General features: G+C 40.8%; 2 protein-coding genes, 1 long non-coding RNA gene and 2 pseudogenes across 3 annotated transcripts; 2 read left to right on the forward strand and 3 right to left on the reverse strand.

Moving 5' to 3' along the window:
- Nucleotides 1-14,743: 14,743 nt before the first annotated feature.
- On the reverse strand, nucleotides 14,744-15,225 carry LOC123954110 (annotated as a pseudogene).
- A 7,545-nt stretch (nucleotides 15,226-22,770) lies between these two features.
- On the reverse strand, nucleotides 22,771-32,066 carry PLEKHO1 (pleckstrin homology domain containing O1). The gene is made up of 6 exons (XM_046000020.1): nucleotides 31,789-32,066; nucleotides 31,087-31,233; nucleotides 26,502-26,642; nucleotides 25,744-25,848; nucleotides 25,272-25,373; nucleotides 22,771-24,152 (listed from the first exon to the last, which is right to left on the reverse strand). Exons 1-6 carry the CDS (start codon nucleotides 31,816-31,818, stop codon nucleotides 23,448-23,450), a joined length of 1,230 nt encoding a protein of 409 aa, XP_045855976.1. The 5' UTR covers nucleotides 31,819-32,066; the 3' UTR covers nucleotides 22,771-23,447.
- Nucleotides 32,067-32,285: 219 nt separating this feature from the next.
- Nucleotides 32,286-35,411, forward strand: LOC123938550. The gene is made up of 3 exons (XR_006817734.1): nucleotides 32,286-32,516; nucleotides 32,624-32,742; nucleotides 34,768-35,411. It is a non-coding gene; the product is annotated as an uncharacterized LOC123938550 (long non-coding RNA).
- Nucleotides 35,412-37,565: 2,154 nt separating this feature from the next.
- On the reverse strand, nucleotides 37,566-108,467 carry VPS45 (vacuolar protein sorting 45 homolog). Its single transcript, XM_046000009.1, has 15 exons — nucleotides 108,326-108,467; nucleotides 107,559-107,693; nucleotides 104,398-104,458; nucleotides 99,974-100,053; nucleotides 98,614-98,682; nucleotides 98,355-98,492; nucleotides 97,110-97,220; nucleotides 93,424-93,558; nucleotides 92,865-92,978; nucleotides 92,294-92,461; nucleotides 83,066-83,224; nucleotides 82,540-82,647; nucleotides 81,623-81,744; nucleotides 68,651-68,782; nucleotides 37,566-38,204 (listed from the first exon to the last, which is right to left on the reverse strand). The coding sequence occupies exons 1-15, from the start codon at nucleotides 108,416-108,418 to the stop codon at nucleotides 38,117-38,119; spliced, it is 1,713 nt and encodes a 570-aa protein (XP_045855965.1). The 5' UTR covers nucleotides 108,419-108,467; the 3' UTR covers nucleotides 37,566-38,116.
- On the forward strand, nucleotides 96,108-96,451 carry LOC123946716 (annotated as a pseudogene).
- Nucleotides 108,468-144,179: the final 35,712 nt, after the last annotated feature.

The following is a 144,179-nucleotide window of genomic DNA, read 5'->3' on the forward strand; positions in this document are numbered from 1 at the left end:
TATACCACATCTCTTTTTTTAAAAACTATTTTTTAATTTTAATTTTTTTTTATTTTTTAAAATATTTTATTTATTTGACAGAGAGAAATCACAACTAGGCAGGCTGGCAGGCAGAGAGAGAGGAGGAAGCAGGCTCCCTGCTGAGCAGAGAGCCCAATGCGGGGCTCGATCCTAGGACCTGGGATCATGACCCGAGCTGAAGGCAGAGGCTTTAACCCACTGAGCCACACAGGCGCCCCTTTAAAAAACTATTTATTAAAAAAATAACTATTTATTTATCTTAGAGGTAGTTCAAGAAAGAGTGAGGGGGATGGGAGGGGAACAGTAGAGGTAGAGGGGTAAGCAGACTCCATGCTGAGTGCTGAGCTGGAGGTGGGGCTTGGTTCTGACCTGAGCTGAAATCCGGACTCTGCTGCTCAGCCAGCTGAGCCACCCAGGTGCCCCTATACCACATCATCTTCTTCTTCTTCTTCCTTCTTCCTTCTTCTTCTTCCTTCTTCTTCTTCCATGTTCTTCCTTCTTCTTCCTTCTCCTTCTTCTCCTTCTTCTTCTTCAAGATTGTATTTACTTACTTGACAGAGACACAGTGAGAGAGGGAACACAAGCAGGGGGAGTGGAGGAGGGAGAAGTAGGCTTCCTGCTGAGCAGGGAGCCCGATGTGGGGTTTGATCCCAGGACTCTGGGATCATGACCTGAGCTGAAGGCAGAAGCTTAATGACTGAGCCACCCAGGCACCTCATATCACATCTTTATCCATTCATCAGTCGAAGGACATTTGGCTGTTGTTAGTGCTGCTATAAACACTGGAGTGTATGTACCCCTTTGAATCAATATTTTTGTATCCTTTGGGTAAATTCCTAGTAGTGCAACTCCTGGTTGGTAGGGTAGTTCTATTTTTAACCTTTTGAGGAAACTCCATACCGTTCTCCAGAGCCAGATTATTTTCTTGAGGTCTAATTCCTACAAATGGAACTGCCATTCTGAAGAATATAGACATTTTTAAGGTTCACGATATATTTTAACAAATTGCGTACTAAAAGAGTTGTCCCTTTTGTACCTCATCATGGGTGAAAGGACCCATTTCAAGGCAGTCACTAGCACTGAAGTAGTCTCATTTTTTTTTTCTAAATTGAGAGACAAGAAAAAAATGTTATTTTATTTTAATATCAATTCTTTGGTTGCTATTATTCACTATGAACATTTCCTCATACTTTGGCTATTTTCTATTTTATAATTTACTTTGCCACTTTCTCAGGTTTTTCTTATCAGTTCATTTGAGTTCTTGCTATATTAAGATGTTTTTGAAGTGAATCATATTGATAGTTCCTTTAAAACAATATTCCTGGGGCACCTGGGGGTGGCTCAGTGGGTGGCAGATCGAGCCCCGCATCGGGGTCAAATAAATAAATAAAATCTTAAAAAAAAATTAAACAATATTCCTTTAAACACCAATTTTCAACATTAGAGTTTTTTTTTAAATTTTAAAGATTTTATTTATTTGAGAGAGATAGTGACGGAGATAGTGAGAGAGAGCAGAAGTGGGGAAGAGAGGGAGAAGCAGGCTCCTGCTGAGCAGGGAGCCTGACTTAGGGCTCGAACCCAGGACCCTGGGATCATTACCTGAGTTGAAGGCAGACAGTTAATCAACGGACCCACACAAGTTCCCCTAGAGGTCTTGTTTTTTTAAGTATTATTTGAAGAAACCATTTAGTTTCAGTTCTTTTAGGCTCCGTAGGCTCTATTAATTTCTACAAAAAATGTAGAAAAAAATACTTTTGGAAAAAAATGCCTTTGGGAATATTTACTTTGGATTATCTGCACCAATACTTCTTCTATGGTAGTCCCAATAGCATTGGTTGCATGTGAAGATTTTTAAAAAAATTAATTCACTGAGGTGCAATTAACATACAAAACGATTTTTACGTTCAAATTTTGAAAAGATGTATTGTTTGATTTGGAAAGGATGGAGGGCTGTGCACCATTTTTTTTTTTTCTTAATATCCTAACCCTGAAGAGTGCCTTATTGTTTATTCCTAGTGCTCAAGACTGATTTTTTTTTTTTTTTTAATTAGTGCTGGTTTCTATGGGTTGCAAACTTTCCTCCAATAGCTGAAAACAGAGACTTCTGGGTACTTTTTAATTTCTTCTTTCTTCACAGTTTTAAAGGAGCCCCTTGCCTCCACTGTTTGTCATTATGTGTACTGAAATACAGAAGAGAGAATGCAAAACAGGACAGCTGTACAGGAGGTTTTTCTTTTTAAAGAAGTTGATAGACAAATGGCACAAGGTTCACTGTTCTCGCCAGCTGAGAGCGAACTTCCAGAAAGCGCTACTTTAGGGGAACAAGTGAAGTAGTGTGGAAGTTCTGAAAGGCTTCATTGACACAACAGCCGGGAGCCTCTTGTACCGCATTGTGTGGTATGCACTGCCCTTGGGAAACCAGCCCTTGAGACTTCCATACTCCCCACATTCCCCAAAGCTTAAAAAATTGTTTGTTTTTTGTTGTTGTTTTTGTTTTGTGGGTGTGGGTTTTCCTTTTTTGTTTTTGTTTTTGCCATTGTACTTGGTTTTCTAAGTGAAATTCGTGGAAAGGTATTTGTTTTTGTTTATCTTTGCCCCTCCGGTGTTGGTCAGTGATTCACATAATCACATGGCTTACCTAGTGAGGACAGTGGGGGTCTGGGCAGTAAGGCTGAGACCCTGACAAATCAGTGGTCTAGCATGAGTGTTTTCTCAGCTAGTGCTGCCGGCAAAAAGGAGTTCAGGAGTGAGAGGACATAAGGCGAATCTGAAGCTGATGCTTTAAGCCATTATTGATAGTTTCCCAGGTTTCTTGAAGGTTGATATGGAGAGATATAAGTTTATTGTAAGAAATAACTTTCCAGCAGAACAAGATATTAAAAGTTATTAGGTTTGTATGAGTGAAGTTGTAGACTCATTTGTAAACACAGAGAGCTCTTCAAGGAAGACGGAGTCATCTGTTGTTGCATGTTGGTTTAGAAGGGCTGGGGCCAGGCAACCTCTTCATCAATGGCTTTCATTCAAGTCTTAATAGAGCTCTCATTATGTGTCTTGAGAAAGGATGTGGACTGTGCTCCTGAACTTTGAGGAGCTCAGAGTCATGGATCCGTAGCCTGGAAGATCCTTCGAGATTGGTACTCCACCCTTATTCTGCAGGGAGCACTGAGGACGGGAAGGGTGATTTGCTCAAGATTACACAGAGAATTAGTGGCAGACTCTTGACTTTCTGGAAGCTAAATCTTTTGATCCCCCCAGCTTGGTATTTTTCCGTTCACCTTTTGTTGAAAGTGCTTTGGTAGTTGTTAGAGAACAATTCAAGACAATATATAATTAAGTAAAAAATTGAATAATCGGTTGCCATCGAATATAAGCGGAGTTCATTGTTAACTGGAGTTATCTGGGTGTATAGGACAGATTTTAAGGAAGGGATATGGTGCAGACATGACAAAAGAACCAGAAAAATCTTGTCTCTGTTCTGTGTTGTTGGGGGCCATACATGAAGAAATTTAAACTCTTCAGTCCAAGGCTGAAGCCTTTAAAAGTGCTCTTTGTTGGTGCACAGGCGCCCACAAAATTCCCCTGGTGAAGATCAAAATGAAAGCAGGGCTGGGTTTCGAGGTCAGGGTGGGAGAGGAAGTGCCATCCAAGAGATTCACAGATTTCTGAGTAAGCTTGGAAAGGCCATCACACCTTTGCGATGAACCTAGATTGCTAGACCTTTGGGTCTATGACAGGAGGGTCCGTTGTAGAAATCTGTAAAGAACTTGACCTTGTAGAAGTCTGGATGTAAAGAACTTGAGTTGACTCCCACCTGGATAACTTCTGCCTGGCTGCTAGGAGTTAGTTTTTGGCCTTAATATTTGATTTCTTTTCACCCTCTATACCATATAGGTTTTCTTTCCCTTTTTGGAGGATTGCTGAAAGCAAAAGTAACAATCAGAACTATCTGCCACATGAACTAGAGGAGATTTATCACTTTGAATAGAAAGGATGCTTGTTCCAACAGGAGGGAGGCGATCATCAGAGAGGAATGCCTGTGGTCATTGCTCTGCTGTCAAGTGTGGTGGGTCGGGTGGGGAGGGCCCTCAAAGAGCAAAAAGCTGATACAAAGAGTTGGGGGTCAGAGAGAGCACTCTGCTTGTTCAGGGAGCAGGAAGTTCATTGCCTCCGCAGCTTAGCTGGAGTTTGGGGGAGGGGCAGGCCCTGAGGCTTCTAGTGGGGAGGGGGGCAGGGAGGAGGCTGAGGCTGAAGAATCCAGATCCAGAGGTTCTTGTAAGCCATGTTAAAGAAAGTAGATTTTCCGTACTTCTTTTTCTTTCTTTCTAGATTTTATTTATGACGAAGAGAGAGAGCGAGAGAGGGGACACAGCACTGGGGGAGTTAGAGAGGGAGAAACAGGCTCCCCGCTGAGCAAGGAGCCTGATACAGGGCTTGATCCCAGGACTCTGGCATCTTGACCTGAGCGGAAGGCAAACGCTTAACAACTGAGGCAGATGCTTAACGACTGAGCCACCCAGGCACCCCCAAGAAAGTAGATTTTAGAAAACAAATAGAAATAAAACAAACATGTTAAAAAAAAAAGGAAAGTAGATTTTACCTCAAGGGCAATGGGGAATATCAGTAACATTTAAATTTTAGCAGGTTCAGATTGCAGTGTGGGGATGGTTTATGGAAAGGGAGGAAGAGAAACAATGGAATCAGTGAGACTAATTACAAAACTGTCCCAGCAGTGGAGGAGAGGGGAGTTAACTGGTTGCACTGTGTGATGGGACAGAACCCTGAGCAGCAGTTTGGTACTCAAAGCAAACTTCAAAGCAAACAAATCGACCGTCAGACAACTCTGTAATTCAAGATTGCCCTGCAAATGAATGTGATTGGAAATTTGCCTTTCAATAGCTTTCAATTAAACTAATCATCCTGGATACTTAGTGCTATTCTAAAAGTGCTAGTCTTTTAAAATAATTATATATATTTATAAAAAAAATATACCTCCTCTAGATTTTTGTCTCTAGGAACAAAGCACAGTCAATCCTGGACAGTTAGTCTGGGACAGGGGAGAGTGAGGGAGGGAGGTAATGAGATTTAGGAGACATTTAAGAAGGAGGATGGACAAGGAAAGCTCTTGAGGGAAAAGTAGGTTGAGTTCATTTTTTTAAGTTGTTTTTTAACTGAAAGATTAATATATGCTATGATAAAATTAAACAGCACCAAAGATACACAATGAAAATATGTCTCCTCAACCAAAGTCAACCAGTATTAATAGTTTTTTTTTTAAATAAAGATTTTACTTATTTATTTGACAAAGAGAGATCACAAGTAGGCAGAGGGTCAGGCAGAGATGGGGGTGGGGGGTGGGAAGCAGGCTCCCTGCCGACCAGAGAGCCCCATGCTGGGCTGATTCCAGGTCCCTGAGATCACTACCCGAGCCAAAGGCAGAGGCTTAACCCACTGAGCCACCCAGGTGCCCTCAGTGTTAATAGTTCTTTGTACTCTTGTAGAAATTTTTTATGCCAATGTAAACTTATATGGGTGTTGCTGGGCGAACTGGGGAGACCCTGGGCCCTGGAGCCTTGATCCAGCCAGACCAAAAGGAGTCGTCAAAGGTTCTTGGTCTTGTCACGAGAATGAATTCAAAAACAAACACATAAAACTGGATGAATAACACAAGCAGAAAAGTTTGTTAACGTGAAAAGCACACTCTAGAGATAGGAGAGCTATGACCACAGGAGAGAGAGCTGTGTGCCCTGAGGGCTGGGTTTCTATGTCGTTACCTAGAGGGTTGAATATTTACAACTTGGGATGGGAGGCAGGGCTTACCAGTTTTTTTCTTAATTTGGTCAGGGGTTTCCTGTGATGGCATCGGCCATCTTGGCTGGTCTGGTTTGATCCGGATTCTTGCGGTGTGCTGTAGGGACACGCTTTTGTGTGCTGCTGCTCATGACTTCCTCATTGCTGATCTCCAGGTATCCTGTCAGAACCTAACTGCCTTCTCTAACACAGGCATACCTCATAGATATCGTGGGTTGAGTTCCACATCACTGCAGGAAAGTGAGTCAAATGAATTTTTTGGTTTCCCAGTGCTTTTAAAAGTCATGTTTACACTGTATTTTAGTCTCTTAAATGTGCAATAACCTTGTGTCTCAAAAATTGTACATGCTTTAATTAAAGAATATTTCGTTGCTAAAAAATGCAATCATGTGAGGTTTCAGCAAGTTGTAATCACTGATACAGATCACCACGACAAATATAATAATGATGAAAAAGTTTGAAATATTGTGAGGATTACCAAAATATGATAGAGACATGAAGTGTGCAAGTGGTGTTGGAAAAATGGTGCTCATGGACTTGCTCGATGTGGGGCTGCCGCTCACCTTCGATTTGTTTAAAAAAAAAAAAGGCAAAGCACAATAAAATGAGGCATGTATATTGTGTTTAATGTTTTTGCAAAAATAATATTTATTTGTATTGAAATAAATACTAAAATATTTAATATCCCTCTTTTTATAAAAACGGGAACATACTGTGTACCCTGCTCTTCCCTTTACTAGTTCCCTGAAACATTGTATTCTGGCAGTTTTGCCACATCTCCTTTATTGTTTTTAATGACTGCTTAATGGTCCATTGAATTAACCTATTATCATTACTTATATTGGTCTGCAGACTGATGGACTTAAGGCCTGTTTCCAGTTTTTGATATTTGACTTAGATTTTAAATAAGAGCAGACACATGAATTAAGGAAGGAAGAATTCTAGGTAGTGAAAAGGGGTTTACACGTGAACAGGGAACCCTAGCATTTTTGTGACTGAGGAATGTTCTTGACTTGCCTAAGCCTGAAGGTGACATATTTACGAAGGCAGAGGTGGGAGAGCAGTGGGTGTTTACACAGACCTTTGGGCCCATGTGTAGAATTGGAATGTGATGTAAGAGCTGGGCATTTCTAACAGACAGTACCCACTTCATCAGCAATTAGAGTTCTTTCAGGGGAGGATGTGTGAACACTGACCACCTTCCCCTCCTCTAGAAATGTCTTCTTGCCCCTCCAAAGCTGTCACCCTATTGCATCCAAATCTGCTTGCTATGGTAGTTGTTCCTCTGGGCACCCTCGCCAGAGTGAGAAACATGAAGGATTTGTAAAAGACAGAAGATAGGTTTAATGGCTTGAATAGAAAGTTACGTCAGGGAAGAATGAGAAGTGGGCCATCTGTGTGAGGCCACGTCTTTTATCTAAGCACCTGTGTCTTCTCCCACTGCTGTTGGAAGAGTTCATCCCAGATGTACCCATTTACCAGTTGCGTGATTCTGGGAGAATCTCCAGCCTCCGTTCCCCTATCAGTAAAATGGGCATAGTAAGTCTTGGTTGGCACAAGTACTGGGAAGGTTGAATAAGCCAATGGATGTGAAAGGACCTATTTTACTTTTTCTAAGGGCTTCACAGAATGGAATTTGTATAAGCAAATGTGTGATCCAGTCCAAGACAGTGAAGCCTAGTCTGTTTTTTCCTGGGATGTGCCGGCCAGTGGCCAGAGTAAGCCTCTCATACCCTCAGCCTGTGCACTTTATTTAAACGATTCCTGAAAGTTCATCACCTTTAGGAAAATATTACCAATTTCTTACCTCTCATGGTTAGGAAAATGCTACCAAATTGTATATCACTCTGTGGCTAGCAAAGAGACCTTAGCAACAGTGATCTCATATAAGCAAACTCCCAGCAAACCATCCAGGTGAGTAGGCCTGTTTTATTTCTAGGTAGTGGATGGTGTAACAGGCTCAGAGAGAATGATTAAAAGCAACTGAGAGGGCGCCTGGGTGGCTCAGTGGGTTAAAGCCTCTGCCTTTTGCTCAGGTCATGATCCCAGGGTCCTGGGATAGAGCCCCGCATGGGGCTCTCTGCTCAGCGGGAGCCTGCTTCCTCCTCTCTCTCTCTGCCTGCCTCTCTGCCTACTTGTGATCTCTCTCTGTCAAATAAATAAATAAAATCTTTAAAAAAATAAAAAAAAAATAAAAGCAACTGAGACTCAGAGAAGACACAGAAATAATAAATAGCAGAGAGCAGGAATAGGTCTCCTCTAGACTACTTACAGAATTGATGAGGTGAGAGAGAACTGCCCAGCTCTCAGTCTGCCTAGACTTGCAATTCTTGAGTCTGTTTTCCCCAATAATATCTTACATCCTAGTGAAATGCATGTCACTTTTTAAAATTTTTTTTTAAGATTTTATTTATTTATTTGGTAGACAGAGATCACACGTAGAGAGGCAGGCAGAGAGAGAGGAGGAAGCAGGCTCCCCGCTGAGCAGAGAGCCCAATGCGGGGCTCCATCCCAGGACCCTGAGATCATGACCTGAGCAGAAGGCAGAGGCTTTAACCCACTGAGCCACCCAGGTGCCCCTTTTTTAAAAATTTCTTAAAAAGATTTTATTCATTTATTTGACAGAGATAGAGAGCACAAGCAGGCAGAGCAACAGGCAGAGGGAGAGGGAGAAGAGGGCTCTCTGCTGAACAGGGAGCCAGATGCGGGGCTCGATTCCAGGACCTTGGGATCATGACCTGAGCTGAAGGCAGATGCTTAACTGACTGAGCCATCTAGGCACCACTGCATGTCACTTTAAAAACATTATTTTATCATTATCATTTTTAAAAAGAGTTTATTTATTTATTTGATAGGGAGAGACATAGCGAGAGAGGGAACACAAGCAGGGAGAGTGGGAGAGGGAGAAGCAGGCTTCCCGCTGAGCAGGGAGCCCGATACAGGGCTTGATCCCAGGACTCTGGGATCATGGCCCCAGGGGGAGGCAGATGCTTAACTGACTGAGCCACCCAGATGCCCCTAAAAAACATTTTTTAAAAGATTTTATTTATTTGTCAGAGAGAAAGCATGAGCAGGGGCAGGGGGAAAGTGAGAAGCAGGCTCCCTACTGAATAAGGAGCCTGATGCAAGGCTCAATCCTAGGACCCTGGGATGGTGACCTGAGCTGAAGGCAGATACTTAAGTGACTGAGCCACCCAGGAACCCCTAAAACAACTTTTCATTGAAAAAGATAAATACCACTGGCAAGATATTTTACAGTTTGCAAAACACGTTATAATCCATTGGCTCATTTGATTCTTATGCTAACCCTCTGAGGTTAGCAGAGCAAATGGGAGAAATTCCACTTTGCAGATGAGGAAATAGATTTAGGAATGGAGACCCACCCAAGGTTAAATACTCAATAAGGGGTGGCGCCTGGGTGGCTCAGTGGGTTAAAGCCTCTGCCTTCGGCTTGGGTCATGATCCCAGTATCCTGGGATTGAGCCCAGGGTCCTGGGAACGAGCCCCGCTGCGGACTCTCTGCTCAGCGGGGAGCCTGGTCCCTCCTCTCTCTCTGCCTGCCTCTCTCTGCCTACTTGTGATCTCTCTCTGTCAAATAAATTATTTTTTTTTTTAAAGTCTTTTTTTTTTTTTTTTTTAAGATTTATTTATTTATTTGACAGAGAGAGAGATCACAAGTAGGCAGAGAGGCAGGCAGAGAGAGAGGAGGAAGCAGTCTCCCTGCAGAGCAGAGAGCCCGATGCGGGGCTCGATCCCAGGACCCTGAGATCATGACCTGAGCCGAAGGCAGCGGCTTAATCCACTGAGCCACCCAGGCGCCCCATCTCTGTCAAATAAATTAAAAAAAAAACACCAACAAACCTCAGTAAGGGGCAGAGCCAGAATGGGAACCTGGCTCTTTGGTCAACAACTTCAATGCCTTTTTTATACTTTCGTCATTGTTATTAGGCTTTTGTTCTTTTATTGTGCATTTGTAACTATCTTTTTCTAAGATTCGAATTAGATAACCCTGTGTAGACATTCATTACGAAATGTTTATTGAGTACCTTTGTAAGCTGGTTAGCATCTAGTTGGAAGAAAAGTGAATAAACAGTTACAGGCAAAGATAAAACATACCTTGCCATTTGAAGATATAACAAAAAAAAATTTTTTTAAAGATTTTATTTATTTATTTGACAGAGATCGCAAGTAGGCAGAGAGGCAGGCAGAGAGAGGAGGAAGCAGGCTGCCCGCTGAGCAGAGAGCCGGATGCGGGGCTCAATCCCTGGGATTATGACCTGAGCTGAAGGCAGAGGCTTTTACCCACTGAGCCACCCAGGCGCCCCAACAAATGGTTTTTAATGACAGCTTGGTGACAACTTTTACTCAAAAGGTAATAATCACAATTGCCTTTTGTAAAAAGCAGGAGAAGGAAGCCACATACACACATATCCATGTGTGTAATGCATACCACCCCCATCAGTGAAAATCCTCTGAATTTTTCATTCCACTAAGGAACTGGCTTTTTCTTGGCACATTGATCTGGAAGGGATTACAGGCGGTGGTGCTGTGGTGTATCAGCAGAGAAGGTCAAGTGGATTGCAACGTTCTGTTACTTTGATGTCACTGCCCCGCATTGTTTTGGTCTTTTCCTTGCTAACGGAAACCACAACATCATGTGAAAAAAGAATTTGTAATAGTTTCCTTCGTAAACAGCATATTTCTTGCTTGATAATGAAGACTTTGCTTACAGAAGTCTTCTTGCTATCTTGGGGCCATAATTTGTTGTTGGTTTGCTCATTGTTCTTAGTTCTCCAGGGCAAATGTGATTCTAAGAGAGGAGGGATGGGGTAACGACTCAGAGATCAAAGATTAGACAGAACAGTGTTTTCAGAGCGCTAGATTTGGAATTAAAACAAACAAACAAACAAACAAAAAACCCAGCAGAACCCCTCTACATAGTGAAGAATTAACTTTACCCAAAGTAAAGGGAGGAGTTGAAGCAGAACTATGGCTTTTGCCCTCTGCTCCCGGGAGGGGATTGCTAGATATCTAGAAAGTCCTCCTTCATAAGGGTGTCTTTGCTCTGGGGGTGGGGTTGGCCACTGGACAGTGTGACAGGGTGATTTGTGACAGCTTTGGAACAAGCTGTATCTGTTCCAACCTCCAGAGGAGCTGAAGACTCTGGGTCAGCAGTGTGGGTGGTGTGTGATTAAGCCCCAGTAAAAGCTCTGGACACCAAAGACTTGGAGAAGTGTGCCTGGTTGGCAACACTCAAAGGTTTTCACACATTGTAGCCAGGAGGAGGTAACGCCATCCAGGACGCCATGCGAGATGACCAGAAGCTTTGTGTTTGGGCCCCTCCCAGATTTCACCCCATTTGTCTCTTCTGTTGGCTGGTTCTGATTTGTAGCCTTTTGTTATAATAAAACTTTAACTATGGGGCACCTGGGTGGCTCAGACGGGTAAGCGTCTCACTTTGGCTCAGGTCAGGATCTCAGGGTCCTGGGATCGAGCCCCTCATCGGGCTCCCCGCTCAGTTGGGCTCCACTGCTGCTCCCTCTGACCCTCCCCACACTCATGCTCCCTCAAATAAATAAATAAAATCTTAAAAAAACAAAAAACCCTTTACTTGTTAAGTACAGTGCTTCCCTGGGTTCTGTGAGTAGTTCTAGCAAATTATTTTGAGGAGGTAGTGGGACCCTTGAATTTGTGACTGGTGACTGAAGTGAGGGCAACCTTGCGAGGACTGTGCCTTTAACCTGTGAACTTTGGTCTACCTGTGGTCACTGGGGTGAGACATCATTGCGTTTCCCAAAACCTAATTTTAGATTTAGATTTTGGCGCTTTCTAGCTTGGTTAATTCTGTCAGCTTCAGGGTCTTTTTTTTTTTTTAACTTAATTTGGGGGTCATCCCTGTTCTATTTTCCACATGGGGTTGGTTCTTACTGTGTATAAAAGAATATGCTATTTAAAAACTGTGATGGGGCCATCAAGATAGATCAGTATTAACACAATGGAAGTAAATGGTGGAATCAATGTAGCAGAGGTATGGGTGGGATGGGCAAGACTTTATTTCATCATTCATTCTGCAAATAATTCTCATGTTCTATATTGTGTGCAAAGTGCTAGGGGTATAACAGTGAACGAGTCAAAGTCCTGCCCCTGTGGGGCCTATATTCTACTCAAGGAGAGAGAAAATGAAAAGGCAAAAGTGGCAAATGATTAGGCTGCAGTCATTGTTTGAAGGAACTGAAGGAAGCAAATAGTGAAATGGCAGGGAGTGATTCCACTGGAAAGAGTGCTTCCATTGGAAGAGACAGAGTGACCAGTAAAGAGCTCTCAGAAGAGCTGACATTTGAATAAAGACTTTAAGGAAGAGAACTAGAGGGTTTTTTAGGCAGAGGAATAGCAAGGGCAAAGGGCCTGAGGAAGGAAGGAGGTTGGCGTGTTTGAAGAATAGAAAGTAGGTCTGTGTGGCTGGATTGGGATAACATAAGTTGGGAGATGTGCATCGGTCAGATAATAAAAGGTCTTATTTTCCAGGAAAAGGAGTTTGGATTTTTATTGGATTTTTATTCTAAGAGTGATATGAAACTTAGATGATTTTAAGTAGGCAAATTACATGAATTGCTTTAAGAAGACATTCCAGCTGCTGAATGGGGAAGAATTGAAGCAAAGAGAGAGAGAGAGAGAGAAGAGAGAAAAGTCATGCCGTTATTCAGGTGAGGGCCTAGCAGAGGATAGATAGAGAAATGGTCGGATACCAGATATGCCAGATATGCTTTTAAGGTAGAGCCAAACATCTTGCGGTTGGATTAGCCAGTGGCGCTGGGGAGGGCAAGAGGAAGGAAGGTGTATTGGTTGGGTCCTCTGGGAAGTAGATGCTGAGGAGTGGGGAGTGTAAGAGGTATCAGAGGTGGGGTATGTCTAGGAAAGAGAAGGGGAAAGGAAGCAGGATTGGTCAGGGAGAGCCTCAGTCTGAAATGCGGATAATATCTTGGGCAACCATTGGGGAACTCCAGGGGAGGGGGTCCCATTGGGCAGAAATGTCCGGGCCTTCGTGACCCCTCATGTTGCTCTCAGTCATTGGTGGGGGGCTGCCTGGGAGGAGTGTGCCCTGGCTTGAAAACTGAGACAGATCCTGAACTTTCTACCAGCCAGAGGCTGACAGCTGAGTGCTCTTGTCCTGAAGGCAGATCCAAACAGGGCTTCCCCATGGCTAGCACAGTCCTTCCCTTGTACCGTGTGGGTCCGTTCTCTGGACACATGCGGGGGGTGGGGGTGGCCCTTCTGGGGTCCTAGTGAGCTCTCTTCCTAAAGGGACTTAGAAAAGGATGGTCTGTGGGTTAACCACAGGCTATTGCCATAGCTGGTCTTGGGGCTGTGACTGATAACTCCCTGCTCCATTATCCACTCCAAATTCCACTCTCATCTCTGCTGGTCTTGATGGCTTGCCTGGTGGAGTAACCCAAACCCCTTATTCTCCAGGCGGTCTGAGCCCGGGATGACCTCACCCTTCACAGGCTGAGCTGCGCTTGCCCTTCCCATCACAGTTAGGCAACAGAGTGCCAAGAGGTGCCCACGGAGATCACCCGAGTTCCACACATATGCCTGCTCCATGTGTTTAGCAGCATTCCACCCCCTTTTGCTGGGCAGGCTCAGTATCCCTGTCTCAGTCCCCACTCAAAGCCCCCACCTTGCATGTCACCCAGGATAGGGGCTAGAGCCGTGTTTCTAGGTAGCAAACATATTGTCTCCAGAACAAAGAGGTCCACAAAATATTGTTTCCTAGTGGATGTGGTATGCAGCCCAATTTGTCTTTATAGGAGATGTCCTAGATGTCCCCTGGATCCCCCAAACTACTGCCGGGGGAGGTCCCTACAATCTTCATAGACTTTATACAGCACTCTCTTGCGTGACTGTGTCTTACCAAGCCTTCCAAGGGCTTGCCCCCTCTTGCTCATGCTCTCCCATCAGCACAATATCATTGATGTGGTGCATCGGTGTGGCGTCCTCTGGGATGTCCACATGGTCTAGAGCTTTTCTGAATATACCATGACATAGATTGGGAGAGTTGGTATAGCCTGGGGACAAAGCTAAATGAATGTTGTTCAGTCCCTGTGAATGCTGTTTCTGGTCCTTTTCCTGATTGGGTTACAGAAGAATGCATATGTCGCATTCATGCCACATGTCATGTACTTGAAGCCATATTTATTTATTTATTAAGATTTTATTTATTTATTTGACAGAGAGACACACAGGAAGAGAGGGATCACAAGCAGGGGTAGAAGCAGGCTTCCTACTGAGCAGGGAGCCTGATGCGGGCTCAATCCCAGGACCCTGGGATCATGACCTGAGCTGAAGGCAGACGCTTAACAACTGAGCCACTCAGGCACCCCTTGAAGCCATATTTATCGGCTGTAGCAAGGAGACCACGTCCAGTGTGGCAGCTGCAATCAGGGCTTGAGCTGAGCTGGCTATAGTCACCGTCATTTTCCAGGATGCATCTGTTTTCTGCATGAACCAGACTGGTGAATTAAACAGGTATGATAGAGACTGCTATCTCTTGCGATCCTTAAGGGTGGTGCTGATTTCTGTCTTCTCTCCAAAATGGGAGATAAGTAAATATATATATTATATATACATATATAATATATTTTTTAAAATTAATTTTCCCCCTTTAAAAAATAGATTATTTATTGATTTGTCAGAGAGAGAAAGCACAAGCAGGGGGAGCAACAGAGGGAGAGCGAGAAGCAGGTTTCATGTGGAGCAGGGAACCTGACATGGGGCTTGATCCCAATCCTGAGATCATGACCTGAGCCAAAGGCAGGAGCTTAACCGACTGAGCCACCCAGGCATCCCCAATGTTTTCCCCTTTCAATTCATTTAATTTCAACAGTCTGTCAAAAAGAATCAATAAACAAACATTGAATTACATTTTGTCTGGTTTTTCAAACCGTACAAATATTTGTGGGGCAAATCTGGCATGGTCTACTTGGAGCCAGTAGACAGGAGGGCGATGAGGCCTGATGAAACTCTTATGGACAAAACAGAGTTCACTGTGGGGTTGAAGTTCATCAGTATAAAGAAGGAAGCAATGATGACCGAGACTAGGAATAGGGTGTTGTTACAGAAGATGAAAAATGTTGTAGCTTTATAATCAGCACCTTCGTTCTTCCACGAGATTCTTTCATCTTTTTCTGTTCGAGACATCTTTCTGATATCAGCTTCAGAAGGTTTCAAGTCATTTCTCTGGAAACAGCAGCCTCCCTCTTCTGTGCTACTAGATGGGGATGGTAGACACGATGAAGGCTTTCCTGAGGAAAAGGGCGGAGGGCTTGGCTGAGAGCCAAAATCCTGGAGGAGCAGATTCTCCTCAGACTGCTGCTTGGACCTGCCTTTGGGAGTCATGGTGGAGCTCATATTTATTGATTTTAAATATTTTATTTATTTGAGAGAGAAAGAGAGAAAGCATGAGAGGGGAGAGGATCAGAGGGAGAAGCAGTCTCCCCGCAGAGCTAGGAGCCCTATGTGGGACTCGATCCCAGGACTCCAGGATTATGACCTGAGCCAAAGGCAGCCACTTAACCAACTGAGCCACCCAGGTGCCCATATTTTAAACTGAAGTAGCGTTGACACAATGTTACATGAATTTCAATATACCACAAAGTGATTCCACAACTCTTGATGTCTGCTATGCTCACCACAAGCTTAGCTACCATCTGTCACCTCACAACACCATACAACACCACTATTACAGTACCACTGACTGTATTCTCTATGCTGTCCCTTTCATCCCCATAACTTATTCTGTAATTGGAAGCCTAGACCATCCCCTGCCCATCACCCTTCTTGCCCATCCCTCCAACTCTCCTCTTCTCTGGCATTCACCAGGTTGTCCTGAGGTATTGGGTTTTTTTTTGTTTGTTTTTAAAGATTTTATTTATTTGATAGAGGGAGAGATCACAAGTAGGCAGAGAGGCAGGCAGAGAGAGGCGGGGAAGCAGGCTCCCTCTTGAGCAGAGAGCCCGATGCAGGGCTCGATCCCAGGACCCGGGGATCATGACCCGAGCTGAAGGCAGAGGCTTTAACCCACTGAGCCACCCAGGCGCCCCTGTTTTTTATTTACCATCTTGCCTTAGAGGTGTGAGAGTGGGGAGAGAGGCGCAACTTCCGAAGCTTTCCCACTGTGATAGCTCTTATCACACAAGCCAACAGACCCAACGTAGGGGCTTTCCAAATAGCCAAAATCAGTTCCAGTTACACCTTCAAGAATGGGGCAACGACCACCAGGTGGGGCCATGGGCCTGTGGAGCTTCTTAGGACCGACTTCAGACAGGACTCCATTTTGATGGCCCAGGAGCCCATCAGTCCAGTCCACAAAGTAGTCCATGTCCACAGTGACATGTCAGGTCTCTGAACATCAGGCTTATTTCAGACTCTATATCCAACTGGATACATCCCCCCCCCGCCCCCCCCCCCCCCCCCCCCCAGTTCCAGTTGCCCGAGTAAATGGCTGTTAAGTCCCTTTGGAAGAAGGGCTGGTGGAATTATTACAACACATATTTGCCGTAGGGTCCTTCCTCCTAGGGACTCATCCACATTTTCATTCAACAGATTTCAGGTCTGCAAACAATTTTAGGTGTAGGAGTGGGCAGGGGATCATGACATTTTTTAAAAAAAGATTTTATTTATTTATTTGACAGACAGAGATCACAAGCAGGCAGAGAGGCAGGCAGAGAGAGAGGAGGAAGCAGGCTCCCCGCTGAGCACAGAGCCCAATGCGGGGCTCTATCCCAGGACCCTGAGACCATGACCTGAGCTGAAGGTAGAGGCCTAACCTTCTGTGCCACCCAGGCGCCCCTCATCTCATCCATTTTTAAGTGTGCGATTCAGTAGTATTAAGCATATCCACAGTGTTGTGCAGCCCAGCTCATCTTGCCATACAGAAACTCCATACCCATTAAAAGACAACTCCCCATTTCCCTCTTCCCCCAGTCTTTGGGAACCACCATTCTACTTTCTGTGAGTCTGACTACTTTAGATACCTCATATAAGTGGAATCATATAGTATTTGTTTTTTTGTGTCTGGCTTGGTTGACTTAGCATAATGTTTTCAAGTTTCCTGTGTTGGGCTCCACACCAGGCGTGAAGCCTACTTAGAAAATAAAATAAAATAAAATATCCTCAAGGTTTATTCATGTTGTAGTATATGACAGATTCTCTTCCTTTTAAAGGCTGAATACTATTTCATTATATGTATGTAGCACATTTGGTTTATCCATTCATCCTTTGATGGACACTTGAGTGACTTCCATCTCTGGCCCATTGTGAACAATGCTGCTGTAGACATGGGTGATCTCTTCAAGGTCTTGCTTTCAGTTCTTTTGGGTCTATGCAAGAAGTGGGGTTGCTGGATCATGTGGTCATTCTCTTTTTGTTTTTTGGAGGAACTACCATATTGTTTTCCATAGTGGTTGCATGATTTTACATTCTCATCAATAGTGCCCAGAGGTTTCAGGTTCTCCAGTTTCTTCTGGTTGGAAACAGTTCTCTTTATTATTTTTCTCCCTCCATTTTTGCTTGCAAACTGATTCCTTTTTAAGTTCCTTTCTCTTTCAGTACCTTATCATTTATAGCGAAGAAAAACATACTGGTATTGTTAGCATTCTGCTTGGAAACCCCCTTAGCCACTTCCAACAAGTTTATTGGGTTCTTTTTCTACTTTCCAAGTACCACAGGTGACAGTTTCATAAATGATTCCACTGCTGTATCGCACAGATGACCCTTCCTTTAAGCATCCAATAACAATTTCCTCCCTGCCTATCCAGACTAATAGTCTTGCTGCCTGCCCTGCTTGCCTCTGTCTGCTCCCTGGACCCAGTGCTAATGCCACGTGTTTTAGTTGTGTTTAATTATGGTAGTATCCCACTTCCACGTACCAATTTCTGTTTCAGCTGAGCCTGAATACTGTTGAATGATACATCACCCCAAACTTAGTGGCTTAAGACAACACAACAATTTATTCATTTCTCACAATCCCGTGGGTTGACGGGACAGTGGGTCTTGGGGTCTTGCGTGGTGTTCTATGTTTAGCCAGTGCGTGTGTGGAGGCTTGGAGGTTGGGATGCTTCCATGTGGTTTCAGGGCTCCTTTCCCCAGGTGCTCAAGAATGCTCCCTCAAGCTCCTCAAGAATGCTCCCTCAAGCTCCATATATGCAACTGAATTTTAAGAAGCCCAGGCTTCTTCCATGCAGTGAGGGGACGGTAAGACCTTTTAGGGTCCAAACTCTGGGACCTACACAATAGCACATTCTGTTGGCCAAAGCAAGTTACAAGGCAAACCCAGATTCAAATGGCAGTTGGAGAAACAGCAATGCCTCTCCAGCAGAGGAACAGTAAACTCACACTCCAAGAGAGCACGGAAGGAGGGTGATTCTGCAAGGACCATTATGTAAGGGTTTCCCACATTTATTTAAGTTTGAGCCACCTGTGAGACACTGAAGTAGAGACCTCAGATGGGCATGTGGCTGTAAGTGCCTTGATCTCAGAGGCGGGTTGGGGCCTGGAAAATGAATTTGGGAGGCGTCTACAGAGAGACATGAGGCTTCTGGGAATTGTCCTGCCCACCTGGTTCTTGGTCACCGTGTCCGTTTGGACTGTGGAATGGGGCAGGGCGGGAGTAGAGTGCCGCCCACCGCAGCCTCAGCTGGGGGGAGGTTGGGGGAAGGGAAACCTTCTGTTCTAGAGGTAGGTGGCTCCAAGTCCCTCTCCCCACTTGGGCAAAGAGCACTTCGCTCGCCTTCTCCTTCCTTTCCCACCTGAACACAGCCACCAGCGCTAGGGATGACATTAGGACAGCTGGTCTACTGCCTTGGTTTGCCACCCTCAGAAAGGAACCCAGCAAACGGAGGACCACACTGCCCTGCTCCATTGTCTTGCCCTTGTGTCTCTCAGTCCTGCCAGGTGGGAAAACTGCACAAGCCACCTGGTTCTACCACTACTGACTGTTCCTTCTCAGCCTTCATCTCGGGGACAGTAATTGGGCGTCATTGGAGTACCTCGTTAACCCCAACCTGTTCACCGTTATGTTACACTTTTCTGTGTTTCTCCGGAAGAAAGGGCTCTTCGCTCTCATTGTTTTAATATCTGGAAGAAGGAAAAGCAAGGGTGAGGCTGAATCTAGCATTTTGGAAAGAAGGAGGTGATTTCAGAGTTATTCCAAACCAGCAGGAAAGACAGGGGAGACCACCCCAACTTGTCCAAAGCAGGAAGTAAAGAGGAAGAGGGATTAAGAGTTGGAGATGGGGGTGCAGATCAAGATTCCAGTGCTACCCACTCTTCTAGGAGTTACTCTTCTCCAAATTGTCCTTAAGAAAAAGAAAACTGGGGGCACCTGGGTGGCTCAGTGGATTAAGCTACTGCCTTCAGCTCAGGTCATGATCTCAGGGTCCTGGGATGGAGCCTGCTTCCCCCTCTCTCTCTGCCTGACTCTCTGGTTACTTGTGATCTCTCTCTCTGTCAAATAAATAAAATCTTTTAAAAAAAGAAAAAGAAAACTTCCTTATATGCCTCGTTCCTGTCGCTGTACCAACCTCTACCCTCCTGATGACTTCGGAGGAACTGGGAATCTGTATTCTTTCCAACCTTAACGCAGTTTTCCGCACATTTGTTAACTCTCCAAGATCCTATTTTTAAACTGGTTCTGCTAATTTTTGCGTTCTCGCCCTGCCTGCTTCCAAGGCCGGGGTTGGGCTGGGGCTGGGGTGAGGCACTGGCTCCATCTCTCATTTCCTGAGCTGAGCTGGGTTGTACTAATTGACCTCAAGGGTCTCAGCTGTGCTAAGTTGGGTGTTTGTTAGATCTCGTTAGGCTTGTAATTAGTGCAGAAAATCTAGGTCAGAGGCAACTGGTTGGAGTGATGGTCTCAGGGGGGCGTGAATAAAGGCGGGGAATAGCAAACAGGTTCCTGGTTCTGTGGGTGGGGTGAGCCAGGGACGGGGACCGATGAGACGGGTGTCATACCCACAGATGGGAAGACACAGGGTCATGTGCAGAAAGGCGCTCAAACTCTTGGGTGCGTGAGTGTGCTGGTGTGTGTGTGTGTGTGTATGTGTGTGTGTGTGTGTGTGTGTGTTGTGTTTGCTGGTGTGTGTGTGTGTGTGTGTTGTGTTTGCTGGTGTGTGTGTGTGTGTGTGTGTGTGTGTGTGTGTGTGTGTGTGTGTTGTGTTTGCTCCCGCCTTTACCCGGGTTTCTTTCCAACCTCTCCTTATATGGTGTGGCTCCAGAGCAGGCTGGGGATTGGCTGCTGTAGCTGGGAGACTGGGTGCTTGGAAGAAAGGAGGAAGAGAACGAAAATGCAGGGGCTGGGAGTGAGAAGGGGAGGAGGCTGGAGCCGAGCTTCGAGGGAGGTGGAATGGGGCTGAGTCGGCTTGCCTATGGGGTGTAGAAAAGGGAGAGATTTGGGGGGGACTGGTTTTTGGGGAGAATGAGGTAGAATATACTGTTGACAGAGGGGCTGGGAGCAGGGGTCAGCATTCCAGGCTCAGCACCACATGCTTTCTGAAGGCGGGAGCAGGAGTTCGTGAAACTTGTGGGGTTCTCCCCTTTTCTTCTCACCCTCAACTGCCTACAGCTCTGTGAGACAGCATGCACAGGAACCCATCAGCTCTTCAGGTCAGCACCTGAGACATTATCCTCCTGTTCCCCAAACCCCTACCTCACAAGTGAGTGCGGACGAACAGGCAAAGTGGTGGAAAAGGTCACTGAAATAGGAAATGGCACTGAGTTCTTCACCTGTCTCCGCTCCCTACCCTGCTTCAACTCTGTGTCCTGGATTTCCTCATCTTCCCATCCTAGACCCTCCCAAAAGATTCTCCTTTTTCCAGTTCCTTTGTGTAAGAAAAGAACATAGCACAATTGATGGAAGAGGGAAGGGGAGGAAGAAAAACTACACATCCTGAAGCAGGTCCCCCTGGCATTGTGTGATAAGCAAGTTGGCTCACAGCCCCCTGCTCGATCTACCCGTTTACCCCAGAACCCTGCAACTGGGTGGGAGTGGAGGCAATATGGCAGGTGAAGGATGGGGCTGATAGAATGCGGAGAGAGAGGTCTGGGAGAGGGGAAGCTGGGCTCCCAGTGCTCTTGTCCTCCGGTCGGCCCACCTTCAGGTTCCCAGTGGGAAGGCTGGCTTGGTGCTCATCTCCCAGCTCTGGAAGACAGGAGAGTTGGGGTCCCCCCTATCTCCAACCTTAGCACCATCGCTGGTCCTGTCTCTCCTTGAAGAAGGGGCGTGGCCGCTGCCTGGAGGGGGGACTCAGCTGGCTCCCGGACTACCACAAAGTGGCAGTGATCAACCCCAGGCCCTCGGTCTCCTAGTCCTTGCTGTCCCCAGCCTACCACGTCATTTCCCTGAGCACAGCTACCATGGCAGCCGGTGGGCATGTGGCCCGTGTGGCCACTTGCTGAGTACTAGCGATTACTTACTGGCCAGATGGCAGGCACTTTCCTATGTCCTCTTTGCCTGCCCGTCAAGAACTCTCCATTTTGCAGATGAGAAAACTGATACTCAGACAGCTCGTGCCTTGCCTGGGGCCTCATGGCAAAAAAAAGTCAGAATCTGAACCCAAATCTGTTTGATTCCAAAGCTGGGCTCCTTTTGGTCCCCTGTGACCCGGTTCTGGTGCCTGGGTCTTAAGTCTCCGGGGGGCCTGATCTTTCTTTTCTGCTCCCCTCACCTGTCATTCCCCTCCCAGCGCCTCCTTGTGTCCTCTACCTTCTCTGGCAGCCACAGGGAATTGACTCGTGGGTCTACACATGTCCTCCTCACTTTGGTCTTTTTCTTCATTACGTGGGAGCAACCAGGAAGAAAAAGAAGAGGGAGGGTGCTGGTAAAATAAAATTTATACGATAGGGACTTCTACAAGGAAATATTTTAATCTTGATTTTCATGATTTGATGATGGGTGTGTCTCCTGACTGTGTGAGTTTAGGAGAGCGAGGCCTTTCTGGAGGGTGGCAAGTTGCAGACCCAGACTTCCCACTACCTCAAGGAGACCCTGGGGATGACATTTAGGTGGCTTTCACTCAAATTGGATACATATTCCTTGGGGAAGAGGAATATGTCTAAACTTGTTTAAAGAACCACAGCTAGATCTAGGGAAAAATCTTCAGGATTGCATGGTGCAAGAACCTCTCTTCCATAGAGACCGTTGAACTTGGAGACATCTCCCATCTTGCTTACTTGGGATGTGGAAGCAACATCAAAGCAGAATGGGAATTGAAGGGTCTGCAGTTCACCCAGAGGATTTTCCTTTTCTCCCTCCTATTGTGTCTTCCTGAATGTCACATCAGGGCCGCCTCACTGCCAGTGCCAACAGGCAGTCTGTCCCAAAGTTGTCCCACATCTCCCCTCTTACCACAAGAGAAGCGCTAGGTCCTGGCTCTTGGAGGCGAGAGGAGATCTAGGGGAGAGGGTCAAGGGGCTAGCAAGGGCTGCGTACACTTCCAAGTGGTTTCTAACCCCTTTAGTTGATTCGTGAGCCTGTTCCCTTCTTGTCAAACCCCACTCAGCTCTTGCCTTCACAACTCTTCTCTGGCCCCTGTCACTGTTGCTAACCTAAGGAACTGCACAGGAAAGCAGCAAACTAAACAGAATGAGTGTGTGAGCTCTCGTGTTGACAAGAATGCAAGGGAGCCTGGCCAGGAGGGTGGTGGCGTGAGCACAGAGCTGTTTTGCTGAAGTTGGGGCCTGATGAGTGTTGGGAAAGAGGTTTGAGGAAGGAGAGGGAGAGGCTACAGGAAACCCTAGGTTGGCCAAAAGAGGAACCTGGGCACACGTTTGGTTTTCCCCTCAATCCTGCCCAGCTTGCATTGCAAATCAGTTTCGTTCTTAGTGCCGTTCTTCTGTGGGGTCAGTTGACCCTAGTTCCCCTGCACTGGGCACCCCCTCACCAAAGGACCACACGTTTCCAACTGTCCAACACTGGATCTTCGAGTTGGTGTTGGGAAAGGTGTGGGAAATGAAGACACCAGGCAGACAAGATATCCAGGCTGCTTCGTCTCAGATGATATGAACAAGAAGCTGGTGTGTTTGGTGGGGGGTCCCACAAATCCTACTCAGGGCTGGGACAGGTGTCACTTCCGTGTGTGCAGTTGGCAATGGCTTCCACATCCCCAGGGCTAGAGCTGGACAGCTGAAATTTCACCCCCAGATTGACAACCTGGAATGGGACACAAGAGAAAAAGCTTCCCCTGCCAAACTTAGTTTATACATGTCCTTGGGAGCAGCAGAACGTTCCCTGCTGTATCTCAGAGGGGTGGTGTGTGTAAATGGCTAGATTATGCCTTTATTCCACCCCCTCCCTCTTTACCTAGGTGAAAGCTTCTTAATACTAATGCAGGGGTCACCTCTTCAAATCTGAGGCAACTGAGGTGTCAGAGAAAACAGCCACAGGTAAGGAAGGAAAGGAGGGTTGGGGGTAAGGCTGGGCAGCAGCAAGAGCAACGAGTTTTGTGTTTGTTTTTTTTTTCCTTTTTTTGACTGAGGTAAATAAAAAAGCTTTATCCTGCAACACTTGGAGATAAGAGTCTGTGTACCCCACGACCCCAAGTCCCAGCCGCCAACCCCTTCCTTCACATCAGGCTCTTCCGGTACTGACTGTGCTGAGGGGCGGGTCTGAGGTGGGAGTCGGGGGTCTGCAGGTCCATCTGTCTGTACAGGTCCCTCAGCTCCCTGACTTCCTGTAGCACCCGCTTCGCCTGGCTCCAGTTCGATGATGCCTCTCCCAGCAGCCGCTCTGTCTCCAGCAGCAGCTGCTCTGACTCGGAATCCGGAGGAGACCGAGGGGGGTCCTTGGCCTTTCGCTTTCCATCGCCCAGTCCCTGAACCTCTGCCAGCAGCTCCTGAGTCTTCTCCAGTTTCCTTGCTACCAGGTCCTGGATCCGGGACAGCTGGCCCAGGTGGGGGGGGAGGAGGGCTGGGGAGTCTTCGGGCCGCAGCTGGAGGGTGCGGGCTGGGGCAGCATCCCGCTGGGACAGGATCTCCTCCAGGGAGGCACAGCGGCCTTTCTCTGTGGCGGTCAACTTCTTTGGGGCCTGTGGGGTGTACGTGGCCCCTTTGTCTGGCTTTTCCCAAGATCGGGGAAGGCCACTGGCTCGGTCTGAGGAGGGCTGGATACGGTCTGAGTCTGCTCTCCGCCGGCCGCCTGCCAGCTGGGCCACGGACTTGTCCAGGTCCACCCGGAAGCTCTCGGCACAAGAGGTTGGCTCCTCGGGGGAGGGGTCTTCCTCCTGGATCAGGTCCAAGGTCAGCATCCCATCCGAGGTAGAGGTGGAAGCCTAGAGAGAGAGGGAGAAGGGAGGTGTGAAGGGGGGAGGGAATAGCCATCAGGAGGCGGTTCAGGAGGGACTGTCTGAAAGACAGAGGCAAACTGGTCCTTTTCCTCCTCAAGGTGCCTTCCCTAAATGAGAAGCACCCCATCCTGACGGAGCCCTTGGACTTTCTTACTGTTTCTTATTCCTTTGATAGTGATCGGAATTTCTCATTTTCCCGTGGTTTACAGGAACTTCTCCTGCCTGTTTCCCATATTCTCTGTTTTACTATAAATTCCCAGAGAGCACCTTTTCCCCTCTGTCTTGCGGACTCTACACATCAAACTGGGTTGGACACACACAGGAGGGTCCACACACATACACTGTCCTTTTCCATCTGTGTCCTTGAACCGCCTCTGCCCTTTAAAACTCAGCAACCCCTGCCTTCAAGTCAAACTTGTTCTAGTTCCAGAATACTATCATAAAAAATAACGCAGGCATTATTCATCACCTCATGTATACTGACATATGTGTTGTTTCAATCATTCATTCCTCCTAGCAGCCCTTCAGGGTTGGCATGGTGACTGCTCCCCTTTCCTGCTGAAGACTGGTGGCTTCTGGGAGTCACACAGAGAGAGTAAATCACAAACCCAGGTTCCCATCTAGTTCTGTGTGATTAAAAAGCTTGAGTTCTTTCTAGTACCCCCGACTGCCTCTCTCCCTAGAGGTGGAGAGCTGGGACAGTGACAGGAAGCAGCACTCTGCAAGTTCCAGGCATTCACCGTGAGCCTCGAGGTGACTACATGACCCAGTGCCACTCCCTGTCAGGCAGGCTGCCACGGTCTCATAGCTTCTACTCCATAGTACAGTGTTCACCTCTTCTGTGTTCACTTTCCTTGCAGTAGATCCCATTTTCCACAAAGAATGATCAATTTATTGAGGGCAAGGGCTTTAGAACTCATAGTAGGTGCTAACTAAGTATTTCTGATTTGGAGGAATCAGGCAGGGGAACAGGGTGAAGGGACTCCCCTGGTCTTTGACCTTGGTACCACAGATGCCTCTGGTGGGCTGGACAGTCTTGTCTGAGACGGACCGACACGGAGTCGGCCCTTCAATGAGTTTTTATTTTCTTACAGTCTTACGTACCACAGCCATCAGGTGTCCCCGAGTCGGGGGGCGGCGGGAGTGCTGGATTTTTGCCCTGTCTCGAGTGGGGTGGGCGAGATAGCTGTCCTCCTCAACGGTGACCTGAGGAGATGCATTGTGAGTCATGGGTGCTCTTCAGAGACTGTCCTACCCCTGCAGCCCCTGTGGCCTGAACATGCCTGGACCAGGAAATGAACCCACCCTATTAACTGCTTCTGAGAAAAGCCAAGAGCAAGGCGTCTACTATATGTGTGGGGGCTCCAGGGCTGGCCCCCGGCCTCACAAAGCATGGAAAGAGGAGTTGACAGAGAGACTCAGAAGGTGGGAGAATGGGGTTTGCAGAGGGAGCTAAAGAAGTCTAGCCCTGGGGGCTAGCAAGTTAAGAGTGGTCTACCCCAAAAGCTGGCCCTTTAAGTGAGTCACAGTCATTGCCTCTGCCCTGGTGTTCCTCCCCTCCAGATGAGCCCCCGACCTCATCCAAGATGCGGTTCTTGGCTCGCGTGATGGCTGAGTTGAGGGCATTGATCCAGGATTCCTTCTCTTCTGGACTCACGGCCAGGAAGATCAGGTTGGGAGCCTGTGAGGGGAAGATTCTTGGTTCAGTCAGCGTTTTAGAGTTGGTGCCTCACTATGACAGTGAAGAAATAAGGAATTAGACCCAGCTCCTAGGAGAGAGATTCTGCTTCCGGAGTCATCCCTAACCTAAGGAAACCAGCCTCTATTCCTAAAAGATGCCACAGCTTAGAGGTTGTTTTAGAAATGACCAAGGAAGAGCTAGGAAGGGTAAAGGATATTAACATGTCATTGGAGATAATTATAGGACGTTTGATTAATAATAAAGGACAGGTACTAAACTAAAGATCTTTAAATGCTTGAGTAAACAGAAAGTTACAGGAACTTCCCTGAGTCCCCTCAGACAGAGAAAGTTGATTCAGAACTTCACCTATCAGGGTACAGGGAAAACTGATTTTCTTCTAAGGGATGTCTGTTGTTCGTGTGTGTGTTGTGTGTGAGAGAGAGACAGAGAGAGAGAATGATCTCTGTGGTTGGACAGTTCAAAGGCTGGCTTGCCTGGAGGATGGGAAATGGCCATGGTATTCTCAGGTTAAGTAATAAAAGCTGGCAGGAGGGAAGCCCAGGGCCTCTGAGCCGAGAGTGGCAGGAGAGAACCTGAAGGGCTGAGGTGTTCTCTTGCGTTCCCCGGGGGCCCAGGAGGCAGGCGCAACATACCGTGTTGCCAGGCTGTTTGGAGTGGGCAAGAGTAAACTTGCTATGGTTTTTCTTGCTCCTGCTCTTGGATTTCCGGAGCTCTTCACACTTCTCGTAGTCGCTCAGGTCAAACACCTCTTGAATATTTTTCTCATCTTTTACCTGGGGGAGGGTGAGAGGGGAGGTGCTGAGGATAAAACGACCTCATGCCTTCCCTCGGACTGTTCATTTAGACCAGTCCTGGGAAGCAGGATGACCTAATGAGAGGGGAGGGGGGACAGGGTAGGAGAGCTGTCTGACCCAAAGCCCACACAGGTCCAACAGTGGGCACGGTCCTGGGGGAGCCCTCAAGCCCTGACTCTTCAGGTGGGTTTCCATGCAAACCCCTTAGTCCCACTCTCTTCAGCTAAGCTGTTTCCAGAGCCCCAGGATGTCTCTCTTCACTCTGACTCCCATTATGTCCTTCAAAAGACATGGCTTACGTAGAGGCTAACAGGTTAATCCTACCATCCTGAAGAAACCAAGACTGGGATGGCTGTTGATCACCCCAAGGGAAAGATAAAAGGGTCAGCATCATGGGGTGTCTCGAGGCAAAGGCTACCTCTGATCTCCCCTATCTTATTAAATGTTTACATTGTTGCTTATTTTTTTTTTAAAGATTTTATTATTTTTAAAGTAATCTCTACACCCAACCTGGGCTCAAACTCAGAACCCCAAGATCATAAGGTGCACACTCCCCTGACTGAGTCAGCCAGGTTTTCTTCCCTGACCTGACTCCTTCCTCAAATACATACTATTCTAAAGAGAGTCACCAACCTCCTTCATTTCAGAAGCTTCAGAGCCATAGAAACAACAGTTCCCTGTGTTGTTTGTTCACACAAGCCAAAAAATACACCTGCAGTTTGCCCTCCGAGCTACGGAGAAAACTTGCAGGCTTCAAGAGCCATTTAAGTCATCCACCTCTCTCTGGACAAAGATGCACTCAGGCCGTCCCCAGAGGAGGAAATTTCAGACTTGTATTCTGCTCCTTCTTTCCATGGTTCCAGTTTAAAAGCCTAAGCATCTTCCTGCCAGGAAGTTCTCCTCTGTGTCTATACGGAGCTCTCCCTGCTCATGGTGTCTCTCTGGCACCCTTCCCACCTTTAGCCAGGATTTGGCCCTTCACTCTCTTGCCCAATGTATCAACAGAGACCACACTTCTCTCTACATCTTCTGACCCCACCAGCCTCTGCGGAGAGCCACAAAGCAAATGCCAATAATATTTCTGCCAACATCTGTTTGAAACCTCTCTGTCTTTTCTCCTCTCTGCTAAGGTGTTCCCCGAAGGCCTGGGACTCTGAAGCTGTGGCTTATGAACTATTCTGGCTTGCAAGAGGAGAGGGACTTAGTCACCGTCTCAGATCAGCAGACTGGGACTGGAAAATGCTTTCACTCCCTGCCGTTTGAGCCTGGGAATGAGCTGTTTGTGTATTCCTGGGATGAGAGATGAAAAGCAGCAATGCTTGTCCCGCTAAGACTAAGCAAACTGGGGCGCCTGGGTGGCTCAGTGGGTTAAGCCTCTGCCTCCGGCTCAGGTCATGATCTCAGGGTCCTGGGATTGAGCCCCGCATAGGGCTCTCTGCTAAGTGGGGAGCCTGCTTCCCCTCTCTCTCTGCCTGCCTCTCTGCCTACTTGTGATCTCTGTCTGTCAAATAAATAAAATCCTTAAAAAAAAAAAAAAAGACTAAACCAACAGACAAAAGCAGTTTCATACCTCTCCTGGAAGACACCTACCCTCCCCCTGAGCTGTGCGCAGGCAGAGGAACTTCATCTACTCTCCTAGTTCTCAGCAGCCTTGAAGTAGGGGAGCGATTCTCTCTTCCACTCCCTGGCCAGTCTCTGGTCTTGCCCCTGCCTGTCCTTGGGACTTGGACTTGCCATTGGGGCCAGGAGGGTGACACAGAGGAGAAGGGCTCATCCCACAGCCTCTCTGGGGTCAATGGCAGCCTATACCTCGGCCTGGTGAGCCTCCTCCATGGCTTTCCCCTTTCCAGGGCTCCCCGGCTTTGGGCTGGTAAGTGACCCAGAGGCCCGGGAGGACTGTGGATGGCAGTGGAGAAGATGTCAACAAGGGGTGTCTGAGAACAATTCCCAGAAACGTGGGGCAGGGAGGGAGGATGATGCCTTAGTCCCCTTGTCCTTCTTCCTCAGACATGAGATTATCAGCAACAGCCAGAACTCTTAGAGAGGAAAGTGCTGGGTGCGTGTATGGAGCCACGGGACAGAGTTACTTGTTCTGTTTTCCTTACAGGAAGGGAAGGGAGAAAGGAAGGGAAGGGAGGGGGGATATTCTGCCCTGGACATAGCTGACGAGGAACCCCAGGAAGGAGACAGTGACAGAGGTTAGGCCTTGATAGGGCAGCGGTAGAAGGGGCAAGACAAACAGCGGGACGAGGAGATTACTGTTCCCACTGAAGACGGACAATTCTGAGACCCTTGATCTTTCCTTCACCAAACGCCCTAAGTCTCATTTACTGATCTTCCAAAGCTAACCCTTCCTTTCCCCTGGGCCCACAGAAAGGGATTTTCCCTTGCCAAAAAAGATACCCTGAACCCAGTTTCCTCTACCAGGAGATCTCCCTAAGATCTAGTTTCTGTCCCTATACATCAGCCCCATGATCGTAAGATGCCCTTTGACTGAGGAAAGTGATTCATAACCCATACAGAAGGATTTCTTTGATGGGGGTGGTGGTGGGAGACCCTACCTTTATGAGAAGTAACAAAAAAGACGGTTGAAATTTCATGGGGACAGAGTTAGGAATATTCTTGTGTTAACACCTAAATTACAAACATTACACTTTGCATTTAAAAAGAAATCTTGAATCTTAATAGATTCTGCTCTGGGGCTTGTGGGAACTAGACAAAATAGAGCCTAGAGTCCTCTGTCTGCTTCACCCTAAGTCCAGGCCTATCGTGGCATGGAAATGGGCTCCAAAGAAGAGGAGTAATGGTAGGCTTGTTCCCACTTCTCCTGTGCCCTTCTCAGCAGGGGGCAATGGGCCCCATGATGGGTCAGATGTTCCTGACTCACAGGACACCAAGCCTTGGAGACTGAGGTCATTCCATCCTTCCCCCGTCTCTGTACTCCTTCCTCCACAAACAGGGAGCAAGCATGCTCTTTTGCTCCCATACTTTGTTCTTCAGACAAACACAAACAAGAAAAGAAGTCTTGTTCCTTCTGCCCTTTCACTGTTCTCATGGTTCCCCTTTGACGTGTGGGAAGTTCTCCCTGATTGCTCACCAGAGTTTCCTGCCATTATGAAGTTCGGGGAAGACAGGAGATACACTTTGACACTTGCTCGTTACTATTATTTTTTAAACTGGAAAGCCAGCAAATTGTGGAAAAACCTTCTATAGGATCTGGGATAGGGTGGAAGTGGCCATTAAAAAGAAATCCTACTATCAAAGCCTTCTCTCACCGCCCTCCATCACCAAGTTCCCAGCTTAGCCTAAACTGTCAGGTCGAAACACCTAGAGGAGGGATCGCTCGGGCCTGGGCACAGCTCAGCTCTCCCCTACTCGGCTAGGTACACGTTGTGTTCAGATGAATACTTTTTCTCTAGGACTGAGCATGTGTCTGTTTCAATACCATAAAAGGATTTATTTACCTAAATATAGTCTACTGCAGAAAGCAGAAGAGGTTAGAAATCAGGGTGGACTTCCCAGTTTAGGCCCAGGGCGGGGGGAGTGGGTTGGGTGGGACACAGGATTAGGGGAGGAAGGGCCACCTAACCAGGGGAGCACAGCACAGTCTCCTAGCCTAATGCGGGCACAGTCTCAGAAGTAGGGACTGGAATGACTTCTAACTCCTGGAGGGCAATGTCAGTTTCTCAGGTGTTACTGATCTCAAGAAATAGAGATAAAAGGGAGAAGAGTGTGGATTCAGTGATCTGGGCTCAGGTTCTGAATGTGGACTGTGGTTTTCATTTTAACTACCTGGGGACAGACAGGGGTTCCTGACTCCATTTGTCTGCTTTCTGATACAAATGGGGGAAGTTAGGAATAGGGTGGAGAATGAATTCCTTGCTGCTGCCCTTTTTTTTTTTTTAATGTTATGGGAAGCATACTGGTTAGGAATGTTGGCTTCAACAGAAATAACTACCCCTCACAGATACTCTGCCTGAGGTCATATGAGACTGACCCAGGGTTGCGCACGTGTTCTCTGTGACTGGGGCAGCTGCCCTTGTGATACGACCTGCATATGCCTTTTCAGCAGCCAGGCAAAGGAAAAAAAAAATCCCACCTTCAGTTAGCTGCTAGGATAGGGTAGGGGGCAGCAGGGGACACAGAACTTTGGGACACCTTGGGAGGGAGGTCCTTGTCAGAAAGGTGTTTGCAAAGCAAAATCATTAAGTTAAGATGCACGCTCAACTTTCAAATTCTTACTCGGGGCTTCTGGAGGAAGGGTAACCTTTCTCTGCAGATCTGACAGGGGTAGAGACCAACCGAACTGCTGAACTTGCTTCTGGAACAAAATAGGGGGAGACAGAGGTAGGGGAGTACCCTGTCGGGGGACAAAACGGGGGGATATGAGGAAACGGGGACAGAGGAGGCAAAGGGCACCTACCTCCTTGTCAGAGACGTACAGCTGGTCCCCCTTCAGCACCACATAACGGTTTTTCCAGATCTCCCTGAAAATCCCTTTCCCGCAGAATTTCCGGACCCAGCCGACCTTCTCAGGTGGTGCGGACGGATGGTTGCCATCCTGAAGCCCCTGGCCCAGGGCAAGAACAGAACCTTCCGGTTAGGTGGCTGTCGCCTTCTCCCCGTCTCACTCCGGCCCTCACGACCTGTCCCCAGCTTTCCTGTGACCGCCCCCCCAAGCCCCCAGAGGCTGGACTCAGGGCGCCCCGCGTTCGCTCCCCACTTCTGGAAGGTTTTCACTCTGGGCAACTCTCCCCCCCCCCACGCCCCGCCGCCCTCCCGCTTCCCCCACATAAACAACTCCAAGTGCGAGAGGAGGGGGCGCCGGGGCCCGGCCTGGGCGGAGGGTGGCCTCCGGCTGGCCGCCAGGTCCCCCGCCCCCTCCCGCAGCCTCGGTGCCCGCCGCGCCGGGATGAACGGCATTTTATTTTAATTCTCATTGTCTCGGGGCCGCAGCCGCGCGCACGCAGGCGGCGGCCGGGCCCGGGGGAGGGGGGGCGGGGGGCGGGCGCAAAGTGAGCCAAGTCCAAGCCCCCGACCCAAGTCCGCACACAAAAGCCCCCCGGCGCGGCGCTGGGGCCGCGGGGCCGGGGTCCTGGGAGCTGCGGGCGGCGGGCGCACTCACCCTCTTGGCGGAATTGTTCTTCTTCATCATTCCGGGTGGGCGCGGGCGCGGGGGGAAGGGGCCGGCTGGAGGAGCTGCCCCCCGCCGCCGCCGCCGCCACCGCTCCTCCCTCCCGCTCCCGGACTCTCCCCTTCTTTGTAGCTCCGGTTACACTAAAGGCCGGCCTCCCTCGCACTCGCACACACACGCACGCCCGCTCCCCGCCCCTCGGCGCCCTCCATCCCGGCGCCCACGCGGCCCGGGCCCCCGCGCGCCCCCTCCGCCAGCTCCCCGGCCCGCGCCCCGCGGTTCCATCCGCGGGCCCGCTGACGTTGCGAGTTCAGAATAAAGGGCGAATCGCGGAGCCGGAGATGGTGCGCTCCCCCACCCCCCTCCTTTGTTTCTGACTCGCCGAGGGTGAAGAAGACAGACCTAAACCCAGCCGGAGAGAGCGGCTCCCGGGGCGGGGGTAGGGGGGTGGAGAGGGCGCGGGACCCACGGTCGCACCTGCGGCCGGAGCGGGGGGTGGAGCGGGAGACAGCGACCCGCCCGACCTGCCCCGACCGCCCGCGGAGGCGGCGGGAACGGATAATGGAGAGAGATCTAGCAAGACCGAGAGAACCTAGATCGAGATGGTCTCCCTCCCAAAGGCGAAACAAAAACAAGAGCGGGAGGTGGGAGGGCGCTCGCCTGACGGAGAACCGGCACCTGGAATTCACACTCGCTGGGTGGTGGAGATAGTGGCCTGGGTAGGTCAGGTGTTGGGGAAAAGTTTTCTGTGCCCTGAGGAGGGGGGTATGGATGGGTAGGGGCGCGCGGGGTGAGTGGAGTTCGTATTAATCCACATTGCTACCAGTTTGCAAAGCTTCAGGCCTTCTTTGAGCCTCCTAATACGAAGTGGACATACGTGTGATCTCCATTGCACATGGAGAAGAGTGAGACTCGAGATGGCCCAGGGATATGCAGACACACGCGGTAAGTACTGGCGGGAGTACATTTCTCCGTCTCCAAAGCCATTGTCTAGAGTACCATGTGGCTTTAAATATAAGCTCCAGGTGAGGCTAAAACTTCCTTGCTGTCTCTTCCTGCTGTCCTCACCTGGAAGCACCCCATCCCAGTCCAGTGGAGGGAAGGGCTCTGTGCCCAGAGGATGCCCTGACTGGAGAGACCTCTGCTGATGCCTCCTACACCAGATCTGCCTCGGAGCTGACGGACCAACATCTTAGCTTCATTTTTTCCCAGTACATATTTAAGGGAAAGTGGGGAGTCAGGAAACCCAGGTTTGGGTACCAGTTTCATTTTCCCTACTTTGTGGCCTTTGGTCAAGTCACTGAATATATATTTTTTTAATTTAAATTTTAGATTTTATTTATTTGAGAGAGAGAGAGAGAGGAGCAGAGGGAGAGGGACAAGCAGACTCCACACTGAGCGCAGGGCCCCATGCGGGGCTCCATCACCCACCCCGAGATCATGACCTGAGCCGAAACTCAGAGTCGGCCATTTAACCCACTGAGCCACCCACGCACCCCAAGTCACTGAATTTCGTCAGGACTCTGTTCCTCAATATATTAAAAGGTGAGGGATGAACTGCCAATTCTATCAACAAGGAAAGGTAGGGGAATATAGGAGATGACCTGTGAAAGTCCTATGAAAATCCGCAAGTATTGCCCTCTAGCGCTAATAATTGAATGATAATAAGCTAACAGAAACATTGCCTGCCATATGGTAGACATGCAGTAACCACAAAATGAATACAAATCCCTGGCACACAAGAGCAGGGAAAACGAAGAACTTTTTTTTCTGGAGATGTCTCAAGATAAAAGAAAGTATTGACCAATTTTGTGGTTTCAGGAATGGGGCAGTCTTGGCTTTTTCTGGCATCTGTCAAATGAAGGAGGGGCTTTTCTCTTTCCCCAGTCCCCCCCTTTCCTCCTAATCCCAATGATATTCCTCTTAACCTCTTTTCATTTACCAGAGTAATTAATTCCTCTATTTTAGATTGATACAGACATTTATCATTTCAAAATGTTCTTATATATCATTTCTTTAAATCTTTAATGACACCTTGTGAGGTATACAGAATAAATATTATTCCCACTTGGAAACTGAGGAATTGGCATGGCAGGTCAATCCACTTGCCCAGGTTTACACAGCAAGTTACTAGGTAAATGGATTAGAATCCAGGTGTTCTGACTGCAGTCCACTGTTAAGGCTTTGTAGACACACACACACACACACACACACACACACACACACACACTCCTCTCCCCTTCCACCATCTCTGTTTCTCGTTCCCTGTTGAAAAAGTGCTTTAAAGGGAATCAGAAAATCCAGGGCATCTTCATAAATGAGGAAGCAAAATGTCCCAGTGTACTGGGGAGGAAAAAGTAGGAGGCATGCTCTTTTGAGGGCTTGCTGGCCAGGCGGATGAGAGCGGTTTGGATTTATAATTTAAATAGATTCTGGCTTATGAGAGACAAGTGATTCATGATTTGCCCCATCTTCCTCCTTTCTCCTTTGAAAAGTCAACGAATATTTGAGTGTCTGCTGTATGCAAGGTACTGGGGTCCTTGTGCTAGAGTTTTGTGGAACATTAGGCAGAGGGGAGGGTAAAATATCAGAACCCTCCCAAGTAATTTTCAGATTCCAGAACAAATGCATGTGGGCTGGAGAACCTTTCCTGCTTATTTGTTCCTGAAGATATTACATAAATCTTTGGATTTTTCTCTCACTAACCTGTACTGCTTCTCTGCCTCCTCTTACTCCCCTGCCCCTACCTCCCTTCGCTTTGCCTCCCGTGGTCGTTTTACTCACACCCCTCTCCCTGGGCCACACTCATCCCGGGCCTGTTCTTCAGCTGACTTCTCTCTCACCAGGTGAACCTCGTGGCACCTGAATTGAGATCTTTGACTTGGGGCTGTTTCCAAGGATCAATTCTTAAGTGAGAAATCTCAGAGTGAGAATTTACCGGTGCTTTTTTTTTTTAACACATTGTCACAGCACTGTCTCCTCAGTGAGCTTGATACCATGATATACACAAGCCACAAAGACGACTCAAGCCAATTTCTCTCTTTTGGTGGAGCGAAGATACCGGGAGGACTTGTGATGGGGTGACCTCCCTAACGGCATCATTGTGGGTAAGACGCAACTGCCAGCAACTTTATTCTTCACTTGACTGTTTTATAAGCCACTCCCTATAAGGGAGGAAGAAAGGAGCTATCAGCGATAGGACTGGTGAGTTGCTGCTTGCAAGTTTACTGGGCAAAACTTGCTGTCCAAACGGTTAGCTAAAAACAGTGTCTTGGCTTTGTAGAGTAAATGGAACATTTGATGAGGGCCTTTCAATCTATGGGAGAGAGTCATTAAAAGCACATGAGACTTCAAGGAAAATGCTATATTTAAAGGGTAAAAATAAAGGGCCACTAATAATGTAATCAGCTCTGTAAATCTTGAAAACGTAAGTCTTTGGGGCATCTGGGTGACTCATTTGGCTAAGCACTGGACTCTTGACTGGGGCTCAGGTGATGATCTCAGGGTTGAGAAATCGTGCCCTGAGTTGGGCTCTGTGCACTGGGCATGGAGTCTGCTTGGGATGCTCTCCCCAACCCCCACAACTCACGTGTGAACATGCCAGGTTGTCTCTAAAAAGAATATTAAAAAAATATTAAAAAAATGTATGTAATGGGCGCTTAGATGGCTCAGTCATTAGGTGTCTGCCTTCGGCTCAGGTCATGATCCTAGGGTCCTGGATTCAAGTCCTGTATCAGGCTCCCTGCTCAGCGGGAAGCCTGCTTCTCCCTCTCCCACTCTCCCTGCTTGTGCTCTCTCCCCCATTGTGTCTCTGTCAAATAAATAAATAAAATATTTTTTAAAATGTATGTAAGTCTTTGGTCCTTAATAAAGAAATGCCAACTTAAAAAAAAAGGTATTTATTTATTTGACAGAGAGAGAGAGAGAGCACAAGTAGGGGAGTGGCAGGCAGAGGGAGAGGGACAATCAGGTTCTCCGCCAAGCAGGGAGCCCAATGCGGGACTTGATCCCAGGACCGTGGGATCATGACCTGAGCTAAAGGCAGCTGCTTAACTGACTGAGTCACCCAGGTGCCCCAGAAATGCCACCTTCTGGCATCAAACATCCTGAAGGTAAGGCTCACTTTTTACACTTCTTGGTATCCTTAGTTAAGAAGGCGCAATGGAAGAAGGCAAATAATAGGAGGAATGGTTTAAGAAAAGTCTTTGTTCTTTTTTTTTTTTTTTTGTTAAGATTTATTTTAGAGAGAGTGAGTGAGAGAGGGCGTGTGTGGGGGCAGGGGCGGAGGGAGAGGCAGAGAACCTTAAGCAGACTCCTCGTGTGGGGAGCACAAAGCGGGGCTTGATGCCTTGACCCTGAGATCATGACCTGAGCTGAAATCAAAGAGTTGGTTGCTTAACTGACTGAGCTACCCGGGCACCCCAAGGAGTCTGTTCTTTTTCTTTTTTTTTAAAGATTTTATTTATTTGTTAGAGAGAGAGGACAAGCAGAGGGAGCAGCAAGCAGAGCAGGCAAAGGGAGGAACAGGCTCCTTGCTGAGCAGGGAACCTAATGTGGGACCTGATCCCAGGACCCTTGGATTACGACTTGAGCCAAAGGCAGCCGCCTAACCGAGCCATCCAGGTGTCCCAGAGAAGTCTCTGTTCTTGTTCTTCTTACTCCAAGAGGAAGGGAGGCACACATAATCCTGCTTGGAAGGAGGTTTCTGTTTTTTGAAAAAACTACATGACTCATAAAATGCTGCAATTAAAATAATATCTCCCCAAATGAAGGCAGGGAAAAATTTTAAATGTACCTAAAGTGACCCACAAAGAGAAAAAAAAAAGGAAAGGAATTTAGATCTTACCTCTTAGCTATAATATGACAAAGTCTTAGGGCTTCACATGAGTGTGACTTAAATCACAAAGGGAGAGGGAATGGGGAAAAGGGAGATGGCTAGAAAGGCCTTTATTTTTTCCCTTATTTCTTGAGCTGCTGATTAGTGCAGTGGGAGAGTTGATAGGAATCTGATCTTTCTGTATACTGATTTTGTATCCCCAGGTTGGAGACAGGAATCAATCTTACTGTCTATTATTAGTGTTTGCAATGTTCTAAGTGCTTTATATATATTTTCTAATCCTTATAATCCTATGAGGAAGGTACTTTATTACTCTCATTTTTTAAAAAGATTTTTGAGAGAGAGACAGAGAGTGGACAAGTGGGGAGAGGAGCAAAGGGAGAGGGAGAGAGAAGCAGACTCCCCAGTAAGCACGGAGCCCAACATGGGGTTCAGTTTCAAGACCCTGAGATCATGACTTGTGCTGAAATCAAGAGTCGGGAGCTTAACTGACTGAGCCCCTCCAGGTATATTACCCTTATTTTACAGATGAGGACAGTGAGCCACAGGGAGACTAAACAGCATTCTCAAAGCCTGACAACTGTGACAGATTTGAACTTAGGCTGTCTGTGGCTACCGAATATTTTATGTTCAACATCAAAGAAAGTAAAAAAAATATATGAAAGGCTTACAGAAGACCAGGGAGGGATTGTGCTATGCTGTCTTTGCTATGATTTGAGGATGGCATAACTTCCTGGCATTAGTGACATCCCCACAACCACTGCTTTCAAGAGAATCGAAATTGACACCAGAATTTACCATTTGCTTTGACATACCTTAAATATCCTTTGGATGGAAGCAGTGCCTTCTCTATGTCTGGAGTAAAGCCAACTCATCCTTCATCTCATGAATTCCCATAAATAGTTATTAACCCCAAAGAGATAAAAACTTGTATCTTTTCACAAAATGGATTTTTTATTGTAGTCATACATGGTTTCTCAGTGCCACAGAAAACTGCAATGGAACAATTTTTGGGTGTTTTTTTTACAGAAACATGATGAGTTTTCAAAAAAATGAAGTGTGCAGGAATGTGGTTAATGAAAAGTAAAAGGGGTCAAGAGAAGAGAGGATGCATAGCGTGAGCATCAAATGATTATTTTTTTAAACTCCTCTGAGCTCTGATAACCCTTTTCTCAAGTAAGATCCCAACAAAATTCATCAGAAACTGAAGTGATTGTGCTGTCAAATACAAGGAATACCTCTGTTTATCTGATAAGGAAACCACGAGAAAAGTGGGCTGGGGCACAGACTTATTCTCAGCTCATCACTGGGAGTCTTGGTGTCTGTGTCAACCATCCACGAATTAGCAGGCTACTTGGAGTTGGGTTAGAACGATAAGCACAAAATCCAAGGCTCTTCTCCAACACCTGTGGTCAGCGGGGAAAGCCTGTGGCGACGCCAGTGGGGAAGTCACGCCATTCTCTTCACCTCGCCGTCACCATCTCATCTTCTGCTCGCTGACCTCGATGTTACCTGAGAGCTCTCCCTGCTTTGGCTGTGCAGTCCAGAAGCCAGAACTTCCTCTAGGAAACTGAGCAGTAGATTGGAGGTTACTCAAAGGAAAAAAAAAGCATCTCCAAAAATAGATTATCTTGCACATGACAGAGAAGTGAATGAAGGATATGATGATTAGTATTCAAGAGGTACTGGTCTGATCTGTGGGTGCAGAAGAGAAGCATCAGTTGAACACTCAAACTTGTGGACTAGAAGGAACGCCCATTAGTGCTCTTCCCCAAGCTTCTCCCTGTTTTTTAGCACTAAACCTGTAAGATGTTAAGACTGAGATTTCCAGGGGGCGCCTGGGTGGCTCAGTGGGTTAAAGCCTCTGCCTTCAGCTCGGGTCATGATCCCAGGGTCCTGGGATTGAGCCCCGCATCGGGCTCTCTGCTTGGCAGGGAGCTGCTTCCTCTCTCTCTCTCTCTCTCTCTGCCTGCCTCTCTGCCTACTTGTGATCTCTGTCTGTCAAATAAATAAATAAATAAAATCTTAAAAAAAAAAAAAGACTGAGATTTCCAGTTTGAAATTTCTAGTTAGGACCCCAAGTTTTGAAAAATTTATCTATCTATCCATCTACCTATCTATTTTAGAGAGAGAGAGAGCACAAGTGGGGAGAATAGAAGGGAAGAAAAGGAAGGGGGAAAAATCTCAATTAGACTCCACACTGAACACAGAGCCTGACACAGGGCTGAATCTCACGACTCTGAGACCATGACCTGAGCTGAAATCAAAAGTCGGATGCTTCGGATGCCTGGGTGGCTCAGTCGTTAATTGTCTGCTTTTGGCTCAGGTCATGATCCCAGGGTCCTAGGATCAAGTCCTGCATCAGGCTCCCTGCTCTGTGGGAAGCCTGCTTCTCTCTCCCACTCCCCCTGCTTGTATTCCCTCTTTCACTGTCTCTTTCAAATAAATAAAATCTTGAAGGAAAAAAAAAAAAAGTCAGACACTTCACCAACTGAGCCCCCCAGGTGCCCTGGGACCCAGAATTTTTTTTTTTCCTTTTTATTAATTTTTTCAGCGTAACAGTATTCATTCTTTTTGCACAACACCCAGTGCTCCATGCAAAACGTGCCCTCCCCATCACCCACCACCTGTTCCCCCAACCTCCCACCCCTGACCCTTCAAAACCCTCAGGTTGTTTTTCAGAGTCCATAGTCTCTTATGGTTCGCCTCCCCTCCCCAATGTCCATAGCCCGCTCCCCCTCTCCCAATCCCACCTCCCCCCAGCAACCCCCAGTTTGTTTTGTGAGATTAAGAGTCATTTATGGTTTGTCTCCCTCCCAATCCCATCTTGTTTCATTGATTCTTCTCCTATCCCCCTACCCCCCCATGTTGCTTCTCCATGTCCTCATATCAGGGAGATCATATGATAGTTGTCTTTCTCCGATTGACTTATTTCACTAAGCATGATACGCTCTAGTTCCATCCACGTCGTCGCAAATGGCAAGATTTCATTTCTTTTGATGGCTGCATAGTATTCCATTGTGTATATATACCACATCTTCTTGATCCATTCATCTGTTGATGGACATCTAGGTTCTTTCCATAGTCTGGCTATTGTAGACATTGCTGCTATAAACATTCGGGTACACGTGCCCCTTCGGATCACTATGTTTGTATCTTTAGGGTAAATACCCAGTAGTGCAATTGCTGGGGACCCAGAATTTTTAAGGGCAAGGCTGCCGAATTACCTGAAAACCGTGTTACATCAACACCTCTTGTTTGACTCTTAAAATGGCCTTAGAACATGGACTGTGCCTCTAGTCTCCTCCTTAGTGCCTCTAGTCTCCTTAGCTGGGGGACTCTGCAAAGTGGCACCAGAATTGATTTTCTAAAACACAGATGGTATCCTATTGTGTACTTTCACCTCGTCAGCTTGAAAACCTTACTTTTGCTTATGGAATACTGTACAGATTAAAATTCAAGGCCCTTCATAATGTATCCTCATAATTAACTAACACTTGTATTTATTTTGTTCCTGATAACTGTATTAAGCCACATGTGTATGTGTATAAGTATGTGTGAACAAGATGCTATTATCCTCATTTGAAAGATGATGGAACCAAGCTATAGGGGTGAAGTGACTTGCCAAGTTCACTGCAGCCAGGAAGTGGCTCAGCTGGGCTTCAAGCTCAGGCTTTGGAACCTGTGCCTTGGGTACCATGCACGCTGCTGCTCGCTCGTCTGGCTCCACTTCCCACCAGGTCGCCCAGCAGCGCCCAGCCACTTGCTCTCCCCCAAACACCTCCTAAGCTTTCCCCGCTGTATGCTGTGCTCTTAAGTCCTGTGTCTGAAATGACAGACACCCCTTCTCTGTCTGACGAAATCCTTTTTATCCTTTAAGGCAAGGATTCAAAGTCACCTTTTCTGTGAAGCCTTCTCAAACTCCTTCAGGCTGGTAGGATCCCTCCCATCCCTGCAACTCTCTTTGTTGTTCCAGCATTTTAGCTCTGTGTTCTTACTCCTCAGGTCCTCTCCCTGTTACTGTCCACTGCACTAGGCTGTGAGCTGCTTATGGCAGGTCTAGGACTTCAGCTTGGATCTCCAGGGCTTAGCACATAGGCTGATATCTAGTAGGGCCCCAATAATGGCATCCTAAATAAATGAACTCATTAAAATAGCTACCATTAAGCATCCAACTCTTGGTTTCAGCTCAGGTCATGACCTCGTGGTCGTGGGATTGAGCCCTGAGTTGGGCTCTGTGCTCAGCTTGGAGTCTGCTTCAGATTCTCTCCCCCTCCTGCTTGCTCACACACTCTCTCTCTCTCTCTCTCAAATAAATAAATAAAATCTTAAATAGCTACATGTTGGCCAGAGAGCCTTCGCTTTGATACAGGAGTCTGGGGGCAGTGCAGTAAATGTCACTCTGGGGAGACAGGTCTGTAGCAGAGGGCTGGAGGGATGACCAGGTACCTTATCATTACTATTGTTTCACACTTTTAGATCTGGTAGATTCTGGACTTAGAGGACTTAAATTCCAAACTTCTTTGCAAAAGAAAAAAAGATGATGAAGTAGAGGGAAAGGAGTAGGAGTGAAATTTATTTATTTCCCTACTGAAATCCAGGCACTTCTGTGTGGCCCGGTTTTTGGCCAGTTGGATTGGAGACACTTCAAGGGCAGAAAACAAGTATCAGGGAATGACGGAGCATTGCTTTCTTGAGAGAGAACACAAAGAAGTCTCCGACTGGTGACTTACAGTAACAAATGTGCTGGGAAGCCCTACGGGAATTTACCAGGTGATTTCTGCTTCACTTCAGACTCTGCAACCAGTGCAAAGAAAAGAAGTAACTTCACTGAAATTATACTTCAAGATCCTCCTCTGTGTGTCAACAAGACCCCGCATTCTTGATGGCAAAGAGAAAATACTATTTATATTTGCCAAGTCTGATTTTGTTTCTGAGGGCCATTGTGACTTTTTAAAAAGTATCTATTTGAGGACTTTGATGAGTCACTGCAGAATGCTTTAAAAATTATGGGCGAGGAACATATTGGTATCTATACCCCAAATTTAGACTATGTTTAAAAACACAACAGCAGAAGAATGATTTTTGTTTTTTAGCTTTTTGGGGGGGGGCATATTGAGATTTATTTATTTATTTTAAATTCAATTAGCCAACATATAGTGCATCACTAGTTTTTTATGTAGTGTTCACTGATTCATTAATTGCATATAACACCCAGTGCTCATCACATCACATGCCCTCCTTCATGCCCATCATCCAGTTATCCCATCCCCCCTCCCCCTCCCCTTCCACAACCCTCCGTTTGTTTCCCAGAGTCAAGAGTCTCTCACAGTTTGTCTCCCTCTCTGATTTCTTCCCATTCAGTTTTCCCTCCCTTCCCCAATTCCTACCTTTAAAGGACTCTTAGGGATAGATACATAATCACAACTCAATGTGAGACAGCATATAAACGAACATGGTACCAGGAGCTAACGGAGGGGATTAATGCTACTGTTTGTCTTGGTTGTGGTGTCATCATTTCCAACTTTATGGAGAGAAGCAAGGTGGGCAGAAAAAAGCCCTGATTTTATTTTATTTATTTAGAGGTAGGGAGAAGCAGAAGGAAAGGGAGAGAATCTTAAGTAGGTGCCCACTCCGGAGCCTGAGGTGGGGATCGATCTCACAACCCTGAGATGATGACCAGAGCCAAAATCGAGAGTCTGTCACTTCACCAACTGAGCCACCCAGATGCCCCCAAAGTCCTGATTTTTAAAAGTCAACCTCAAGGGGCGTCTGGGTGGCTCAGTAGCTGAAGCAACTGACTCATGATTTTTGCTCAGGTCATGATCTCATGGGTCACAAGACTGATCTCGGTCTGGCCCTGTGCTCAGCGGGGTAGTCTGTTTGAGACTCTCTTCCCCTCCCTCTCCCCCTCCCCCAACTTGAACCCATGTCCCTGTACGCTCTCTCTCAAATATATAAATAAATCTTAAAAAAAAAAAAGTCAATCTCAAAAACTCTTACATCATGTATTCAAAAAAGAGGTTTTTCACTTTTCAGTCTTTGGTAAGGAACTAGGGATTAACACTTAAAGGATTTTAGGTTTTAATTACTAAAGTAATTGAGTTCAACAACTGTGCTCCTAAACAAAGCTATATAATTAGACAATTGATCTATCATCTATATCTTCCTCTTTTTTTCCACTATACTCCATAGATAGAAGTTATATGTGGGTTTTTTTTTTTAAGATTTTATTTATTTGAGAGAGAGAATGAGAGAGAGAGAGAGAGCGAGCATGAGAAGGGAGAGGGTCAGAGGGAGAAACAGACTCCCTGCTGAGCAGGGTACCCAATGTGGGACTCAATCCCAGGACCCTGGGATCATGACCTGAGCTGAAGGCAGTCACTTACCCAACTGAGCCACCCAGGTGCCCTATATGTGAGTTTCTTAATAAAAAAACCAAGGACACCAAAGAAAGCTAGAGTCAAATGTGAAGTGGTATAATGAAACAAAATTAATGGAATTTATAGGAAGCAGGAAACCAGAAAAAGACCTTCTGGAAAAAATGAGAAAAAAAAAAAAAAAAAAAAAAAAAACCAAACCCAAGTATTTGCCTTAATGGAGTAAAAATTTTCTAATTACAGCCAAACACTTAGCTGGAGATGCTGGAAGATAGGAGTGGGTGAGAGAGAAGGATACAATGGAACGTTTAATAGCCCAGAACACCGACAAGTCCTCTCAATTTCCACTGCTTCCAGCTGTCAGAGTTGCTACTGTGTCTCATACCTCTTTGCTTTTGTACATACTATTCCCTCGCCAGGAAGGCGGCCCCACCCCTTGGTACCTTATCTGAACTGTGCATCTGTTACAACTCAACTCTTACTTTAGCAATCCTCTAGGAATTCCTTTGTCTACATGTCTTTTTTTCACATTAAGTCTACAAGCTTTTTGAGGATACAAGTAATACATGAATGCATTGTTCTGGCAAAAGTTTTAAATAGTACACATAGAGCTCAAGTCTCCTGGATCTTTCTTCTCCTCATTGCTCTTTCCAGAGGTAACAATTTGATTAACACATATTTATTAACTTTGTACTATGTACCAGGCCCTGTTCTAGAAGCTGTGAATACAGCAAAAAGCAAAGTAAAAAAAAAAATTAATAAAAATAAAAATTCTTCCCTCATGGGATTTATATTCCAATGAAAGAAGGGGAAGATAAATGAAATTAATAAGTAAAATGCAATAACAACACACCAGTAATAATAATGGTGAGCTCATATCACTGTATGTGAGGTTCTCATGAGATAAAACTATCCCACTTTACAAAGGAAGTGAGGCTCAGAGAAGCCAAGGGCCAAGGTCTTACATCTTGAAAGTGACAGAGTCAAGATACAAACCGAGGTAATCTGGCTTCAGAGTTTGTTTTCCTAAGCATGACGTGGCACTGCCTCTCTATAGCACATGAGATGAAGAAAGTGCTATGCAAAGAGAGTTGGAGGTGGTGGTGGTGGTGTGAGATTTTGCGGTCAAGGAAGGCCTCACTGAGGTCAAGGAAGGCCTCACTGAGAAATTGACATCTGAGCCAAGACCTGAATGGAGCAAGGGAAGCTATCTGGGGGAAGGGCAAGTGCAAAGGGACTGAGGCCTGGTGTGTTCAGGGAACAGAGAGGAGGCTAGTGTGGCTGGAGTGAAGGTATGGGGTAGTAAGAGATAAGACCACAGATGTTAAGGAAGGGGATGGAGGAGAGCATGAAGATGAGATCACATGAGGCCTGGTAGCTTACTGTAAGGCTTCTGATTTTTACTTTTGAGTAAGACAGGTACCCCCGGAGGCTTCGGTGCAGAGATGAGACTGTAGGGTCAAAGGTGAGGCAGTTTTAACAATCCATGTGGGAAATGGTGGTGTTCTGGACCAGGACAGCAGTGGTTAGAGGGTTTCAGATTCTAGACGTATTTTGAAGGAAAGGATCGTTAAGATTTTCTGATGAATCATGATGTAGGTGTGAGAGAAAGAGGGGAGTCAAGAAACACCAAGGTTTTTGGCCTAAGCAGCTAGAAAGATGGATACGCAATGAACTAAGATGCAAAGTCTGAGGGAGGATCGTGTTTAGAAAGATGTATCAGAAGCCTGGTCTTGATCATGTTAAATATGGATAATTAGACATTCAAACAGAAGTGTCAAGTAGACAGCTGAATATACAAATCTGGAGTTTGGGGGAGAAGTTCAGACTAGAAACCGTGGTTCTTAATGGGGAGAGGTGCAAGAGAGATGTGATTTTATCCCCAGGGAACATCTGGCAGGGCCTGGGTACATTTCTGGTTGCTGTAACTGGTGGAATGCCACTGGCACCCACTGCCTAGACACCAGGGACGTTGCTGAACGTCCCACAAAGCACAGCACAGTTTACCACAACAAAGACTTATCTGGTCCCAAACACGAACAGTGCTGAGGCTGAAAAGCTCTGGATGAGAGATATAAATTTAGGAATCAGTAGCAGACAGATTTGAAAGCCATGAGCCTAGAAGAGATTGCCAAGGAAGTGGGTATAGATAGAGAAGAGAGGTGGTCTAAGGACAGAGTTCCAGGGATTCCAAAGATAGGCGAAATGAACCAAAGTGACAGAGAAGGAACAGCCAGTGAGGCAGGAAGACCAGGAGACTATTGTTTCTGGAAACTAAGAGATAAAGGTATTTCCAAGGGAAGAGACTGATCAAATGTTACTGACAGGTCAAGTAAAATGGGTGCTAAAAGTTAACTCTGGGTTTAGCCATGTGGAGGTCTCTGGGGGCCACAGTAAGAATATTCTGGAGAGTGATGGGGGTGAGAGCCTGAGCAGATTGAGACTTAAAAGACTATGTGGGTTCAAGAGAATATGTAAGGAGAGGAATCAGAGATAATGATTAGAAACCGTTCTTCAAGACTTTTGGCTACGAAAGAGAACACAGAAATGATACAGAACCTGGAAAGAGATAGGAGGCTAGTAGAGGGTTTTTAAAGGCGGGGGCGGGGGGGTGGGGGCAGTCAGTATGTTTCTATGCTTCTATGAATGATCCACTAGCGTGGGAAAAACTGAGGAAAGAGGAGTCAGTGTAGAGTGATATCCTGGAGTAGGTGAGGGATGAGACCTGGTGCCTAGGTGGGGGGCTGAGCTAGGCTAGGAACACTGGTCCCAGCAGATGGGACAGATGGCAGAGCGGGAAGTGGCAGTGAGAGCTTGGGGAGTTCTTTTCTAATGGCTTCACTTACCAGTTAATGTACATTTTAAAAAAAAGATTTTATTTATTTGACACAGAGAGAGAGATCACAAGTAGGTGGAGAGGCAGGTTGAGAGAGAGAGGATGAAGCAGGTTCCCCACTGAGCAGAGAGCCTGATGCGGGGCTCGATCCCAGGACCCTGGGATCATGACCTGAGCCGAAGGCAGAGGCTTTAACCCACTGAGCCACCCAGGCGCCCCAAGTTAATGTACATCTTGAGTAATATCTTTCTGATCTGTGTATCCGTAATAAAAAATAGATGCTAAATTTAGAGTTTGCTGAGTGAACACCTGAATCAGATTCATATTTCCATTTTATTTTATTTTATGTATTTGAGAGAGAGAGAGCGCACATGAATGAGAGAGCACAAGCAGGGGGAGTGGCAGAGGGAGAGGGAGAAGCAGACTTCTCACTGAGCAGGGAGCTGGAGGCAGGACATGATCCTGGGGCTTCAGGATCATGACCTGAGCTAAAGACAGATGCTTAACTGACTGAGCCACCCAGGCACCCCAGGTTCCTATTTTTTTTTAAAAAGTTAAGACCTCATCTTTTTTTTTTTTAAAGATTTTATTTTATTTATTTGACAGATAGAGATCACAAGTAGGGAGAGAGGCAGGCAGAGAGAGAGAGAGGAGGAAGCAGGCTCCCTGCCAAGCAGACAGCCCGATGCGGGGCTCGATCCCAGGACCCTGGGATCATGACCTGAGTGAAAGGCAGAGGCTTTAACCCACTGAGCCACCCAGGTGCCCCTTAAGACCTCATCTTAAATGTCACCTGTCATGCTAAACATTTCCTAAATATCCGACAGCAATTTTATCAGGAGCAAGGAAAACCATTGGCATTCAGCACGGACGTCTGAAACAGTAGGAATCTTATACACAGCTCTTCACTGTATATATGATTTACCCACAAAGAAATCCTCCTTATTCTGCAAATGTGCTGTTCCTCTTTTTTTTTTTTTTAACGTTCCTGTCCTCAATTTTGCTGTTCCTCAGCCCTGACTTCTCTTCCTATGGAAATCCAACTTATTCCTTAAGCTCTAGCTCAAATGCTGTCTCCTCTGTGAAGTATTTCCCAATTACTTTGCCTGAATTATTTCTTATTTAGGACATATTTTATTTAAGTTACATGCATTAACACTTCTCAAAATAAAAAAATATTTAAATTCAATTAATTAACATATAATGTATTATTAGTTTCAGAGGTAGAGGTCAGTGATTCATCAGTTGTATATAATACCCAGTGCTCATTACATCAGGTGTCTTCCTTAATGCCCACCACCCAGTTACCCTAGTTCTCCACCCTCCTCCCCTCCAGCAACCCTGTTTGTTTCCTAGAGTTGAGACTTTCTTATGGTTTGTCTCTGATTTCATCTTGCTTTATTCTTCCCTCTCTTCCCCTATGATATCTGTTTTGTTTTTTAAATTCCACATGAGTGAGATCTTGTCTTCCTCTGACTTATTTTCCTTAGCATAAGCACCCTTAGCACCCTCTAGTTCTAACCACATCATTATAAATGGCAAGATTTCCTTTTTTTGATGGCTGAGCAATATTCCACTGTGTGTGTGTATGTGTGTGTATACCACATCTTCTTTATCCATTCATCTGCTGATGGACATCTAGACTCTTTCCATAGTTTGGCTATTGTGGACCTTGCTGCTATAAACACTGGGTGCAGGTGCCCCTTCGGATCACTGCATTTGTATCTTTGGGGTAAATACCCAGTAACACTTCTCAAATTTTTGTACCTGAAAACCCCTAACAACAGAAGAGAATGAATTTGTTATTATTTTTTAAATAGGCTCCATGTCCAATGTGAGGCTTGAACTCATGATCCTGAGATCAAGAGCCACGTGCTCTGCCAGCTGAGCCAGCCAGGGGCCCCTGAATTTATTAGCCTCCAGGGTACAGTCCAAATTGTTTTATGACCTTACCCCTTTCTTTGAGGCCTGGTATTTTGTTAAAACTCCATACAAATTTTGTTATTTTTCATAAAAGGACCTTTAAATTTAATGTAAACATATTTTCAAGTACTAATCAGTTGAATTATTTAATTCAACCTCTGACCATCTCCCCAGATTATAAGAAAATGGACTCTCCAAAAGATGCGTCATGTTTATTTTGTGCCTTTTTGTGTCCCTGAGACTAATTACGTCCTGATTTGAGAAATAAAAAATTTTTTGATTTCCCTCCACAGGACCACACAATCATCAAAGATAAGGACATCTTATTTTCTTTGTATTATAGACCCTGACTTGAATAATGTCTTGTATAAAGCAGCTACTCAATAAATATTTCTCCTCTTGCTCCTAAACAATATAATCATACCAATCTGTCAATATCCTTGGCTCACATTTCTTCTTGCTACTCTTTGATAGAAACAATAATAGTAAAGAAGACAAGGCTAAACTAAACAAAAAGCCAACAACTCAAATGTAGATGGACAGGTGAACGGAGAAGTAAATGGTGGTATGTTCACACAGTAAAATGTTCCACAGCACTGAAAAATGAGTGAACAAAGGTTACATGGTACAATACAGGTGAATCTTAGAAGCAATGTTGAGTAAAAAAAATAATAAGCAAAGCTAAATAATGCATTGTTTAGAATCATATAGGAATATTTTATTTCTATAGAAAAAAATTTTATCACTTAATTTTATAAGTGATAAAAATCTCCCACCAAAGCAAGGGAACTAAATACAAAATGTAGCATGGTGCTTACCTGCTGTAGAGAGGTAAGGGGTATCACTGGAGAGGAATACAAGCAGATCCATGTTATTGGCAATTTTCTTGTTCTTGGGTTTGGTGAAGGATTCCAGGGTGTTCATTATATTATTATGCTCTCTAACTTGTATGTTACATATATTTATTTATAAATATAAAAAACTATGTTAAAATACAATAAAGGGAAAAAAACACTGAATGGGGTTCTTTACTCTGGAATGTCTCAGAATCTTCAACATACTCATGTGAGCTGTGACTTTCCAAGAGAAGGACGCAGTATTTTCTAAATTTAGTTGGCTATAGAACCCTTTTTAAAGGTAATACCTATGAATACCCAATAAATACCGAACACAGTTTCTCTAGGACAGACTTTAGGAAACACTGAATTAAGACAGAAAATATTTCCTTGATTATAAGCAATTCCACAGAGGTTACTTTATTCGATGACACTGTCTTACAAACAATATTAACTGCCTATTAAACAGTGTAGCTACTCCTTCCCAGTTCCCACCTTAGTACTGGACACCTGACTTATAAAAACAAAACACAACAAAATGCAAAACAAAAGAATATAAATGAAAAGGAGCCCTTGGCTTTATTTCTTCTCCCACTGAGAAGAAATAGGACAAAAAAGCAACCAATGGGATTCTGCATGATGTATCTGGCATTGTACGTGTATCACTCACTGGGGTGTCGTGTGAGGAGAAAGGATTACCCTTTTCGTCCACAGGGGAAAAGATGCACTCCTCAAGGACAGGACTGCCTGTAATATTACTTACAGAGAGGTCCAAAAGGGGTAATCATCTGAAAACAAAAAGAGCTAGAGATGTATTTTCCCACCATGCGGAACACTCAAGACCACATCAATCCATCAGAGCCACCACAGCGATAGTAGAATGGTGGCCACCAAAAAAACACAAGAAATGAAGCCCCAAAGAACCTACTGGTAGCAAGCATGGCTGCAAGACTCTGCACGCCTATGAATTACAGAGGTGCTGACTCCGGCAGCCTCAAAGGCAACACTGGAAGTGAGCACAAATGGAACTTGGGCTACTAAAAATATTTGTCCTCATCGACCACAAAGGTCATCTGGCATCAGGGCTACCTTCCTAGTAAATGTCATCACTCCTCCAGTATATTCCTACTTGGGATAATAATGTAATTCTGCTCTTGAATTATGTTGAAGTCAAGGTTTTCAAAACAAGTGATTTGGAGATAAAGGTCATGACAGAGGGGGTGATGATGAATCATATCTCAAGTCCCTTTTGCTTTGTGTCCCCCAGATAGAAGAATTGTAACAGTAGCAGCGTCAGCCAGTAACAGAGTGCTTACCCTGTGCCAGATTCTCTTCCAAGCATTTTCTATATATTCTATTATCCAGTTGTCACAACAATGATATGAGAGAGCTATTATGACCTCCCTTTTATAGCTGAGAAACTGAGGGGTGAAAAAGGTTAAGTAGTTTGGGTAAAGTTATATAAGTGGATACATGGCAAAGTGAGATTTTAAAAAGGTAATCTGGTACTGGAACCCATGCTCTTAACTTCTATGCTATACTGCCTTTTAAAAGACCAAAGTGGGTGATGCCTGGGTGGCGCAGTCTTTAAGCACCTGCCTTCAGCTCAGGTCATGGTCCCAGGGTCCTGAGATCGAGCCCCACATTGGGGGCGCTCCTCTCTGAGTGGGGAGCTGCTTCTCCGTCTCCCTCTGCCTGCTGCTCCCCCTAGTTGTGCATGCTTTCTCTGTCAAACAAGTAAATGAAATCTTTAAACAAAACAAAACAAAAAAAGACCAAAGGGTATCATGTCATCTGCAAGTGTGAAAGTTCGACTTCTTTGCCAATACGGCAGCAATGTCCACAATAGCCAAAATACAGAAAGAGCCCAGCTGTCCTTCGACAGATGAATGGATAAAGAAGATGTAGTATATATGCACAATGGAATATTATTCAGCCATCAAAAATGAAATCTTGCCATTTACAACAACGTGGATAGAACTAGAGGGTATTATGCTAAGTGAAGTCAGTCAGTCAGAGAAAGGCAATTATCATATGATTTCACTCATATATGAAAGTTAAGAAACAAGATAGAGGATCATAGGGGAAGAGAGGAAAGAATAAAACAAGATGAAATAAGAGAAGAAGAGAAACTATAAGAGACTCTTAATCATAGGAAACACAGGGTTGCTGGAGGGGCAGTGGGTAGGGGGATGGGGTAATGGGGTGATAGACATGAAGGAGGGCACGTGATGTAATGAGCACTGGGTGTTACACGCAACTGATGAATCACTGAACTCTACCTCTGAAACTAATAATATATGTTAATTAAATTTAAATTTAAAAAAAGATATTAAAAAAATAAAAGACCAAATGGTACCAAAAGGTGATCTGTAAATCATAGGTCCTATTCAGCCCACAGACTCTAATGATAATCCCAGTGAAAGAACAGGTGTCCTGACAGATGTGTCTTTCTGCTCTGGAAGGTAATACAGCTTGGGTGGGGGAATGAAAATTTGGGGCTGTGCCGAGGATAACCAACTACTTTAGTACCTAATAATCCCAATGACATCTAATTGTTGACTTTTAAAAATCTGCTGAACAATTTAGTATTTTCTATTATAAAAAACATAGAAATGTAGATAATATAGGAAGAAAACAACTCACTTTTGTGTCACTCTATAGAGTTAGCAATGTTGAACTTTCCTTCTATTTCCAACCTTTTATTGTTTCACCCAACAAAGCCCGAAACCAATAAGCAAGTATGTATTGGGTCTTACATACTACACAAAAAGGCATATCCTATAAACTTGTAAGAGATAAGAACATCTTCCTAAAATGCAACATTCTGGCTATAAGAGACAAACTGTTCATCCAAGTTTACGCAAAGGAGAAAGGTGTACCAGATGGCATGGGGCTGGGGGTGAGATGGAGGGATGTGGGAAGGGGATGAGGGGTGCTCTGTGACCAGACAGTATCTACCTCTGATTCTCTTGCCTCTGTGTCTTTCTCATTTACTGGTCTCTCAGCTTCACGCTGTTTATCTGCTTCTTTATTCTTTCCCTGTATCTGAGTTGAAATAAACTCTTTCCTTTTTTTTTTTAACCCAACCTTCTCTATACACATTAATCATTTTTTTTTTTAGATTTATTGATTTATTTGGCAGACAGAGATCACAAGTAGGTGGGAGAAGCAGGCAGAGAGAGAGAGGGAAGCAGGCTTCCTGCTGAGCAGAAAGCCTGACGTGGGGCTTGATCCCAGGACCCTGGGATCATGACCTGAGCCAAAGGCAGAGGCTTTAACCCACTGAGCCACCCTGGCACCCCCACATTAATCATTTTAAAAAAAAAAGATTGTATTTATTTATTTGAGAGAAAGAGAGAGCGAGCATGAGGCAGAGGGAGAAGCAGACTCCCGGCTGAGCAGGGAGCCCAATGCAGCATGACCTGAAGAGAAGGCAGCTCCTTAACTGATTGAGCCACCCAGACACGCCCACATTGTTGATTTTTAAGAATCAGGAGCAGCTGACCTCAGTGTTTTAAGGGTATGGAGTAAAGGTTTAAACTGGTAAAACCTTTCCGGCTGGCAAATTAGTAATTCAGTATCTTAAAATGTTTATGCTCTGCGACTCTTGATCTTGGGGTGGTGAGTTCAAGCTCCATGCTGGGTGAAAAGCCTACTTAAAAAAAAATGTTTATGTTCTCCGAGGCAGTGATTTCATCTCAACATTGTTGGCAGTGCACGAATCTAGGATCACACAAACTTGAACTCGAATTCCAGCTTTGCACTTCCTTGCTGTATGACCTAAGACCAATTACTTCATTTCTCCATGTTCTGGTTTCTTCATTTGAAAAACGGAATCACAATATTAATTCTTGGATCACGATTAAAAGAGAAAATATATGTAAGGGAGTCACCAGAGTGTCCAGCATATATAGTATATATTCAACTATTATTATCCCAAGTGAACAACTGGGCAGGTATGTAAGGATGTACATAAAATAATGCTTATTACAGCATTACTTATAAGCATGAAAAATTATAGACAATTAATACCAAATAATTTTGTTCACCCCTGTAAATCCAGTCTTACAATAGCTCCTGGAATACAGTAGGTGCTCAATAAGTGTTGAATGAACAAAAACCAGAACTAGTTGAATAAACTGGGGCACAATCTGACAACAGAATGCTATGCAGTCACTATAAAAAATGATATATTTGAGTATTTTTATTGAAAGTATATGTATAGCATATTCCCTTTTATTTAAAAATATATGTGTACACATTGATAAAGAAGGTCTCAAAGGCTATATGTACTTCAGAATGTTGACACTTCCCATGGTGGGATGGGGGCAGTGTGGATATTTCTATTATCTGCTTTTTGCTCAGCTGTATTAAAATTTTTTTCCTACAAGTATTATGTATTGATTTCGCAATGAAAGTGATTTTTATTTTTATTTTTATTTATTTATTTTTTAAATGACTTTATTCATTCATTTGACAGAGAGAGATCACAGGTAGGCAGAGAGGCAGGCAGAGAGAAAGGAAGGGAAGCAGGCTCCCTGCTGAGCAGAGAGCCCGATTCGGGGCTCAATCCCAGGACCCTGAGATCATGACCTGAGCCAAAGGCAGAGGCTTTAACACACTGAGCCACCCAGGTGCCCTTGAAAGTGATTTTTAATTTTAAAAATATATGTTCCATATGCACAAATAAACTGGATCTGAGACAGGCCTAGATTTGACTCTTGGGTTAAATCCATTTTTTTTTTTTAAGATTTTGTTTATTTATTTGACAGAGACAGAGCAATAGAGAGAGAGAGAAAGAGAGAGAGAGAGACAGCACAAGCAAGGGGAGTGGCAGGCAGAGGAAGGAGTAGGCTCTTCGAGAAACAGGGAGCCTCACTTGCGGGCTCGATCCCAGGACCCTGGGATCATGACCTGAGCCGAAGGAAGACACTTAACGACTGAACCACTGAGGTGTCCCAAATCCAGCTTTTTTTTTTTTTTTAAAAAAGCATCTTATTAGAGTTATTCATTTATATGTCTATTTTCCCATTAGATACTGTAATCCTTAGAAATATAGAACATGCCTTCATCTCTCTAGCACCTTGCACAAAACTTTGCACATAATTGGCACTCAATAAATGCTTGTCAGTGACCTGTGGTACACTCCACCATGACTCTTGCAATGGTGGCTAACACTCTAGTCTCCGCAGGAAAGTAACCCCCTTCTCCCAGCATCTCTACAGAGACACTGAGGATTCCAACAGTTTCAAAACCGATCCTGAAATGTCCATAAGTGAACAAGAAATGTCCTCTGGATCCCTCTTCCTTTGAAGTGCAAATTCTGTTACAGGATCCTAATTTTTCTGTAAATAATTCAGAGATGGAACCGACTCGTGGTTACAGGAGAAGGTCCAAGTTTCTAGTGTTACTTGTTTAGGTAGAAATCTATAAAGTACCTGTTGATGATATGAAGCAGCTCCCTCCTACCTTGGAATTTATTTACAGAAATTCAAAATGCCAACTGTTTTCTAAGCCCTGAACTGTACTCTCTACAAAAAACCCCTGTACTCTCTATATTGTTACTGACTTACTCTGTTAGGATTATATTATTACCAACACTCAGACATCATCTTAGGTAGTGGTGAAATTAACAGCTGCAGCTAGTTAATCATCAAGTTAACCATTTTTTTTTTAAAGATTTTATTTATTTATTTGACAGAGAGAGATCACAAGTAGACAGAGAGGCAGGCAGAGAGAGAGAGAGGGAAGCAGGCTCCCTGCTGAGCAAAGAGCCCGATGCGGGACTCGATCCCAGGACCCCGAGATCATGACCTGAGCTGAAGGCAGCGGCCTAACCCACTGAGCCACCCAGGCGCCCCAAGTTAACCATTTTTATTCAAAGAGCAATGCTGTCTTAAATCTCATTCTTAATTACATGTGGATGACAAAAATCTTAAAAAACACTAAATGATTCCTCACTTTTGTACTATTTTCCCACCTTTGGTTTATAATATTTCTTAGAAGGCAGAAAGCTTCACATATTGTCCATTTGATAAAAACAAATTTTGCCTACCTTATAAGTGACATTTATAAGTAAGAGATTAAAATAATCATAGCTAGATAAATCTTCTAAAAATATTATTTCAACTGAGTGTTTAGGTGCGCATCCTGGAAACAAACAGTTCAGGTTCAGCTTTGTCACTTATTTAGCTCCACGGCTTTGGACAAGGTTTCACTTCCTTAAAACCTCAATCTCCTCATCTGAAAAATCAAGTTGATAATAATAATAAAAATATTTACTTTGTTGGGTCATCAGGAGACTGAAACTAAACTGAATGGGTAAGGCAGTACAATCCAATAGAAATGTAAAGCAAGTTACAAATGTGAGCTGCTTTGTAATTCTAAATGTTCTAACTCTATTTGAAAGGTAAAAAACAAAGGTAAAATTAATTTTAATAGCATATTTGACCTAACCCCAAAATCCCAAACATTATCAACTTCTAAAATTTATTAATGAGCTATTTTACACTTCTTTTTTTGGCACTAAGTCTTTGCAATTTGATATATATTTTATACCTGTAGCACACCTCAAATTAGACTAGCCACATTTCAGGTGCAAAACAGCTACACGTGACTTGTGGCTACCATATTGGATAGCACGGGTATAACATTGTCTAGCACATAGTATGTACTAAATAAATTTTAGTTCTTGGTATCATCATGACCGCCTTTTTAGGAATTGCTATGATCAGTGTTTCTCCAAGTACATGACTCATAATACTAGCTAGTATCTTCTAGATATTAGTTCTAGAGCAATGGCATTAAAAAACACTGAATTATATAGTAAGAAAACTATTCCTTTTTAAATTTCTTTTTTTAATCTTTCTGATTATATCAAGAAAAAAGTGTCAGACTGATGCTACAGTACTTTGTTTTTAAAATTTTAATTTCTTGTTGATATAAAATTTACCAATTTTAGGGCATTGTTTAATGATTTTGACAAATTTATACAGTTGTATAACCATTTCCTTAATCAAGATACAGAACATTTCCACTGCCTGACCCAGAGATTCTAAAAAATCAGGAAACTAGCACTGCCTCAACAACAAGAGCCTTGCAGTTAACCTTATCTTTGAATATATAAAGTCAAATTGCTTTCCAGAAAAGTTATACCAATTTATACTTCTAGTAGTAATATTTGAGATGGCCTCACTGTACTTTTGTCTTACGGAAATAATCAGAGATGGGACAAGGGTTTATCAATATACAAGATATTTCTCAACATATATCAAACAAAAATTATAAACAATCTAAATGTCTAACAGTAATGGTTATAGACATTTTTATTCTTTTTTTTTGAGAGAGAGAGAGTGCGTGCGCAAGAGCGTGAGCAAGTGGTGGGGGAGAGGCAGAAGGAGAGAGAGAGAATCCTAAGCAGGGTCCATGCCCAGAGTGGAGCCCGATGTGGGGCTCAATCTCATGATTCTGAGATTGTGACCTGAGCTGAAATTAAGTGTTGAATGCTTAACCAACTGAGCCCCCCTAGGTGGCCCTAAAGATACATTCTTTTTTTTTTTTTTTTTAAGATTTTATTTATTTGACAGAAACACAGTGAGAGAGGGAACACAAGCAGAGGGAATGGGAAAAGGAGAAGCAGGCCTCCTGCCAAGCAGGCAGCCCGATGCAGGGCTTGAACCCAGGACCCTGGGATCATGACCTGAGCTGAAGGCAGATGCTTAATGACTGAGCCACCCAGGCGCCCCTAAAGATACATTCTTAAAATTGAAATAGCTGTATAAGCTATTAAGATTATTTTAAATAATTTTAATAACATTAAAAGGTGTTCTCAATATAATTACAATATAAAGTGTTCTCAATATAATTACAAGTAAGAAAACAAGTAGAAAATGATATAGGCAATATGATCCTAATTATGTCACAAACCAAACAGAACCTGGAGCACCTACCTGGGTGGCTCAGCTGATTAAGCATCCAATTCTTGATCTCAGTTCAGGTCTTTTTTTTTTTTTTAAGAATTTATTTATCTATTTGACAGAGAGAGATCACAAGTAGGCAGAGAGGCAGGCAGAGAGAGAGAGAGAGATAGAGGAGGAAGCAGGCTCCCCACAGAGCAGAGAGCCCGACGTGGGGCTCGATCCCAAGGACCCTGAGATCATGACCTGAGCTGAAGGCAGAGGCTTAACCCACTGAGCCACCCAGGCGCCCCTCGGTTCTAGTCTTGATCTCAGGGCCATGAATTCAAGCCCTGTGCTGGGCTCTACACTCAGCAAAAAAAACATAAAGACCAAACCAAACCAAACCAAACACAAAAGAAAAAATTCAAAAAACTTTAGGTAAAGAAAAAACAGGAAGGAACACGCCAAAATATTGACAGTGGTTAACTTTAGTTGTACTGTTTTGAAAGATTCTTACTTTAATATTTAAAAATTTTTATTATAATGACAATGAATTACTTGGGAGGGGAAGAAAGTTCATTTTGCCTCCAGAAAATAACTGAAAAATAGGACCATTAAGTATTCTGCAGGCATATAGAGAGTTTAATTGAACCCAGGAGATTACAGAGAACCTACTATGTGTAGTTATTATTGTTGTTTCGAAAGAGAATCTGGCAGTGACCTTCCTCCCTGTAAAAATTCTTAATTAAACTGATAGCACTGGAGACTGAAGTGCTCTCTTCACCCAAGTTTAGGTGGGGTTCAGGCAATGGCAGCACTGTTGGCTAATACATCTACCGAGCTTCCCTCTTCCCCCCTAACTTCTATCCTGAATTCTGAGAAGACAGAGGGATTTCTTCTCCTGGGAGAACAATTCCATCCATATGGATTTGGTTCTTGGCCTCTCAGCTCACAGAACTAACTTCAAGTGTCAACTGCGGCCAGCAGGGACTAGAACTCTTTAATATTGATTGACTTGTGAAGTGATAAGGCAAGCCAGCTCAAATCTCTAACCAAGATGCTCATTTATTTGCAAGGTAGGATCATGTGCATCAGAAATACAACTAGAATAACAGACCAGTCGTAGGTAAATAAATAATTGGTATTGTTCATTTAAATATACATAAGAATGTTCATTTTTATAGTAATGCATGTTTATTTTGAACTTTAAGAGAAATAATACTTCTCTTAAGCATATTAGGTTGATAGCCAGCGTGATCCTGATAAAGTAGGTCAGATTTCAAGATTCTGCTCAAAAATCTACAATACGCATAAAAACTTATACATAACTGTTTATAGCAGCGTTATTATGCAGCCAAAAGGTGGAAACAGTTCAAATGTCCATCACTGACAAATGGATAAACAAAATACAATAAATGCATACAATGAAATGTATTCAGCATTAAAAAGGAATGAAGTATACAGGTTACAGCATGGATGAATTGGAGAACATTATACTAAGTAAAAGAAACCACTCACAAAAGACTGTGTTATTACATGATTCCATTTAAATGAAAAGTTCAGAACAGGGAAATCTATAGAAACAGAAAATAGACTAGTGGTTGCTTAGGGCTGGCATGAGGGAAATTCTTTCTGAGGTGTTGAAAAGATTCTAAAATGGACTGTGGTCATGGTTGCACACATCTGTGAACATACCCAAACCAATGACTTGTATCTTAAAGGGAGGAATTGTATATAATGGAACAGAAATTACATTTTGATAAAACTGTTAAAAACCCCACACCCGACAATGCTCTCTAACTCACAGTGAAACCCAGCCCTCGCAACAGTTGACAGGGCCCTCCTGTCAAGGAGGCTCCAGATACCTCTCTGACTGCATCTCCCTCTCCTTTTCCCAGCCTCTCCAACCTCCTTAGACATACTGCATGATTGTGCCTTAGGACATAGTTCTACTGAGTCTGGGATGTTCTTCCCTCCATCTGTTCAGTTTGCTTCCTCACCTCCTTCAAGTCTTTCCTCAAATCTCTTAAGGAGGTCTTTCCTGACACCATATGGAGTAGTGTAACTTATCCCCACAGCCCTCATGCAATACTAATTTCCCTCTACCTTGCTCTGATATTTTCTTCCACAGTATTTATCACCTTCTGAATTACTATAAAGTTTACTTATTTATTAAGTTTATTGTTTATTTTTGTCCCCTCTGCATTAAAATGTAAGATTCCCGAGGGTTAGGATCTTTGCTTTATTCATGGAGGTATTCCATGCTCAGTAAGTATCTGCTGAACTGTTAACTTTACGCTGTTCTCCTGTGTTCAATATATTCTTATTTATGTATTCTAGAACTTGTAACTCAGGCAAAATGACTTCTGACTGTTCCACATAGATACTGGTGAAAATATCTGTTGTGCTATAGAACAACTCATGTCATATATATTATTCCTAGAAGTTGAAATTTGAGGTATTCCTCCCCCTTCCCCTGCAATTGAGGGGCAGTATGACTAACAAGACAAATGAAGAAGGAAGTTGGGGGTGGGTAATTCCATAAGAAGGGCAAGCACAGAGACAGGAGACCACGGTGTGCACACTGCAAACCTGCATGGACCCACTTAGGGCAGGCACCTGCTGCATGTGTTCAGAGACCTGCGAAATCCGCTACCCAGATCCTTTTTTGGGGCAGGTTCTCTGCCTTCAAAAAAGCATGAAAATCATGCCTTTAAAGAGGTCCCTGTGATTGGTTATTATCTTTTTTGTGTTTCATTACGTACAAAAGGAGAGGGGAAAGAGATGCAAAATTCATATTAAACTTCATATGGCTATAGAAAGAAGAAAATATTGACTGTCTCTTTTTATCCAGAAGGCAATTTTATTAAGAATGTTGCTAAGGAGGTAATTAGCTTCTGCAAAATTCGCTGGTGTCTTAGCAGCATACATGCCTTCTATTTTAAATGGTGTTTAAATCCAAACAAAGATAATCATGGTTACACCTAATCAGAGCAGACCCTATAAAAACAAATCATATAGTTACAGAAGGCCCGTAGAACTTTGCTTCTTTGTAATGAGCCTGAATTACTGAAAAATATTGTTACAAAAAAACTGTTTTAAAGAAAGAAGATACTTATATGTTACATTAACAAAATGAATGGTAAAAATCCTATGACCAAATCGTCTCATGAGATGCAGAAAAAACATCTGACAGATTTCAACAACCATTTGGATAAAAATTCTCAATAACATGAGTATGGCGGGAATGTACTTCAACATAATAAAGGTCACTATGACAAGCCCACACCCAGCATCATACTCAATGGTGAAAAACGAAAAGCTTTTCCTCTAAGCGCAGGAACAAGACAAGTATGTCCACTTTCACCACTTTTATTTAGCATAGTATTGGAAGTCCCAACCAGAACAATTACACAAGAAAAAAGAAAAAGCATTCAAATAGGATAGTCAAGAGGAAAACTATTTGCAGATGACATGATATTATATAGAGAAAACCATAAAGTCTCCACCAAAAAAAATTAGAATTCGGTAAAGCTGAAGGATACAAAATCAATATACAGATATCCACTGCATATCTATACACCAACAATGAACTATCAGAGAGAGAAATTGAGAAAACAGTCCTAGTTACAATTGCATCAAAAAGAATAAAATACCTTGGAATAAATTTAATGAAGGAGGTGAAAAGACCTATACACTGAAAACTATAGGACAAGGATGAGAGAAAATAAAGACACAAATAGATGGAAAGATATTTCATGCTCATGGATTAGGAGAATTAGTATTGTTAAAATATCTATACTACCCAAAGCAATCTATAGATTCAATGCAATCCCTATCAAAACTCCAATCGCGGGATGCCTGGGTGGCTCAGTTGGTTAAGCGTCTGCCTTTGACTCAGGTCATGATCTCAGGGTCCTGGGATTGAGCCCTGCATTGGGTGACCTGCTCAGCAGGGAGTCTGCTTCTCCCTTTCCCTCTGCCCCTTCCCCCACTCATGCGCATGCTCCCTCTCAAAAAAACAAAAACAAAACCAAAAAACCTCCAATGGCATTTTTTCATAGAAATAGAACAAACAATCCTAAAATTTGTATGGAACTACAAAACACCCTAATAACCAAAGCAAGCTTAAGAAAGAAAAGAGTTAGAGACGACATGCTCCCTGATTTCAAACTATATTACAAAGCTATAGTAACTGAAACAGTACAGTATTAGCACAAAGACAGATCAGTGGAACAGAATAGAGATCCTGGAGATAAACTCATGCATGTAAGGCCAATTAATTTATGACAAAGGAGGCAAGAATATACAATGGGAAAGGCCAGTCTCTGGCAAAAGGATGAAACTAGACCATTATCTTATACACAGAAATAAACTCAAAATGGATTAAAGACTTGAATGTAAGATCTGAAGCCATACAACTCTTAGAAGAAAACATAAGCAGTAAGCTCCCTGACATTGGTCTTAGTGATCATTTTTTGGATTTAATACCAAAAGGAAAGGCAACAAAAGCAAAAATAAACAAGTAGGACTATATCAAGCTAAAAAAGCTTCTGCAAAGCAAAGGAAATAATCAACAAAATGAAAAACCTACCAAATGGGAGAAAATACTTGCAAATTATGTACCAAATAAGGAGTTAATATCCAAAATACATAAAGAACTCATACAACTCAATAGCAAACTAACAAACAAAAAACCCAAACAATTTGTTTAAAAAATGGGCAGAGGATTTGGATAGACATGTTTCCAAAGAAGACATACAGGAAGTCAACAGGTAGATGAAAAGATGTTCAACATCAGTCATCAGGGAAATGCAAATCAAAACCAGGATAAACTATCACCTCATACCTATTAGAATGGCTATTACCAAAAAGACAAAAAATAAGTGTTGTCAAGGATGTGGAGAAAAGGGAATTCCGTGTACTGTTGAGGGAAGGTAAATTGGTGCAGCCACTATGAAAAAGAGTATGTAGGTTCCTCAAAAAAATTCAAAATAGAACTACATATGATCCAGCAACTTGACTTCTGGGTGTTTATCCAAAGAAAGCAAAAAAACGAGTTCAAAAAGATATACAGACCCCCGTGTTCATTGAAGAATTCTTTTTTTTTTTTTCTTCTTCTTCTTCTTCTTCTTCTTGTTTTTAGGTTTTATTTATTTATTTGTCAGCGAGAGACAGAGAGAGCACATGTAGGGGGAGCAGCAGGCAGAGGGAAAAGCAGATGTGGGGCTCCATCTCAGGACCCTGGGATCATGACCTGAGCCAAAGGCCGATGCTTGACTGAGCCACCCAGGTGTCAGGAAGAATTATTTTCAACAGCCAAGATAGGGAAACAACCTAAGGGTCCATCAACAGATGGATGGATAAAGAAAATGTGGATAAACACACACACACACACACACACACACACACACACGAAATGAAATAATATTCAGCCATGAAAAAGGATGGAATCTTGCCATTTGTAAAAACACAGATGGACCTTGAGGGCATTATGTTAAGTGAAATAAATCAGACAGAGAAAGACAAACATTGTATGATCTAACTTATACGTGGACTTTATAACACAGCATAACAAAATAAAAGAAAACCAAACACAGATACAGAGAACAGATTGGTACTTGCCAGAGGCAGCCGATGGAGGGGTGGGTGAAATGGGTGAAGGGAGTCAAAAGGTGCAAACTTCCACTTATAAAATAAGTCATGGAGATATAATGTAAAGCCTGGCAACTATAGTTAATAATACTGCATTGTATAATATGAAAGTTGCTAAGAGAGTAAACCTTAAATGTTCCCACTATAAGAAAAAAAGTATTTATTTATTATTTTTTAATTTATTTGACAGAGAGAGAGAGATCACAAGTAGGCAGAGAGGCAGGCAGAGAGACAGAGAGGAAGCAGGCTCCCTGCTGAGTAGAGAGCCCAATGTGGGGCTCGATCCCAGAACCCCTGAGATCATGACTGAGCTGAAGGCAGAGGCTTAACCCATTGAGCCACCCAGGTGCCCCCCAAAATTCTTTTTTAAAAAAAGATTGTATTTATTTATTTATTTGCCAGAGAGGGAGAAGGGAGAGAGAGAGAGAGAGAGCAAGAGCGAGCACAAGCAGGCAGAGTGGCAGGCAGAGGCAGAGAGAGAAGCAGGCTCCCCGCTGAGCAAGGAGCCGGATGTGGGACTCGATCCCAGCACCCTGGGATCATGACCTGAGCCAAAGGCAGTGGCTTAACCAACTGAGCCACCAGGTGTCCCAAGAAGAAAAAATTTTTTAACTATGTGGTGATGGATGATAACTTGACTTAGTGTGGGAATCATTTTGCAAAATATATAAATATCAAATTATGCTGTACACCTGAAACTAATATACCTCAATTAAAAAAAAAGAAGGTACTTAGGAAAGAGCAGCTTAAATTCAAATAACTTTGAATGGCAAGTTGAATTTCAGATTCAACTAATGTATATCTTTTTTTGAAACTGAAGTGATATCTTCAGATGCCTTATGGCTTAAGATGAAGCTGACTTATATGAAGGCCCCTATCTCACTAAAAATTACATTAATTTCTGGAAATACACAAGGGAGAGAGGAAAGAATTGCTTTCTGGCCTTTATTTTTTGTCTACAACTAAGATTTTGTTTCAATACACAGTAATCTTGATGTATTTTATTCTGTAAAAAAATTTTTTTTTAAACTCTTTGTCTAATGAGGAGCTCAAATGTATGACCCCAAGATCAAGAGTTGCATGCTTTACCAATTAAGCCAACCAGGAACCCCCCAATCTTGATGTATTTTAGAAACAGAAGGTTATCACAGGATGAAGGTTACTCAAATTGCAACATGACAGGTAAGGGTACACATAAGTTTCTAGGATGCAAGAGACCAATTTTGACCTATCTGCCATTACATTAGGTATCTTGTCCCAAATCATAAACTAGTAAGTGGTGGTGCTAGGATCTGACTGCTGAATAAACCTGTACTGATCTCAACTTTTAGTTAAGCAATCAAGGAAATCAAGTGACCTGTATCCCAGAAATATCCTGCAACAGGCATTTCCCACTCCAGAAGGACAGTTTCTATATCAGCACATCACACTCCCAGCTACAAGACATGATTTTTCCCCCCCTGTTTATTGGGAAATCTAATATCCTCACTAAACTAATCCATATCCTTGTGGGACAGCCTATATCACATTTAACATGATTCCAAGGAGGACACGCATCACTCACATCTAAAAGTATACTGTTTCCTGATCACCAGTCTCTCTTTTTTTAACCTTTTTTTTTTTTAAGATTTTATTTATTTGACAGAGATCGCAAGTAGGCAGAGAAGCAGGCAGAGAGAGAGGAGGAAGCAGGCTCCCCGCTGAGCAGAGAGCCCGATCGGGACTCGATCCCAGGACCCTGGGATCATGACCTGAGCCGAAGGCAGAGGCTCCAACCCACTGAGCCACCCAGGCGCCCCAGATCACCAGTCTCTTAAAATAATACTTCTGTGCTATAGAGCTCTTGGGGTCAATGCTTTGTGTCACTTACTCCTTTGTGGACTTTTCCTTAAAAAGTAACCTACATATTACAATAAGCCCCCTGCACAAAAATTAAACCCTAACAATTCACAGAAACAAATTATTAAACTTCTTCTCCCCCAAATCAAGGTTCTTTGTTAGCTCACACTAGCCCCATTATATCCAGTTATAAAACTGACTTAAAAAAATATTAACCTTTCCACTTACCAAAAGTCTAAGATTTCAAAATATATTAAGAATTGTGATCTTACTCAATATGCTAGTAATACCCAAGATAGACCATATTTGTCATGAAAATGGCATCTTCCCCCTAAAAGCTGAAGCTAAGTTGCTTTTGATTACTTAAACCTTTACAATAAATGATCTCCAAAATACAAATTCCATTATTATTTTTTTTAATTTTAGTTTTTAAGAGAGAAAGAGAGAGAGAGAGAGCACAAGCAATGGGAGCAGCACAGGGAGAGGGAGAAGCAGGCTCCCTGTGAGCAAGGAGCCTGATGCAGGGCTCGATCCCAGGACCCTGAGATCATGTTCTGAGCCGAAGGCAGATGCTTAACCCACTGAGTCATCCAAGTGACCCTATTTTTTTCTTTTACTGATAGTGATAAATTTCACTGTTAACCTATTAGCTATAGGTTGTATTTTTATAAATATAAATGGTAAACACATGATTTTGGATCATTTATGTACTGCAAACATTAACTAAATTTTTTCCAGGTTGGCAATTACCATAGTAACTCCCTCCTTCTTAAAAAGTTTTATTGGTTAGAGCCAGCGAACAATCCCATTCAAGATTTTATCAAGCCTTCTATTGCTAAGGCTATTGGCTCAAACATAATTCAGCGTACTGCTTAGCATACTGTTATGTCAGACAAAGAAATACCAAAGCTGGCTTGTTGGAAGAATCCAGTCTAAAGCTTTTGCAAAGCTGCTTCACTTTCTTACCTTTACATAAAAGATTACTTAATTGTTCAAGAACTGGAAAGTATTTGGGGTTATAGAATTAATGTGATTAAAGAAAAATGAAGGATTTGAAAACATGAGGAAAGAAGAAATTAACAAAAACATGAGGCAAACTTGAAAAAGAGGCAAAACGAACTTACAGGCATAGAAATATAATCTTTGAATTAAAAAAAAATGGAAAATTAAACACATATGAAGACAGAATTACTGAACTGGAATACTGATCTAAAAAATTACACAGAAGGCACCACAAAAGATATGGATGTATACATGAGAGATTAAGAGACATGAAGAACAGATGGAGGCCTAACATATATCTCACAGAGGAACAGAGAACAGAGAACAGAGGAAACAGAAAAGCAGCAATGTTCAAAGAAATAATGACTAGAAAATTTCCAGTAATCATGGCAAACATGGATATTCATACCAAGTAGCATAAATAAGAATAAATCCACATTTAGGTACATAATACTGAAACAAGAACACCAAAGACAAAAAGATAATCTTAAAGAGAATCCGAGTAGAATGTATTGCCTATAACCCAAAAACAATTTTATTGAGAGTAGACCTTTTTTTTTTTTTTAAAGATTTTATTTGACAGAAAGAGAGAGAGAGAGAGAGTGCGTGCAGAGGGATAAGCAGAATCCCCGCCGAGCAGGGAGACCGATGTGGGGCTCAGTCCCTGGACCCCTGAGATCATGACTGAGCTAAAGGTGGAGGCTCAACCGACTGAGCCACCCAGGCGCCCCTGAGAGTAGACTTCTTTTTTTTATTTAAATTTTTTATTTATTTCTTATTTTTTTATAAACATATAACGTATTTTTATCCCCAGGGGTACAGGTCTGTGAACTGCCAGGTTTACACACTTCACAGCAGAGAGTAGACTTCTTAACAGCAACAATTAAAAATAATATTCCATTGTCTTCTAACTTTTAAGTGCTGAGAATAAATTATCACTCTGAATTTATAAACTTAATACACTAAGGTATTTTTAGGAAAAAAAAAAATCAAGTTGACCAGGAGCTGAAAGAACTACTAAAGTATGTTTTTAGTGAGAAGATTGGATTAGAAAGAACCAGGGTGAAAAAGTGGGGGGAGGGGAAATGGGCAAACACATGGGTAAATCTAGACAAATAATAATTGAAAATAATGATGATGATTAATTTGGGGATTATAAAAACAAGATGGAACCAAAATGCTGGGCAATGAAATCTTGTCAGTTGGGAGGAAGGTGATTAGAGATCCTTCATAGGATCCTGCCAAGATCCTCATATTTTTTGTGAGAAAGGCAGAAATAGATTACTTTTACCCTGTTTCTTCATTCATCCAACAAGCATTCTTTAAGGGCAAGTAAAACTAATCTATGGTGATAGAAATCATAACAGTGACTATTTTGTGGGAGTTGTGACAAGGAGGGGACATGAGGCATAAGGGAGACTTCTGGAAGTGCCGGTAACATTCTACTAATTGGTTTGGGTGGTGGTTACGTAGTTATATTCACTTTGTCATATTTTATTGAGTGGTCTACTTATCATTTGTATGCTTCTCTGTATGTAACGAAGTATGTAAGTATATGTAATATTTCTATAAATTATAAAAGGAAACTACCACATAGTTTATTACAAAATAAAATTTTGATAGATTATAAAGCTATAACTTTAAATGCAAGTCCTAAAAATGATGGAAAAAATAGAGGTTAGTATTTATATAATTCTGGCTGGGAAAGAACTATGTATGAAACCAAAGGCAGAAATCACTGGTAGTTCTGACTATATAAAGTAAAAAATAAAACATGATAAAATAAAACTTTTATACAACAAAATACTGTGGATAATATAAAACAAAAACATCAAACAAGGAAAACGATTGGTAAAATGATGTAACAAATGGTCAATATCCATAATTATATAATAAAATTATTATATACTATATATAATTACATGTATTATATATACATATAATATAATTAATAAAAATTACTGGGGAAAAAAGAATACCCCAATTGCAAAATGGGCAAAGAATATGAATTGGCAATTCAAAAAGAAATACATAAATGGCCAGTAAGCTTTGGAAACTGACAAACAGTTTAAGTAATTTGCCTAAATTCACAAACAGTAAGAGGGAAAGTCAAGATTCAAACCCATGTTATCTTACTTTTCAATTAGTAATTTGTTTAATGAATGAATGATTATATATTTAACACCAGAAGATGTTTATATTTACATCACACATTATAAAATTCAGGCCATAAAACAGAATGTAGAAGAGATCCCTTTTCTGCTGATACACTCACATAAATGTTTAAACAGGCTTAGAACAAAAAGGTCTGAAAAGATCAAAGTGTAACAGTGGAGAGATTATGGGAGCTTTTTTCTCTCTTTACATTTTCTGAACTAAGAGAATTTCAGAATAAATGTGTATTACTTCCATAATAAAGAGGAACAGTTATGTTAAAAAGTCAAATAATAACACAAAAGGAAAAAGTACACAAACACCTCTAATGACTCCCAATATATCCATGTGTATGTGCATGGCTCAGCATGGATCTCTCAAGGTCTCTAATCATTTAAATTTAACTATCATGCCACGCTTCTCTAGTCTCTTCCTCCTGTCTTTCCTGCCCTTAATTTCCAAATTAATCTTCTTAAAATACTGTGACCCTCTTGTGATTTTACTCCTTAAATAACTTTCAATGATTCTTCATTTTCTACACAAGAAAGTAAAAATTCCTCAGCCTGGAATTCAAGGCCTTTCACAATTATGGCATTCAGTCAACCTTCTCACTTATTATGCACATTCCAGTTGGTTGACTATTTGCTCTTCCTTTTCTATGCTTGTTGCCTACAGCTTCCGTAACTTGTTCATGTGGTGAACTCTGCCTAGTATGTTCTCTTCCTCATGTCTATTTTCTACCCAAGGTTCAGCTTATGCACTATCTTCTCCATGAAACAGTTGCTAATGTTTCTTAGTCACTCTGATAATGCATGGCTCTTTGGTCTGTCTCTCTAGACACTTATTTTATTATGTTTTATGTTCTATCTTTCCTAATAGACAATGATTTCCTTGAGGATCTTTATCTTATTCATCTTTGTATTCTTCTTACTAAATATTGGGTGAGTGTAATTAATCAACAAAAAGAGAAACACTCACAGAATTCAATACCATTATGTTTCAGTATTTTCAAAGTGCCAGCCTGTGGCTATAAGATTTCTCCTTTGAGGGGCGCCTGGGTGGCTCAGTGGGTTAAGCCTCTGCCTTCGGCTCAGGTCATGATCCCAGGGTCCTGGGTTCAAGCCCCTCATCAAGCCCCGCATCAGGCTCTCTGCTAGGCAGGGAACCAGCTTCCCCCCTCTCTCTCTGCCTGCCTCTCTGCCTACTTGTGATCTCTGTCTGTTAAATAAATAAATAAAATCTTTTAAAAAAAAAAGATTTCTCCTTTGAATACAGGAAATATAAATTGTTAATGGTACAGGCTGGTCCTTACTCTTTAGGTCCTTGACCTAACTGCATGATTTGTAAAGCTAATGGAGTTAGATCTTTCATCTCTATTACACTATGAACTAATGCATTTTGGTCTACCAGCAATTTATTCAGCTTTATAAATTTAAGCTTTACTCTCTAGGAAAAGGAACAGAGTTGTAGGACTGAATGTTCTCCCTTACCTTTTCGTGTTATGCACTGTGGTTCCTCCCAGAACAATCCTTACTCCAGGAGTGGTACGGTTCAGGTTATAAACTGTTAGAGCCTCTTCATAGGTTGCTCCTCCAATTATAAACACAATGATATCCTGAGGTCTGCAATAATAAAGAAAGTTAACATCATAGGATAAGAGGGGAAAAAGGCAAAGATTTGGTGTTACTATTATATGCACAGTTTTAATTTCTAAATCTTTCATTTTTGGTGGAGGAAGCAGAATTAAAGCAGAATAGAATAAAAGGCTTAAAAAGTTTTAATGATCTGAAATTGGCAGGAAACAGAGCAGGAAATGCTGAATAGTGATTTGCTTTCTGTTTATGAGCGGATGTCTTATAATTTCTGTGCTGTGGATTTCAGAATAGCACAATAGTGTTTGCTGGAACCAAATGTAGAAATATTCTTTTATATTCAAAGGCTGCAGAGTACTTCACTATGCCATGATATCAATATAGCAGTAAATTATACTTGTACTACACAACTCCTTTCGTATATAAGCCCTCTGTCAAATACTTAGTACAGTGTCATCACAATGGCCTCTGTCCAAGGACTTCAAAGTATTTTGGAAAGTACCAGTATATTAGGATGTTCCCACAAGATGGAAACTAGAAACGTTTAGTATTTTGAGTGTAAAAAGAGAATGGGACACATAAATGAATGGCACTTCTGGGGACTCCACCTCTTCTTAAAATCTTTGTTCTCAAATCCTTTGATAAACCAAGAAAAAAAAAAAAACAACCCTGTGAAAACAAACAAACAAAAAACTCTTGAGTAGAGTTTTGATACTGGACATACTGATACATCAGCTCAGCCACTTGCCTCATTTGGGTAGCGCTGTGTAGTTTTACTGTGTTCCAATCTTTATCAAAACAGCTTCGTAACAACAAAAGTAAGAGCTTCCTATTGGCCCTTCTGTAGATATCAACAAGGAGACCGTATCATTTCAAAACTGTTGCAGTTTGCCTTGTTTTTCTTTTCTCATGCCATCAAACGAAGATAAAATTACTTAATCTTAGCAAGCCAGTAATTTTGTTAAATGACTTACTGGACGTTATTTAAAACTACAACAAATAGAAGCATTCATTTTGGAGGTTATAGCACAAAGTTAAATAGAAACCTCTTTAATCGTACAGGTTTATGTATAAATCATGGAACCCCCCTTCTACGTTTCCTTTCTGTTTGTCTCTTTTAAAACACCCTGAAGGAATTAACTGAGAGTATTTATTTATTCTTATGGCACTTCACAGAAACAGAATCAGATATTATGGCCAAAATTTAAAATGTTCAGATAATCTCTGAATTGCAGAGATACCCAATGAAAGGCTCCGAATGATGAAGAGATGGTTATTTTGCAATTAATTAGGTAGAGAATCAACCATGGCATTTCTGTGTGAAATGCCTGGAACTTAAAATCATGCCTTTGAACACTAAACTTCCTTTTTTTTGAGAGAGAGAGAAAGAGAGAGAGAGAGAGAGCACGAGCGCATGAGCAGGGCCAGGGGAGTCGGGGCGGAAGGGAGAGACAGAATCCCAAGCAGGCTCCATGCTTAGCATGGAGCCCAACATGGAGCACAATCCCACAAACCTGAGATCATGACTTGAGCAGATATGAAAAGCCGGATGCCCAACTGACCAAGCCACCAGGCACCCCACAAATTTACTTTTTAAGAAAAAATAAACATTTAAGACTACTTACTGGAAACAATGTATTTAGTACTACAATGTTTAGGAGTTACCTACTGTTATATATTCTATAATCATTTTTACTATTTTATTTTAAAAAAAATATTTTATTTATTTATTTAAGAGTGAGTAAGAGAGAGAACACAGCGGTGGTAGTGGAAGAGACAAAGGGAGAAGCAGGCTCCCCACTGAGTAGGGAGTCTGATGTGGGGTTTGATCTCAGGACCCCAGGATCATGCCTGGAGCTGAAGGCAAAAGTTTAACCGAATGAAATGCCCAGGCACCCCTATTATTTTAAAATATACTATTTCTGACTAGATAAATGTTTGCATGTAATATAAAACACAAAAGGGTATACTATAAAAAAAGTGAGTTTCCCTCCCACCATGGTGCTCCTGCACCTCAGTTTCAATGTAGAGGCAAACACTACTATTTGTCTCTAATGTGTCCTTTCAGAGATATTATATATGTGTATATATAAGTAAATATATGTATAAATAAATGTTCACAAACACATATACACACCACACATATGTACATATACATATAGCATGCACACACACACACAGGTAAAAGCATTTTATGTGCATTGTTCCGCTCCTTGCCCTTATCTTGGATCTACTGTGCATTTTAATTTTGGTGGGTATCACCAAATTGCTCCACAGATGTCATTCCACCAGCAACTCAGGAAAATGCCTGTTTCTCCACATCCTTTCAGCACCATGTATTATCAAGGCTTTTGGTCCTTCTAAGTTGATTAAGTTGATCACTTGTTCTTCCTCAATATAACTTCTTCACTTGGTTTCCAAGACATCACATTTTTGGATTTCTTACTTCATTAGTTGCTCTTTTTCAGTGTCCCTTGATGGCTTCATCTTATCTCCCTGACATCTTAATGGTGGAGTCACTGGTCTTCATTTCTTCTTCATCTACACTTACTCTCTAGATCTACTTTGCCCAGTGTAGTTACCCTTAGCCACATATGGCTATTTAAAATTTAAATTAATTAAAATAAAATAAAAAATATTCAGTTCTTCAGTAGAACTAGCCACATTTCAAGTGCTCAACAGTCACATGTGGGTAATGACTACCTTATAATATAGCACAGATAGAGCACATTTCCATCATTGTAGAAAGTTCTATTAAACTTACTGATTATTCCTAGATGATCACACCCAAGTTGTATGGTTTTAAATACATTTCTCTGCTGGTGACACCCAAATCTCTATCTCTGTGTCTCTTGGAGAGAGCACTGCCTCCTAAATGCCAGGCTTAAATATCTATCTACTAGACATTTCTACTTGGATGTTTAAGAAATTTCTCAATTCAAATATTCAAATTCCTAATCTCCCCCAAGCTTGTTTCACCTATAGCTTTTCCCATCTTAGTTGATGGCCAGTCTATCTTTTCAGTTGCTTAGGATAAAAACTTTGAAGTCATCTTAACTCCTGTGGAATGAAGCAGATAAATCAGAGGCATAGTGAGAGAAAGAGAGGGAGAAATAAGCAGTGGCCAGACCATGGAAGGCCTTGAGTCTTATATGTCATGGGGGAGTCATTGAAGGGTTTTAACAGGTTACCGTGATCAAATTTGCTTTTTTTTTTTTTTTTTTGGAGATCCACAAAGCAAAGTTTATTGAGTGACAGTACAAAGCTCCCGAAGAGGGATCCAAACAGGTTGCCTCAAATTTGCTTTTTTGAAGGATAATTTTGGCAACTGTGTGAGAATGAATTGGGGGAGGCAGGGGGGAAAAGCTGGAGAACAAAAGGCCACTGTAATACTTCCAGAAAGATATTATGAAAAATGTGACTAAAGAAATAACTGGAGTGGAGAGGAGGGACTGGATATAGGAGACCAAAAAAAAAAAAAAAAAAAAAAAAAAGGTGGGGGGAGGACTCTTCAATATTTGGTCAATGATTAAATGTGGAAGATGAGACTAAAGGAACAGTCCATGATAACTTTAAGTTTTCTGGCTTTGGTGACTAGGTGTAGTGGTTAAGGTTTGATGGGAAAAAAGGCAAGACTGATTTCCTGAAAGTAAGAAAAAACCATGTGCTTGAGATACCTGTGGAACACCTCAGCAGAGATGTCCACTAAACATATATCTGGACATTGAGGCCCAGTGATTTTCCTGAATTTAGGTGGCAGCTGAAGCCATGGAAATAGATGAGTTTGACCTAGGGAGACCATGTACAGTGAGAAGAGAAGCAAAAGACAGAGCTTTGGAGAGTGTTTAACAGCTACAGGACAAGCACAGGTAACTAAGAAGGAAATTGTCAGAAAGGTAGGAGGAGAACCAGAAGGGAGAGACCAAGGGACAAGTGACTTTCAAAAAGAACTGAATGGTTAACTGTGGAAGTGAACAGTGGGGTAAATAAGGTGAGGACTGAAAGAGACCACTGCACGTGCTGTTGTATATGAATCTGTAAGAAAAGTCTTGGTGCATTATAGTGGAGTAAGAAGCCAGGGTGCGTGGATTGAAGAAGACAGTGACTTTATCCAAGAAGCTTGACTGTAAAAGAAAGGAGAAAGGTTAGAGGAACACCCAGGTTCAAGGGCTTTATACTTACCATTTGTTTAATAGGAGAAACCCAAGTACGCTTGTAGTCTGTGGGAAAGTAGTTAGATGAGAAGTTGAAAATATAGGAGGCAGGGAGAGAGAGGGAGCAAGCAAATAATCAATATAGGAAGGCTTCAGAAGAGATGGTAGGGGTCTAAAACTAGAGTATTGACAGAATGATTACCTCTAAATAGGAAAAAAAAGGATGTATTTCCTTTAGAATGGAGGAAGGACATAAAGGTAGGTATATGTAAATAAGTTTATAAATATGGGGGCTAGACACTGAGGGAGTTAATGTCTGGCAGATTCATTTTTTTTTCTCTAGGAAATACTGCTATGGGCTGGAGTGGGTTAGGTGATTTGGAGAAAATGGAAAACATTCAAAACTGATGTGGAGAAAGAGACAAAGAGAAAGAATTAAGGCTGCATAGAAGTTTGAGTATCTGGGAAGGCCCAAGTGAGTTTAGAAACAATGAATTTGTAGTGGCACTATTCTGTAATTGTGTGATTTTCTCTAGTATCATAGAGAAGTAGGTACCAGCCTCAAGGCAAAGTTATTAATCCAATAGTAATCTAGTGCTTTAGGCTGCAGGGAGAGAGGCTCTTTGTGGCTTATAGGAAAGCATTACCTGAATCACTAAAATACTCTACACCATCAAGGTTTTTTCCCTTCAAGTCCTTGCCTCCAGTTACTGGCCAGCTTTCTGCTGAGAAAGGTCATTTGCTTAGGAAATGTTGCATGATTATGATAGTAATATTTTTCCACTGAGTATGATGAACTCTTAATTACTCAGGGACTGAATACTCAGGCAAAATACAGGTTCTCTTCTTTTTCTCCAACTGATAGGTGTTGTTTCAGTTCTGACTAATCTTTCTATGGAAGGGGAAAGGGAATAACAGCTAAAACTCAAGTTTAGCTTTTGTCAGACCCTTCAGAGACAGACTTCATAAGGGGATCAACGAAGCCACAGTTGGCTATAATTTTAAATACTGACAAGAGTCTCTGCAACCTTTATCATTGTATTACCCTCATGGATAGATATAATTTCTTTTCAACATCAAATTTCAAAGAATGTCAACTTTTAATTCTTCCCACTATATTGGTTCTAGAGGTACCACTGAGCTGAGATAATATTGGCTTCTCAAATATAGACATAACTGGTTTAATAGTCATTAAAGGATGTGGAGAATGGAGAAAAAAAATCCAGTGCTCTAAAACTAGAGCAATTCTACCAAAAAGATAGAAGACATTCTGCCAATTGTTTGGTCTGTGTTGTAACTATCTGGGTGTCAGCCTAGGTGGAAACAGAAAAAAAAAAAAAAAAAAAAAAAAAAGGCCGTGGCAGTGTTCAGGAGTAATAAAATCCTCAAAGCTGAAATGAAATTCTGTTCTCAGAAAATGAGTATTTTTTTTTACTGTGAGATTCCATATGCAATACTCTTCATGTTGAGAGGGGCAACCCTAGGCTGACACTCATTATGCAGTTTACCTTGAGTACATACTCATGAATTGCACAGATTATTTCATTAAGAAGAAGGGAAGGAAGTTTCTCCCTTGCAGGGGTACAGGGATGGATGAGAGGAAGCAGACAGTAACATTTTTGAGCCCCTAATCTGGAAAGTCAATTTAAAAACCAGCAGAGCACACGAACAAGGATCATCCTGGAAAAGAGATGTGGCTTCTCTACAGCTGCCCTCTGCCCATAATCTGCTGGAAGCGTATGTCTGTCTCTTGTGGAAAAGAAAGGCAAGCACTGGGAAGGAAGAAACTCAAGCAGGCTCCTAGAAGAACGCAAGAACTCTATCCTTTAGTCTGATAATTCAGGGTGCCAGAGTGTTTTCGTATTACTGGAGAGGGAAGAAAAATGTCACAGATGGTAACTGTGGGTGTAGGTTATATTAACATAAGGACAAAACTTAGACACTGTGATAGACTTACAGCTTGACTTAATTGTGTACCTAACAAAGATGACTGTGTCATGTTTGGTTATGAAAACATTAATAAATGTTTTCCTGAACCTCCTACTACTTATTCAAGCTGGCTTAAGGAGGAACATTGATGGGGAAATTAAAAAAAAAAAAACAAAAACAACCAACCCTAACATTTTTCCTTTTCTTTCCTTTCCCTGGTGAATTTTAAAAGTAGATGTTCTGATGAGGCCAATGGCAAAATACACAACAAATCATTTTTATATGATGACTGAAGCTACGTGGAATACACAAGTTCAATTCTTTGTACACATGATCCTGTGCTCTGCAATTCATTATTACAACTGCAAGCATTAACGCAGGCAGCATACATTAGATAGAAAACAGCAGCCGATTCATGCTGCATATAGATATACAAGGACACCATGAGAACTCAACCAATTTACATCTTGTTTTATTAAAAAAAACATTTTCACATATAGAAGTTTTGGAAATCATTACTTCTATACATGAATAAACTAAGAAAATCTTACAGTTTTAAGAGGCAATATTTTATCTACTTTGTGGACCATTACACTTATGGCTAAAATTAAAATTTTTGAGTTCTTAGAGATAATAAAGATCTTATGAGCATTTACTGTAGGAGAACAGGCTGAAGGAAAAGGACTGCTGTCTTTATAGAAACAAAATGAACTGCTGCAACAAGATTCCACTACATTTGTGTAAATGTAAAAAAGTACTTCCTTTTTTGAATTGACTGCGGAATGCCTGACCAGATAGCTCCGTTTTCTCGCCAAATGTTCGAGTTGCTTGTTTTTATGAGGGACAAGAAGCAATTCTGGAGTGAGAAAGAAAAATGAGCCTGCTAAATAGGATATGTGGGAGTCCCATCTGCAGAAGAAAGATCAAAACTCAATTTGTAGATATGGCTATACTGCCAAACAGGTTAACCACATATTTAATAGCTAAGGGCTAAAACAATTCTATAGGCGTTCCTGATTTCAAAGTTGTATTCTTGCCACATCTCCTTTGATACTTCCTAATAACAACACGAACAAGGAATTCTATCATGATGAGACTTAAATTATCACAAAAATGACTAAAATCAATGACTATCCTCAAAGTGATGATCCAAGACAGTGGCTAGAACTGAGAGTGAGGCCAAGGGGATGGTAGAGCCAAAATACTATGATGCATCACTGGCAAACTGTAAAAATCCAAATTTTCTGGTAACATCAACCAAATTTATTCTCTGGTTTTAATCTTCCAACTGCAAACCTTGTCATAGCAATGGTTATAGATGCCTACATGAGAAACTTGACACCTATCGAACACCTGTGTTAAACATTGTAAAAAACCCAAACACTATAAAACCTTGTTCTTACTTCAAGATTATGATACTTAATACAATATCAGTATCTAATGGGCAAAACAGGTATGTATACAACTAACTACTGCCTCAATATCCAGAGGTAGCCACTATTAACACTTTCTTGTTCTTTCCAAAATATTCACAGTATACATAAACATATGTGTACTTGCATATATATTACATACAATGTATATATGTACAGTTGAGCAGACTTGCTTATATACACATGTGTATTTAATAGCATTTATGCTTAGACTGGGTTGTTTTTTTTTTTTTACACAAAAGGGATATTATAGCATTCTGCTTTTCTATCCAATATATCTTAGAAAGTTTTTACATCACCCCATGAAGAGTTTTGCCATTTTTTAAGAATGCATAGCACTGTACTGTAATTTAGGTAACCAGTCCTCTATTGATGGATATTTAGCTTGTTTGGGGCTTTTTTTTTTTTTTTTTTAACTGTTACAAATAATGTTTTGGTAGCTATCCTTGTTTATATGTCTTTGTGTACTTGCACAATATATCTAAACAGCAAACTTATAGAAGCCGAATTGTTCAGTAGGTCTTTTCAAGGCCTCTGTGGTCTACCTGCTGTTAAGCAGGGCCAGAAGGTGGCACAGGTATCTTCTGTGTTCCCTCCTGTTGTTTTGCAACCAACTTCACTGCCTTCTTCAATGTCTCTGTTATGTTAGAAGCTCATGATGCAGTTGCACTCTTTTCTCCTGACCTCCTTTCCTGGTCACTCTCTTATTCCCTGAAGACTTTAGCTCTGGTTTACTGTCCTCCTTGTCACTGCGGTTCCTTTCAGGATTTTCAGTGACTTTCACATCGATGTGGATTACTCATCTCACATCTGGTCTTCTCACCCAAGATGATCTGTTCTTCCATCCCTCATAACCAACACCCATGATTATAACATAAACTCTTTCACTATAAGCATCTGCACTGTGACATCTTGAATTCAAGATCTCTTTCTTCAATAACCACCTCCTCAACTTCTAATTCACTTAAACTAATACTTCTACTATAATATTCCTTGACCTCATCAAGACCACTAATTCACTCAACAATACTTTATTTACCATCCAATACCCTCCTTCTGTTTTCAATTCCCCAAATCCAGGTTGCGTCTAGCTACCAGCCTTATCCTCATTTAATCCAGTACAGCCAAAAGTTGCTGGAGAAAACCACACAACTAGGTTTATGGGCTCTATTTTAAAGATTTCTGTTTATTTTTTTTATTGATTTGGGGAGGGAGGGGCTGAGGGAGAGGGACAAGCAGACTCTGCACCAAGCGTGCAGCCCACTTGGGACTAGATCTCAAGACCCTGAGATCATGCCTTGAGCTGAAATAAACAGTCTCTCACTTAACTGACTGAGCCACCCAGGCACCCCACTATTTTAAATTTATGACCATAAAACTCTAATGGGCACTCAATTTGGCTAGAAGTCCTACTTACATTTCCTTAGTAAATTGAATTCCTGGTCTGCAAGATGACAGTTTCACAGTTTCCTCTTTTTACCCACTACCTTGTTGATAAGTGAACAGAGTATTTTACTGAGAAAATAGAAGCAATCAGCTTAGATGGTCCCATATTCTCATCATCAAAATTGTTAAAAAGAAGAAAGTACTTCTGTTTCTATCAAAGGAGCCTCTGCTTATGCTCTGGATCCCCTACAGACTTCACTTGTGAGTTCCTCTTTCTCTTCTGCATTTTCAACTTTTCTTTCTTTAGGGTAATTCTTATTAGATTACAGTCTCATCAGATATGCTCTAGAATCTCTTTCCCTTGAGTACACACTCTCTCCTAGCTACCACCCCGTTTCTCTGACACCTTCATGCAAAATTTCTTTAAAAGTGTTACATACATTTGTTATCTCTATTTTATCTTATATCCCGTAACTGTAATTTGTATTATAATTATTTCCAGTCTCATGGAAACTAGGGAATAGGTCACCAGGGACCTTCATGTTGCCGTATCTGATGGATTCCTCACTGTTTGCACCTTTTTTTTTGTTTTTTAAAGATTTTTATCTATTTATTTGACAGACAGAGATCATAAGTAGGCAGAGAGGCAGGCAGAGAGAGAGAGGAGGAAGCAGGCTCCCCACGGAGCAGAGAGCCTGATGTGGGGCTCGATCCCAGAACCCTGGGATCATGACCTGAGCTGAAGGCAGAGGCTTTAACCCACTGAGCCACCCAGGCACCCCACTCACTGTTTGCACCTTTACCACAGAAGACCAGACTCAGGTTACCACTTGCTTCTTGGTCTTTATGACACTATGCTCTCCTGGTTTACCTTTTACCTTTCTGTCTCCTCCTCAGTCTCCATTTCTGGCTCCCTGTCTTCTACTCAGTGCTCGGACCTGGGCTCTCTTTTCTCTTTGTATGCTCTCTCCCAAAGTGATCTTATATATCTTATATCCCATAGCTTTAAATATCACCAAAATCTTGTTGACTCCCAATTTATTATCTAACATTTCTAGTTGTTATCTACAAGTTGTATATCTATATCTACAACTTAACAACTTGATTCCTGCCCTAACCCTCCCAAATCTGAGAGTTATTCTTGACTTTTCTCTTACTCTATGGTAAGAGGGTAAGAGTATATAGTCTCTTTAGTGGAGTAGATGACTCTATTAAATAAGCCTATTGATTCTTTCTCTCCCAGCCTCCTTATCCAAACCTCTTTCATTCCTTACCTGAACTATTACAACTGCTTCCTAAGTAGTCTCCCTGCTTCTATTTTTGCCTTCAAAAATCCATTCTAAAACCAAAAACCAACCCCCGCCCCCCAAACCCAACTCTCTCTAGAAGGTGATCCTTTAATAAGTAATTCAGTTCATGTTACCTACATGCTAAGCTCTTCAGTGGTTTTCTCTGACATTTAAAATTTAAAACCCTTCTTAAGACCCTAGGTAATCCAGCCCCTACTTATTTTTTCAACTTATTTCCTCCTTACTCACTATGCCCCAACCACACTGGGTTTCTTTCTGTTCCATGAACTTGCCAAGTTCTCTCTTCAAGGCCTTTGCTCAGATGTTTCCTCTGCTTCGGATGCTTTTTCTCTTAATTGTTTTGTGATTGGCTCCGTCTTTTAATTCAAAACTCATCTTTTTTTTTCCTTCAAGCTCTTATTTATTATTTGACATAGAGAGACACAGTGAGAGAGGGAACACAAGCAGGGGGAGTGGGAGAGGGAGAAGCAGGCTTCCCGCTGAGTAGGGAGCCTGACGGGGGCCTCGATCCCGGAACCCTCTCTGGGATCATGATCCGAGCTGAAGGCAGACGCCCAACGACTGAGTCACCCAGACGCCCCTCAAAGCTCATCTTAAACAGATTTCCTCAGAGAGGTTCTCTCCATTAAAAGCAGTCCCCTGACCTCTATAAAGTTACTTTGTAGCTTATTTCCTCAATAGTACTTATTTCAGGGCGCCTGGGTGGCTCAGTGGGTTAAGCCGCTGCCTTCGGCTCAGGTCATGATCTCGGGGTCCTGGGATCGAGTCCCGTGTCAGGCTCTCTGCTCTGCAGGGAGCCTGCTTCCTCCTCTCTCTGTCTGCCTCTCTGCCTGCTTGTGATCTTTCTCTGTCAAATAAATAAATAAAATCTTTAAAAAAAAAAAATAGTACTTATTTCATTCAAATTATATTCTTTGTTTGTTTACTAGCTTATTGTCTCCTTCATGTAAGTCCTTTTAAGGGCAGGTAACCTGTCTCTCCTGTTCTATTTCCCCAGCATTTACAACAGTTTTTGACATATTGAAGACACTCAATAAATATTTGTTATATAAAAGGATGGAGCAATTGAATTATTAACTATATTTGTATTTAGGTGATAGTGACAAATGCTAACAGATGCTGACAACAGATAAATGTGCATTTTGTTGGAAAAGCATCATTTTGAGCTTTATTTGGAAATGAATCACCCAAATTAGAAAGGTTTGCTGTTATAAACTAACATACACAATATACTTTTCTGGTGGTCTATGGTGTCTCTTTAGCAATACATAGCTAATTTCTTGTTTGATAATTCCTAAATGAAATTCATAAAAAAGTACTATTTTTACTTTTGTCATACTAATTAGAAGGCCAGTTAATAGAGTGATACTGTTTTTTTGAAAAGCCTCTATGATAGGTAAATAGCTTCAGGCTGGTTTGTGTACTTTTCACTTAGCTGGGATTTCTGAATCTTGGCATCAAGGTCCTTAAACATTTTATCTGAATGAATGTACTGTCTGAATTTAACTCCAGATATTCTGCCTCTCAACCTTGGATTTTTTAAAAGATCTTTCTTTTCTGTTCTGTTACCAAATTTCTTTTGTTTTGCTTTGTTTTTTGTAAAAGAACAAATTGGAACAAATATGAAAGAGTCATCTTTTCCTTTCAGAAGTTTATTATATATATAAAACACTATTCTTCCAAGACTCTTAGGTTATGATTAGCTGAAATAATAGAATAATTCTACCAATGGTAATAATTCACACATCAATCTATCAGATAGGGTTCCATTACATATATTAGGCTCTTTATAATATGTGGTCTCAGTTTTAAAAAAATATACAATATAATTTGTAACAAAGTAGACTTTGTGCATATTTAAAATTTCAGGTTGGTCTAAGTAAGTTGATCTGGAGGAGTTTTCTTTTATTAAAACTGACAGACCGGGGCACCTGGGTGGCTCAAGTGTCTGTCTTCAGCTCAGGTTATGATCCCAGGGTCCTGAGATCGAGCCCCACATCAGGATCCCTGCTTGGTGAGAAGCCTGCTTCTCCTTTTCCCATTCCCCCTGCTTGTGTTCCCTCTCTCACTGTATCTCTCTCTGTCAAATAAATAAATAGTATCTTTAAAACAAAAAACAAAACCTGACAGATAACTGGATTAAAATGACAATTAATTGCTTCCTTCAGTTAATACCCCAAAAGCAAACCATCCTTTGATTCTGTGTAACAAATGGCCTCTGTTAATTAGGTCTCAGTTGTATGCTGGCCACATTTGGCAAAGTCCAGTCCTCACCAAAAATAGTAACAACCTGCTCTGGAAGGCAACCAAGCAGCAGATCTATATTTGGCTATTATGCTTGAAACTCCAAATGTTAAATGCCATTGAACTCAACCTTAAATGGCATAAGTAAACTCATCTGATACTAAAGGACAGAATACAAGTATTTGGGATACTTCAAAGCACCTCTTTCTTTATTTCAAAAGAAATAATCTTGCGGGTTTAGCAGGTGAATTTATATCTAACCCTGACACATGTAAAACCAGAAGATTCTCAGAACTGAAACAACAGTGGAAGGAGGAGTAGAGCAGTAACATCTTAGTTGTTTCTTACCACACTCCACATTTCCTATATTATTAATGTTTCTGGTTTTCATTATTGATATCTTGGTTATCTTACCTGTCTCTGAGTGTGCTGGGGCCTAGATAAGGGTACACGTTTTCCTTAAGCTTCCCTTTGATGAGATGGTCCAGGGTCTCATGTAGAAAAGGCTGATGTTGAGTATACACATTTTCTACTCCCTAAGACAGGGGAAGATGATTCTTATATCATTTTCGGGAAACTTGGAATATAACAGTTAGTGATACTCATCAGAGAAGGACAGGCATTCAACAGGGATTTCACAGGATGGATTCAAATGGGAATTTTATGGTTAAATAATTTAAAAATTTCTTTTCATCAATTAGAAATGTTCTAATCTCATAAAAATACTTTGTAATTTAAGCCTAGATATTATAAAAGAATTTAAAAAATGGGATTGCTTAAATCCTTTATCATTTTTTCAGTGATTCTTACCCTTTTGTGAAAATGTTGTATGATAGGTAGAGCAAGTAGGAGGAAAAGACCACATAGAAAAGGAGTCTGGAAACACTCAAAAAAATGGAAACATTTCTGGAACTGTAGGAAAGGCTTGTAGTTAAAACTAATTTTTTTTTTGCCATTTTAAGAAAATAGTAATTTTAAAAGATCTACAGTTGTTTGCTTCATCTTTAATATCCTTCCAAGAAAACTACCAAACAAATCTTAAATGATAAACAAATGGAGTAAAACAGCTATAACTAATGGAACTATTTTCAACTCTGGGATATTTCCTGGAAATATTCTATTATTCCCTGTTCAGCTGTTTGGTCCAATGCTGATACTGTTCCAATATAGAAACAGACGTTTGGGAGGACGTCTGCTTTAATTTCATTTAACTGACATAGTACTAAATCAGCAGCAATCCTGAAGTTACTCTGAAGATCTTATTTATTCACCCTCAGACGCAGGGGCCTCCACTGAATTACATTTAGGAAAGTACAGAGAACATGCCGTACCTTCAATCCTTTGAGGAACTGCTTGGTAATAGCCACAGCATCTTTGGGGCTGAAGAGGTCACTTCCTCTGACCCGTTTACCACCATATTCAACTACTGCAGACACGAGCTATTAGGGAAAAAAGGGAAACCACCTCTTATTGCTTGGGGATCAGGAAACTCACTTCATAAGAAAATGCCTTTATTAAGGAAATGAAGACATGAGAGGGCAAAGTTATATATTTCTGTAAGTAAAAGCATTATGGGGGGCACCTGGCTGGCTCAGTGGGTTAAAGCCTCTGCCTTCGGCTCAGGTCATGATCCCAGGGTCCTGGGATTGAGCTCCGCATCAGGCTCTCTGCTCAGCAGGGAGCCTGCTTCCCTTCCTTTCTCTCTGCCTGCCTCTCTGCCTACTTGTGATCTCTGTCTGTCAAGTAAATAAATAAAATCTTTAAAAAAAAAAAAAGGCAGTATGAGTTCTCATTTGTCAGAGCTAAGAATAATCGAGTTGCTAGCTATTTGGTGGGGATTAATATAGAAATGGTTACCTTTCGATACTTCTCAGAAACACCTCTATTCCTGAGGTCCATCATTAGTCCTGGTAGGCTATTGCTGCTGTGTCGCTCATAATGTAGAGCATAAAGCATCACCAGGCGGGCAGCATCAAACTCTGTCACTTTAGGGTTCTGCAGGAGCCTCTTTACATTCTGAAAAAAGAAAGAGCTGATATTTATCCCCCCTTCACCTAAGTGATGTATAAGATCTGAGGTCTAATAATTATTGAATGGCAGTGATGCATTGGAGTTCATGACTAAGATTACTACTATGGCAATGTACAGGTTATAGGTTTAGCATTAGTTTCAACTACAGAAAATTAAATGCCTTTGCCTAAGAAAAGAATTAAACAAGGAAAAAAATTCCCATTGTAACTGCTTTAGGACAAAAATGAACTTAACTGGGGCGCCTGGGTGGCTCAGTGGATTAAGCCGCTGCCTTCGGCTCAGGTCATGATCTCAGGGTCCTGGGATCGAGCCCCACATCAGGCTCTCTGCTCCGTGGGGAGCCTGCTTCCTCCTCTCTCTCTGCCTGCCTCTCTGCCTACTTGTGATCTCTCTCTGTCAAATAAATAAATAAAATCTTTAAAAAAAAAAAAAATGAACTTAACTATGGATAGTTCCTTCTTTCTTTCCTTTGATGAGTCTATGGTCTCAGGTGGAAAAGCCTGCAGCTTCCTTGCTGAAACAAGTAACATATACCATTTCCACCATTTCAATCAACAAAGCACATAACAGAACTGACCCACTGCCTTGCAAAACTATTGCTTAGCATTAGTGACTGACCAGTGAAATGGAGACAAGTTGGTAGAGTTTTGATGGGGCTTAATCTCCAAGAACCATCAGATGTAACAATATGTCTCCTTATGGCCTTCAGAGATATGAGTATGTAAAGCATCTAACCTCTAAACTGAACACCTGTGATCCTAACAGGGCAGGTATTGACAGCAAAGGAAGCCAGACAAAATCATTTAGGTTTTGCCAATCCTCACATTAAGGAACTTCCCTGTAGTATAATATTTATGTTTATTATGCAGCAGAACAAATTAATTCAAGCCAAGAACTACTTTGTTATTCCCTTCTAAGGATAAGGCACTATGCCAGGCACTGGAGGGGATAGCGAGCTGAGTTAGACACAGTTTCTGTCCTTAGCGAGTTCACAGACAAAGAGGTGAAGGGGAATGAAACAATTACAGCCTATTCTGCTACAAAGCACACTTCTTGAACCCACTTTAACTGTACGAGATCATTAAATATGGGAATGGTGTCAGTTTAACACAGAAGGTATAATGGTTTATATGCAGTTTTTCCAGCATGTTAGTATTAAGAAGGGAATAGGGTCAAGCTTCCACTTTAAGAGGAAACTTTAACTCTATGTTAAGAAAAAAGTATGTAAATCCTACACGAGAGTTTTCTGCAATGCAAGAAGTAGCTGGTTTTGTAGCTTGAAGAACTGTTGTATTTTCCACTGTATTAAGCTATCTGGGGAAAGGGCAAGTGCAAATAAAATGGATGCAAAGACATTTCTCTGAGTTAAAAAGCAACAAAATGACAGTTAAAAACTGACTGATATTCCCATACTGTATTTTTAATTTTGGTTAAACTAGTTTGTATGAGAAGCAAAAGTTTTTCTGACCTTACATCTTGAAGAATAAAATATAAATCCCAGGAATAAGGAAGGCTACAAAGGATGGACGGAGTATATTTCTAGGTGCAAATGCCTGTGGAGATTTAACTGCACTAAATTTTTGTTAGGATTGTCACTACTTTTATTAGGGCTTTGAATACAAAGTTATAGATTTCTTTTTAGTTACATAGATTTTAAGTGACCTGCTTATAAACCTATTTTCCCATAACACTTGTTTATTTTTAGTACATAATTTTACAGAATGGGAGGAGGTTTTTCAGGAAAACATATGCGGTATTATAATAGAAATATATATATGCAGGGAAAAAAAACAAAACAAGAAACAGAAAGAATCAGCACAATGCGGGGAAGGGGACACAGAGTGAAGAAAAGTACATCTGGTTCCTGAGGAATCAAGAAAGACTTCATGAAGAAGGTGACATTTGCAAAAGGCCCTAAAGAATCAGTTAAGTGTTAGAATTAGTCTCGGAGACTAAGAGAGGAGATGCTCTTAACAGGAATATGGAAATCAGAGAAAGGAATGGGTTGGGTTGAAAGACTGGCAAGAGCTTTGGAGGGCACTAGAATCTGAGGACATATATCCAAATGGAACTTTACAACTTATGAGAAGCTTTCACATACCTGATCTTTTTAATACTTCACAACAACCAGGCCTAATGTTTAAGAACTCTTCTGTTCACACCAAAGAGGACTACGATGACATGCGGAACCTCCCAGGTGGCTCTCAAGTAGGAAGGTCTCTGGGTAGGATTTCTATTGTTGCTTTTCTGGGTGAATATTTCCCTAGCCTCGTCTTTAAGGAATCAAAAGGGAAGACATTTCTCTTTTTTAGATTTAAACCCTACAGTCAAAAGAATTTCCTTACTTTTTTTTCCTTTGCAGTACCCTTTCCAGAGCAATCACAGAATACAGACTATTTAGAATATCTGCTCAAATTTGCCACTTTGTGTTTCTATCATAATATGAAGAAATTTCAGAGTACAAATTATTAAGAATACGCTATTTCTTATATCTCTCAATTAACTTAGCCTAAGTTTAAAACATCTTTTTTTAAAAAATTAAACAGATTTTTATTTATTTATTTGACAGAGAGATCACAAGTAGACAGAGAGGCAGACAGAGACAGACAGAGAGAGAGAGAGGAGAAGCAGGCTCCCTGCAGAGCAGAGAGCCTAATGCGGGACTCAATCCCAGGACCCTAAGATCATGACCTGAGCGGAAGGCAGAGGCTTAACCCACTGAGCCGCCCAGGCACCCAGTTTAAAAACATCTTTTAAACTGGGATCTCTGCTGCCACTTTTTAAATAGCACAATGTTTCAATTCCTGCCTTTGGGATCACTCTCTTTTTACCTTAAATCTACTCAATTTCTCAGATTTGCTGAAACCACAAAACTGGTATAGGGACAAAGACTGCCCCAATCAGCCTGCACCCTTCCTGCTCCCTTTCTAACTACTTTCACTCACATCTTGACTCTTGGCTGTTTCCCATTAAAGAATACACTTGTCTTCCTTGAGATCTGGTGCTTGTATTTAGAGTCCCTGGCTTGACTCTTCACTCTCTCTTGAGGATGTGGCCGGATCTGATCCAAGATTACTCTGAGTAGATTACTTTGCTTACTTTTGATCCTTTAGGACCCAACCCATGACTCAGGTGGCAGTTCCAGCTAGGTTTATCTATTTACTCATGAAAGGAAACATGTAGGTACAGCTAAGTTCTTTCTTCTCTTTCAGTTATGTAAATCCTTGAAGAAGAAGGGCATTTTTGTTTGCCTGGATCTTAATCTTGAACATTTCACTCATGGCCACTTGACTCATCAGCTTGACTGCCAGTGGCATATGTTATATTGAGATTCCAGGGTACTAACCAGAGAAGAGGAGAAAACAATCTGAGACTTCTAATTACACAGCAGGTATCTGCTACATGGTGGTATTTATATGTTGGAAATATGAATGAATTACATAATGAACTATTGGTTTCTCTTTTCTTATTAAAATTTCCATAAGTCTTGAGACTTTCAAGAGAGAAACGCACATTTCACAATACAGTGGCCGAGTAAAGAGTGAAAGAAAACTATTGTCCTCTTAAGAAGATAGCATTCAAACACAGAATTCATTCTAACATTCATATATGCTAATCAAGGAATAGGAAAAGAAAAGCAAAAACTCGTTCTCTGAAGGTCAAGTTTCAAAAAGGAGCTAATGCTCACTCAAAAAATATTAATTAAAAAACAATTCTTGGGGCGCCTGGGTGGCTCAGTGGGTTAAAGCCACTGCCTTCAGCTCAGGTCATGATCCCAGGGTCCTGGGGTTGAGCCCCGCATTGGGCTCTCTGCTCAGTAGGATGCCTGTTTCCCCCTCTCTCTCTGCCTGCCTCTCTGCCTACTTGTGATCTCTGTCTGTCAAATAAATAAATAAAATCTTTAAAACAAACAAACAAACAAACAAAAACCAATTCTTTTCTGATATTTAAAGATCTTTCCATTGTTTTGGGCTACTCTTCTATTTTCTTTTGCCAAAACTATGATGAAGCAGCACAAGAACAAATTTTTATAAATTATAGATGAAGTCAGCAACAAAAAATAGTCTTTATTATTTTTTGTTTTAATTTGACCTCCAGAACAGGAACTCTATCTTGTTGTTATCTACTACCACATAAATGTAGTAAAATCATCAATGAATAACATTATAAGCCAGGAGATTAGAATAGCAAGACAAAACTGGCAGAAGCCTTCAACATGCTGATATGATAAAAAATGAGTCTAACAGTTTGAGAGAACAGTGTTGTGGGAGAGCTTATCTAGGAAAAATGATAGAAATGACAGAAAGTAGGCAGGACCCAATTCCACTGCCTGGTAAATACATCTGAGTCAGTATTCTTTTCCTTAATGACTAGTCAACATAAAATTTAGCTGTATTGTAGGTCTTCTGCTGGTCAACACTGTTTGAAACACTGGCAAAATGTTAGTTTAGAGAGACAATGATCATTTTTATCCTTAACTGGTGAAAGAAAATTGTCATCTCAATGTGTCCCAAATAATTTTCTCATGATTTTATTTTTTAAAATTTATTTATTTATTTTAAGATTTTATTTATTTATTTGACAGAGAGACCACAAGGAAGCAGAGAGACAGGCAGAGAAGGGTAGCAGGCTCCCTGCTGAGCAGAGAGCCCAATGCGGATCTCGATCCCAGGGTCCCGAGATCATGACATGAACTGAAGGCAGAGGCTTAATCCACTGAGCCACCCAGGCGCCCCTCTCATGATTTTAATGAGAAGCCAAAACCCCTTGTGAAATCAGGGAGAAAGAGATCTGAGGAGATGAGTAGATTAGAAAACAATGTCCTGGATGTCATAAAGAAAATAGAATGTGTCATCAAATAATAACACAGATAATGTGACAGTTACTACTTATTGAATGTTGCAAGAACCAGGTGCCATATTAAGTGCTTTACACATACTAGCTCACTGCACCCTCACAAAAATCTTTAAGGTAAGTACTGTGATTTTACAGACAAAAAGACTAATAAAATTTTCAAACCCAAGCCATCAAAGTCCCAAGCTCTTAGCCACTGCTCTATACTGTTTCAAATAGAACTCTTCCTCTTCATTTTTCTAACAAGTATTTATTGAGTCTTTACTATGTATCTTTAATAGGATGATTTGAGGTCTTTTACCCAAGGTCAGGAAAGAAGGATATAAAAATAGTTCTTCCTTCTAAATGAAAAGCTATGATATGACGCACAATGGGGGAAAACTGCTTACTTTCTGAAGATATATCTCTTCAGGTCATGAAAAAAAATCTTCCTCACTGATCAAATGAGTCTTTTCTAAGGCTATAGATATGTTTTAATGATAGAATGCTGCAGTTTGGTTCTAGTGAAAGTTCTTCTAAATCAAATTTTTGTTAGCCTGTAGGATAACTGGTTAGAAGTGGCAGCAATTTATGTTACTTTTTAGCAATATATGAATTTTTTTCCCTTCATCATGATATAGTTACTATTCAGTAAAGCAAACGTCATCTCTGCTCAAAAACCTCAATTCATTACTTCATGACATATTATCATCTAAGGTCAAGCCAAGGAATGCTATAACCCATCTAGGGGTCAGGCCCCTGGCATGTGCCCATTATCAAACAAAAGCTCCCTTTATAGACTATTTAAATCATGTTGCCAAAGAAATCCTTTATGGTGGGGGAGTCCAAATCAACTGCTCACTGTAAAACCCTAATAACACGGACAAGAAAACCTTCAAAGGATAACTTTTTAAAATATAAAGTGGATCACAAATGGAATTCATATTTTAAAGTATTTTTTTCTTTTAAAGTGAATAAGAAATATTCATATTTCTTACGAGTTAGAGTTCAAATATCCAGGCAAGGAATTATAGTAACCTTGTCTAACTGCTTTTTGTATGTAGAGAGACATAAAAAAACATTAATAAAGATACTAAAACTGGCAGGCGGTTAAGTTTGGTTCTATTGTTTGAAAGGGAAAAAGAAAAGATAAAGAAACAGAAGGAAATTTATATTTAATTATAATTATATTTAATATATAGTAATATATATAATTATAGGACAATATTTTGTTTTCATTTAATAAATTAGAAAAGAAATTTTTTTTTCTTAGAAAAAATAAATAAGAAGTTTTCATAGGGGGCGCCTCGGTGGCTTAGTGGGTTAAAGCCTCTGCATTTGGCTCAGGTCATGATCCCAGTATCCTGGGATCCAGCCCCACATCAGGCTCTCTGCTTGGCAGGGAGCCTGCTTCCCCCCTCTCTCTACCTGCCTCTCTGCCTACTTGTGAAATAAATAAATAAAATCTTTAAAAAAAAAAAGTTTTCATAGGAATACTTCTATGAGGCCCACAAAACTGCAAACTGTTATTAGTAAGTACTGTTTCAAGTAAGTTGGTCAAGTTAAACAGATTGCCATCTTTATAAAGGAATACTACTTTAGTGATTAAAAAGAATGAGTATTCGGGTTCTGATCTGGAACAGTCTCTGAGATACAAGGTTAAGTGAAAAAGCAAAATACAGAACTATGTGTACAGTATGCTGTTATTTGAATTTAAAAAAGAGAGGGAGATCCACTCCCCCAGACTTGTGCATATACAGAATAACTGTAAGGATGCAGGTGAGACCACTAACTGACTGAGTTTTCATTACATACCTCTTTCACCAAGTACTTATACCATCTATTTAAGAATTAGAAATCAATACAATTTAAAAAAAATAAAATCGGCCTAAAAGTTCTTTGAAAGGATTTAAGAACACAGGGATAAAATTCAAAGTGTTGACGAAAGTACTTTTCATAAAGATAAACAAGTAGAATCTTTACAATTTTCAAACTGATGGTGTTTTTAGAGGAAATCTTAATAAACATCAAAAAGTAGCAAATTCTAAATCCCAGTAAAGACCTCACTATAACTAAAGCAACCACAGGTGAGTGGATTTCTTTATTTTAGCTACACGATATATTTAAAGCATTATGCTTAGAGGAAGGGAACCAACATTTACCAAGCACCTACTGCATGTGAAGCATTTTACAGATCTCACTGAATCCTGGTAACAGTCTATTGTTTGAAATCTTTATCTTTGAGGCTTGGGCAAAATAAGTAATTTTTTTATTTTTTTTTTTTCCAAAAAACTTTGGTATGTAGAGACAGGATAAAAGCCAGGACAGTTTGGCTCCAAAGCCTGTATTGTTTCCATTATACCAGGCTGGTTTTATTTTATAAAGTCAAATCGAATTGCAGCAGGGAAAGAAAGAGACTAAGCTGTAGAATATTGGGTCCTATTAATAAGAAAATGCACTTACTATGGTCTTATGGTGAGTGCTTTAGAAATGGCTACCTCCCAAAGGACTCTCATTCCCAAGTGACTTATTGTGATTGATACCACAATGTCATTTCTCAGGAACCTTGGGATTATTAGATTTGTTCTGTCTAGTTATCCTTGTATCCAATCTGTTGCTAAATTGTTTTCTCCCTTTGAACTATCTCTCAGATTTGCCCTTACGGAACATTTTTAGTACTATCACTGTGAGTCTACTACCCTAACTTCAGTTTTTTTCACCTCCAAAGCATCCTTATTAGATTAAATTTCCTTACATACTACTTTCATCATATCAACTTTCTACATATGGCCCTACAGTGGATCTCTCTGCTTATCTGAGCAAGTGCAAATTCCTCTTACAAGCTTCTTCATAAACTGGTTCCTGTTTACCAATTCAATTTATCTCCTATTTCTCTTCCTCACCCACTCTCCAACAGGTCACAGTTTATTATTTTCTGCATACTCAGCCTCTTTGCTTTTGCTGTTATCCCTGACTGAAATCCTCCCCCAGATTCTATTCATTCTTGATGGTCCATCTTAATATATCACCTCTCTAAGGAACTGTCCCTGATAACCTCAAGTCTAATTATAGTCAGCATCACAATTTTGACTTAATTAACTATTACCTTGAAACACCTCATAAATGTTTCTTGTGCTTTAGTTTTTTCCCTTCAACAACGCTATAAATTTCTTGCGGCAAGGTTCTGATTATGTTCCTTTTCTTCTAAAATGCTCTGGTAGCTCTCAACATTTTAAGATTAAAGCCCAAAGTCCTTTCAATGGCCATAATCAGGCCCCAGGCTGTCTTTCTGGCTTATCTAAGACCATTCCTCATCTTGTACCCTGCACTAGCTACACCGCACTATTCTCTGTTCCCTTACTTTTCTCCCCTCACATATCCCCTCACATATCCATGCCTGCATTCTCTCTGCCAAGAATTTCCCCTCTTCTCTCTGGCTGGTGCACTTTTACTCTGTTTGGTGCCCTCCTTCTTATTTGTCCAGACCCAAATCTACTTTCTTCAAGAATCTACATTTTCTTCAAGAAGCAGCATCCTTAGGGGAAACAGTTGTTCTTCCTCTGTATTTCCATATCCCTTTGTAAATACCTCTAGTATCATAGCACTTACAGCATGGTAATTCCTGGTTTAAATTTCTTTCTTCCCTACTATATAGTGTGAGCTCTTTGAGGAAAAGTATGGTATCTTTTTCTTCTTCATACTTCTGGATCTTTATAGCACAATGTACATGTAGCAGGCATTTACATATTTATGGAATGAAGAGCAGGTGTACAATAATAAAAGACTTAGTGCATTTTAACATATACCATATCTTTAAAATCTTCCTTATAACACTGTGAGATAAATACCATTACACCTATTTTACAGATAAAGAAACCGGCTCAGAAATTAAGCCAACAGCTCCAGGTCACAAAGCCAGTAGGTGGCAAGTGGCTAAAATCCAGATCTTCTGATTTTAGTCTAGTATTCTTCCTAATAGATTAGGATGCCCTCCTAAATACCCAGTTAACTGCCTGAAACCTTTGCTATTGCACATTATTCTTCTCCTGTGGTTCCTGTATCTATCTTAAATAAAATTAATCTGTGTTCTTGGCTCAACTCCTTGTTAGATTATAAATTCCATGTTGGTGAAGAAGGATTACTTGCCTTTGTATCTCTTGCTCTGCCTGGCACAGTGCCTTACACATAGTAGGTGCTCATCAAATTGGACTGAATAGATACCTGGAGAGCACTAGAATGGTCATTTTGGCAGGCCAGTTCTTGCTCAACTTCTGAAACCTCCAGCAGATTCCGCTCACTGACCAACCGAGACAGCTCTCCAACCACTGTCACATGCTTTGACACAGTCCCAGACATCTTCTTAAACTGTGGGTAATTCTCAACAAAGGCCTGCCATGGGAAAAACAGCAATTGGGGGTTCTGTTATTTCTTGACTGAAGACAGACATATATGAAGGGAAAAAATAAGCAGGAATTGTTCTGCCCAGACTAAGGCATCTACGACTTTCAATCCCACGGCATTTTGTTTCTGCTTTAGGAGAGAAGAACTGGTACATGTCAGTAGACTGACCCTTTAAGTAGTCCAAATGTTAATGAAGAATGGAAAGAAGTACATGGCTTGTGATGAAGTTTCCACTATACTGTTTCCTAAAGAGAAATAGTATAGAAAATTGTCTCAAACCAAACAAAATGAATCAAGTCAGAAATCAGACTGAGAATATTCCAGAAATGTTGCTTACATGAATAGTTCCAAAGTCTTGCATGTTAGTCATCCATGAACATGTTCAATTTACCTTCATGTCTGCTATTGATTCTAGTTTTTGCTGTTCTTTTGGTTTCTTCTTCTGAAAGTCTTCCATGAGATTCTTTATATTGCTACCAATCTCAGCAAAGTTCAGGTACATATTCTGTGAAAAAGGAACATGGAAACACAATTCTATCAATGAGTCTGATTGTCAGGCCATTTAAAAGAAGAAGTGAAAAAGAATCCTGAAGGCAGAATCGAAGGGCAAGAAAATTCCATTATAATGACCAAATCTGGACATTGGCCAGGACACTGGTGATGAATACCATTACTATTCTCACAAATGGCTACAGAAGGGAAGGAAGCAAATAAATTGGGTTCTAATTTTAAAAATACAAAGCTAAATATGTGATTTCTATGAAGAAAAAATACACTGTTAAAGGGTCAGAATCCAAGTCTTCCGGCTTCTCTTGAGATAGTTTATCTACAGGATGCATCTATCATCCTTCCACATAAAATCCCATATCTGTTCTCATTCGAACAAGTCAATACTGGCCTTCTTACATAAAAACAACTAAAAACAATGAAAAAAATTTTTAACCACCTACGTTAGCATAGAATTCATCGTTTTCTGCAGATAGGACCACCTCTCTTAAGTCTTTACTGATCCCCGGCACTCTGGAAAGATCAATCCGATTGTTGTTTATGCCCAGCAGTTCATGGACCATGGCCTGATATGTCCACTAAATGAAGAATTATGACAAAAAAAATTGGTAACTGACAAAACATGCAAATAGTAAATGTTCAGGAAAACAAAAATGGATAACATTTTTAGCAACTAGTCTTCCTTACACAGAGGTTCTTTATTTAGTTCAACTTTTATTAATATTTTGTGTTCTACTAAGCATTAAGACTCATAATTTGGTTAAACTAAAAGTCAAAATACTTGTAGATTTTACACTTTCGGAAGAAGGGCAACAAGATTAATATTCCTGATAGAAGAAAACAAATTAGATCTATCATTAGCTTCAGTTTTTGCCTGTGAATTAAGAGTATATTTTTGGCTTCACAGATAGGGCTATATTGGTACTGCAGTTACAAGCTGTACCATTTCCTGTACGCTTCTGTGGTTTTCTGCAGCATGAGAAGTGTGTTCTTGCAGATCTGAGTGGTGCTATATTTATCCTGGGTACACTAATATTATCAGAAATAAACCTTGTGAGTTGATCAAAATACACCATATTTGGAAGCTTCGTCTCTGAATCCATTTTATTTCATATTTTTACTTAATATGAATTGTGAAGAAGGATTGGTTTCCTTTTTACAAAATGTGAACATATTTGGTGAAAATGGAATGGAGAAACCCCAAATTTTGCCTTCTCACCATTTATGGAGAATGGGTTCTTTTTAGTCATAGGTCCATTATACAAAACTAAGTATTTTCCAGCAAATTAGCTTCTAAATCTAGAATCTAAATGCTAGAAATATTTATATACTTTTACTTCATCTTAAGCAAACTAGATTTATTACGAAAGAACTTAAGGGGGGCATCTGGGTGGCTCAGTGGGTTAAAGCCTCTGCCTTCGGCTCAGGTCATGATCTCAGGGTCCTGGGATCGAGCCCCACATTGGGCTCTCTGTTCATCAGGGAGCCTGCTTCCCCCTCTCTCTCTCTCTCTGCCTGCCTCTCGGCCTACTTGTGATTTCTGTCTGTCAAATAAATAAATAAAATCTTAAAAAAAGAAAGAAAGAAAGAAAGAACTTAAGATTATAAGAGACGGTGCTTCATTTCCTAAAATAACTTGACAAATGAATCCTTAAAAAGTCAAGTTTCAGGGGTGCCGGGGTGGCTCGTTGGTTAAGTGTCTGACTCTTGGTTTTTTGCTCAGTTCATGATCTCATGGGTTGTGAGATCAAGCCCAGAGTAGGGCCCTGTGCTCAGCGAGGTGTCTGCTTGAGATTCTCTGTCTCGACCCATCTCCCTGTTGCGTGCGTGCACACACACACACTCTCTCTCTCTCTTAAATAAGAAATAATATCTTCCAAAAAAAGCAAGCTTTGTGGGAGCATGCAAAATATGTATAACAAAATATTTATGCTTCCACACAGCATCCTGTTCATGCTTCTACCATTAGTACTTACTCTATTATTAAAATGATCAGTTACTTCTCTCACCATCATGAGCTCTTTGAGAGTAGAGACTGCATCTTTTAATCTTTTACCTCCAATACTTTTTTTTTTTTTTTAAAGTAGGCTGCATGCCCAGCATGAAACCCAACACAGGGCTTGAGCTCATGACCCTGAGGTCAAGATCTGAGCAGAGATCACGAGTCACTGAATTAACTGAGCCATCAGGTACCCCATTACCTCCAATACTTAACACAATATCTAGCACATAATAAGTCTTCGGTGAAATTGGTTGAATAAATGGTTGTTTTTCTTTGGAAAATAGAATTACAGGCATTCGTTTATCTTTCCACTTTTTTATATTATCAAAACTTCTTGAGTGATCATATATTACTTTGCATTTTAGGACTAAGGCTATCCTATTATAGAGAAGCTGCACTCCACAGCTACAGAGTTCTCCTAGCATTAACACGAAGACAAACTGGGAAGAAACTGAACTATTAACTATGTCTTTCCCTATGAATTCAAAGTCACTATTAATAAAGCCTCTACTTTGTATGAAGTATTGTTCTTTTACTTGCAGAAGAACAAACACAGTAAGACAGAGTCTGCCTTGAAGGACTGTGTGAAAACAACCAAAGGTACAACATGGTAAATAAAGCAAAAGACATAAGAAAGACAAAGTTCTGCAGTAATTTTATGGAGAAAGAACACGTCTGACTAAAAGAATAAAAGGCTTTAAGGAGATGTTTTGAGTGGTTTTAAAGAAGAAGAATATTGATAGGTGAAAATAGGGAGAGAAGGTATTCGAAACATTCCAGCATTTAGGCAGAAGTCACAACATGAATAAAATGATGGCCAGAAACTACACAACATATCTGCAGAGTAGTGAGCTGTAGGTTAAGGTTGGACACATATTGTGAAGGCTCTTGGATGCCAAGTTCAGGAATCTGTATTTAAGCTAGTAGGCAAATGGGAACAAATGAAGATTTTTAAGCCAGGAGTAGTAAGATCAGAACTGTTCTTTAGGAAAAATGATTTAATAACATTGTGTCTATGAAATATATTAGAGAAGAAAGAAATTAAAAGAGGGGAATCAAGGCCTGTTTCAGCCATCTTGGAGCCTGTGGAGGTCTGCTGGGAACAGGACTCCTAAAATAATAAATATGCCTGGAAGGCTATGGTATAAGGCCATTTTTGCTGGGTATAAGCAGGATCTCCAGAACCAGAGGGAGCATACAGCTCTTAAAATTGAAGGTATTCATGCTCAAGATGAAACTAAGTTCTATCTAGGCAAGAGATGTGCTTATGTGTACAAAGCAAAGAATAACACAGTGACTCCTGGTGGCAAAGTGAGCAAAACCAGAGGAATCTGGAGAAGGTAACTCATAATCATGGAAACAGTGGCATGACTCACTTCAAATTCTTAACCAACCTTCATACTAAGGCCACTGGACATAGAATCCATACGGTGCTATACCCTCAAGGCTTTAAACTTATTGAAAAGTAAATAAAAGTGTAGATTTGATCTCGTATAAAAAAATAAAATAAGGGGTGCCTGGGTGGCTCAGTTGGTTAAGCGTCTGCCTTTAGCTTGGGTCATTATCCCAGGGTACTGGAATCGAGCCCTATATCAGGCTTTTTGCTCGGCGGGGAGCCTGCTTCTCCCTCTCCCTCTGCTTGCTGCTCCCCCTGCCTGTGCTCTCTCTCTTTCTGTCAAACAAACAAAAAAATCTTTAAAAATAAAATAAAATAAAAATTAAAAGTGAGGAATGGGTCAATGACTATTTCAGTATTCCTTTAAGAGATTAGGGTCTACACAAAGGTACTGGCAGTAGAATGGAAATGGATGAATGGAAAGAAGAATGGAATACTACAGATAGACACTGTAAAAGGAGAAACTACAGAATCCAGAAGTTGTCTTGATTGGGGTGAAGGTGGTGGCAGAAAAAGACAGGAAAGATGAGGCAGCAGAAAGAACCAAAGATGACTGTGGCTGGAAGACTAGAGATACCAAACTACCAGGAAATACAAGGCAAAAAAAAAAAAAAAAAAAAGCTGAAAATAAAGAGGCAAGTACATGGACCACTCTGTTCACTTCCATATCTGCATTTTGATGAATACCACTTGAAATCATGCTTCTATTATGCTAATAAAGGGTTCTGCACCTGGTTTAGCAATGGGGTGATGGCATCATCACAACGATCTAAAATAAGCAGCAATGGAGGCACCTCAGTCCGCCGGAATTCAAATAGTTCATATTCTTTAGTTATTACTTGCTGTGAATGAGAGAGAAAGATAGTTTGGTCAACCAATTAGTTGGTAATGTAAACATAAATCTTTTTTTTAATTAACATATAATGTATTATTTGCCCCAGGGGTACAGGTCTGTGATTTATCAGTCTTACACAATTCACAGCACTCATCATAGCACATACTCTCCCCAATGTCCATCACCTAGCCACCCCCTCCCACTCCCCTCCACTCCAGCAACCCTCAGTGTGCCTGAGATTAAGAGTCTTTTATGGTTTGTCTCTCTCTCTGGTTTCATTTTGTTTCATTTTTTCCTCTCTTCCCCTACGATCCTCTGCCTTGTTTCTCAAATTCTACATATCAGTGAGATCATATGCTAACTGTCTTTCTCTAATTTCACTTCACATAATAATACCTTCTAGTTCCATCCATTTTATTGCAAATGGCAAGATTTCATTTTTGATGGCTGCATAATACTCCATTGTGTGTATGTATGTATTTTGTGTGTGTATATATATATATATATATACATACATATATATATACACAAACACAAATAATATATATATATACCACATCTTCTTTATCCATTCATCTATTTATGGACAACTGGGCTCTTTCCATAGTTTGGCTTTTGTGGGCATTGCTGTTATAAACATTAGGGTGCACGTGCCCCTTCAGATCACTACATTTGTATCTTTGGGGTAAATACCCAGTAGTGCAATTGCTGGGTCATAGGGTAGCTCTATTTTCAACTTTTTGAGAAAACTCCATACTGATAAACAGAAAATTAATACATAAAAAACACATTTAACAATAGTTCTTTGCACCCTCATAGGCCTTCCGAAAAGGATTCAAAGGCTTAAAAAAGTTTGGTAGCATCTTGTTTAAGAGGTTAGGATTTAAAACTCTACTTTACAAATGGCTTAATTGGATCAAAATAACTATTTAACTTATTTAGCTTGCAAATGTTTCTTGAGTTAAGTCTAAAAATTTTAGTCCTAGTTTGTTGCTTTTTTTATTACAAAGATCTACCTCGTTGCCAATAAACCTAACACATCACCCCTTTGGTTGTAGAAAAATATTGCTATAGTTTCTGAAATATGATAAGGAAATGAATGGTCTTGATGCTTTGGAACTGGGGATAGGGAAAGCCATACCTTAACACATTCTGCAAGTCTCTTTGCTGCCTCTGATGAAAGCTGGTAACGAATCATGGGACATTTCTTCAGAGATAAAAGGAGAGCTGTCAGTCCTTGAGTTGTTCTGGATAGCTGGGTTGGATCCCAACTTCGAACCTTTTTGTTAAAAATGCATATTCAGAGAAAATATTTGAATTTTTTCTTACAAGTCCAATTACTTGCTGAATTAACTCCCACCTGATAAATAAACTTATTTTTTTATCCTTTTCTTCCATACCTGGCAGCAACCCAAGATATTGAGGGAAAACAAATGTGGATTCACAGCAATATAATCACCATAAAATTCCTGCAAACAAAGCACCAAGATCAGTCAGTTATTTCATAAATTCCAACTGTATTGTACAGCAGTATTTTCATATATGATATGATACTATGTGGTATAATCAAATTTGAGGAAATGTAGGTATAAAAGAGATAAAAAACTGATCAATTAATAACTGTCTAGCAATAGTCAATGTGGAAGAATAAAATAATTATAAAATGGCAGTAATAATAATAATAATTCCTCTAAAAAGCCAAAAAGTTGTAGAAGTGTGTACACTACATTTCTGGAGACCTCTGTGCACATTTACCAATTAGTAAAAATAAGACACTGCTATAGGATATACAATGTTACACACAGATGAAAAAGAACTTCATTGTTCAGTCTATTCTTTTTTTTATACAGTGTATTAACATGAGGGAGAATATGTTTTAAAATAGGTCATTCCTTTTTTTTATTATTATTATTTATTTATCACTTAGCACATCCTTTTGAAAATCCAAAACTTGTTTATTTGCTGTCCTATTCTATTCTTCTGTAATTTATGAGGTGATAAATGTATTCAAGAACACGATAGCATTAAAGAAGTAAAAGGTAACATGACGTGTTTTTTAATTTTTTTTTAAAAGACTTTATTTATTTATTTGACAGAGATCACAAGTAGGCAGAGAGGCAGGCAGAGAAAGAGGAAGGGAAGCAGGCTCACTGCTTTGCAGAGAGCCCGATGCGGGGCTCGATCCCAGGACCCTGGGATCATGACATGAGCCGAAAGCAGAGGCTTTCACCCACTGAGCCACCCAGGTGCCCCGACATGACATGTTCTGATGTGATGTATTATATAACATGCAGAATATTTAAGAGTTACCAAGTTTTAACCTAACAACAAAAGTCTATTTTTTACTTCCCAGAGCAAGATAATCACAAACAGAACTTTAACAAACCTTTACTTCCTATTCTTTTCCAATCAGACATAGCCCTGTAATGAACATTCTTATAATGTGGTTCAAAAAACTAGCATAGAAAAAAAAAAGCTAGCACAGAATATATCTGACTCTGTTCCCAACCCTGTGAAACTCTCTCTATCCATTCAGTAGGATCCAGTACCAGTCCAATCCCCATACTCCCACTGACTCCTTTCTGTTCCTCCTCAATTTGATACCTCTTGCAAACTTTCTGAGTATAGTTTGGTGCAATGCACATTTATAATGTCTGATCAATAGCCTCCCTTCTTTTGAGACAGCACCTTTCTCATGTTAGATTCAAATCTTTAAAAAGGGCCAATATAAGAGATGTGTTGGAGGACCAATATATTTACCTGAACCTCAGCCACAACTTCCTGTTCATCAGCTTCAGCTAATGACTTCACATCACTCTTGCTGATCACATTACTGAAATCTGAAACAGACATATGAGTTGTGGCTGACTCAAAGGAGATACATCACTTTTGCTCCAATTAGACATAAAAGAGCCTAATGATTAAGTGAAGTTTGGTATACATTGTGGTATATGTCACAGTCGAACACCTTTGAACTGAAATGAGTAGCACAAATATATTCAAATCCATAAATTCATAATACTTCAAAAAAAGACCACCATGTAGGCATTGGAGGATGCCAGGGAACCAAATCATTATACTGAAAATAGCAAATAAAGGGAAAGAAGTGAGTTTTTATTCTTTTATATATAAACTGTACCACAGGTAACCAAATAGTAGATGAGGAGAAATTTCTCCTTATGGAAATATTCCAGCTAAAAAACAAAGAAGGAATGATCATGACAGAATTAAAACATCTTCATTTTTATCAACCACTAGTGGATCAATGGATGGACATAGGCCTTGAGCATCAACTGATGCTAATATCACAATAAGAGACAATCAGTGAAAGCACACAGCACTGACTATGAAATATTCTTGCCAAGAAGAACTCAAATCTATATGCTGAGCGAAATAAGTCAAGCAGAGAGAGTCAAGTATCATACGGTTTCACTTATTTGTGGAGCATAACAAAGAACATGGAGGACATGGGGAGATGGAGAGGAGAAGGGAGTTGAGGGAAATTGGAAGGGGAGATGAATCATGAGAGACTATGGACTCTGAAAAACAACCTGAGGGTTTTGAAGGGGCGGGGGGTGGGAGGTTGGGGAACCAGGTGGAGGGTAATAGAGAGGGCACGTATTGCATGGAGCACTGGGTGTGGTGCAAAAACAATGAATACTATTACGCAGAAAATTTAAAAAAAAGAAAAAAAGAAGAACTCAAATCTAAATATAATTAAGCTCCTATATACAAGTACCAATCAATAGAACTAAAGGGTAGGGGAATATTTTATTTATTTGTATATTTATTTACAAGATTTATTTATTTAGAGAGAGAGGGAGGACACATAGGTGGGAGGGACAGAGGGAGAAGGAGAGAGAATCTCAAGCAGACTTCACACTGAGTGCAAAGCTGAATATAGGGCCTGATCCCATGACCCTGAGACTGTGACCTGAGCTGAAACCAAGAGTCAGTGCTTAACTGATTGTACCAACCAGGTGCCCCAGGAATATTTTAAAATGCAAAGAATATGTTAAACTACCCTATTGGGATGCAATCAGCAAAACGCAGGCTGTGAGATACTATAACAGTACAATGTAGTTTCTTCAATAAATAATTGCACTGGAGAGAGAGAGAGATCGAGAGAGACAGAGAGAGGAAAAAAAAACACCTATAGAAGATTAAAGAAACTTAAACAACATATCAATTAACAGCAATGTGTGGATCTTATTACGATCATAATTCAAATACAAAAACAGTGAGGGGTGCCTGGGTGGCTCAGTGGATTAAGCCACTGCCTTCGGCTCGGGTCGTGATCTCAGGGTCCTGGGATCGAGCCCCGCATCGGGCTCTCTGCTCCATGGGGAGCCTGCTTCCTCCTCTCTCTCTGCCTGCCTCTCTGCCTACTTGTGATCTCTCTCTCTGTCAAATAAATAAAATAAAATCTTAAAAAAAAAACAGTGAGAAAAAAACAAAACTGTAAGAGAATCTGAAATTTGAACACTGAGTATTTGAAAATAGGAATTATTTTTCATTATTTCGATATGTATAATAATGGATTTTATTTTTTATTAATAATGGTATTTTGTAAAATGAGTCCTTATCTTTTAGATATGCATACTGAAATATTTAGGGATGAACTCATATGATGCCTTAGATGTCCTTTAAAATAACACTGGTGGGGGAATAGGCAATAGTATAGCTAAAACAAGAAAGACCATGGGCAAAGCAACTTTTGAAATTGGGTGGTGGGTACACTGGGATTTATTACACTATTTGTATATATTTGAAGACTTCCGTAAGAGAGGTTTTTTTTTTTTAATAAATGAAGGTAGGAACCTATTAAACAAAATATTTAGTAGACATAGAAAAAAATAAAATTATAAAAAAGATGAGCAGAAGGCCAATATAGTGTTGATATGAATTGTGTTGAAAGTTTATAATGAATGTAATCACTACATATAAACTATTTAGTTTATTTTAATCAAATAAAATTGTGAAATTGATTGCTTTACCCAAGTCCCAAGAGCCTGTTTTTCCTAGGCTTTAGTGCTACTTTAATATATATCATTTTCTTCTTCTACTTCACAGATTCACAGTGCAAATCAAACAACCTTTAGAACCAGAAGAAAAGACATTACGTTATTGGTTACTAATTTCAACTGCTGCCTCAAAGAAGGAGACTTTCATCTCATGACCTACTCAATTTTAAACTGAGAGCACAAGAAGTGATTCCATTATATGTCTACTTAAATTTGACAGCACAGGGAATCTCTCATATATTCATGTGTGTGTACACACACATACACACACGTCTCTAAGTAGAAGTTTCTACACTTTCCTAAGTATCTAGCTTGTGACCATCTAAAAATACTGTAATGACTACACACTCATTAGAAAGGCTAAGATAAAAAATAAGGGCAACACCAAATGCACGTAAGGATACAAAGAAACTGGATCACCTGTACATTGCTAGTGGAAAGTAAAATGGTATGGTCACTCTAGAAAACATTTAGCAGCTTCTTAAAACACTAAACATGGAACTACCATATGACCCAGCAAATGCTCTCTTGCTCTCCCGGACTTATGTACTACAGAGAAATGAAGACTCATGTTCACACAAATACCCATACACAAATGTTTATAGCAGCTTTATCTGTAGTAGCCAAACCTGAAAACAACTCAGATATCCTCCAATGGGTAGCTAAACAAATTTTGGTATAACCACAGAATACCACTCAGTAATAAAAAGGAATGAACTATAGATATATGTCACAACCTCGATGAATCTCAAGAATGCTGAGTGAAAAAAGCTAATCCCAACAGGTTATATACTGTATAATTCCATTTATGTAACATTCTTGAAATGACAAAATTATAGAAATAGAGAACAGAATAGTGGTTGCTAGGGGCTCATAATGGGGTTGGGTGGGAGGGAAGTGCATCTGGTATAAAAGGGCAATATGAGAGATCTTTATGGAGATGGAAATGTTTTGTATCCTAACTGTATCAATGTCAATATCCTGGATGTGGTATGGTACTATAGTTATGTGAGATGCCACACTGTGGAAAACGGGTTTAAGAATAAATGAGATCTCTGTATTATTTCTTACAACTATATGTGAATCTACACTTGCCTCAAAATAAAAAGTTAAATTATAAAACTAAGCCTGTGACTATTAGCCAAAAGGAAAACAACAAAAACAACACCACTAGGGTGGCAGAAATTAATTAAATTGCCAATTTTTACCTCTTGAGTTTGTTGTAAGGGCTGAATGAAATAATTATATGAGAAAGTTCTTTACAAAATACGGTCTTACCACAAATGTTAGTTTTTGGTACTATTATTTAATTGTAGCATATAGTGTAGAAAGTAAGTACATTTTAGAGTATAATCTAAACCCTAAAACTCCAAAGCCTTCAAGTAAGCATTAAAATTTTGCAATGTCCTACATACTGAGAGTTAAGGTTTATCCTTCCTTTTGGAAATGGCACCAAATAAACTAGACTTACTCATCCCATGAAGATCAATCATGACATCTAGAGGAAAATGGATGTAACTTCCAAAGCAGAATGTGTTACATCAAAAAAAAAAAAAAGATCATATAAAATGTAGAGTAACCACAAGCCTAGTTTATTTCCAGGACTCTGTCTTCCCCTCATTTCCCCCCAAAAGGTATAATACATAAGAGATACCTACTGGATGACTTGTACTTTTAAGTATTATATAAAGTAGCAAAGAGAAGTGGAATGATTTCATCTGGTATGATGTAAAGTAAATCTCTGCTTTTCCAACAAACTCAAGCATATCCTCCTCCACATAAAGAAATCAGCTTCTATGCCTCAGTTTATAAAAGTGTAACACAGGAATAAGTATACACTTTTTGCTTTATTTCGTTTTTGCAGAGGTGGATGTGAAATTTGGCTACTTGTAATTTTGACTCATAAAGAATACTGATAGGCAAAGTAAAACTTAAAAAGTAATTTTTACCTAATCAGTCAATGATGAAGAAAATCCCACTTATCTCTCTAAAACAGAACATTGGTTGGTTACAGGACTTTTAATACTTTGAAAGGATATTAAAAAAATCAGACTCATATAGTGACTGATTCAGTTACTTTATTAATGATATGAAGCGTCCAACAGAACAAATTAGCTAGGATACAGTTACATGATGGAATAAGTGAAATAATATACTTACAAATAAAGTATATACTGTATTTTGGTCTCCGGAGCTCTTGAATCAGATAATCCACATTCTCCTAGAAAGGAAACAACAAATAAACAAATAATATGTGAGAATTGTTTAACTAAAAAAATAATAAATATTGTTCATTGATTTATTTAAGTATTTACTGAGAATCTACTGAGTGCTGAAGTCTAGATTTAAGTGTATGTTGCAGGGATAAGGGCTGGAGGTGAAAAAGAGTTATGTTAAATAATGATCTGGAATCATCTATAATATTAATGAGCTGCATCGTCGTGGCCAAATTAAGATTTAAAAGTATTAAAAATACAAATGTTGAAGTACAACATAAAACTAATAATAATTCTGCATATTTGCCTCAGGCCGCTTGTCTATAAATTATTCATCAAATCAAAATTCTTAGATAGAATATCAAAACGTATCTAGTTCTTTAAAAACCAACATTCAAGAGAAAATACACTGAACTGCATTCACTTTGACTTTTAACTTACTGGGACCTAAGACTGCACAACTGTAATGTTTGTGAAGTATTTGCAAACAGTAGGCTAAGATTTAAAAACAAAATATGGGGGCACCTGGGTGGCTCATTCAGTTAAACATCTGACTTGTGATCTAGGCTCAGGTCACCATCTCATGGGTCATGAGATCAAGCCTGGTGTCAGGCTCTACACTCAGTGGGGAGTCTGCCTGGGATTCTTTTTCTCCCTCTCCCTTTGCCCCTTCCCCCCACTGATACTTTCTCTCTCTCTCTCTCGCAAATAAAATAAATATATCTTCTAAAAAAGTAAAATATGAAATTTATAAGTTAAAAAATTTGATTTTTATATGGCCAAAACATAAGAATTCCAATTATACAAGATCATAATGCAGGTTTTATCTATTTTTGATACTATGAACACGGTTAAATTTCAACATGAATTTGGTCCCTATCTAAACATGATATGCAATATAGTTTTGAATATTTAAAAAAATCATACATTTCCTTAAAGAACTAAAAGTAATATAAGAAATGCACATTGCCTATTAAATGGGAAAAGGTTTTGAAAACTCATTTAGATTTAAAAAATTTTTTTTTTAAGATTTTATTTATTTATCTGACAGAGAGCACCAGAGAGCACTAGCAGGGGGCACAATGGGGAGAGAGAGGGAGCAGACTCCCCGTCCAAGCAGGGAGGCAGATGCAAGATGCGAGGCTCAGTCCCAGGACCATGGGATCATGACCCGAGGCGAAGGCAGATGCCTAACCATCTGAGCCACCCAGGCGCCCCAGAAAAGTCATTTTTAAGAACACAATTTTAGGGGCACCTGGGTGGCTCACTGGGTTAAAGCCTCTGCCTTCGGCTCAGGTCATGATCTCAGGGTCCTGGGATCGAGCTCTGCATTGGGCTCTCTGCTCAGCAGGGAGCCTGTTTCTCCCCACCCTCCTGCCTGTTCCCCCCCACCCCCATCTGCCTCTCTGCCTACTTGTAATCTCTCTCTCTCTCTGTCAAATAAATAAATAAAATCTTTTTAAAAACACACACACACATTTTTAGTAGGGCACCTGGGTGGCTCAGTTGGTTAAGTGTTTGCCTTTGGCTCAGGTTATGATCCCAGGGACCAGGGGCCTGGGATAGAGCCCTGCATTGGGCTCCCTGCTCACCAGGGAGCCTTCTCCCTCTCTCTCTGCACCTCACCCTGCTTCTGCTTGTGTTCTCTCTCAAATAAACAAATAAAATCTTAAAAAAACCCTGACATTTTTATTTTCAGAGTGTATCTATCTATATATGTATAAAGAGGTTCTCTAATGAAAAAATCTTAGGAAATGATGGACCAGATGATCTCTAAGATCCCTCTCAGCACCAAAATTTCATGAGCTATAAATGTGAAATAACTGGAAATGACTATAACACAGTATTAATGTATTCATTAATTTAAGAACTATTTATTGAGGTCCACCATGTAGAAGGCACTGGAGACATAATAGTGTGAAAAAAAAAAAAAAAACCAGATACCATCTCTATCTCATGGAGCTTACTGCTGGTAGGTGAGACAAATATTAATCAAACCATATACAATTTCAACTATGACAAGCAAAAGGGAGAAGAAGATGGTGCTGTAAGTGCTAACAAGAGGAGGGTTTGACTTGGTCAGCAAAACCAGGGAAGATCTGCTAGAGGAAGTAGAGAAGTTCCAAGCAGAGGGAAAAGCCTGTGCAAAGGTCCTGTGGCATGATGGAATAAAGTGAACTGAAAGATTAATGTGGCCAAGAGCAAAAGAGGCAATGGTTTGAAGTGAGGTTGTAGGAATGACAGGAACCAGACCACACAGAACCATAATTAAAGAGTTTTGCCTTTAGCATAAAAACAACAAGTCATTCAAGGATTTCAAGTGGGGGTGACATGACATGACATGACATTTATATTTCAGAAAGTACATAATATACAAGAATGGTAAAAGAGTGCTCTGGAGTTGAAGATCATGTATATAAAGAGAATATACAAAACAAGGTTGAAATACTATAGGAGTTTTATAGGAGGACTCAACCTAGATTTAGAAGATGATGGATGAAAATGGACAGAAGGCTAAAGAACCTTTAATTAGGGGAAGAGAACAAATAGAGAAGAGGAATGAGCATATAGAGGGATGATAAAAAGGCCTAGTTGGCAAGAGTGGAGGAGAAGAGATTTGACACAGGAGGCTGGATACATAAGGGCAGACCAAACCAGCTAAAGGAGGGATCTAAGGGCTGGGCTACTGAATATTGATTTAATCATGGAAGTAAAATTGAGCCATTATATATATCTTCCTGTGCATAGATGTGAATAAAATGATACAGACTCGAGATATTGGTGTAAGTACATAAGTATATAAGATTAAGTGGCAATGGTGTTCAGTGTGATGGGTATGGTGGTTAATCCAGAAATTAAGTGAAGTGGGTCTCTGCTAGGATAGTTAGTGGTCTAGGAAGTAGCTGGGAATCCAAAAGGCATCTTGGAGGAAAAACTGATTGTAAGGAGTAAACTGAGAGGTGGAAAGCAGGAGAGTCAAGGTTATAACTCTGATGAACCAGGTTAATTATGATGCCACAAATGATAATACAAATTTATTTTGCTTTCTTAATGCTTTCATATCAGAGTGCTCTGTGTTTGCCTGGGCAAATGACAGCTCAGTACCTTGGTAGGACGAAGAAAACAAATTGCTTTCAGGTGTTTCATGACCTCTCGATTTTGAGAATCAATGCGTTCAAAAAGGTACACTTCCTTCTGAAGAATCTCTGATTGTGTGTATACCATACTCACTATGCCAGTCTGTAAAGAAGAAGAATTAACTAATCATTATGCTAGTCAAAATAATACAAACAAGCAGCAACACCTAAGACTTAATTTTTTTTCCATTAATACTTGGCTGGATAAGGCAAATACTAACATGTAGTAACATTTACTGAACATCCAAAACATGCAGGTAATGTATCAGAATGAAAAACATGTTCTCTCTCAACACACACAATCCATAAATTTAAAAAAAATTTTTTCCATCACCTTAGAGTGTGATTTCTTTAAAATAATTCTGTGACCAACAAATAATAACCTGTCATCTCAGCTTGAGCACTAACAGCTTTATTTTAAAAACAGAACGCTGACTGGAAATAAAAGTCTTCCAAGTGTCCTGTCTCACATATTATTTCTTGGCAGAGACATTTAGGAAAGGACTTCTGATTCCAATAACTTGTTCCGGGTAGATGAAGAAATCTTTGGTGGTAGTTACAGCTATTTACACTTCAAACCTATTAGACAAGCTTTATTACCATCTTTTAGTTCCACACAGAACTGACCCTCGCTTCAAAACCTTTAAATACTAAATCCTACAGCGGAGTGGGAGTAGCTGTTATAAGGGAGGGAGAGCTCCCTCACAAACAAATACTGAGCAAAAGCAAACTCACCGTCTCTTTATCCATGAGAAGTACTTTCATACCCGGTCCGCTGTCCTCTATCATTTTGGAAACGTACTGTTTCACAGCAAAAACCACGTTCATGGTGGCGAACTGACAGGTTAACCCTACAGCCCTTCCCGCCCCCCTTTTTCTTGCTAAATTAACCCCCGGCTTGGCTGGGTCTCAGCTGCTTCCTCCCGGGCGGGCCTTGGCTTCCGGAACTCCGGGCAGCTACTACGATGCTGGGAGCTGTAGTTCCGCTGGACGAGGCGGGTGAAGGAACCTCCCGACTGAATGGAAAAATCCAGCTGGGACCCCCTGGGTCTCCGCTCTCGGAAGTGATTCTCTCCCCATCTCCAGCCAGGAGCTGTTTGAGATCTGGACCCAGACCACGGCGGGCCGTGGGGTCCGGGCTGCCCCGGCTGCCCCCGCTGCCCCCGGAAGTCTCTCCTGCTGGCTTGGAGAGAGGGTAGCCGCTCGCGTCGTGGAGGAACTTGGCGTAAGGCTGACTTGGAGGCAAAAACCGCAGAGTGCAGCCGTGGTCACTGTTTGCCATTAGGTGAAGGATGAAGGGAAGAGAGCTGGCGTAATGCTCCCGGCCGCTCGGGAAGGTATTTGCTAAGTAATGGCTGAGATTTGTCCTCCCCGGCTTCATCGTGTCATTAACAAGGCGAAGACGGTACTCCTGCAAAGCGAGGCCCGAATTGGTTTTCTGAAGACTGAGGGGCAGGTGAACCGGAGTATTTGTTGAATGAACGAACAAAGGGAATGCCCTTGAAGGATGTTTTGGGAGCGGCCTCTGATTCACCCCGCCACCCCTAGGGCCGGGAGCAGAGTCCGCCACGGGTACTCGCTGGGCGCGCTAGGGACCCCGGGTTTGGCGCTCTGGGCGACTGGACTCTGCGGGGTCCTGCTGAGCTGGTGCGAGGGACCCGGGGCCTTGAAACTGCGGGCAGGAGCCCAGTTAAGTCGGAAATGGGTAGGGGGCACGTATCCGGTGGGGCTAAAGCAATGTAGCGCTGGGATTTTAAGGGAAGACTCACAAATTTTAAGAAACGAAGACTTAACCACAAAATGAATCTTAAAGCCACCAATGTTTAAATGTCTGCGTTTTACCATTATACCATTTCTCTCCATTATACCATTTCTCGAAAAGGGGGGAAAATATTAGGGAATTGAAAAATCAGAGAAAGAGACAACTGCAGGGCATCAGCAACTGTAATTGCTTGTAAATGTTTCCACTAAATAATGACCAGTGTTTGTTGGGGTCACTTTTATCAATAGATTCAACATTGCCAAAGCAGTCGTTCTATTATGTTTTAAGAAGTACACAGTTAAAACTAGTCCTAGAGCACGTTAACATTAATCTGGCTATCAAGATTATAAAATTTTTTATGCAGTTATCAAATCCTTTCTCGGAGCTCAGAAGCCACATGAAATATTGTAATTTCATCACCTCTGAAATTGTGAAAAATGTTTTCAATTTTTCTACTGTGTAAATAAAACTTCCCATCGGGATTTTTAAAAGATTTTTGAAGAGACAGCGAGAGAGGGACACACTGGGCTTTTTATCAATTTTTGAATTATGTTTTGAAAGTAAAGTCTTATTGTGGCTTCCCAACCGCACAGTAGAATGAGGCACGAACAAGTCATCTACAAGAGAAAGGGAGCAGGGCTCCACCACCTGAACTCCTCTGCAGTCCTATATTTATATAAAGATAGATATGTATATATAGGATATATATCCAATTGGAGATACTGGATATATTGGATAATTGGATATATATCCAATATATATAGGATATAAGATAACCAACAAAGGAGCTGAAGGTTATACATTAACCTTGTCTTGTAGATAATCAAGGAATGTGTTAAGTTGATTTCTTATAGATAAGCAAGAAGAAAAGCAAGTTGTGCCTGGTCAAACAGTATAGAATAGAGCGCATTTAAAGGGATTATCTTGATTAACTGCAGGCTGCTTCTGAGGCAGGGGAGACAACAAAAACGTGAAGCAGATGGCCTTCCACCCTGAGTGGGCTAGAAGTTCCCCAGGGCTGCTCTGCTTCCAGGACGTACGTAAATCATCCTCTCCCCCAGAGGCCTCTTGCTAGTGCGTGTTTTTCTTAAGGTTATACTTACGCATGCTTGCGCGACTGGTACAATTTCTTATATTTTAAGTTATACACTGTTGTGAGGGACAGCTACATTTCCCCCTTTTTGCTTGTGCAGAAGCAGGAAAGTCGGTTTTTCAATTTCTCAATCCATCGGTCGTTGGAAGGACTTTTGTGCACATCTGAGGACTAAGCATAAAAAGATTAAAGCAATAAACAATAATCATTCCGCCTATAAGGCCAAGACCAGTTTGTCTGATCCAAAGGGTTTAGATCAGACAGATTATCATCAATCCTTTGTGCAAAACTCATGCCTGGAACTGATTGTAATGATGAGTGAGTAATGCCTTGAATAGTATCTCGAAGCTGTTTTAAATCTAAAGTTAAATTATCAGCATAATGATTGGTAGTAGTATGACAGCAAATCTTGTTCCCGGGTATTTCTGATTCGTTATAGGTGTAGGGAGTAACAAAGAAGGAAGAAATGTTCCAGTCACAGGAAAGGTGGAACCTAAGCTTTGTTTTATTTTTGTTTTTTTTTAAAGATTTTATTTATTTATTTGACAAACAGATCACAAGCAGGCAGAGAGGCAGGCAGGCAGAGAGAGGAGGAAGCAGGCTCCCTGATGAGCAGAGAGCCCGATGCGGGGCTCGATCCCAGGACACTGGGATCATGACCTGAGCTGAAGGCAGAGGCTTTAACCCACTGAGCCACCCAGGTGCCCCTAAGCTTTGTATTTTGAAGACCAACCCCCATATACATCACGGCTGATTCTAAATCAGAGATTCTTTGATCTAATCCTTGATCAATGATTGTTGATTCCAAGCTTTGCTAGCATTCTCATGCCACTTTTGTGCAAACTGTGGTTTATACAGTCTGATGCAAGGCCATTCCTGCGGTGGTAGCCATTAATGACTCTTAATTCCTAAAATAGCTGCTATAAACAGCCCGAGATATCTTTTTGTTCTACGTACCCAGGCCTTCAAAACTGTTAAAAGTACATGCCTACCTGGAGAGCCTTCCCAAACACGGTGGTTTCACTGGTAACCGGATGCTTATTCTTCTTCTAGCTTTGAGAATAATGGAATTGTTAGTGTAAACATTCTTGTTCACACAGCTGAACATTTTACATTTGGGACAGTTTATTTCTCTTTTGTTATGCTCGAAAGTCATTTTCCAATGACAAAAAACATGGGGATCTCTAACACATGCTCTTACCCATTCTTCTCACCAGGAAAAAGATGAATGCGTAGCTACTGGACTGATAAGAGCCGTTCCAGACTCTAAGGTGACTTAAAGCGGTGATGACCTTCCATAAATTCTTGTCTTTTATGATAATCAGCAAAAGGGGATGGCACCAAAAGTCCTTGCCCATGCCAGACCAGAGGTGCATCTCCCCAAGTTAAGTTTTGTGGTAAGATGAGGTGTTCAAAAACTTGTCATATTAAAAAAAAAAAAAAACAACAAAAAAACTTGTCATATTAAATTTCAATGAGAGAAGTAGGGTCTGCATTTGGTAAATGCCATCCCTTTAGGGGTCCAGTCCCATACAATTCCGCTGGTCATTAATAACGATCCTGGGGTCAGAAGCTTGACAATCCTCTGGTAAAGATTCCTTCATCAGACCACATCTGTGTCAGTCTGCATTGGGCGGGGGGTGGGGATCTTGGTTGCTGCTGTGCTATAGCTAGGACCCTGACATTCATTGGCTTGGAATTCTTTAATGAAGAGTAAATGTAACTGAACTTTAGTTAGACCACTGTTAGTAGGAGAGGTCACCAACCATCTTTGATCATCAGAGATAAGGCAACTGAAGTGATTGCCATACATCCCAAGGTAAGACTAATGTTTGTGCCTTCCTCTTGGGGCAATAGTGGCAATCTAGGATCCAAAATTCCAAGTACCCATTTCGAGTCATTCAAATAAATTGGCATTCTACTGGACAGAGCAGGGGAGGATTAGGGATATGAGCCCAGTAAGTGAAGTTATTTGTGCATAACATCTTACAGCTGCCGTGATGAGGGTCATCATAGTACATTAGATGTAGAAACAGTAGCAGTTTCTATATGCTATAAAACACACTGTGTATAAAGCATCAGGTAACAGATTAAATGCAGAAGAAACATGAAATAATGCTGTAACTCATTAATTCTGATTTCTGTGCTGAAAGACCTGTAGTAGATACGATTTTTGAGATAGGACCACAGTAACAGGCTTTGCCTTTGACAGAGCCATCAGAAAAATAAGTAGGGGCATCAATTATTGGATTTTTAGAAATAATTTTAGGAAGGACAAAAGCATTACGTTTTAAAAAAGAAACAATGGGAAAAGAGGGATAATGAGAAGAAGTGTTTCCAGGAAAGCCACTAAGGGCAATTTGCCAATTTAAATTATTCTGGAATGCTGTTTCAATTTGTGTCTTATTTAAAGGCAGAACAATAGCCTTTGGATCGTATATCCCTGTATTTGGCAAGTTCTTTTTCTTCCTAATTGAACAATGCTACCAATATGGTCTATGTAAGTAGTGAGTGTGTTAACAGTATTATTGAGAAGAAAAATCCATTCTATGATTAGTTCTTCCTGTATAATTAATCTGGTGGGTGTATGTGGGGTATGAAAAGTAAGATCTGAGGGTATTTTAGGTTGGACTTTATCCGTCTGCATTGACTGAATTTGGGTTTCAACATACTGTAATTCTTTTAAGGCCTCTTTTGATAGGATCCTAAGGGTGTTTAAATTGGGATCTTCCTTCAGAGAGACAAACAGATGCTGCAAAGCATCTCCCAATAATTTTTGCAAATCATTTTAGGTTGTAATTTTATCTCTATGGATTTGAACTTTTTGTGGTTTAACTGAGGTCCTGTTCATAATGAGCCCCAAATATGAGAAAGGTGAGGTGGTTTGTATTTCTTTCCGGAGCTATAATTAATTTTTATTTTTCCAGTTGTAATTGAAGCATATTAAATGCGTCCTGCAATTGTACATTATCAGAGGCTTCACATAATATATCATCCATATAATGGATAAGATAAAATTTGTGGAAACTGACCTCTGACTGGCAGTGTAACTTTGGCCACAGATTCCTGCTATTTAACATTCTCTGTGGTAAAACTTTCCATTGGTATCATTTGGTTGGTTATTTTAAATTCACACTGGGAATTGTGAAAGCAAAATGGAGACAATCTTCCTTAGCAAGTGGTATAGTATAAACGCAACCCTGTAAATCTATGAGAATTACTGGCCATTCGAGTGGAACTGTATTAGGCGAAGGCAATAGGGGTTGGAGAGACCCCATGGGTTGGTAACAGAATTAACCATATGTGTCTGTTAGAAGTCTCCACTTTACTGGTTTGTTTTGTTTTCTTTAATAACAAAGACAAGTGAATTCCAAGGACTGTGAGATTCTTCAATAATCCCCTTTTCATATCCGTTCCTCAACTAGGGCTTGTAAAGCAGGTAATTTCTCTTGTGTTAAGGGCCACTGCTCCACCCAAATAGGTTTGTCACTCTTCCAGTTAACTTAATGGGTTCAGGATCAGTGGCCCTCCGTGAAAAATCTGGGAATCCTCCTTAGGGGAAGGTCTAACCAGAGAGACCCCCCAGTGACTTAGTAAATCTCACCCCCAAAGGTTAATGGGCAAGTCCACAATATATGGCTGCAGATAGCCCTTTTGACCCTCTGGTCCTTCACAGAAAAGAATATTGGAGCTGTGACACACATTGCTAGCCTGTCCTAATCCCATGATATTAACAGAAGACGAGTTATATTATATCGCCATTTTTTAGGCCAATGTTAAGCCAATGTAACGAGCTTGTAATAGAGACATCAGCTCTGGTATCATTTAGACCTGAAAATTCTTTTCCTTGTATTTTAACAAGACAGATCAGTGTATCTAGATAGATTTTCTCAGCTAAATATGCCCCAGTTTTTCCAGTGCTTCCAAACCTGTTGGAGTTTCTTTACTTGTTTTTAAAAGATTTTATTTATTTTTGACAGACAGAGATCACAAGTAGGCAGAGATGCAGGCAGAGAGAGAGAGGTGGAAGCAGGTTCCCTGCTAAGCGGAGAGCCCAATGTGGGTCTTGATGTGGGGCTCAAGGTGGGGCTCGATGTGGGGCTTGACGCGGGGCAGAGCCTCCAGGTGCCCTGCTTTGCTTGTTTTTTAAACTGACCCTGGAAATAGGGTAAAGTAGCAACTGGGCAGTGCAATCTCCTTTTTGAAAACTGTGTGGAGCTACAGGAGTTAACATCGCTGAAATTTCACCTGTATAAACAATCAGTAATGCCAGTGTGAACTAGTACTCCCTTTGAAGTAAGCCTAGATCTCCCCAAAAGTAACCCAGTGGTTCCCTTTGGTAAAGGGTGAAAAATATTGGTTGGAATTTTAGTGGGAAGCTTGGCAGGCATTAAGAGATGATCTTTGGGAATGCAAATACTTAATCCAGCACTACCAGGCATAGCATGTAATAAATTTAAAATGGTACATTTGTCTGGAAGCTAGGTGTTAAGGGAGAATTGGCCCCCTTTTCTCTGGGGGCTGAGGGGTTGCCCCAAAGGAAGTTTCCCAAAAGAGGGGAGCCACCCTTATGAAATTTGGAATGACATTGATTTGCCCAGTGGTTTCCTTTTTTACATTTAGGACAGAGACCTGGTGATTTGTTTCTTGCATTTTGTGGAGGGAATTTACCTTTTTGCCTACACTGAGCTTTAGTGTGCCCTGTGCCTACAGTTGAGACATTGTCCTTTAAATTTTCCTGTGGTCAGAGCAGCCATTGCTTGAGCTAACTAATCAGCTTTATAGGTCTCTATTCCCAGTTGGCATAGCTGAACATAATCTGTCAATGTTCCCTTGCCTTTAAAGGGTACTATCAATTTCTTAAAATGAACGTTGGCATTTTTATATGCCAACAGCTGAAGAATAGTATCAGCAGCTTTGAAATTATTTACTTGTTTTTTAACAGCTTCTTGTAATCTCGCAATAAAATCAGTATAGGGTTCTTTTGGACCTGGTACCACTTTTTGAAAAGAAGAGCAATTCTTCCCCCCCACCCCCCCACCCCCACCCCCATCACCCGGGCTTCTGTTCTCTCCCAGGCTCTCAAACAACAATGCCAGAGCTGTTCAGTAGTTTGACCATTCATTTGTACCTGATCTTGCACCTGGGCCGGTGGCCCAACGCCCATGAGCTACTCCATGGAAATAGGAACATTATTAAGTGTTATGGGCAGCTGCTGTTTCTGCATGGTCTTGGCACCATGTTTTAAATTATAAAAACTCACTTGAAGATAAGACCGTTTTTGCTAGTAATTACAATCAATAGGAATAAGTTGATTGCCTTCTGCGATGCCTTGAATGATTCCCGTTTTAAATGGGGAATTAACTCCATGGTTTTGCACAGCCTGTTTTAGTTCTTTTAGTAATTTGATGCGAAACAGCTCATGTACGGCCTCATAAGATACTATTAGGGTTGTTAGGATCATGTCCTGGAGCGACATGTTCTCTAATAGCAACTGGTACATTAATATGTAAGGCATCCAGGTCTCCTGCTCGCTTTGCTTCAAGGAGGCCTTTCTGAATGTCTGATAGCATGGATTTTTCATTCTTTTCACTAAATGGCGCCTTCTCGCAGGATGGCAGAGCCCATGGTGGTGGCACAGCAACAACTGGTCCCTCATTTTTTTCTGTTATTGGAGGAGGAGGGGGAAGAAATTCCTCCTTCACGATGACGTTAGTAATTTCTTTTCCCTCCAGGATGGCATGTTCAGGTTCCTCTTTCTTAGTTTTTCCTGAACACTCATTGTCGCTCTCCGAATCAGAGGATTGTAACGGACCCAGAACTGAGCGAATGAGGGCCCAAGTAGGCCATACAGTAATCAGAACTGACTTTCCTTTTAGCATGCAAAAGTTTTAACTCATGACCTACTTTCTCCCAAGTCTGTAAGTCTAAAGTCCCTAATGTCAGGAACAGGAGCAATGTTTTTTGATTACTTTTAAAAGCTCCAAAAGTTGGCCCTTGCTGACTTTTGCTCCTCCCGCCTTTAGGAGCTGTCTCAGCAAGCATATACATAAGGGTGATACTGGTCTACACTCTCTAGATTGCCCATACCCTGCCACCAAGTACCCACAGCTCACCAGCAGGGAAAAAGGCACCGCCGTGCAGACCGTGCAGATGAACGCATTGGGGCTCCTCCTCTTTCGTTTCTGGTCCCTGGTAAGGTGCCGCTTGCTGCTTTCTCACGGCACAGGGGAGAATGAGGCACAGACAACTCAGCTGCCAGAGAAAGCAACCAGGGAACCACCACTAAAACGACTGCCGCCTGGAACAACTCCTCAGTCCCCTATTTATTAGATACAAGATAACAACCGACAAAGAAGAAGGAGGTTAGACATTAACCATATGTCTTGTAGATAAACAAGAAGGAATATGAGTTACATGTCAACTATAAGTCTTACAGATAAACAAGAAAAGTAGGATATGCCCGGTCAAGCAGTATAGAATTTAAGAGTTGAGGCAAGCACGTTTAAAGGGATTATCTTGATTAACTGCAGGCTGCTTCTGAGGCAAGGGAGACAAGGAAAACATGAAGCAGGCAGCATTTCACCTTGAGCCGGCCAGGCGTTCCTAGCTGCTCGGCTTCCAATACATAAATCATCATCTCCCTCAGAGGCCTGTTGCTAATGCATGTTTTTCTTAAGGCTGTATTTAAGCATGCTTGTGTGACTGGTACAATTTCTTAGAAGTTATATTTTAAGTAATATATTGTTCTGAGGGTCAGTTACATTATATTAAAATGAGAATGTGAACTTTAAATGGATATATGAGAAAAATCTATGTAAGATTCTATTAACTTAAAATGTTACTTAATTTAAATATATTAAATATATTTAAAATACATTACAATTTAAAATACAGAAAATACCAGTGAAACACCTGCAAATCCTGTAAGTTACTAATATTTGAAAATTCACTGTCACTCTCCTGTGACACTTGGTTGTTTTCTTTACCTATAATTTAGACTTCTGTATAAGATTGTTTTCCATTTTATGCATTTTTTTAGAAAAAACGAGGAGAGAAAATCTTGTCCATGAAATTTGTGCTTTTTTAGACAGTCATCAATCTAAATAATATGTGACAAGAAACTGCATTCTTTTATATCTATAGTTGGACAATTATAACATTTTAGAGGAGAAGGAAAATGCCTATTTAAGGCTTAGTAATTCATTCTGTTGCCCTTGAAGTTCCATTGAAGTCAGTGGTAGTGATATTTTGTACATTGTTAAGATGCAGAATGTAAACATTCTGTATAAAATAGTTATATATTTATAGAATGCTATGATAGGGGCGCCTGGGTGGCTCAGTGGGTGAAGCCTCTGCCTTCGGCTCAGGTCATGATCTCAGGGTCCTGGGATCGAGTCCTGCATGGGGCTCTCTGCTCAGCAGGGAGCCTGCTTCCCCACGGGGTGGGGGGTGGGGGGGTGGGGGGGGTGGGGGGGAGGGCGCCTACTTGTGATCTTGCTCTGTGTGTCAAATAAATAAATAAAATCTTAAAAAAAAAAAGAATGTTGTGATAGTCCTAAAGTTTGTAAGCCTATTATGAGAATTAAATGAAATAATATGCAGAAAAATTGTGCCTGGAACATGCTAAATGCTCAGTAAATAACAACTTTAGGGATGCCTGGGTTTCTCAGTCTGTTAAGCCACTGCTTTTGTCTCAGGTCATGATCCCAGAATTCTGGGATCGAGTCCCACTTGGGGTTCCTCGCTCAGTGGAGAAGCCTGCTTCTCCCTCTGCCTGCTCTGCCTGCTGCTCCCCCAGCTTGTGCTTTCTCTCTCTCTATGACAAATAAGTAAAATCTTTTTTTAAAAAATAGCAACTTTATTTATTTATTTTTAGGGATTTTATTTGAGAGAGAGCACAAATGGGAAGAGGAGCAGAGGGAGAGGGAGAAGCAGGCTCCCAGCTGAGCAGGGAGCCCAGGACGTGGGGCTCTGCAGAGAGAGAGGAAGGGAACCAGGCTCCCTGCTGAGCAGAGAGCCTGATGTGGGGCTTGATCCCAGGACCCTGGGATCATGACCTTAGCCAAAGGCAGACCTTAACCAACTGAGCCACCCAGGTGTCCCCAGCTTTGATTATTTAAAATTAAAAAGGTACAGAAGCCTTGGTGGCTCAGTCAGGTAAGAATCCATCTTCGGTTTAGATCAGAATCCCGGAGTCGTGGGATCAAGTCCCATGTCCTGCTTGCTCATCAGGGAACCTGCTTCTCCCTCTGCCTGCTGCTCTCCCTGCTTGTGCTTACTTTTTCTCTCTGGCAAATAAAGTCTTTTAAAAAAAAAAATCAAAAGATATACCTTTGGCTTTTTACATACGACATATTTTATTCCCCTTTGACAAGAAAATGTTAAAATCACTTTCAGAATCTGTAAACTATGGTTTCTGAATATAATTTCCATAATCAGTTTATCTTGCATTACTATCCAATAACAGAAGTGTCGATGGGAAGAATTGGACTGCTTCTTATTTTTTAAAGCATTCAATTTTCATGGAGATATAACTGAGGAAAAATATGCTTCAAGTTCCTTCAGAGGCTTAGTGATTGCCCATCCTCAAATCAAACAATTTGTTAAGCTTTCGTCACAGATGGTGGTTTAGTACTGAACTTTATAGTTGCAAAAGCAATGAATCACTTTAAATCATTAAGTAAGGGGCACCTGGGTGGCTCAGTGGATTAAGCCTCTGCCTTCGGCTCAGGGCATGATCCCAGGGTCCTGGATGGAGCCCCACATTGGGCTCTCTGCTCAGCCGGGAGCCTGGTTCCCTTCCTCTCTCTCTGCTGCATCTCTGCCTAATTGTGATTTCTGCCTGCCAAATAGATAAATAAAATCTTTTAAAAAAAATCATTAAGTAAAAATTTGTTTGCATGAAGGGTTCTGTCTGCACATTCAATAGTTTGGGTGATTTCATCTTTCTGATGATGATATCAACTTCGATCACTTCATTAGGTGGTGTCTGCTGGGTTTCTCCACTAAAATTATCTTTCTCCTTGTAATTAATATATGAAAATAGATAAAGGGGATTAAGAGGTAAAAACTTCCTGTTATAAAATAAACAAGTCATGGAGATGAAGAGTACAGCATAAAGAATATAGTCAACAATATTGTAATAATGTTGTATGGTGACAGATGGTGACTCCTGCCATTATAAGCACTGAGGAATGTATAGACTTGAATCAATATGTTATACATCTGAAACTAATGCAATGTGTATGTTAATTATACTTCAATTAAAAATGTATACCTTAAGCAAAAATCAATAAAAATGTATGGAGAAATTCCTTGACGTGTTGCGGATATCCTATTTCTTCATCATACGTGTTATACCTAATTTTAACTGGAATTCATTGATGATTCTTGCCTGCAACCATTGATGTTTACCTGATGGTGATTATTTTCCTCATTTCTTCTGCAGTTATTATTTGGAATTCCTCTGTAAAAAGCTATACACTTCCCCCCATTTTTTTTTTATTTATTCAATGATTTATTTGTTAGACTCAGGGATATTTAAGAAAACTACTTTTAAGTAATCAGAAAGAGATGTAGAGGTTAAGAGTGCAGGCTCTGGAATCAGGCAGACTGGACTGGATTCTACTGAATTCCAGCTGCAGGACTTTGGCAAGTTACACAACCACTCCTTGCCTCAGTTCCCTCATTTGTAGATGGAGAAAATAACACCTACCTCAGGCTGAGGAGGAGCATTAAGTGAGATAATACATGCAGTTGTTAGCCTAGATTTAGTTACTTTTTCTTCGCAAGTATTTTGAATGGTGTTAAGTTTTACTGCTTACAACTTCCCCACCTACAAACTGAATATAAAAATACTTGACACATGAGAGCTGTGCTTGTGGTGATCATAGCATAAGGTATAGACATGTTGAGTCACTGTTATACACCTGAAACCAATGGAACATATGTCAGCGATACTTCAATTAAAAAAAAAAAAGAGGGGTGCCTGGGTGGCTCAGTTGGTTAAGCATCTGCCTTTGGCTCAAGTCATGACCTCAGGGGCCTGAGATCAAGCCCCACATCGGGCTCCTTGCTCAACTGGGAGCCTTCCTCTCCCTTACCCTCTGTCTCTCTCTGTCAAATAAATAAATAAAATCTTAAAAAAAATTAAAAAATTTTACAAAAGGAGGAACATCAGAGAGGGAGGTAATGAAGGTAAAATAGCAATAAACAGACACATTTTCAGGAGCTTGCCTCCCTGAGAAATTATTAAAATTCAGAAAGTGAGCTTAGAAGTGTAATGTTAATGAGATGCATAATAAAGTCTTATTTCAAAAAAAAGATTGAACTAGAATTTTGCTAAGATCTCTTTTATGATCATAATTCTGTTCTTGAGTTACTCTCTGTTAGAAACATAAATGACTGTGAAATGTGATGAAATTATTTTTTAAGATTTTAGATGTTTCAAGCCATGTGAAGTAAGTACCAGAAAATACATGTTCTTATAAATCATTAAAAATTTCATTAGTGGTAAAGGAATTTTAATTATATTTTTATATTGAAATATTTCCTTTAGCAATGGCTCATTACTGACTTGATCAAGCATTTGATCAGGATTACTTGTTTTTCTGCACTAGAAAGAATATTTAGTGTTGAAAAATAAGATACAAAATATTTTGTTTATACATCTGTTTGAAACAAATTTATGTAGAGGTTATTTGGGATTTCCCTTAATATATTTTTAAAAATTTTGTTTATTTATTTGAGAGTGAGAGAGACTGAGAGAGACAGAGGGACAATCTGACTCCATGCTGAGCCCAGAGCCCAAATTGGGGCTCCGTCCTAGCACCCCGAGATCATGACCTGAGCCAAAATCAAGAGCCCAGTGCTCAACTGAGCCACCCAGGTGCCCTATCTCGTAATAATATTAATAAATAAAAGCAATCACCTTTTACTGAGCTTTTACTATGTGCAGAGGCCTTTACAAATATCTCAGCTTTTGCAACTTTCCTTTGAGATATTGTCTCCATGTTGCAGAGAAACAGGTTCAGAGAAGTTGAGTAATTTCTCTAAGGTAACACAGGAGCAAGTTGAGAGAAACACACCTTTTTTTTTTTTCTTTTTTCTTTCTTCTTCTTTTTTTTTTTTAAGATTTATTTATTTATTTGACAGAGAGCAAAATCACAAGTAGGCAGATAACTCAGCCCAACGCGGGCTTGATCTAGGACCCTGAGATCATGACCTGAGCCCAAGGCAGAGGCTTAGCTCACTGAGCCACCCAGGTGCCCCCCCCCCTTTTTTTCTTTTAAGTTTTTTTACTCAAGTGATCTCTACATCCCATGTGGGGCTCAAACTCAAGACCCTGAGATTAAGCGTCACATGCTATTCTGACTGAGCCAGCCTGAAACCTCTAGAGAAGCATATATTTTTTAAAAAAATTTATTTATTTATTTATTTGACATAGATCACAAGTAGGCAGAGAGGCAGGCAGAGAGAGAGGGAAGCAGACTCCCTGCTGAGCAGAGAGGCCGATGTGGGGCTTGATCCCAGGACCCTGAGATCATGACCTGAGCTGAACGCAGAGGCCTAACCCACTGAGCCACCCGGGCGCCCCGAGAAGCATATCTTTTTCAGTGGGCATTTTACCACTTTTCTTTGTACATATCCTTTCTGTACATCCTGTTTTAGAAAGTGGATTGTCATTTCTTTGAGGATAGATTTTTTTTCTATCCTTTTTTACCTAGTACAGTCCTGTACACAGAAGATACCCACTGAATATTTAATGTTGGTGATACTCATTACTGGGCTAACTTCTACAGTAGCATGTTAAGTAAAGTGTAGGGTTTTACATGGACAGTACAAAGAGATCAAAATACAGATCCAGATAATGTATGCCAATAATTTTATTGAATGGTATGGGATAAATTCTGGGAAGACTGGGTTTTCTTCCCAAATTCCTAGGTAAATTACAGGGATGTGGACTTAACTGATTTGGTGTTTTTGTAACAAATGACATAACTTTTGTTTTTTTCTATGCGCTAGCTGTGATTAGAGAGAATTAGCGTTGTAAAATTGTTGGTTAATTATTTACTGGAGAAAGCACTAGCTTTCAAAAAGCATGTAATTGAACTTTGAATATCTTCAGTATCCGACAGAGGGAGCCCTTGGACCACAATGAAGGTATCAATAACACAGAGGCTCTTCAACATTTGATGCTGGCCCACTGAGTAATGGTTACGTGATTGAGGAAAAATGTATTGTTTCGGTGAAAATAGATTAGAAGATGCTATAATGTTGAGTTTAACCTGGTTTTGGCTTTTAATATTATTGAATTGTTGCATAAATTGACTGCTTTCCAATTTTTTCATTTCTTAAGGCAATAGACAAAAGCTGTAAGGTTCAAATCAACAAGCATTCAATTTGGGAGATTTTTTTGATAAATATAATATCACATTGAAAATTCAAAGGGTGGAAATCTGATTATAACTTCTATTCATGTCTGATTGCCATTGACAATAGGTCTGTCAATGTGAATATATATGTGTTAGGCTATGTGCTGAGTACTTTCTGTGCCTTATTCCTACAAACAACTCAATGACGTAAGTAGTGCTGTTACCCTCTTTTTAAAAAAGGAGAAGATTGAAGTCTAGGGAGATTAAGAGGATTTCCACTCGTAAGTGATAAAACTGGGATTTGAATCTGGAGGTGTGAACACCAGAATCCATACTTCTAGCAGGAATACTAGACTACAAATGACAGTTTCCTCTATTTGGGGCACAAAATATACAATTAATGGTGAAATCGGTTTTTTCCCCTCTTTAATTTCCAATTATCATTGAAGGAATACAGCAACATTCGGACTCACATGGCTTAATTTAGGAGTAATTTTTGGAAATTAAGCTCTTTATTTCCTGGTAATGTAGTAATTTAAATTCAGATGCTATAGACTGCTTCAACTCCCGGTCAGAGGAGCACTCAAATTTGCCATGATAGAGTGAAAAGAACATTGAATTGAGAGCCAGATAATCTGATTTATAGTATATTTTACTACTAATATCTGAGTGAGCTTCAGAAATGATTTAAGCTCACGAGACCTCTGTTTTTCAAATGAAGGGAATGGACTAGAAAACTTAGTTGGTAAATCTGTGAGTTTTAGATTTTGCATACGGAAATCATTCTCTTCATTTTGTATCTGCATAGTGTACATGTCTTGTTCAATTTCTGGGAGCAGTATATTCATATAAATCTAATAATGTCATACATCTACTTTAGCACTGGTACAAAGCCCCCCACCCCACTTGCCATAGGTGCATCTGTGGAAGCACCTAGTTCTCAACACTCATTACTAGAGGATTTGTGGAGGATATTTGTTCTTTCAACCAGCATTTATGGAACACCTACTATGTGCTAGCTATGGAAATAGAGCAGTGAACAAAACAGACAAAATTCCTAAGCTCATGAAGTTTACAACTCAGGATAATCAGACAAAGAAAATAACTAAAATTTATGGTGGTTAGATGATGATACATTCTACAGAGAAAAACAAAACAAGTTTTAAAAACGGACATGGTGGGATAGGGATGAAAAAGATTTGCAGTTATAAATGGGATGTCTAGGGAATTATTCATGGAACAGTAGTCATTGAGCAAAAACCTGAAGGAAATGAAGGGAATAACCTAAGTGCTCTCTAAGTAAAGAACCTTCCAATTAAAAGGAAGAACAATTGCAAAACCCCTGAGGTGGGAGTGGCCTGTTCCTGGAAGCCTAAAGTGGTCAGTATAGCTGGACCTGCGACTGTGAGGGGCAAAGATAGATAATGGGGAACTGTGTGTAGACCCTGTTGTCAGGGCATTGACTATAAAATTTTGAACGAGATGGAAGAGCTTTGAGGACAGGATCAATTTGGCCATTGGGTTGAGACTAAAGTGCAGAGGGCAAAGGTATAAAGCAGGGAGACTAGTTAGGAGCCTTTACAATAATCTAGGTGAGCGATAGGAGGTCTTAGCCAGGGAGATGGAGATAGTGAGGGAGGATGGATCCCGGGGACTGGGACAGTTTATTAGCTGATGGTTTGGATAAAGGATATGTGAGAGAGGAGTCCCAGCAAGATGCCAGGTTTTTAGCCTGAACAACTGGAAGGATGAAGCTGCCATTAACTGAGGAAAATCAGCCTTTGCCCCTTCACTTCCTCTGCTACCACATCATGCATGAGCCGCTCACCTAAAACACTGCAATAGCTTCTTTTAGCTTCTTTCTTTTCCAGTGCATCCTGTGTGCTATAGGAACTAAGACCAGGCTGTTTGGGTTGGGGAAGAGTGAAGGCCAGATCAATATTCAAAAGGTAAACATACTTTACATTTATTGTTTTTCTATAATAGGGATTTGCCTTTGTATTGGATTGTTTTTGAAGTTGTTTTTAATGGTTCAATGAACTCAGAGTAGAACTACAAGCAATATAATTATTCCCTCTGCTTTATTAGAAATGCTTTTGTAATCATGTTAATTATACTACCTTATATCTCTTTGTAATTGATGTTTATACCTTCTGTAAGATAACTATAAAGCCTTTTTTTTTTAAAGATTTTATTTATTCATTTGACAGACAGAGATCACAAGTAGGCAGAGAAGCAGGCAGAGAGAGAGGAAGGGAAGCAGGCTCCCCACTGAGCAGAGAGCCCGATTCGGGGCTTGATCCCAGGACCCTGGGACCATGACCTGAGCCGAAGGCAGAGGCTTTAACCCACTGAGCCACCCAGGCGCCTTATAAAGCCTTTTTGTTCACATTTTTATATTCTTAAGGACTTGCTGTAGGGCTGCAAGAAGTTTAAAAATTGGCACTGGAGTGGATTTGTATTATTAGTCTGATCTTAATGTTGCAACATGCTGATTATGCAAGATATATAATTAGTTTGCTTTTGTTATTGAACATATGCAGGGCTGTAACAACACAAACTGGAGATGATATAAGGTACAAGAAGAAAGTACTTAAATTATTATCTGATTAAAACATTTAATTCTATGTCTTCAAAGGCAAAGGAAATAAAGGCAAAAATGAACTATTGGGACTTTATCAAGAGAAAAAGCTTTTGCACAGGAAAGGAAACAGTCCACAAACCAAAAGACAACTGACAGAATGGGAGAAGATATTTGCAAATGTCTTATCAGATAGAGGGCTAGGATCCAAAAATCGATAAAGAACATAATCAACTCAACACCTAAAGAACAAATATTCAATCAAGAAAAGGGCAGGGGCGCCTGGGTGGCTCAGTGGGTTAAAGCCTCTGCCTTCCGCTCAGGTCATGATCCCAGGGTCCTCGGATCGAGCCCCGCATCGGGCTCTCTGCTCAGTGGGGAGTCTGCTTCTTCCTCTCTCTCTGCCTGCCTCTGCCTACTTGTGATCTCTGTCTGTCAAATAAATAAAAAATAAAATCTTAAAAAAAAAAAAGAAATGTATTTGAAAGGAAAAGGGCACAATTGATGTGAATATACTTTATTGAACTATATGCTTAAAGATGGTTTAAGATAGGGCGCCTGGGTGGCTCAGTGGGTTAAGCCACTGCCTTCGGCTCAGGTCATGGTCTCAGGGTCCCGGGATTGAGTCCTGCATCAGGCTCTCTGCTCAGCAGGGAGCCTGCTTCCCTCTCTCTCTCTGCCTGCCTCTTTATCTACTTGTGATCTCTCTCTGTCGAATAAATAAATAAAATCTTTTAAAAAAAAGATGGTTTAAGATAGTAAATTTTATTTATGTATTTTTTACCACAATTGAAAAAAAATATTTTAAGGGAGAAGAAAAGACCCCAAGGTCTCAGTGATTTTATGGGCAGATTATAGAAAAGCTTTAAGAAAGAGAGTAATTCAGGGGTGCCTGGGTGGCTCAGAGGTTAAGCCTCTGCCTTCAGCTCAGGTCATGATCATGGTCATGGTCATGGTGTCAGGGTCCTGGGATAGAGCCCTACTTCTGGCTCTCTGCTCAGCAAGGAGCATGCTTCCCCCTCCCTCTCTGCCTCCTTCTCTGCCTACTTGTGCGCTCTCTCTCTCTGTGTCAAATAAATAAATAAAATCTTTTAAAAAAGAGAGAGGAATTCATTTGTTACTTACACATTCCTATAGCATAGACAATAAGGGAACACTTGCAATATGTTTCTATAAGGTTAACCTAACCAAGACAAGGAAAGGAAAAAGCACAGCACAAAAAAGAAAAACTCACATCAATCTCATTTATGAATATAAATATAAAAACACTAAATCAAATATTAGCAATTTAAATTCAGCAGTGGATTAAAAGGAAAATAGATCGTAGACATCTGCTAGACCATAAGCTCCATGAGAAATCATTGCCAGTTCCCTAAAACATGCCAAGTGCTTGGGCATATATTAGGTACATACATTTTTGTCGAATTGAATGAGTTGAATTAACCAAATAGGTTTAATTCCAGGGAGGCAATGTAGGATGTGTGGTTAACATTAGGGAATATGTTCATTATGTTGGAAGAATAAAGAATAAAAAGATAATTTTCTAAGATGCTCAAAATTTTTTTGATAAATTTCAACTCCCATTCCTGATAAAAGTTGTTCTAACCTAGGGAAAGGAAATTGCCTCAACTGAGAGCCATCTGTTAAAAAATTTAGTTTAGGGCCCCCTGGGTGGCTCATTTGGTTAAGTGGCTTCCTTCAGCTTAGGTCATGATCCCAGAGTCCTGGGATCGAGTACCGCATCGGGCTTTCCTTATTCCATGGAGAGTCTGCTTCTCTCTCTCCTGCTGCCCCCTAGCCGATGTAAAAAAAAATAAAGAAATAAGTACTAGAACAGAGGAGACAAAAATCATTATATGCAGGCAACATGATTGCCTATTTAGATAATGTAAGGCAACAAATGAAACATTAACTAGAATTAACAAAAGAGTGCAATAAAATGGCTCCATATAAGGTAAACAAATCGACATCTTTCCAGCAATAACTAATGAAAAAATGTAGTGGGAAAAAATTCCATTGATAAGAATAACAAGAGTATAAACCCAACAAGAAATACATGATTTATATTTAAAATACTGTAAATATTTCATGAAAGACAATTTAAGACATTTTGAATAAATGAAGGGATGATATAAAAGGGATGATACAATCTTGGATGGGAAAATTCAATATTATAACAATGTCAATCTCTCCTATTAATCCCTAAATTTGATGTGATCGCAATCAAACTTGATGGGACCTTTTGGGAGGGTAAGTATTTGACATATGAAGAGAGAATATAGACAAGAAGAGACAATAAAGAACGGGTTTTTGTTATTGTTGTTTAAGAGAACAGTGCAGATAAAGCTGCAAGGACTTGCTGTCTCAAATATTAGACTGTGAAGGGTAATTAAGATACTTTCGTAATGGCAAAGAAAGACAAATAGATTGGAATAGAGTAGAATGTACAGAAATAGACCCATGTATAAATGGAAATGTGCTCTATGATAAAAGTTATATTTTAAATCAATAGGGGAAAATGGACAGTATAAGAGGTGTTGAGACCATTAGCTATCCATTTGGAAAATAAAGGTAGAGTCCCTCCTTGAAGCCCTGTATAGAAAGAACTATAGATGAATTAACAATCAATATGTATAAAAATCATTAAAGTACTACAAGGAAATAAAAGAATATTTTTATTCTTGTACTGGTAATAACCTCTCTAAGCAAAACTTAAAAATCAAAAACTATGAAGCATCATAATTTTAGACTGTCAGTTAAGTATGCATGAAAAGGGGGCCCTGGGTGGCTCAGTGTGCTAAAACCTCTGCCTTCGGCTCAGGTCATGATCCCAGGGTCCTGGGATCAAGCCCTGCATGGAGCCCCAAATCCAGCCCCACATCCAGCCCCATATGGGGCTCTCTTTTCAGCAGGGATCCTGCCTCAACACCTCCAACCTGCCTCTCTGCCTACTTATGATTTCTGTCTAATAAATAAATAAAATCTTTTTTAAAAGTATGCATGAAAAATTATTAAGTATAACAACTTTCAAAAATGGAAATAGAATGTATAGTTTAGAAACTAAACCAGGAGAAAGAAGAAATAAGGAAAACCCAGTTAATACAATAGAGAATAGGAAGTGAGGGGAAAATGATATGGAAAAAAAGTCTAAAGAGCAAAAATATACGGTGGTGGAAAATAACCAAAATATATCAATGATCGCAAAAATCAAAATAAATAAATTAAGCTCCTATGTTTAAAAACATATTATCTTCTTTTTAAAAAAAGATTTAATTTATTTATTTGTTAGAGAGAGAGAAAGAAAACACAAGAGGGGGGACAGAAGCAGAGGGAGAAGCAGTTTCCTCTCCAAGCAAGGAGCCCCATGTTGGACTTGATCCCAGGACCCTGGGATTGTGACCTGAACCGAGGGCAGACACTTAACAGGCATACCTAAGAACATATTATTTTCATATTATATTTATATTATAAAAAATGTTTAAAAATAATAACATTAGATTTTTTAAAAGAGCTATATGATGTTTACAGTACACGTAAAATATAAAGATTTTATTTTAAAAAATAACAAAGAATGTTTCAAACTGAAACTATACGAAAAGCTACAGCAGGCAAACACTAATCAAATTAAAAGCTATATAACACATGTTAAGGCAAAAAGAATTAAGACATCAATGTGAAAAATAAGAAGTAAAACTTAAAATTTTGAGTTCAAGACGAAGATTTGTTCTTCTTTTTTTAATTTTTTTATTTTTTATAAACATATAATGTTTTTATCCCCAGGGGTACAGGTCTGTGAGTCACCAGGTTCACACACTTCACAGCACTCACGATAGCACATACCCTCCCCAATGTCCATAACCCCACCCCCTTTCCCAACCCCTCCTCCCCCCAGTAACCCTCAGTTTGTTTTGTGAGATTTAGAGTCACTTATGGTTTGTCTCCCTCCCAATCCCATCTTGTTTCATTTATTCTTCTCTTACCCCCCTAACCCCCCCATGTTGCATCTCCACTGAGGAAGATCTGTTCTTAAACCAAACACCAAAAGCACAAACTTTAAAGAAAAAGAAAGATTAATTTTACTACATTAAAATAAAACCCCATCTCCAACAAAAGCCCCGTAAACAGAGGAAAAAATTGGCCCCATACTAGAAGACACTCGCAAAGGGTGTGTTTGGGGGTTGTGTGTATGAGTTTACATCTGAAAGGGTTAGTATCCAGAATACCTAAAACACCTTCTAAAACAGGTAAAATTGAAAATGGATGAATGTGTAGAATCCTCTGTTTCGTTTAGTTGGCTCAGGATGGGGAAATATCTGATTTATGAGCAATACTTAGGTAAAGACCGTGGGTTTAACTACAAGGCAATAATTTGTTCTGGCTTATAAAAGAGAAGCAGAAGCCAACTTCAATCGTAGTGTGAGAAGAACATGGTCCAGAACTCTATTCTGTCCTGATTATTCCCAGCATATTGAATTTTTCATAATTAGGGAATAGTCATGTAATTTTTTTTAACTAAAAAAAGGAAAATGTATGATGAGGTTTGAAACTGGTGTATTAAGGTGTCAAGTCTGCTAAAATAGATATTTATTATCCAACCTTCAAATTTTAGTTGCTGTTATCTTTTCTCCCATTCTACTTGTTCTTGTAGGTATATGTCTTTATTGTCCCTTTAGTGGCATTTACACAAGGTTAACTCTTGTTTTCAATCCACAATCCATAAACAGTCCTTTTCTTCAGCTTAAGGAATGAGCAATAAGATAAACAACTTTTATTAAAAAAAAAAAAAGAGGGAATGGCATTTTGTGCTACTCCTTGAATATTTTGAGCGTGATCAGGGACAGCTAGCCTGCTTTCTTGGGACTGATCTGCAGTATTATTTTCATTGCATAAAATGTTGAGCTGAGGGTGCCTGGGTGGCTCAGTCAGTTAAGTGGCTGCCTTCGGCTCAGGTCATGATCCCAGGGTCCTGGGATCTAGTCTATATCGGATTCCCTGCTCAGTGGAGAGCCTGCTTCTCCCTCTCCATCTGCCTGCTGCTCTGCCTACTTGAGCTCTCTATCTCTCTGTCAAATAAATAAATAAAATCTAAAAAAATTAAAAAAATGTTGAGCTGAATGGGCTATATCTGATGTAATTTTTGCTAGCCCTTATTTTCTCATATATGCTTGAAAATAGCCATAAGTGAAGAAAATCTTTTATTTAAAAATTGTATTTTTTGTCTATAGGATGTCTATGAGCAACAGAAAAGTGGTTCACTCCTATTTTTAAAGGCCTGGACAGCAGTGTTTATGCTTCTTCCATTAAAACCTGATGAATAATTCAACTCTAGGAAGGAATTAAAGACATCCGAGCTCAAATTCTTCAGTTTTGTGGGTATTGTTAAGTTGTTGTGGGACAAATGTTTGTTAAGTAAGATGAGTTAATGACTTTAATCCATATGAAAATCACCAAAGCATATCTTAATTTCATACTTTTTCTTTCTGGATTCATTCCCTTGTGAATCATTCCATTAAAACAATTTTTTTTTTATATTCACCACAGCTTTATTTATGATCAACACAAAAGTGATTGATTACATAATGATGGCTTTATCCCTCTGAATATTGAACAGTCACAAAAGTTAGAGTGATGAACATAGTTAAATGGTGAAGTCTCGAAAGAGAACAATGGGTGAGCAAGTATCAGGCAAAGATATTTCATGAAGGAGGCAGTGTGATGTCACAGAAAGACACCAACATTGAACCCAAAGCAGCTAAGGTCTCAATCTTGGGTTTACAACTACACCAATTGTGTGGCTTGACTCCCTAGACCTCAGTGTCCCCATCCGTCCAATGGGTATATTGTTAGTTCCTCTGCAAGTTTGTTGTGAAGATGTGACTTGAACCCCTTGGCACACAGTGGTAATATTAATAGAGCACCTACCACAAACCAGACTTAAACCTTAAAGGAAGACAGTAGAAATATACATATACGAAAGCCCCAGTGCTAAGGGTATAGTTGGCATGTTGTTTTTTTCTCTTTTCTGGAAACTGCAGCCCTGGCAGCTGATGGATCTGTGTTACAGAATAATAGATATTCTATATGTCACTGTATTTTGCAAGTGAGTGTGCCCATGTCACTCACACTCACCCGTGTTCTTCTCTCTGAGGCTCAGGCTTCAGAGAAATGGGCTGCCTTTTTCACCCCAGATGCTACACGCTTGGGCTCAATCCCTCCCGAGTCTAGCTCTGGACTGGAATACTGTGTCCCCCACCATGGCTCGCTCCACCCAGGCCTTTTCATTTTAAGGATGCTATTACGCTTTGGGGACTTACCAAAAAGAAGAACTGAGAAATTACAAAGCACACGAAGGTTTTATAGGACCTTTGGGCCCTGGTGCCTGCCTCCTTTTGACATGGTAACTCAGAGGTGAAGCTACCCGTTATAAACAGAGGAACGCCCAACTCCCAAAAGAGGTCACATTAGGATCAGGATCCTTAGAACCTGTGAATATGTCGTGTTAGATGGCAAAGGAGATGGAGTTTGCAGGTGGAATTAAGGCTGTTAATCAGCTGACTCTGTTAATCAGCTGACTCTCAATATAAAAGAGTACGTGAGGCTGTAGTAATACCGTATTACATATTTGAAAATTCCTAAGAGAGTAGATCTTTAAAGTTTTTATTATGAGAAAAAAAATGTAACTATGTGAGGTGATGAATGTTAACTAAACTTATTAGTTGACTTACATTGTGTAATCATTTTACAATGTATATGTATATCTAATCATTGTTTTGTACACCTTAAATACATTGTTATATGTCAACCATATCTCAATAAAATAGGAAAAAGTAAAAATAAAATTTTTATAGTTAAAAAGAGATAGCAAGAATACTATCTAGGTGGGCCCAATGTAATTACAAGGGTCCCTAAAGGTAGATGAAGGAGGTGAAAGAGAGGATCAGAGAATGATAGGACAATGTAAGTAGCGTCAGAGAGTTGCCTAAAACAATATTCTGGTATTTTTTAAAAAGTGGCTTTTTAAAGAAAAGTTTTCGTAATTGGAAAAGATTGTAAGAATGATTCTGATGGAATATTTCTGATGAAATAACCAAAAAGTTAGTATGTGCTGAGTTAGTGTGTAATTTCTTAAACAAAATACTTTTGAACTAAGCAATACATAGAGTGATGGTCCCTGAGACCCTTAAAAGGGAGTTGCAAGGTGAAAAATTATTTTCAAAAAATTTTTAGACATCCTAGGTCTCCCCCCCCAACTCCTGTTGATATTACATTGATGATGCAATAGCAATGGTAGGTGAACTGCTAGTCCCTTAACACAAATTAACAGTGGCCCCAAACTATACGACTCAGTGGTCATTGTACTCTTTGCTGCCAGTCACTTGTAGAAAGAAAGGGAAGGAGAAAGAAAGGAGGAAGAAGGGAAAGAAAGAAGAAAAGAGGAGAAAGGAGGAGAGAAAGAACGAAGGGAAGAAGGAAGGAAGGGAAGAAAGGAAGAAGAATAAAAAACAGAAAGACAAGTTTCACTTGAGACTGAGCTTGATGAAGCAGAAGAAATTATTTTATTAAATGTTGATCCCTGAGTAGGCTTATTTTTGATATTTTGAGGGATGAAATAAGAACACATAAACACTTCTGCTGTATACCAAAGTGCGATGGTTGTCTTGTGGAAAAACATTTGTGCAGTTGCTTGAATTGTGGGCTGAACTAGCTACTTTTTTGGCCATGGACGCCATTTTTACTTGAAAGAAAGACTAACTGATGAGTCTATGGTTGAGACAAGTATATGGTGGACACTTTCTTGAAAACTAACAAACTGAGCCTGCCACTTCAAGGTAAACAACTGACCAAATCTGTTGTCAATGATAAAATCTGGGCTTTCGAACAAATGTAGCAGTTTTGGAAAAATGTCATTGTGAACTTGACAGGTTCCTAATACTTACAGATTTTCTAATCAGATCATTTTCATAAATGTAATATCTTGATGTCGTACAATGAAATGTGTTAACATTTATTTGGAAGATCTGCATGATTCAGTGACCCAATATTTTTGAAAAGATCAATGCATGATGTTACAAAATAAGCATGAGTAAAAGATCTATTCAAAGGAACAGGTGGGCTAATTTTTTTTTTTTAAGATTTGTTTATTTGAAAGAGAGTCTGAGCAACAGAGAGAAATTGGGGGGAGGAACAAAGGGAAAGGGGGAGAATCCTTGATCTGACTTTCCGATAAGCAGGGAGCCCAAGACAGGGCATGATCCCAGCACCCTGAGATCATGACTGGAGCTGAAATCAAGAGTTGTATGCTTAACTGATTGAGCCACCCAGGTGCCCCTGGACTAATAGGTTTTAATGTAACAGTATGAAAAGTTCACTGATATGCTTTCAGAATCCACATTGCAACTAACCTTTTACTTTTTATTTATTTTTTTATACCATAACTTTGTTTTTTCTCTCTTTTATTATTATGTTCAATTAGCCAACATATAGTACATCATTAGTTTTTGATGTAGTGTTCAGTGATTCATTAGTTGCATATAACACCCAGTGCTCATCACAACACGTGCCCTCCTTAATGCCCATCTTCTGGTTACCCTATATTCCCACCCCCGCCCTTCTGTAAACCTCAGTTTGGTTCCTGGAGTCCACTACTACTTGTTGGGACACCTGGGTGGCTCAGTTGGTTAAGTGTCTGCCTTCAAATCAGCTCATTATCCCAGAGTCCTGTGATCAGGCTCCCTACTCAGCGGAGAGCCTGCTTCTCCATCATCCGCCTTAAGTTTTCTCTCTCAAGTAAACAAACAAAATATTAAAAACAAAAACAAAAACAAAAAAAACCCCTGCTACTTGTTAAGTTTTGGGGTAGTATCAAAGAAGAATATTCACAATTATTTGAAAAGGCCATTAAAATATTCCTCCTCTTTCTAACTACATGTCTTTGTGAGGCTGGATTTTCTTCAAATATTTCAGTCTTTTCAAACAACATATCATATCATAACAAATTGTAGAAGCAGATAGGAGAGAATCCAGATATCTTCTCTTAAGCCATATATTAAAGAGATTTGCAAAAATGTAAAATAATTTAAAAATAGGGGCGCCTGGGTGGCTCAGTGGGTTAAGGCCTCTGCCTTCAGCTCGGGTCATGATCCCAGAGTCCTGGGATCGGGCCCCACATCGGGCTCTCTGCTCTGCAGGGAGCCTGCTTCCTCCTCTCTCTCTGCCTGCCTCTCTGCCTAGTTGTGATTTCTCTCTGTCAAATAAATTAAAAAAAAAAAAATTAAAAAATATATAAAATAATGCCATCCTCTTATAAACTTATTTTGTAAAATATAATTATTTTTCTTAAAATGTTATCTATGTTAACATATAATGAATTTATTTTTAAATGAATTAATATATAGTTTTTAAAATATCTCAGTTTTGGGGTGCTCAGTGGGGAGTTTGCTTAAGAATTCTCTCTCTCTCTCTCCATTTGCCGCCCTGCTGCTCACACTTGTGCTCTCTCTCGAGTAAATAAATTAATCTTAAAAAAAAAGTCCCAGTTTTAATTTTTAACATGGTAAATATCAATAGGTATAACCCTCATAATCAAAAACTCTTTGGGGTTCTCAATGTAAAGGGGTCCTGAGACCAAAAAGATTGAGAGCTACCAGAACAGAGGCTTTTTTTGAAAAGAATTTTATTTTACTTTTTTAGAAGATTTTATTTATTTGTCAGAGAGAGAGAGTGCGCACAAGCAGGGGGAATATCAGGCAGAGGCAGAGGGAGCAGCAGGCTGAGCCAGGAGCCCTATGTAGAAACTCGATCCCAGGATCCTGAGGTCATTACCTGAGTTGGGGGCAGACATTTAACTGACTGAGCCACTCCGGCATCCCAGAACAAAGGCTTTTATTGAGTTGATCTTATGGTGAAATTTGCTAAAATAAGTTATGCTACGAATCTTACTAGTACTTTAAATCAGGTTGACATTTTTAAAAGGCAGTTAAGTAAATATAAAACACTAAACCTGCAATATTTTTTTTAAAAGATTTTATTTATTTATTTGACAGAGAGAGAGAGATCACAAGTAGGCAGAGAGGCAGGCAGAGAGAGAAATGGAAGCAGGCTCCCTGCTGAGAAGAGAGCCTGATGTGGGGCTCAATCCCAGGACCCTGAGACCATGACCTGAGCTGAAGGCAGGGGCTTAACCCACTGAGCCACCCAGGCGCCCCCTGCAATATTTAATATATATTATTTCTGACAGGTCAAAGCCTACATTCATGTTTATATTTTTGGCCTGATCTAATGCCATAACAACCCCATAAAACTTATATAATGATTCAAGAACTTGCATTCAAGCATTAGAAAACAGATTTCTAGATGATTCTGACAGAGGCCAATTATGCTAAAAGCTAGAGGGATGAGCCATTCAAATGTTTGCAGAAATGATTTCTTTTTTTAAAGTAGCTTTGTCAGCTGGAGAACAGAAAAAGAACAAACTCGCTGAACGAGGATGGGTTGAAGTAGACAAGAACTCCTGTCTTAATTCTGTAATTGGCATTCCGGCTGCAACTAGGAGAAGCCTAAGTGTGTGGGAGATCTATAGTGCTGTCATCTACATCAAACTAGAAGTGCTTACATGAGTACTTTTTAAGTTCTAACTGCAGGTATGGTATGCGTTATGACGTTAATGGACAGCAAGGGACCTGGGAGATTTTGTGTTTATTATTATACTTCAACAGACTGCTTCAGTTACCTAATCTATGAATTGATTATGATTCTTCTTCATCAAATCCCACAGACATATCATCGTCAGCAGCGAACTATGTATATGAAAGTCTTTTGAGAAAAGAAAAGTGTTAAATGAAGGATTTATTATTAATGATAATAATATGCTTAGAGACATTTTAGTATTATGGTTTTGGACTTAAGACGAGTCAAGCCTTAAATTCTGGCTTTGCAGCTGATGATCGTGCAACTTGAGACAAGTTTCTTTAACCTATGTGACCCTCAGTTTTGTCCATTATAATACTTGTAATACTACTTATCTCATGGGTTACCGTGAGGATTAATGAAGTGCTTATTACGTAATAATTGTGCCTAACTGTAATAAAGTGTGCAGCAATGATGCATGTTATCATCACCTACAATAATAATTACACTAATGTTAGTTTTATGCCTTAATCATAGCGGTTAGCGAAAAAAAAAAATCATAGCGGTTAGCAGAGGCTGAAGCTGTCTCGTATCTTAGCCTGTTATTTACCACGAGCAAGTTCTTTAAGGCATAGAGTCACTTGGGTAATATTGGATATCATTTGAGGACATAGCTCGGATTCCTATCTTCCCCCAACTATTTCACTTACTTGGCCAGATAGCAGGGAAAAGAATGAAGTTTGATGGCCAGAGGAAAAAAATATTTTGTTCTCAAAAAGGCCATATTTGAAAGATGCATATTATTGATTAGTAGTAGACCTTTTCTGGGCAAAAGGTGATAATACCAGTATCCATAACTGGACAAGGAAATGAGCTGGTGGAAATGTAAAGTAGTACAATATTTTGTCAGACAATTCAGTAATATGTATTAAAGCTCTTAAACAGATTCAAACTTTGACCCAGCATTTCTATCTTTGGGAAATTTTTCTAAGAAAAAGAGACCAAGATGTATGAGAAAGATTTGTATTTGGGGATGTTCTTTACAGCATTATTTATGATAGTGAGATAGAAACAAGAAGTCAGGGGCACCTGGGTGGCTCATTTGTTAAGCGGCTGCCTCCGGCTCAGGTCATGATCCCAGGGTCCTGGGACTGAATCCCACACTGAGCTCCCAGCTCAGTGGGGAACCTGCTTCTCCCTCTGCCTGTGGCTCCCTCTGCTTGTGTGCGCGCTCTCTCTCTCTCTCTCAGACAAATAAATAAATAAATAAAATCTTAAAAAACAAGAAGTCAAATATGTAATAGTAGAAATTGCTTAAGTAAAGTATAGCCTAGTCATAGAATGAAAGAATATGTAACTATTAAAAGTCATCTTGGGGGGCGCCTGGGTGGCTCAGTGGGTTAAGCCGCTGCCTTCGGCTCAGGTCATGATCTCAGGGTCCTGGGATCGAGTCCCGCATTGGGCTCTCTGCTCAGCGGAGAGCCTGCTTCCCTTCCTCTCTCTCTGCCTGCCTCTCTTGTGATTTCTCTCTGTCAAATAAATAAAATCTTAAAAAAAAAAAAAAAAAGTCATCTTGGGGGTAAAAATCTCAAATGTCTTCAGGTGCTTAGCCAGCAGACCAAGTGTGCGATGATGTATCTGAGTGTAAAATGCTAGTGAGTGATCTGTGTTAAACTGGAGTGTTCGTGCTCCACTTAAAGGCACTAACATTCAAATTATAAAATAATGCTATTCTGGTCAACAAAAGGCAAAGTCTGAATTCTGCCCACAGGTTTAAAAGCTTGAAACAGCTACTGATGGAGAATATTAAAATGTAGGAAAATATACATGGCATCCTTTTTATCTTTTATCTATCTATCTATCTATCTATCTATCTATCTATTTTTTATTAAGTAGTCTCCATGCCCAGCAACAACCCTGAGATCAAGACCTGAGCTGAGATCAAAAGTAGGACACTTAAGCAACTGAGCCACCCAGAGGCCCCTACATTCTATCCTTTTAAGTGACAAAAACAAATAAGAAAAGTACAGGTAAAGGATGATTTCAGTATTTTTTTTTTAACATATGTTTGTTATGTTTATACACTACCCCTTTCCTGTCTGTTGGTTTGTCTGTCTGATCTGTCTGGAAGTATCTTTGTCAAAACAATAGTAGTGTTTACTATGTAAACACTATGTAAGTGTTTACATACATAGACTTTACTATGTGCCAGTGATTGTTTTAAGCACTTACACATGTTGACTCATTTATTTTTAAATTTTAAATTTTTATTTTTTTAAAAGATTTTATTTATTTATCTGACAGAGAGAGACAGAGTGAGAAAGGGAACACAAGCAGGAGGAGTGGGAGAGGGAGAAGCAGGCCTCCCGCTGAGCACAGAGCCTGATTGGAGCTCGATCCCAGGACCCTGGGATCATGACCCAAGCCAAAGGCAGACGCTTAACCATCTGAGCCACCCAGGTGCCCCCACATGTTGTCTCATGTAATCCTCAGAGCAATAATAGATACTATCACTACCCCCATTTTACAGATGCTAAAGCTGAGGCACAGAGAAGTGATCTGTCCAAGGTCGCAGAGCTCAAAAGTAGCCGAGGTGGGATTCAAACTGAGGCAGTCGAGTCATGGTATATTAAAACCAGAAAGATATGACTTGTGAGGTTTTTGTGGTGTAGTTTTTATTTTCTTTTTTTTTTGTGGTTAAAATTTTTCTATAATAAGGTGCATGTATTTTATAACCAGAAAAAGCACCATGTTTTATGAAAAGTGCACATTTATTGCCTAAGCTTGTGCTCCCTTGGCTTCTCCAATTACTGTTCTCTATTAATGAAAATTAGTTTGTCTGATTTGTTACCTGAAACCTTAGGCCCTGAGGAAATAAAAAATAGGACAGATACATTTTATGGAGGTAAGGAAGAGTATGTCAATAACAGGTTCTGTGGGACAGCCAAGAGCATTGAGCCAGAAACAGTAAGACTAGGTTAATGAGTGCAATGCAGGTGGCTGTCACCACAGACAAGTATTATTTGGAACTAACCCTATACGTCATTTAAAATATGATAATATTATTTAATGTATCACTTTCATGTCACGTAGATTTTTAAAAAATTTATTAACATATATTCATTAGATTTCTCCTTGCTAGGCGCAAATGGGCAATGAAAAGTCATATAAGGAACCTGTGACTTGGGGCACCTGCGTGGCTCAGTGGGTTAAGTCTCTGCCTTCGGTTCGGGTCATGGCTTCAGGGTCCTGGGATCAAGCCCCGCATCGGACTCTCTGCTCAGTGGATAGCCTGCTTCCCCCTCTCTCTCTGCCTGCCTCTCTGCCTGCGCGTGATCTCTGTCAAATAAATAAATAAATAAATAAAATCTAAAAAAAAAAAAAGGAACCTGTAACTTAGTAACGGAGATATGGGACTACTAGAGTATGATCATTACCACTAAAAAGATTCTGTGTACCTTGAGAAGTCAAAGTGGGGAGAACTTAATCATTTTTTTCCAGCTTTATTGAGCTATAATTGATATATAACTTTGTGCAAGTTTAAGGTGTACAAGGTGATGATTTGGTATATGTTTATGTTGCAAAATGTTTACCACAATAAGGTTAATTAACAGATCCTTCATCTCACATAATCAACATTTGTGCATATGGTAAGAACATTGAAGATCTACTTTCCTGATGACTTTCAACTATATGTTTTTTTTTAAAGGATTTTATTTATTTATTTATTTATTTGAGAGAGAGAGAGAGAGCTGCGCGTGCGCACGCACACACACACACACACACACACACACACACACACACAGAGCATGGGTTGCGGGGAGTGGAGCAGTAGTCAGAGGGAGAAGCAGACTCCCTGCTGAGCAGGGAAGTCCAATGCGGGTGCTCCATCCTGGGACTCTAGGAGCATGACCTGAGTCGAAGGTAGATGCTTAACCTACTGAGCCACCCAGGCATCCCAATACAATACAGTATTGTTGACTAGAATCACCGTGCTACACCTTAGATCCCCAGGGGGAGTTTCATTTATCCCAAAAGTCTTTTACCTTCTGCCACTATTCTAGGTACTGCGAAGAAAGCAAATGGTGAGATAAACACGGTCCCTGCCCTCAGAGCGTTTACAGTCCAACATTGAAGATAGAGAAGGAATTATAATGTAGCCTCGAGTAAAGGCACAGAAAAAGAAAGAAAATGCCCCAGTTCACATTATACCTTGGCGAAGTCAGGATACAAAAAACCTATTAGGGACTCCTGGGTGGCTCAGTCAATTGCGTGTCTGCCTTCAGCTTAGGCCATAATCCCAGGGGCCCCAGATCAAGTCCCACATCAGGGTCTGCTCAGCAGGGAGCCTGCTTCTCCCTCTCCCTCTGCCTCTGCTTGTGGGCTCTCTCTCATTCTGACAAATAAATAAATAAAATCTTAAAAACACCCATACTAATTAGCCCCATAAAAGAACATTATAGGTCATTCTTAACTTATGAACATATGTGTAAAATCTGAAATATTAGCAAATAAAATCAGTAGTTTTCAAAGACTAATTCATCATGACCAATGAGATTTATTCCAGGTTTATGGAATGGGTTGATATTAGAAAGTCTATACATAGAATTCAATAGATTAACATATTAAAGAGGGTAAGATCATTTTAAGAGATGGCTAAAAAGGATTTGATAAAACACAATGTCGTTCTTGAATAAATAATAAAAATCCTTAGCAAAAAAGAAACAGAGAGAAAATTTCTTAACTCGATAAAGTGTTCTTAATGTAGAAGCAGACATTATACTTAATGGTACATCTTTAGAAGAATTTCCAGACAGGGGAGTTCATCACCACTATTTAACATTTATTAGAAGCTAAACTGATGCAATAATGTGAGAACTATAAGAGATATATCGACTGGAAAAAGAGAATTGTCTTTATCTGAAGATAACATGATGATCCACACAGAAAAGAAAACAAACGGACAAACTATGGAAACCCATCAGAGCAGACTGACAAGATCAATGTACAAAAACAATGTTTCTCTACACCAGTAATAACCACTTTGAAAACAGAATAGTAAAAAAATTCCTTTCCCACCAGACATAAAAAAGCATAATAGAATAATCTAATCTAGTAGTCTAAATCTACATAATCTAATAATTAAATAGCAGTAACCACGATGTTCAGTTAAAAAAAACTACATAAATTAACAATAGCAAGAATTACAAGGGTGATGGTTACAGATGCTGCAAATATTGGTGGCCTTTTGCTAGAGCAGTTCCCATGACTGGGTGGAAACGGAAGCCAAATTTCAGTGGGTTGCAGGATGAATGGAAGGTGAGGAAGTGGAGACAAGAGATGGGGTGTACACTTTGAGAGTCTTGGCTGTGAAGGAGAGGCAGGGTCTAATGAATGTTTTGTGAGGCTGGTTTTGGTGGTGCTTGCTTTTAGATGAGGGTGAGACGGGCTGCATGGAAGCATCCAGGAAAGACAAAAAAATAAAAAGTATAGAAGACAGAAGTGAAACGGAATACTAATAGTGAAAGTTCCCTGAGGAGTCAGTATGGGATAGAAAGAAATTTGTACAAAACAGGGCCAGGGATTAGGGGGATTAACCTTGAATAGAAGGGGCATTTCCTCTAGGCCCAGAGGGAAAGGCTTTTAACCAGAAATTTATGGAGGATGAAGATGGATGCATTCAGCTGTACGTAGGTTTGTAGTTTTGTAGGTTTGTAAGTGCAGACCCTGGCGGTTAGGGCTTCCACTCCCACCAAGGCCTCAGCTCTCTCTGTGAAGTGGGCTCTTTGGTCATCTGAGAAGAAGCAAGGTGATGGTTTTAAAGGGAAGATGGTGATGAGTGTTGGGCATAGTGACTGAAGGAATCAGAGAAGCTTTATAACTTTAAGTTGATAATTAAATTTTTATGTTGGTGTCGATCCACAGGTGTAATTTTTACCCACGGTGCTTAGAATGTAGTAGCAGGGAAACTAACTTTTAGGGATTACGTACAAAGTAAGGGTAAGAGGGAGTCAGTGCACCAATAGTTTCATTATGGGACCCACGCTCCCTGGAAAGAAAGTGTTGCCAAGAAAGGTCAGGTGGACTCAGAGGACACAAAGACGTGTAGAACATGAGATGGTTCCGATGGCCAAGGACAGGTGTGGAGAGTACAGGGGTGAGACAGCTGGAGGGGTAGGAGATTGCTACAGGCTGTGGATTGCTAGACTTTAAGACTTCAGAGATGACCATGCGGTGGAGTAAAAAGAGCATTGGCTTTGGAGAACCCATTGTGGTGTCCTTGCTATATGATTGAGGTTAAGTTACTTAAATCTCTCTGATCCTCTGTTTCATTATATGAAAAATGGGAAATCAGGAGAATGCTACCACCAAATTGCTTATCCCCAGAGACTATGAAGCCTGAAAGAATGAAAAGTTTCTGCTTCAGGCAGCTGCAAATAAATATGTTCCTAGATTTGCTGTGGGTTCGACTACCGAAGCTTCTGGAATCTTCAGTAAGTTTATTTTTAAGCTACTGGCAGTACGAATCTAAAGTAACCTTGAGGGGGTGCCTGGGTGGCTCAGTCAGTTAAGTGTTTGCCTGTGGCTCAGGTCATGACCCCGGGGTCCTGGGATGAGGCCCATGCTGGGCTCCCTGCTTAGTGGAAAGTCTGTTTCTCCCTTGCCCTCTACCCCACCTCCCACTAATGCGCACGCACATTCTCTCTCTCAAATAAATAAATAAATAAATAAATAAATAAATTTTTTTTAAATAAAGCAACCTTGAGTTATAGGATTGTTATCTGTAGTCATTTGTTGCATTTACTTATCTGCTGGAAATAAGTCTTGAGAATATTGAGAATAATCTCACTCGAGTCAAAATGCAAGTATAGATATAATCGTTAGCACACCAGAGCCTGCCAGTGTCAACTCTGGGCAATGGGTTTAATCAATCAACATTCTGTGAGTGGATGGTCACCCTCTCAGCATGCCCTAGAATTTGTTTTATCAAGGAAAACTTCTTGTTACAATTTTGATAAAAATGAGTGATTTAATGATCTGTGTGAATGAACACAGTCCTTCATATCTTTACAAGCCTGGGGAAGAAAGTTGAGTTTCCTCACTCATCATTACTTATTCTTGAATAAAACTGATACTAAAGATTATTAATATATAATTTTAATTCATAAAACAGTACAGTCCTTAGTTTTTCTTTTACTTTTTACCTGGTCTTTTCTCCTGATCTGGCTTTGCCCAGGTTCTCCTGGGAATCACAAGATCTTATATTAGACTAAATGATCTTGATAGAATTTAATCTGGTGGTTACTATAGTCTAAGCAGAGCTCTGTACAGCTACTAATGCCATGTGCTTCACTTTATGGTGTCTGTTGTATTAAGGATACCATTGACAACAGCATCCTAGAGCCTTCCCAAATCTGTTTGACTTAAAACTTAAAACAATTAACTTAGGGCACCTGGGTAGCTCAGTTGGTTAAACATTTGCCTTCGGGATGAATAAATAAAATCTTCAAAAAATTTAACTCTTTGGGGCAAAATGGTTATATATAGCTGATTTAGTGAAAACATGAATATTATTGAATATTACCTATCTAATAAATTAATAGATTTTCCTATCTCAAGGAATTCAATATCAAGCTATGGTTTTGTGATTTGGGTATTGACTATCATTTTGGCTACTTCAGAAAGTTTTTCTTTCTTTCTTTTTTTTTTTTTTTAATATTTTATTTATTTATTTATTTGTCAGAGAGAGAGAGAGCACAAGCCGAAGAAGCAGCAGGCAGAGGGAGAAGCAGGTTCCCCACTGAGCTGGAAGCTCAGTATGGGACTTGATCCCAGGACCCTGGGATCATGACCTGAGCTGAAGGCAGATGCTTAACCAACTGAGCCACCTGGGTCCCTGCCTTTTTCTTTCCATATAGGAAATTGTATGGAAACATGTCTGAGAAATTCTTTTGGTTTTAGTTAAACATCTTAGTTTGCACTCACCAAAATAGTTGAAGAAGTTTTTTCACTTTTCCACTTGAAACTTCCCATGATAGAATAGAATAGCATAGAATTAATATATTTCATAAGGAAGTAATAAAGAAGGGAAGTATTTCCAATTTGGAATTAAAAAAAATATATTTTATTTATTCTTTTTAGAGAGAGAG

Source organism: Meles meles, chromosome 1 (assembly GCF_922984935.1).
Source record: "Meles meles chromosome 1, mMelMel3.1 paternal haplotype, whole genome shotgun sequence".
Taxonomy (NCBI): Eukaryota; Metazoa; Chordata; class Mammalia; order Carnivora; family Mustelidae; genus Meles; species Meles meles.

Excerpts from the sequence above, each read along its gene's own strand:
- PLEKHO1 (XM_046000020.1), bottom strand. The coding sequence starts at position 31,818 with ATGATGAAGAAGAACAATTCCGCCAAGAGG. Across the intron at positions 26,643-31,086 it reads TGTACGTCTCTGACAAGGAG|GTAAAAGATGAGAAAAATAT; the intron begins GTAGGTGCCCTT and ends ACCCTCCCCCAG. Across the intron at positions 25,374-25,743 it reads AGAACCGCATCTTGGATGAG|GTCACCGTTGAGGAGGACAG; the intron begins GTCGGGGGCTCA and ends GCATCTCCTCAG.
- VPS45 (XM_046000009.1), bottom strand. The coding sequence starts at position 108,418 with ATGAACGTGGTTTTTGCTGTGAAACAGTACGTTTCCAAAATGATAGAG. Across the intron at positions 100,054-104,397 it reads ATACAGTATATACTTTATTT|ATTTCAGTAATGTGATCAGC; the intron begins GTAAGTATATTA and ends TGTCTGTTTCAG. Across the intron at positions 92,462-92,864 it reads AATCAATAGCAGACATGAAG|GCCTTTGTTGAGAATTACCC; the intron begins GTAAATTGAACA and ends TTCCCATGGCAG.